Genomic DNA, 121,991 nt, shown 5'->3' on the forward strand with positions numbered 1-121,991 from the left:
TAACCACTTAAAGTTCAGGATAAGTGTATTTTAATAGTCCAATGCTAGTTTATCTTGGGCAACTAATAAGGCATTTATACTTTCTTTTTATAGCAATGTTTAAACTCATTACCAATTAGTGACTTGAAATTAAAATATTTTCATTTAACTATCATGTAAGTTATGTATCATTAAAATATAAGAGCTTAGAATATTGTTATAATATAATGGACTGAAGATATTGTGTGTTGGTCTACTTTTGTAGTGAAAATTGGAACTCTAACTCGCTCTCACGAATTATCAATTTATTACAATAGACTATATAATTAAATAATATTGAGAAACAACATATTATATTGGAACAATTATGTAATATAATGACATAACTATATTTTATGTGGTAATAGTTATATCCAACCTTTTTTTCAAGAAAACATAGAACCGATAGTTATAATAATGCTTTTCACGGATGAAAGTTAATATTTAAAATTTCATTTGGGTTATCTTTTCTACAAACTCACATTTAACTATTTCAATTTTATCGATAAAATTTGAGAGACATATATTTTAATAATTTTTAGTTCATTTCGAAGTAAAATAATAACAACGCATAATGCATTACAGTTTATTGTTTATGATATTAAGACAATGAACCTAATCGTGTACAGCGGGGACTATAGGATTATGTAGAGGAGGAATGATAAAAGGTTTTATATCGAATGATTTGATGTCATCTCCAGCTATAGCCTCTTTGATAGCAATGGCTAAAGAACAAAAGTAATTCAATTAGTAAAATATTTTGAAACAAGATCTAAATTTTAACAAGCGTACGAAGCAATAAAAACTATTGTCGAATATAGCAAAATTAGTAAAAAAACAAGCTTTTAGATTTGCATCAAAAGAATTGAAGATAACTCTTCACTTCACATATTTCCTATATGGTCCGCATTTAGAAGAACTTGGTGTTATTTATCATTGTTTTAATATCAAAACTACAATAATGCTGGATCTTACGCTATTTCAAATACTATAAATAAATAAATAATAATTACTACTAACCTAAGATTTTTGCCAACTCTTCTAATGCTGAAGATGATGTTGGAGCAAACTTATCAGACGCTACCGGGAAAAATTGTATTGTCGTTAAGAGGAGGAAGACCATCAGGCTAATGAGAAGTTGTCTTAAAAACATGATGGGCCAACACTTGAATATTTAAAAATGAAATTACAATACTGAAGTAATATATCTTGATGGATGAATTGTTTATCGTAAGAGTGAGTTGCTTTAAAGATTAGGATTAATTAAACGTTATGCATGAGGTTTTAGTTTTTTGAAACTGACCATGGTCGTCTAGAAACTGAAATCTTCATTGTATATTGTAACTTTCTTTGCATGCAATAACATATCTCATGTTACAAGGGAAATGTATATAAATTAAATAAAAAATTCTGACTTTATACACTATGCTTATTATATTTATTAATAAATATTTTATAGAAATAATGTCATCTTTTAACATTATGCATATACTTTATTTAAAAATCTAAGATTATTGTATGGTAAGTTGAAAAAACTATATTCCATATCCTTCAAGTGCATAAATATAATTGAGAGAGGAATAAGCATTTCTTTTGTAAATTGGCTAGTAATCCTTTAGTCATCCAATACTTTATGCTCTTTTTGTGATCAATTACATGAGGCATGGTCCTAAACTCCACACATAGAAATCTTTTTTAAAAATAAAACTAACTTAATTTTTTTGACGATCAATTTTCTTGTAATTTTTGAAAATATAAAAAGCAAAAATTCTCACTCTTAGAAATAATTATTTGAATAATATCTAGTTCACCTTTATTAATGAACCTAGTCGATGATCTTTTTCATAAAATTTAAAAATATCAAAACGTGGATGAAATTATTGTCAATTTGACATATTCAAGATGTTTGTTCGTTATTTTATATCAAAAGAGCAAAATATTTCAATAAACATCAAGATTATCATGATAATTTGAGTCATAATATAATGTTATCATAATTTTAAACGATCATGGCAAAGTTAGAAATATTTGTAAAAAAGTCTTTCATTTTGTGTTAATTTGTTTCCCTCATTCTAAAAAACAAAGATGAATTTTAATAATCAATTGTATAAATTTGTGAACTAAAAAGTTAAACATAATCAAAATTTATGAAGACAAATTTGATATTTTGTTAAAATTCCTTAAATATTTGTTTTGCCAACATTGACTTTGCAATCACTTAAATTTCAAGATGAGCAAATTCTAATGCTCTAAAATTATTTTATTATAGGTAACTTATAATGCGAGTTTCTTTTTATAGAAATATTTTGACTTAGTAAATGCTAGTGACCTGAATTGAAAATTTGTTCATTTAACTATCGACTACGTTATTCATTATCAAAACCTAATAGCTAATAATATAATTGTACTTTAATAAAGTTAGTTTTATGGATATTGATTTGCACTTGTAGAGGAAATTGAAAATCTACCCCTATTACAAGAATTGCACATTTAAAATAATAAACTATATAATTAAATAATATCAAAAAAAATTATTCATCTTACTGGAAAATTTCTGCAAAATAATGATATAACTTGATTTCATGTGGTAATAGTCATGTCAAAACTTCTTTTCTTATAAACTTGGATGTTTCTATTTCTAGAAATAGAAAGAGAGCATTCTTTGATATAATAATACTTGTCATGATTGTTGGCAATCTATAAATGTTCAAAATTGATATTTATAATTTCGTTTGGGTCATTTTTTCCTCAAGTTGACATCTAACCATATCAATTTTATCGATAGTATCAAAGACTTTTATTTTATCATTTTTTATTCATCACATATTATGATAATGATAATACATAATGCATTAAAATTTATTTTTTATGATATTAGAAAAAATTAGCTTAATGAGATGTAAGGTGTACAAGATTTTAAAGGGGAGGTGTGATTATAGGATTAATATCAATTGATCTGATCTCATCCCCAACTATCGCCTCTTTTATAGCAATGGCTAAAAAAATAAAAGTAATTCATGTTAGTAAAATATTTTGAAGAAGATCTAAATTTTAATAATTATATGATATTATCTAAAATGTTGAATAATATAGCATAATTAGTTAAAAAAAAAGGCAATCTTGATGGCATTAAAAAAACTACACAAATTTTCACAAACTACTTATTTTTACGGTCCATATTGTGGTGAACTTGGTGTTATTAATCATAAGTTTTAACATCAAAACATGCATAATGCGTCATCGTATATTATTCTGAATATCTTAAGCAAGTGAAACTATTTTATTACTAAAATAATATTTTAGCCAACTATTCTAATTCTCAAGATGATGGTGGAGCAATCTCTTTATATGATAGTGCAAAAAATTACATTGTCATTTAAAGAAGGAAGATCGTTAGGCCAATAAGAAGTTGTCTTCGAAACGTGATAGACTAACATTACATTAAATGTAAAAAAAATAAATTTTGCATTATTGAAATAATGTGTAGATGGTTGAATTATTAATCACAAGAGTGAGGTAATATAAAGATTAGGGACAATTAAATTTTATGCATAATGTTATATTATTTTAATACTTTTTATGTAACTGAAATCTTCATTGTATATAGCAACTTCCGTAGTATCTAATAATGTATAAAATGGAAGAATTGAAATGTATAAAAGTTGAATAAAAAATTATGACATCATACAATTTATAAACTATGCTTGTTATATCCATAAGGTAAATATTTTATAAGAATATTATCATCTTTTGACAAGATACTTATAGTTTATATAACACTATTAAGATTTAAATTTTAAAAAATTATTTCATATCTTTCAAGTGCATAAAAGCTACTAAGAGAGGATTTAAAGTTTACTTTGTGAATTACTAATTAATACCTCAGTAGTTTAGTATGTTATGCTCTTTTTGAGATGAAGTATATAAAGCATGGTGTAAAACTCTCCACGCATAGAATTCTTATTTAAAAAGAGGCCCAATTTAATTTTTTATGTTGTCAATTTAGTATTCTTGTAATATGAAAAAATCTAAATGTGGATTGAAAATTCTCACTAGTACAATTTTATATTTGAATAATTTCTTGTTCACCTTATTCAGGAATGTTGTTGATGATCCTCTTCGTACAAGTTAAAAATATTAAAATACGGATGTATTGATTGTCAACTTAACTTGTTCGAGTCATTTGTTAATTATTTTATATCAGAAGTATAATATTTTATAATAAATATCTATTATCTCATGATAATTTAAATCGAGATATGATGTTATCAATATTGTATTTGTCGATAACAAACCTAAAAATATTTGTAATTATTTATCTTTGCTTTTATGTTAATTCTTTTACTCAAATCCTAAAAAAGATAAATTTTAATAATGTATTGTTAAAAGGAGTGAATAAAAAGTCAAACATATTAAAAATCTAAAAAGTCACAATTATATAAAAATTTTAGAAAACTTTAGTTTTGCCTACTCTAAGATTATAACCACTTAAAGTTCAGGATGAGTATATTTTAATGGTCCAATGCTAGTTTATCTTGGGCAACTAATAAGGCATTTATACTTTCTTTTTATAGCAATGTTTCAACTCATTACCAACTAGTGACTTGAAATTAAAATTTTTTCATTTAACTATCATGTAAGTTATTTATCATTAAAATATAAGAGCTTAGAATATTGTTATAATATAATGGAGTGAGGATATTGTGTGTTGGTCTACTTTTGTAGTGGAAATTGGAACTCTAACTCGCTCTCACGAATTATCAATTTATGGCAATAGACTATATAATTAAATAATATTGAGAAACAATATATTATATTGGAACAATTATGTAATATAATGACATAACTATATTTTATGTGGTAATAGTTATATCCAACCTTCTTTTCAAGAAAACATAGAACCGATATTTATAATAATGCTTTTCACAGATGAAAGTTAATATTTAAAATTTTATTTGGGTTATCTTTTCTACAAGCTCACATTTAACTATTTCAATTTTATCGATAAAATTTGAGAGACATGTATTTTAATAATTTTTAGTTCATTTCGAAGTAAAATAATAACAACGCATAATGCATTACAGTTTATTGTGTATGATATTAAGACAATGAACCTAATCGTGTATAGCGGGTACTATAAGATTATGTAGAGGAAGAATGATAAAAGGTTTTATATCGAATGATTTGATGTCATCTCCAGCTATAGCCTCTTTGATAGCAATGGCTAAAGAACAAAAGTAATTCAATTAGTAAAATATTTTGAAACAAGATCTAAATTTTAACAAGCATACGAAGCAATAAAAACTATTATCGAATATAGCTAAATTAGTAAAAGAAACAAGCTTTTAGATTTGCATCAAAAGAATTGAAGATAACTCTTCACTTAACATATTTCCTATATGGTTCGCATTTAGAAGAAATTGGTGTTATTTATCATTGTTTTAATATCAAAACTAAATAATGCTGGATCATACGCTATTTCAAATACTATAAATAAATAAATAATAATTACTACTGACCTAAGATTTTTGCCAACTCTTCTAATGCTGAAGATGATGTTGGAGCAAGCTTATCAGACGCTATCGGGAAAAATTGCATTGTCGTTAAGAGGAGGAAGACCATCAGGCTAATGAGAAGTTGTCTTAGAAATATGATGGGCCAACACTTGAATATTTGTAAATGAAATTACAATACTGAAGTAATATATCTTGATGGATGAATTTTTTATCGTAAGAGTGAGTTGCTTTAAAGATTAGGATTAATTAAACGTTATGCATGAGGTTTTAGTTTTTTGAAACTGACCATGGTCGTCTAGAAACTGAAATCTTCATTGTATATTGTAACTTTCTTTGCATGCAATAACATATCTCATGGTACAAGGGAAATGTATATAAATTAAATAAAGAATTGTGACTTTATACACTATGCTTGTTATATTTATTAATAAATATTTTATAGAAATAATGTCATCTTTAAACATAATACATATACTTTATGTAAAAATCTAAGATTATTGTATGGTAAGTTGAAAAAAATATATTTCATATCTTTCAAGTGCATAAATATAATTGAGAGAGAAATAAGCATCTCTTTTGTAAATTGGCTAGTAATCCTTTAGTCATCCAATACTTTATGCTCTTTTTGTGATCAATTACATGAGGCATGGTCCTAAACTCCACACATATAAATCTTTTTTAAAATTAAAACTAACTTAATTTTTTTAACGATCAATTTTCTTGTAATTTTTAAAAATATAAAAAGCAAAAATTCTCACTCTTAGAAATAATGATTTGAATAATATCTAGTTCACCTTTATTAATGAACCTAGTCGATGATCTTTTTCATAAAATTTAAAATATCAAAACGTGGATGAAATTATTGTCAATTTGACATATTCAAGATGTTTGTTCGTTATTTTATATCAAAAGAGCAAAGTATTTCAAAAAACATCAAGATTATCATGATAATTTGAGTCATATTATGATGTTATCATGATTTTAAACGAGCATGGCAAAGTTAGAAATATTTGTAAAAAAGTCTTTCATTTTGTGTTAATTTGTTTCCTTCATGCTAAATAACAAAGATGAATTTTAATAATCAATTGTATAAATTTGTGAACTAAAAAGTTAAACATAATCAAAATTTATGAAAACAAATTTGATATTTTGTTAAAATACCTTAAATATTTGTTTTGCCAACATTGACTTTGCAATCACTTAAATTTCAAAATGAGCAAATTCTAATGCTCTAAGATTATTTTATTATAGGTAACTTATAATGAGAGTTTCTTTTTATAGAAATATTTTGACTTAGTAAATGCTAGTGACCTGAATTGAGAATTTGTTCATTTAACTATCGACTACGTTATTCATTATCAAAACCTAGTAGCTAATAATATAATTGTACTTTAATAAAGTTAGTTTTATGTACATTGATTTGCAATTGTAGAGGAAATTGAAAATCTACCCCTATTACAAGAATTGCACATTTAAATTAATAAACTATATAATTAAATAATATCAAAAAAAAATATTCATCTTACTGGAAAATTTCTGCAAAATAATGATATAACTTGATTTCATGTGATAATAGTCATGTCAAAATTTCTTTTCTTATAAACTTGAATGTTTCTATTTCTAGAAATAGAAAGAGAGTATTCTTTGATATAATAATACTTGTCATGATTGTTGGCAATCTATAAATGTTCAAAATTGATATTTATAATTTCGTTTGGGTCATTTTTTCCTCAAGTTGACATCTAACCATATCAATTTTATCGATAGTATTAAAGACTTTTATTTTATCATTTTTTATTCATCACATATTATGATAATGATAATACATAATGCATTAAAATTTATTTTTTATGATATTAAAAAAATTAGCTCAAGGAGATGTAAGGTGTACTAGATTTTAAAGGGGAGGTATGATTATAGGATTAATATCAATTGATCTGATCTCATCCCCAACTATCGCCTCTTTTATAGCAATGGCTAAAAAATAAAAGTAACTCATGTTAGTAAAATATTTTGAAAGAATATCTAAATTTTAATAATTATATGATATTATCTAAAATGTTGAATAATATAGCATAATTAGTTAAAAAAAAAAAGCAATCTTGATGGCATTAAAAAAACTACATAAATTTTCACAAACTACTTATTTTTACGGTCCATATTGTGGTGAACTTGGTGTTATTAATCATAAGTTTTAACATCGAAATATGCATAATGCGTCATCGTATATTATTCCGAATATCTTAAGCAAGTGAAACTATATTATTACTAAAATAATATTTTAGCCAACTATTCTAATTCTCAAGATGATGGTGAAGCAATCTCTTTATATGATAGTGCAAAAAATTACATTGTCGTTTAAAGAAGAAAGATCGTTAGGCCAATAAGAAGTTGTCTTCGAAACGTGATAGACTAACATTACATTATACGTAAAAAAAATAAATTTTTCATTATTAAAGTAATGTGTAGATGGTTGAATTATTAATCACAAGAGTGAGGTAATATAAAGATTTGGGTCAATTAAATTTTATGCATAATGTTATATTATTTTAATACTTTTTATGTAACTGAAATTTTCATTGTATATAGCAACTTCCGTAGTATCTAATAATGTATAAAATGGAAGAATTTAAATGTATAAAAGTTGAATAAAAAATCATGACATCATACAATTTATAAACTATGCTTGTTATATCCATAGGGTAAATATTTTATAAGAATATTATCATCTTATGACAAGATACTTATTGTTTATATAACACTATTAAGATTTAAATTTTAAAAAAATTATTTCATATCTTTTAAGTGCATAAAAGCTACTAAGAGAGGATTTAAAGTTTACTTTGTGAATTACTAATTAATACCTCAGTAGTTTAGTATGTTATGCTCTTTTTGAGATGAAGTATATAAAGCATGGTGTAAAACTCTCCACGCATAGAATTCTTATTTAAAAAGAGGCCCAATTTATTTTTTTATGTTGTCAATTTAGTATTCTTGTAATATGAAAAAATCTAAATGTGGATTGAAAATTCTCACTAGTACAATTTTATATTTGAATAATTTCTTGTTCACCTTATTCAGGAATATAGTTGATGATCCTCTTCAAATAAGTTAAAAATATTAAAATACGGATGTATTGATTGTCAACTTGACTTGTTCGAGTCATTTGTTAATTATTTTATATCAGAAGTATAATATTTTATAATAAATATCTATTATCTCATGATAATTTAAATCGAGATATGATGTTTTCAATATTGTATTTGTCGATAATAAACCTAAAAATATTTGTAATTATTTATATTTGCTTTTATGTTAATTCTTTTACTCAAATCCTAAAAAAGATAAATTTTAATAATGTATTGTTAAAACGAGTGAACAAAAAGTCAAACATATTAAAAATCTAAAATGTCACAATTATATAAAAATTTTAGAAAACTTTAGTTTTGCCTACTCTAAGATTATAACCACTTAAAGTTCAGAATGAGTGTATTTTAATGGTCCAATGCTAGTTTATCTTGGGCAACTAATAAGGCATTTATACTTTCTTTTTATAGCAATGTTTCAACTCATTACCAACTAGTGACTTGAAATTAAAATTTTTTCATTTAACTATCATGTAAGTTATTTATCATTAAAATATAAGAGCTTAGAATATTGGTATAATATAATGGAGTGAGGATATTGTGTGTTGGTCTACTTTTGTAGTGGAAATTGGAACTCTAACTTGCTCTCACGAATTATCAATTTGTGGCAATAGACTATATAATTAAATAATATTGAGAAACAATATATTATATTGGAACAATTATGTAATATAATGACATAACTATATTTTATGTGGTAATAGTTATATCCAACCTTCTTTTCAAGAAAACATAGAACCGATAGTTATAATAATACTTTTCACGGATAAAAGTTAATATTTAAAATTTCATTTGTGTTATCTTTTCTACAAGCTCACATTTAACTATTTCAATTTTATCGATAAAATTTGACAGACATGTATTTTAATAATTTTTAGTTCATTTCGAAGTAAAATAATGACAACGCATAATGCATTATAGTTTATTGTTTATGATATTAAGACAATGAACCTAATCGTGTACAGCGGGGACTATAGGATTATGTAGAGGAGGAATGATAAAAGGTTTTATATCGAATAATTTAATGTCATCTCCAGCTATAGCCTCTTTGATAGCAATGGCTAAAGAACAAAAGTAATTCAATTAGTAAAATATTTTGAAACAAGATCTAAATTTTAACAAGCATACGAAGTAATAAAAACTATTATCGAATATAGCAAAATTAGTAAAAGAAACAAGGTTTTAGATTTGCATCAAAAGAATTGAAGATAACTCTTCACTTAACATATTTCCTATATGGTCCGCATTTAGAAGAACTTAGTGTTATTTAAAATGTTTTATTATCAAAACTACAATAATGCTGGATCATACGCTATTTCAAATACTATAAATAAATAAATAATAATTACTACTGACCTAAGATTTTTGCCAACTCTTCTAATGCTGAAGATGATGTTGGAGCAAGCTTATCAGACGCTACCGGGAAAAATTGCAATGTCGTTAAAAGGAGGAAGACCATCAGGCTAATGAGAAGTTGTCTTAGAAACATGATGGGCCAACACTTAAATATTTGTAAATGAAATTACAATTATGAAGTAATATATCTTGATGGATGAATTGTTTATCGCAAGAGTGAGTTGCTTTAAAGATTAGGATTAATTAAACGTTATGATGAGGTTTTAGTTTTTTGAAACTGACCATGGTCGTCTAGAAACTGAAATCTTCATTGTATATTGTAACTTTCTTTGCATGCAATAACATATCTCATGGTAAAAGGTAAATGTATATAAATTAAATAAAGAATTATGACTTTATACACTATGCTTGTTATATTTATTAATAAATATTTTATAGAAATAATGTAATCTTTTTACATAATGCATATATTTATGTAAAAATCTATGATTATTGTATGGTAAGTTGAAAAAAATATATTCCATATCCTTCAATTACATAAATATAATTGAGAGAGGAATAAGCATCTCTTTTGTAAATTGGCTAGTAATCCTTTAGTCATCCAATACTTTATGCTCTTTTTGTGATCAATTACATGAGGCATGGTCCTAAACTCCACACATAGAAATCTTTTTTAAAAATAAAACTAACTTAATTTTTTTGACGATCAATTTTCTTGTAATTTTTGAAAATATTAAAAGCAAAAATTCTCACTCTTAGAAATAATGATTTGAATAATATCTAGTTCACCTTTATTAATGAACCTAGTCGATGATCTTTTTCATAAAATTTAAAAATATCAAAATGTGGATGAAATTATTGTCAATTTGACATATTCAAGATGTTTGTTCACTATTTTATATCAAAAGAGCAAACTATTTCAATAAACATCAAGATTATCATGATAATTTGAGTTATAATATAATGTAATCATGATTTTAAACGAGCATGGCAAAGTTAGAAATATTTGTAAAAAAGTCTTTAATTTTGTGTTAATTTGTTTCCCTCATGCTAAATAACAAAGATGAATTTTAATAATCAATTGTATAAATATGTGAACTAAAAAGTTAACCATAATCAAAATTTATGAAGACAAATTTGATATTTTGTTAAAATACCTTAAATATTTGTTTTGCCAACATTGACTTTGCAATCACTTAAATTTCAAGATGAGCAAATTCTAATGCTCTAAGATTATTTTATTATAGGTAACTTATAATGAGAGTTTCTTTTTATAGAAATATTTTGACTTAGTAAATGCTAGTGACCTGAATTGAGAATTTGTTTATTTAACTATCGACTACGTTATTCATTATCAAAACCTAGTAGCTAATAATATAATTGTACTTTAATAAAGTTAGTTTTATGGACATTGATTTGCAATTGTAGAGGAAATTGAAAATCTACCCCTATTACAAGAATTGCACATTTAAAATAATAAACTATATAAATAAATAATATCAAAAAAAATTATTCATCTTACTGGAAAATTTCTGCAAAATAATGATATAACTTGATTTCATATGGTAATAGTCATGTCAAAACTTCTTTTCTTATAAACTTGAATGTTTCTATTTCTAGAAATAGAAAGAGAGCATTCTTTGATATAATAATACTTGTCATGATTGTTGGCAATCTATAAATGTTCAAAATTGATATTTATAATTTCGTTTGGGTCATTTTTTCCTCAAGTTGACATCTAACCATATCAATTTTATCGATAGTATTAAAGACTTTTATTTTATCATTTTTTATTCATCACATATTATGATAATGATAATACATAATGCATTAAAATTTATTTTTTATGATATTAGAAAAAATTAGCTCAAGGAGATGTAAGGTGTACTAGATTTTAAAGGGGAGGTATGATTATAGGATTAATATCAATTGATCTGATCTCATCCCCAACTATCGCCTCTTTTATAGCAATGGCTAAAAAATAAAAGTAACTCATGTTAGTAAAATATTTTGAAAGAAATGTAAATTTTAATAATTATATGATATTATCTAAAATGTTGAATAATATAGCATAATTAGTTAAAAAAAAAAAAGTAATCTTGATGGCATTAAAAAAACTACATAAATTTTCACAAACTACTTATTTTTACGGTTCATATTGTGGTGAACTTGGTGTTATTAATCATAAGTTTTAACATCGAAACATGCATAATGCATCATCATATATTATTCCGAATATCTTAAGCAAGTGAAACTATATTATTACTAAAATAATATTTTAGCCAACTATTCTAATTCTCAAGATGATGGTGAAGCAATCTCTTTATATGATAGTGCAAAAAATTACATTGTCGTTTAAAGAAGGAAGATCGTTAGGCCAATAAGAAGTTGTCTTCGAAACGTGATAGACTAACATTACATTATACGTAAAAAAAATAAATTTTGCATTATTGAAGTAATGTGTAGATGGTTGAATTATTAATCACAAGAGTGAGGTAATATAAAGATTTGGGTAAATTAAAATTTATGCATAATGTTATATTATTTTAATACTTTTTATGTAACTGAAATTTTCATTGTATATAGCAACTTCCGTAGTATCTAATAATGTATAAAATGGAAGAATTTAAATGTATAAAAGTTGAATAAAAAATCATGACATCATACAATTTATAAACTATACTTGTTATATCCATAAGGTAAATATTTTAAAAGAATATTATCATCTTTTGACAAGATACTTATTGTTTATATAACACTATTAAGATTTAAATTTTAAAAAAATTATTTCATATCTTTCAAGTGCATAAAAGCTACTAAGAGAGGATTTAAAGTTTACTTTGTGAATTACTAATTAATACCTCAGTAGTTTAGTATGTTATGCTCTTTTTGAGATAAAGTATATAAAGCATGGTGTAAAACTCTCCACGCATAGAATTCTTATTTAAAAAGAGGCCCAATTTATTTTTTTATGTTGTCAATTTAGTATTCTTGTAATATGAAAAAATCTAAATGTGGATTGAAAATTCTCACTAGTACAATTTTATATTTGAATAATTTCTTGTTCACCTTATTCAGGAATATAGTTGATGATCCTCTTCATATAAGTTAAAAATATTAAAATACGGATGTATTGATTGTCAACTTGACTTGTTCGAGTCATTTGTTAATTATTTTATATCAGAAGTATAATATTTTATAATAAATATCTATTATCTCATGATAATTTAAATCGAGATATGATGTTATCAATATTGTATTTGTCGATAATAAACCTAAAAATATTTGTAATTATTTATATTTGCTTTTATGTTAATTCTTTTACTCAAATTCTAAAAAAGATAAATTTTAATAATGTATTGTTAAAACGAGTGAACAAAAAGTCAAACATATTAAAAATCTAAAATGTCACAATTATATAAAAATTTTAGAAAACTTTAGTTTTGCCTACTCTAAGATTATAACCACTTAAAGTTCAGAATGAGTGTATTTTAATGGTCCAATGCTAGTTTATCTTGGGCAACTAATAAGGCATTTATACTTTCTTTTTATAGCAATGTTTCAACTCATTACCAAATAGTGACTTGAAATTAAAATTTTTTCATTTAACTATCATGTAAGTTATTTATCATTAAAATATAAGAGCTTAGAATATTGGTATAATATAATGGAGTGAAGATATTGTGTGTTGGTCTACTTTTGTAGTGGAAATTGGAACTCTAACTCGCTCTCACGAATTATCAATTTATGGCAATAGACTATATAATTAAATAATATTGAGAAACAATATATTATATTTGAACAATTATGTAATATAATGACATAACTATATTTTATGTGGTAATAGTTATATCCAACCTTCTTTTCAAGAAAACATAGAACCGATAGTTATAATAATACTTTTCACGGATAAAAGTTAATATTTAAAATTTCATTTGGGTTATCTTTTCTACAAGCTCACATTTAACTATTTCAATTTTATCGATAAAATTTGAGAGACATGTATTTTAATAATTTTTAGTTCATTTCGAAGTAAAATAATGACAACGCATAATGCATTACAGTTTATTGTTTATGATATTAAGACAATGAACCTAATCGTGTACAGCGGGGACTATAGGATTATGTAGAGGAGGAATGATAAAAGGTTTTATATCGAATGATTTAATGTCATCTCCAACTATAGCCTCTTTGATAGCAATGGCTAAAGAACAAAAGTAATTCAATTAGTAAAATATTTTGAAACAAGATCTAAATTTTAACAAGCATACGAAGTAATAAAAACTATTATCGAATATAGCAAAATTAGTAAAAGAAACAAGGTTTTAGATTTGCATCAAAAGAATTGAAGATAACTCTTCACTTAACATATTTCCTATATGGTCCGCATTTAGAAGAACTTGGTGTTATTTAAAATGTTTTATTATCAAAACTACAATAATGCTGGATCATACGCTATTTCAAATACTCTAAATAAATAAATAATAATTACTACTGACCTAAGATTTTTGCCAACTCTTCTAATGCTGAAGATGATGTTGGAGCAAGCTTATCAGACGCTACCGGGAAAAATTGCATTTTCGTTAAGAGGAGGAAGACCATCAGGCTAATGAGAAGTTGTCATAGAAACATGATGGGCCAACACTTGAATATTTGGAAATGAAATTACAATACTGAAGTAATATATCTTGATGGATGAATTGTTTATCGCAAGAGTGAGTTGCTTTAAAGATTAGGATTAATTAAACGTTATGCATGAGGTTTTAGTTTTTTGAAACTGACCATGGTCGTCTAGAAACTGAAATCTTCATTGTATATTGTAACTTTCTTTGCATGCAATAACATATATCATGGTACAAGGTAAATGTATATAAATTAAATAAAGAATTGTGACTTTATATACTATGCTTGTTATATTTATTAATAAATATTTTATAGAAATAATGTCATCTTTTTACATAATGCATATACTTTATGTAAAAATCTATGATTATTGTATGGTAAGTTGAAAAAAATATATTCCATATCCTTCAAGTGCATAAATATAATTGAGAGAGGAATAAGCATTTCTTTTGTAAATTGGCTAGTAATCCTTTAGTCATCCAATACTTTATGCTCTTTTTGTGATCAATTACATGAGGCATGGTCCTAAACTCCACATATAGAAATCTTTTTTAAAAATAAAACAACTTAATTTTTTTGACGATCAATTTTCTTGTTATTTTTGAAAATATTAAAAGCAAAAATTCTCACTCTTAGAAATAATGATTTGAATAATATCTAGTTCACCTTTATTAATGAACCTAGTCGATGATCTTTTTCATAAAATTTAAAAATATCAAAATGTGGATGAAATTATTGTCAATTTGACATATTCAAGATGTTTGTTCACTATTTTATATCAAAAGAGCAAACTATTTCAATAAACATCAAGATTATCATGATAATTCGAGTCATAATATGATGTTATCATGATTTTAAACGAGCATAGCAAAGTTAGAAATATTTGTAAAAAAGTCTTTAATTTTGTGTTAATTTGTTTCCCTCATGCTAAATAACAAAGATGAATTTTAATAATTAATTGTATAAATATGTGAACTAAAAAGTTAACCATAATCAAAATTTATGAAGATAAATTTGATATTTTGTTAAAATTCCTTAAATATTTGTTTTGCCAACATTGACTTTGCAATCACTTAAATTTCAAGATGAGCAAATTCTAATGCTCTAAGATTATTTTATTATAGGTAACTTATAATGAGAGTTTCTTTTTATAGAAATATTTTGACTTAGTAAATGCTAGTGACCTGAATTGAGAATTTGTTCATTTAACTATCGACTACGTTATTCATTATCAAAACCTAGTAGCTAATAATATAATTATACTTTAATAAAGTTAGTTTTATGGACATTGATTTGCATTTGTAGAGGAAATTGAAAATCTACCCCTATTACAAGAATTGCACATTTAAAATAATAAACTATATAATTAAATAATATCAAAAAAAATTATTCATCTCACTGGAAAATGTTTGCACAATAATGATATAACTTGATTTCATGTGGTAATAGTCATGTCAAAACTTCTTTTCTTATAAACTTGGATGTTTCTATTTCTAGAAATAGAAAGAGAGCATTCTTTGATATAATAATACTTGTCTTGATTGTTGGCAATCTATAAATGTTCAAAATTGATATTTATAATTTCGTTTGGGTCATTTTTTCCTCAAGTTGACATCTAACCATATCAATTTTATCGATAGTATTAAAGACTTTTATTTTATCATTTTTTATTCATCACATATAATGATAATGATAATACATAATGCATTAAAATTTATTTTTTATGATATTAAAAAAAATTAGCTCAAGGAGATGTAAGATGTACTATATTTTAAAGGGGAGGTATGATTATAGGATTAATATCAATTGATCTGATCTCATCCCCAACTATTGCCTCTTTTATAGCAATGGCTAAAAAATAAAATTAATTCATGTTAGTAAAATATTTTGAAAGAAGATCTAAATTTTAATAATTATATGATATTATCTAAAATGTTGAATAATATAGCGTAATTAGTTAAAAAAAAAAAAAAGCAATCTTGATGGCATTAAAAAAACTACACAAATTTTCATAAACTATTTATTTTTACGGTCCATATTGTGGTGAACTTGGTGTTATTAATCATAAGTTTTAAAAACAAACATGCATAATGCGTTATCGTATATTATTCCGAATATCTTAAGCAAGTGAAACTATATTATTACTAAAATAATATTTTAGCCAACTATTCTAATTCTCAAGATGATGGTGAAGCAATCTATTTATATGATAGTGCAAAAAATTACATTATCGTTTAAAGAAGGAAGATCGTTAGGCCAATAAGAAGTTGTCTTCGAAACGTGATAGACTAAAATTACATTATACGTAAAAAAAATAAGTTTTGCATTATTGAAGTAATGTGTAGATGGTTGAATTATTAATCACAAGAGTGAGGTAATATAAAGATTAGGGTCAATTAAATTTTATGCACAATGTTATATTATTTTAATACTTTTTATGTAACTGAAATTTTCATTGTATATAGCAACTTCCGTAGTATCTAATAATGTATAAAATGAAAGAATTTAAATGTATAAAAGTTGAATAAAAAATCATAACATCATACAATTTATAAACTATGCTTGTTATATCCATAAGGTAAATATTTTATAAGAATATTATCATCTTTTGACAAGATACTTAGAGTTTATATAACACTATTAAGATTTAAATTTTAAAAAAATTATTTCATATCTTTCAAGTGCATAAAAGCTACTAAGAGAGGATTTAAAGTTTACTTTGTGAATTACTAATTAATACCTCAGTAGTTTAGTATGTTATGCTCTTTTTGAGATGAAGTATATAAAGCATGGTGTAAAACTCTCCACGCATAGAATTCTTATTTAAAAAGAGGCCCAATTTATTTTTTTATGTTGTCAATTTAGTATTCTTGTAATATGAAAAAATCTAAATGTGGATTGAAAATTCTCACTAGTACAATTTTATATTTGAATAATTTCTTGTTCACCTTATTCAGGAATATAGTTGATGATCCTCTTCGTACAAGTTAAAAATATTAAAATACGGATGTATTGATTGTCAACTTGACTTGTTCGAGTCATTTGTTAATTATTTTATATCAGAAGTATAATATTTTATAATAAATATCTATTATCTCATGATAATTTAAATCGAGATATGATGTTATCAATATTGTATTGGTCGATAATAAACCTAAAAATATTTGTAATTATTTATCTTTGCTTTTATGTTAATTCTTTTACTCAAATCCTAAAAAAGATAAATTTTAATAATGTATTGTTAAAACGAGTGAACAAAAAGTCAAACATATTAAAAATCTAAAATGTCACAATTATATAAAAATTTTAGAAAACTTTAGTTTTGCCTACTCTAAGATTATAACCACTTAAAGTTCAGGATGAGTGTATTTTAATGGTCCAATGCTAGTTTATCTTGGGCAACTAATAAGGCATCTATACTTTCTTTTTATAGCAATGTTTCAACTCATTACCAACAAGTGACTTGAAATTAAAATTTTTTCATTTAACTATCATGTAAGTTATTTATCATTAAAATATAAGAGCTTAGACTATTGTTATAATATAATGGAGTGAGGATATTGTGTGTTGGTCTACTTTTGTAGTGGAAATTGGAACTCTAACTAGCTCTCACGAATTATCAATTTATTGCCATAGACTATATAATTAAATAATATTGAGAAAAAATATATTATATTGGAAAAATTATGTAATATAATGACATAACTATATTTTATGTGGTAATAGTTATATCCAACCTTCTTTTCAAGAAAACATAGAATCGATAGTTATAATAATGCTTTTCACGGATGAAATTAATATTTAAAATTTCATTTGGGTTATCTTTTCTACCAGCTCACATTTAACTATTTCAATTTTATCGATAAAATTTGACAGACATGTATTTTAATAATTTTTAGTTTATTTCGAAGTAAAATAATGACAACGCATAATGCATTACAGTTTATTGTTTATGATATTAAGACAATCAACCTAATCGTGTACAGCGGGGACTATAGGATTATGTAGAGGAGGAATGATAAAAGGTTTTATATCGAATGATTTGATGTCATCTCCAGCTATAGCCTCTTTGATAGCAATGGCTAAAGAACAAAAGTAATTCAATTATTAAAATATTTTGAAACAAGATCTAAATTTTAACAAGCATACGAAGCAATAAAAATTATTATCGAATATAGCAAAATTAGTAAAAGAAACAAGCTTTTAGATTTGCATCAAAAGAATTGAAGATAACTCTTCACTTAACATATTTCCTATATGGTCCGCATTTAGAAGAACTTAGTGTTATTTAAAATGTTTTAATATCAAAACTACAATAATGCTGGATCATACGCTATTTCAAATACTATAAATAAATAAATAATAATTACTACTGACCTAAGATTTTTGCCAACTCTTCTAATGCTGAAGATGATGTTGGAGCAAGCTTATCAGACGCTACCGGGAAAAATTGCATTGTCGTTAAGAGGAGGAAGACCATCAGCCTAATGAGAAGTTGTCTTAGAAACATGATGGGCCAACACTTGAATATTTGTAAATGAAATTACAATACTGAAGTAATATATCTTGATGGATGAATTGTTTATCGCAAGAGTGAGTTGCTTTAAAGATTAGGATTAATTAAACGTTATGCATGAGGTTTTAGTTTTTTGAAACAGACCATGGTCGTCTAAAAACTGAAATCTTCATTTTATATTGTAACTTTCTTTGCATGCAATAACATATCTCATGGTACAAGGGAAATGTATATAAATTAAATAAAGAATTGTGACTTTATACACTATGCTTGTTATATTTATTAATAAATATTTTATAGAAATAATGTCATCTTTTTACATAATGCATATACTTTATGTAAAAATCTAAGATTATTGTATGGTAAGTTGAAAAAAATATATTTCATATCCTTCAAGTGCATAAATATAATTGAGAGTGGAATAAGCATCTCTTTTGTAAATTGGCTAGTAATCCTTTAGTCATCAAATACTTTATGCTCTTTTTGTGATCAATTACATGAGGCATGGTCCTAAACTCCACACATAGAAATCTTTTTTAAAAATAAAACTAACTTAATTTTTTTGACGATCAATTTTCTTGTAATTTTTGAAAATATAAAAAGCAAAAATTCTCACTCTTAGAAATAATGATTTGAATAATATCTAGTTCACCTTTATTAATGAACCTTGTCGATGATCTTTTTCATAAAATTTAAAAATATCAAAACGTGGATGAAATTATTGTCAATTTGACATATTCAAGATGTTTGTTCGTTATTTTATATCAAAAGAGCAAAATATTTCAATAAACATCAAGATTATCATGATAATTTGAGTCATAATATGATGTTACCATGATTTTAAACGAGCATGGCAAAGTTAGAAATATTTGTAAAAAAGTCTTTCATTTTGTGTTAATTTGTTTCCCTCATGCTAAATAACAAAGATGAATTTTAATAATCAATTGTATAAATTTATGAACTAAAAAGTTAAACATAATCAAAATTTATGAAGATAAATTTGATATTATGTTAAAATACCTTAAATATTTGTTTTGCCAACATTGACTTTGCAACCACTTAAATTTCAAGATGAGCAAATTCTAATGCTCTAAGATTATTTTATTATAGGTAACTTATAATGAGAGTTTCTTTTTATAGAAATATTTTGACTTAGTAAATGCTAGTGACCTGAATTGAGAATTTGTTCATTTAACTATCGACTACGTTATTCATTATCAAAACCTAGTAGCTAATAATATAATTGTACTTTAATAAAGTTAGTTTTATGGACATTGATTTGCATTTGTAGAGGAAATTGAAAATCTACCCCTATTATAAGAATTGCACATTTAAAATAATAAACTATATAATTAAATAATATCAAAAAAAATTATTCATCTTACTGGAAAATTTCTGTAAAATAATGATATAACTTGATTTCTTATGGTAATAGTCATGTCAAAACTTCTTTTCTTATAAACTTGGATGTTTCTATTTCTAGAAATAGAAAGAGAGCATTCTTTGATATAATAATACTTGTCATGATTGTTGGCAATCTATAAATGTTCAAAATTGATATTTATAATTTCGTTTGGGTCAATTTTTTCCTCAAGTTGACATCTAACCATATCAATTTTATCGATAGTATTAAAGACTTTTATTTTATCATTTTTTATTCATCACATATTATGATAATGATAATACATAATGCATTAAAATTTATTTTTTATGATATTAGAAAAAATTAGCTCAAGGAGATGTAAGGTGTACTAGATTTTAAAGGGGAGGTATGATTATAGGATTAATATCAATTGATCTGATCTCATCCCCAACTCTCGCCTCTTTTATAGCAATGGCTAAAAAATAAAAGTAATTCATGTTAGTAAAATATTTTGAAAGAAGATCTAAATTTTAATAATTATATGATATTATCTAAAATGTTGAATAATATAGCGTAATTAGTTAAAAAAAAAAAAAGCAATCTTGATGGCATTAAAAAAACTACACAAATTTTCACAAACTACTTATTTTTACGGTCCATATTGTGGTGAACTTGGTGTTATTAATCATAAGTTTTAAAAACGAAACATGCATAATGCGTTATCGTATATTATTCCGAATATCTTAAGCAAGTGAAACTATATTATTACTAAAATAATATTTTAGCCAACTATTCTAATTCTCAAGATGATGGTGAAGCAATCTCTTTATATGATAGTGCAAAAAATTACATTATCGTTTAAAGAAGGAAGATCGTTAGGCCAATAAGAAGTTGTCTTCGAAACGTGATAGACTAAAATTACATTATACGTAAAAAAAATAAGTTTTGCATTATTGAAGTAATGTGTAGATGGTTGAATTATTAATCACAAGAGTGAGGTAATATAAAGATTAGGGTCAATTAAATTTTATGCTCAATGTTATATTATTTTAATACTTTTTATGTAACTGAAATCTTCATTGTATATAGCAACTTCCGTAGTATCTAATAATGTATAAAATGGAAGAATTGAAATGTATAAAAGTTGAATAAAAAATCATGACATCATACAATTTATAAACTATGCTTGTTATATCCATAAGGTAAATATTTTATAAGAATATTATCATCTTTTGACAAGATACTTATAGTTTATATAACACTATTAAGATTTAAATTTAAAAAAATTATTTCATATCTTTCAAGTGCATAAAAGCTACTAAGAGAGGATTTAAAGTTTACTTTGTGAATTACTAATTAATACCTCAGTAGTTTAGTATGTTATGCTCTTTTTGAGATGAAGTATATAAAGCATGGTGTAAAACTCTCCACGCTTAGAATTCTTATTTAAAAAGAGGCCCAATTTAATTTTTTATGTTGTCAATTTATTATTCTTGTAATATGAAAAAATCTAAATGTGGATTGAAAATTCTCACTAGTATAATTTTATATTTGAATAATTTCTTGTTCACCTTATTCAGGAATATAGTTGATGATCCTCTTCGTACAAGTTAAAAATATTAAAATACGGATGTATTGATTGTCCACTAGACTTGTTCGAGTCATTTGTTAATTATTTTATATCAGAAGTATAATATTTTATAATAAATATCTATTATCTCATGATAATTTTAATCGAGATATGATGTTATCAATATTGTATTCGTCGATAATAAACCTAAAAATATTTGTAATTATTTATCTTTGCTTTTATGTTAATTCTTTTACTCAAATCCTAAAAAAGATAAATTTTAATAATATATTGTTAAAAGGAGTGAACAAAAAGTCAAACATATTAAAAATCTAAAATGTCACAATTATATAAAAATTTTAGAAAACTTTAGTTTTGCCTACTCTAAGATTATAACCACTTAAAGTTTAGGATGAGTGTATTTTAATGGTCCAATGCTAGTTTATCTTGGGCAACTAAAAAGGTATTTATACTTTCTTTTTATAGCAATGTTTCAACTCATTACCAACTAGTGACTTGAAATTAAAATTTTTTCATTTAACTATCATGTAAGTTATTTATCATTAAAATATAAGAGCTTAGACTATTGTTATAATATAATGGAGTGAGGATATTGTGTGTTGGTCTACTTTTGTAGTGGAAATTGGAACTCTAACTCGCTCTCACGAATTATCAATTTATTGCAATAGACTATATAATTAAATAATATTGAGAAAAAATATATTATATTGGAACAATTATGTAATATAATGACATAACTATATTTTATGTGGTAATAGTTATATCCAACCTTCTTTTCAAGAAAACATAGAACCGATAGTTATAATAATGCTTTTCACGGATGAAAGTTAATATTTAAAATTTCATTTGGGTTATCTTTTCTACAAGCTCATATTTAACTATTTTAATTTTATCGATAAAATTTGAGAGACATGTATTTTAATAATTTTTAGTTCATTTCGAAGTAAAATAATGACAACGCATAATGCATTACAGTTTATTGTTTATGATATTAAGACAATGAACCTAATCGTGTACAGCGGGGACTGTAGGATTATGTAGAGGAGGAATGATAAAAGGTTTTATATCGAATGATTTGATGTCATCTCCGGCTATAGCCTCTTTGATAGCAATGGCTAAAGAACAAAAGTAATTCAATTAGTAAAATATTTTGAAACAAGATCTAAATTTTAACAAGCATACGAAGCAATAAAAACTATTATCGAATATAGCAAAATTAGTAAAAGAAACAAGCTTTTAGATTTGCATCAAAAGAATTGAAGATAACTCTTCACTTAACATATTTCCTATATGGTCCGCATTTAGAAGAACTTGGTGTTATTTATCATTGTTTTAATATCAAAACTACAATAATGCTGGATCATATGCTATTTCAAATACTATAAATAAATAAATAATAATTACTACTGACCTAAGATTTTTGCCAACTCTTCTAATGCTGAAACTAATGTTGGAGCATGCTTATCAGACGCTACCGGGAAAAATTATATTGTCGTTAAGAGGAGGAAGACCATCAGGCTAATGAGAAGTTGTCTTAGAAACATGATGGGCCAACACTTGAATATTTGTAAATGAAATTACAATACTGAAGTAATATATCTTGATGGATGAATTGTTTATCGCAAGAGTGAGTTGCTTTAAAGATTAGGATTAATTAAACGTTATGCATGAGGTTTTAGTTTTTTGAAACTAACCTTGGTCGTCTAGAAACTGAAATCTTCATTGTATATTGTAACTTTCTTTGCATGCAATAACATATCTCATGGTACAAGGGAAATGTATATAAATTAAATAAAGAATTATAACTTTATACACTATGCTTGTTATATTTATTAATAAATATTTTATAGAAATAATGTCATCTTTTAACATAATGCATTTACTTTATGTAAAAATCTAAGATTATTGTATGGTAAGTTGAAAAAAATATATTCCATATCCTTTAAGTGCATAAATATAATTTAGAGAGGAATAATTATCTCTTTTGTAAATTGGCTAGTAATCCTTTAGTCATCCAATACTTTAAGCTCTTTTTGTGATCAATTACATGAGGCATGGTCCTAAACTCCACACATAGAAATCTTTTTTAAAAATAAAACTAACTTAATTTTTTTGACGATCAATTTTCTTGTAATTTTTTAAAATATTAAAAGCAAAAATTCTCACTCTTAGATATAATGATTTGAATAATATCTAGTTCCCCTTTATTAATGAACCTAGTCGATGATATTTTTCATAAAATTTAAAAATATCAAAATGTGGATGAAATTATTGTCAATTTGACATATTCAAGATGTTTGTTCACTATTTTATATCAAAAGACCAAAATATTTCAATAAACATTAAGAGTATCATGATAATTTGAGTCATAATATGATGTTATCATGATTTTAAATGAGCATGGCAAAGTTAGAAATATTTGTAAAAAAGTCTTTCATTTTGTGTTAATTTGTTTCCCTCATGCTAAATAACAAAGATGAATTTTAATAATCATTTGTATAAATATGCGAACTAAAAAGTTAAACATAATCAAAATTTATGAAGACAAATTTGATATTTTGTTAAAATACCTTAAATATTTGTTTTGCCAACATTGACATTGCAATCACTTAAATTTCAAGATGAGCAAATTCTAATGCTCTTAGATTATTTTATTATAGGTAACTTATAATGGGAGTTTCTTTTTATAGAAATATTTTTTACTTAGTAAATGCTAGTGACCTGAATTGAGAATTTGTTCATTTAACTATCGACTACGTTATTCATTATCAAAACCTAGTATCTAATAATATAATTGTACTTTAATAAAGTTAGTTTTATGGACATTGATTTGCATTTGTAGAGGAAATTGAAAATCTACCCTTATTACAAGAATTGCACATTTAAAATAATAAACTATATAATTAAATAATATCGAAAAAAATTATTCATCTTACTGGAAAATTTCTGTAAAATAATGATATAACTTGATTTCATGTGGTAATAGTCATGTCAAAACTTCTTTTCTTATAAACTTGGATGTTTCTATTTCTAGAAATAGAAAGAGAGCATTCTTTGATATAATAATACTTGTCATGATTGTTGGCAATCTATAAATGTTCAAAATTGACATTTATAATTTCGTTTGGGTCATTTTTTCCTCAAGTTGACATCTAACCATATCAATTTTATCGATAGTATTAAAGACTTTTATTTTATCATTTTTTATTCATCACATATAATGATAATGATAATACATAATGCATTAAAATTTATTTTTTATGATATTAGAAAAAATTAGCTCAAGGAGATGTAAGGTGTACTAGATTTTAAAGGGGAGGTATGATTATAGGATTAATATCAATTGATCTGATCTCGTCCCCAACTATCGCCTCTTTTATAGCAATGGCTAAAAAATAAAAGTAATTCATGTTAGTAAAATATTTTGAAAGAAGATCTAAATTTTAATAATTATATGATATTATCTAAAATGTTGAATAATATAGCATAATTAGTTAAAAAAAAAAGCAATATTGATGGCATTAAAAAAACTACATAAATTTTCACAAACTACTTATTTTTACGGTCCATATTGTGGTGAACTTGGTGTTATTAATCACAAATTTTAACATCGAAACATGCATAATGCGTCATCGTATATTATTCCGAATATCTTAAGCAATTGAAACTATATTATTATTAAAATAATATTTTAGCCAACTAGTCTAATTCTCAAGATGATGGTGGAGCAATCTCTTTATATGATAGTGTAAAAAATTACATTGTCATTTAAAGAAGGAAGATCGTTAGGCCAATAAGAAGTTGTCTTCGAAACGTGATAGACTAACATTACATTATACGTAAAAAAAATAAATTTTGCATTATTGAAGTAATGTGTAGATGGTTGAATTATTAATCACAAGAGTGAGGTAATATAAAGATTAGGGTCAATTAAATTTTATGCATAATGTTATATTATTTTAATACTTTTTATGTAACTGAAATTTTCATTGTATATAGTAACTTCCGTAGTATCTAATAATGTATAAAATGGAAGAATTGAAATGTATAAAAGTTGAATAAAAAATCATGACATCATACAATTTATAAACTATGCTTGTTATATCCATAATGTAAATATTTTATAAAAATATTATCATCTTTTGACAAGATACTTATAGTTTATATAACATTATTAAGATTTAAATTTTAAAAAAATTATTTCATATCTTTCAAGTGCATAAAAGCTACTAAGAGAGGATTTAAAGTTTACTTTGTGAATTACTAATTAATACCTCAGTAGTTTAGTATGTTATGCTCTTTTTGAGATAAAGTATATAAAGCATGGTGTAAAACTCTCCACGCATAGAATTCTTATTTAAAAAGAGGCCCAATTTAATTTTTTATGTTGTCAATTTAGTATTCTTGTAATATGAAAAAATCTAAATGTGGATTGAAAATTCTCACTAGTACAATTTTATATTTGAATAATTTCTTGTTCACCTTATTCAGGAATATAGTTGATGATCCTCTTCGTACAAGTTAAAAATATTAAAATGCGGATGTATTGATTGTCAACTTGACTTGATCGAGTCATTTGTTAATTATTTTATATCAGAAGTATAATATTTTATAATAAATATCTATTATCTCATTATAATTTAAATCGAGATATGATGTTATCAATATTGTATTTGTCGATAATAAACCTAAAAATATTTGTAATTATTTATCTTTGCTTTTATGTTAATTCTTTTACTCAAATCCTAAAAAAGATAAATTTTAATAATGTATTGTTAAAAGGAGTGAACAAAAAGTCAAACATATTAAAAATCTAAAATGTCACAATTATATAAAAATTTTAGAAAACTTTAGTTTGGCCTACTCTAACATTATAACGACTTAAAGTTTAGGATTAGTGTATTTTTATGGTCCAATGCTAGTTTATCTTGGGCAACTAATAAGGCATTTATACTTTCTTTTTATAGCAATGTTTCAACTCATTACCAACTAGTGACTTGAAATTAAATTTTTTTCATTTAACTATCATGTAAGTTATTTATCATTAAAATATAAGAGCTTAGAATATTGTTATAATATAATGGAGTGAGGATATTGTGTGTTGGTCTACTTTTGTAGTGGAAATTGGAACTCTAACTCGCTCTCACGAATTATCAATTTATGGCAATAGACTATATAATTAAATAATATTGAGAAACAATATATTATATTGGAACAATTATGTAATATAATGACATAACTATATTTTATGTGGTAATAGTTATATCCAACCTTCTTTTCAAGAAAACATAGAACCGATAGTTATAATAATGCTTTTCACGGATGAAAGTTAATATTTAAAATTTCATTTGGGTTATCTTTTCTATAAGCTCACATTTAACTATTTCAATTTTATCGATAAAATTTGAGAGACATGTATTTTAATAATTTTTATTTCATTTCGAAGTAAAATAATGACAACGCATAATGCATTACAGTTTATTGTTTATGATATTAAGACAATGAACCTAATCGTGTACAGCGGGGACTATAGGATTATGTAGAGGAGGAATGATAAAAGGTTTTATATCGAATGATTTGATGTCATCTCCGGCTATAGCCTCTTTGATAGCAATGGCTAAATTACAAAAGTAATTCAATTAGTAAAATATTTTGAATCAAGATCTAAATTTTAACAAGCATACGAAGCAATAAAAACTATTATCGAATATAGCAAAATTAGTAAAAGAAACAAGCTTTTAGATTTGCATCAAAAGAATTGAAGATAGCTCTTCACTTAACATATTTCCTATATGGTCCGCATTTAGAAGAACTTGGTGTTATTTATCATTGTTTTAATATCAAAACTACAATAATGCTGGATCATACGCTATTTCAAATACTATAAATAAATAAATAATAATTACTACTGACCTAAGATTTTTGCCAACTCTTCTAATGCTGAAGATGATGTTGGAGCAAGCTTATCAGACACTACCGAGAAAAATTGCATTGTCGTTAAGAGGAGGAAGACCATCAGGCTAATGAGAAGTTGTCTTAGAAACATGATGGGCCAACACTTGAATATTTGTAAATGAAATTACAATACTGAAGTAATATATCTTGATGGATGAATTATTTATCGCAAGAGTGAGTTGCTTTAAAGATTAGGATTAATTAAACGTTATGCATGAGGTTTTAGTTTTTTGAAACTAACCATGGTCGTCTAGAAACTGAAATCTTCATTGTATATTGTAACTTTCTTTGCATGCAATAACATATCTCATGGTACAAGGGAAATGTATATAAATTAAATAAAGAATTGTGACTTTATACACTATGCTTGTTATATTTATTAATAAATATTTTATAGAAATAATGTCATCTTTTAACATAATGCATATACTTTATGTAAAAATCTAGGATTATTGTATGGTAAGTTGAAAAAAATATATTCCATATCCTTCAAGTGCATAAATATAATTGAGAGAGGAATAAGCATCTCTTTTGTAAATTGGCTAGTAATCCTTTAGTCATCCAATACTTTATGCTCTTTTTGTGATCAATTACATGAGGCATGGTCCTAATCTCCACACATAGAAATCTTTTTTAAAAATAAAACTAACTTAATTTTTTTGACGATCAATTTTCTTGTAATTTTTGAAAATATAAAAAGCAAAAATTCTCACTCTTAGAAATAATAATTTGAATAATATCTAGTTCACCTTTATTAATGAACCTAGTCGATGATATTTTTCATAAAATTTAAAAATATCAAAATGTGGATGAAATTATTGTCAATTTGACATATTGAAGATGTTTGTTCATTATTTTATATCAAAAGAGCAAACTATTTCAATAAAAATCAAGATTATCATGATAATTTGAGTCATAATATGATGTTATCATGATTTTAAACGAGCATGGCAAAGTTAGAAATATTTGTAAAAAAGTCTTTCATTTTGTGTTAATTTGTTTCCCTCATGCTAAATAACAAAGATGAATTTTAATAATCAATTGTATAAATATGTGAACTAAAAAATTAAACATAATCAAAATTTATGAAGACAAATTTGATATTTTGTTAAAATACCAGCGGAATCTTTTTCCCAGTTAGCGCTCCAGATTGCGCCTCCTCCGCTCGCGGAGAGTAGCCAACTTCTCGCTCATCATGTTCATTGATGCACTCCTCTTGAGCGGCTCCAACAACATGAGAGCGAGTGTGCACATGCAGCCCACTTGCGGTTGCTTGGGGCAAGGGTCCGGCTTGCCCCGTCTTGCTTGATTCGCCACGATTCTTTGCCATGGCGAAGTTACGAAGTCCCTTCGCTACTCGCTCGAAGTGCTTGCCCGCTCTGATACCACAATGTCACGGCCTTAGCTAGAATTGCCTAAGGCGTGAGGCACCCTTGCGGCCAAAGACGCGAACTTAGCTTGCGTTGCCTAAGTCGCGAGTCACCCTTGCGGCAAAGATGCGAACTTAGCTTGCGTTGCCTAAGTTGCGCTTCGCCCTTGCGATATTGCTTTGCAAGGATCAGCCCACTTGTAACCTCTCATAAGTCCCGAAGGACCTGTAAAAAGAGAAAGTTGATTAGTTCGAAAGAACGAGCGACGGACAAGTCCCGATGTCTCGCGAAAAGGGGAAGCTTTACAAGCAATTCAGCGAGCACCTTGCGTGCATAAGAGAAAAGAGGGAGAGGGGGAAAACAAGGGCTTTAGAAGGTTGAATGAATAGCTGCAAGCCCACAAACAACCGCTCACCTGGTCCCGGGCGTGACAACAAGTTCCCGTCAAGGCAACGTGCGAACTTGCGAAAGAGTGTTCAACGCCCGGTATATATCAGAAGCCCCATCCAGCCCTGTGCCACCCGGGGGGTTCAAAGGGGTTGAGATGGCTGACGTTTTGGTGAGCGGAGGCAGATTCCAGAAATCAGCCCGCGGCACGCGAAAACGGAGCTGTTTTGGGCTGTTTTGGGGCTGTTTTGCTCGGTTCGGTGAGCGGTCGCTTTGTAACGCTGCAGTTTGTTCGAACTTACATTTTTACAAGAAAAATGACCCAAAACTAAGACAAAATAGGCTACCAAGCAGCTGTACATGTAGGTGTGAGTGACGAGCGGTTCGTTGAACGGAGTTATTGCGGGTGCGCGACGACCGTTCGTGACAGAATGTCTAGACTTCTGACGAACTCTCGAACTCCCAACAAAATCGTGTCCTTGACTCCAGAACTTCATTTTGCTTCATCTTGCTATCGTAGTTAATCCTGCACATGTAAAACACACTACGATCTAAACAATTATTACTAAGCATGAATCATGTTGTCCGATATGTCATTGGTCCATCGACGTTTCGTCCGATTCTTCGGCGCATCGTTCTCTCTTGCAGCCTATTGCCTAATCGACCAGTTGACCTCTGCAACTCCGATATACTTGGCAAAATTTTTGCTCTTCTTGGCCCGATGCCCGAATCCATGGCCCGAAGCATTCTATCGATACATCATCCGATCCTTTGGCTAGACGTCTAATCTTCTGATATGTTTTCCTTTGGCACAACATGATTCTTCCTACTTTAATTGTCACATCCTGATCGAAGCATCCTGCGTCACTAAAAACACAGATCAAATCATAAACACTTATCAATTGGTTTCATTATCAAAATACGAGATTCAACAATCTCCCCTTTTTTTATGATGATAATCAATTGATGACGAAGTTTACCTTAACTCCCGGAGTTTAAACAAACTCACCCTATCAATATGCTATATTGATAGAACATTGAATTCAAGCTGAATTTAAGTCATTGTAAATTTTATCATGAATATTTACAACAGGTCATCATGCATAACATGATCATACTTCTTCCCCTTTATCATCAATAAAAAGAAGTATAACTTTCTAGTGTTTGGAAATACAAATTCAAATCATTGTATAAAAAATATAATATCAAGTTTTATCATCATGCAATTTGTAAGCTAGAAAATTTAACAAGTGCTACATCATGCAAGCTATCATGTTGTAGATATGCAAGGTAGTAAGATAGTAAGTTTACAACATACAAGCTAGCAAAATTTAAAGATATGCAAGTTGACATATTTGATTTTCTAGCAAGTTTTTGAAATGTACAAGATAGCATCATTTTTGCATTTTCTTGCAATGTGAAACTTAGCAAAATTCACAATATAGCATCATTCATTCTTCTCTTTTGAGAAGTGCAAGCTTATCAATTTTGCTTTCTAGCAAGTTTTGCTCCCCCTTTGTCATTGTCAAATAGAAGGGAAGAATACAATATTGTAATTCTTTTCCTTTTATATCAATTTCCAAATCATGACAAAGGTAAACAACAAAAATGAATGTCAAAAGATCATATCTCATTTTTGATAAGTTTCTTCTTTTTTGTAAATAGAAAGCATGATAAGAAACGATCTTGATTCAAAAAGAAAACTCAAGTTATAATTCATGAATTAACAAAAATCATGATTCATTTGATAAAAAGATTGTTGATTTATACATTTAAACCAACATCACTTCAACTCATCATGTATAATTTCAAAATGTAAAATCATCAAACATGATACAAACATTTGTGTTCAAAACCTTCATCATTACTCCCATGCATGATAATAAAGCATTCATGATACCAAACATTAAATCAATATTTTTAACCATTTATCTCTTCATGATTGTTGGTACCAAACATTCATCTATAAATCAACATTTTGATCATTTATTTTCTCTTGAGCAATTGGCAAAAAGAACCATAGGAGAAAAAATGATATAATATCTTGATTGATGCTTAAGAAATCTTTAGTTATAAATCTAAAAAAAAAAATCAAGATAAAGCTCATTCAAATTCAAATTGTCAAAATAATCAAAATCTCAACATTTTTTTTAAGAAATTCAAAATGGCATAAATAATTTTATTGATCTCTCAGTGAAAAATCGATAAGATAGAGAAAAAAAAATTTTCAAAAAAAATGCTTTCCTCCTTTTGTTTCAACTTATTCATTGATTTCATACATGTATGTTCTTTTCTTTTATGCCAAATCAAAACATGCATTATTTTTAAAATCAAAAAAATAATTTTCATTACGGTAAAAATTGATAATCCATAAATCTCAAGAATCATCATACATAAATTTGAAACATAAACTTATTAAGCATGATATCAAATCATTACTTCAAATCAAACATGATTTCATTAATCATAGAGCATCTTCAATCAAAATTGAGAAACAATATGATTCATCTTGTTAGTGTACAAGCATTAGATTTATACCTAACATTCTAGTGCATTTAAAACATTAAGCATGATTTCATAAGCCATTTTTAATCAAAATCATTTTGTTTATTTATCATAAGAAATATAATTTTCATGATTATTTTTAAAATCACTAGAAAGGTAAGCATGATCCTTATTTTTTGCATTTTCATTATATTATTCAACATGCAATTTTTAAGAAAAATAATTATTCTAAACTAAATTAAAAGTAACTCATGAAAAGCATCATGTAATTTTGAAATAAATTAAAGACATTTTGATTACCTCATCGTTGAAAGCCATTAAGGCGTAGTATGCCACCTTGCCTTTGTTGATTTTCGCCTCATCTTCGGATGAGCTTGATTCGTCCAACATTACTTTATTCTTCTTGCGTATAGCAAGTAGTTGTGTTCTTTTTATTCTTTAATTTTTGTTTCATTAACTTTTTAAATTTCATAAGTAGTTCAAGTTCATCATCACTTGAGCTTATGCTCGAGTGGTCTTCATGTGTTCTAAGTGCCAAATCATTTGTGTTCTTTGGAAGGTTGTTCTTGAATTCTTCACATGCATTGCACATCATTTCATAGGTCATCAAAGACCCTATAAATTCTTGGAGAGGGAAATAGTTCAAGTTTTTTTATTCTTGAATAGCCGTTACTTTTGAATCCCAAGTTTTAGAGAGTGAGCTTAAAACTTTATTCATAAGTTCAAGATTCGAAAAACTTTTAACAAAAGCTTTTAAATCATTGATGACATCCATAAAACGGGTGTACATATCAATAATGGTTTCTCTCGGCTTCATTCGAAAAAGTTTAAAATCATGCATTAAAAAGTTAATTTTCGAATCTTTAACTTTGCTAGTGCCTTCATGTGTGATTTCGAGAATTCGCTATATGTCAAAAGTCGTTTCGCACATAAGAAACCTTCGTACGATAAAATCTATTTTCGACGAAAAACCATTTCGTAAAGGTAATAACTTTGAAAGTAGTGAATGTAAAGAGTAAGTAAGGAGGTTTACAGTTAAAGTGAATTACTCAAAAAAAATTCAAACCAGATTTTAGAGTGGTGCGGTCGTCGTGACCTACATCCACTTTGCCGATTCCTCTTCCGTCGAGGCCACCGGCATCCACTATCGATCTTCCTTTAATAGGCGAAGATCAAACTCCTTCTTACACCCCCTCTTCTCCTTTTACCGGGTTTAGGAGACAACTCTTATAAGCACTCACTCCTCTCTCAAACTATTCTAACACTTAGAACTTTGAAGAGGAGGAATCTCACAAGAGATTACAACAGCGTTTTTCCCTTTTAAAATTCTCTGTGCTTGTGTATATTAACCAGGGATGAGAGGGGTATTTATATGCTTCAAGTTGATTTAAACTTGGAGCCTAAAAATATCTCATCTCAAGTTTCCTGGGATTAGGCGGTACCACCGCTAGTGTCAATTTGACACTAACACTGCACTGGGCGGTACTACCGCCTGGGAGGACGTGCTGGGCGGTACCATCGCCCAGACTAGTGGTACCACCACCTGTAGCCTCACGGAGGCTATGTCTGGGTGGTACCACCGCCAGACACAATCTCGAAGATTATGTCATGACGGTGCCACCTCTAGGGTCACTGTTTGGGCCTTTCATTGGGCCCAACACAGTCCTTACATGGGCCCAACTAGCCCCTAGTTGGGTTGGCCCAATTCCAATCCCAATTACATGCTAACTACGAATTCTAAGACATTTCCTAAGCTAAATAAGTCTGTAAGTCTAGTTTCTTCCAAAGAGCTTTCGGCGATCTTCCGGCGAACTTTCGACGATCTCTCGGCAATGTTCCAGCGGACTCCCGGCAAGCTCTTGGATTTCACGGTAATCTTCTTAGCGAGTTCCGACGAGCTTCTTCCGGCAAGCTCCTAGACTTCTCGGCTGGTTCCTGCAGAACTTTCGATGAACGTCTGGACTTCTAACGAACTCTCGAACTCCCAACGAAATCGGGTCCTTGACTCCGGGACTTCATTTTGCTTCATAACTTGCTATCATAGTTAATCCTGCACATGTAAAACACACTTCAATCTGCACAATTTCCACTAAGCATGAATCATGATATCCGACATGTCATTGGTCCATTGACGCATCATCGTATCTTGCAGCTTATTGCCCAATCGGCTAGTTGACCTCCGCAACTCCGATATACTTGGTAGAATTTCCACTCTTCTTAGCCCGATGCCCGAATCCTTGGCCCGAAACATTCAGTCGATGCATCATCCGATCCTCTAGCTAGACGTCTAAATAGAGAGAGAAAGTAAGGTTTCTGAGTTTTCTGCTTGACGATCGGTGGCCAAACGTTGTCAGTTTTGGCCCAAATTTTATGTGAAGAATCCTTGCAGCAAACTCTACAATCCTAACGGTGTTGATCTACAATTTATCCTCTCTGAGGTACTTTCCTACTATACCCACTTTGTGAGACCTAGAATTCCCTTTTTTAGAAGATCCTTCTTATGATATGCTATGCTAAAGCCAAGATTATGTTCTTGATTGTATTATGATCCTCTAGTTGTTCTTAAAAGATTTACTGTAAACCTGTTATCATTATTATTGATAGTGGAAGTTTGAGGTGGACTACGGTCCCGTGGTTTTTCTCACATTGGGTTTTCCACGTTAAAAGATTTGGTCTCACTGTGTGATTGAAGATTTTCTCTATTGTTTATGCTGTGCTGGTTGATATAACCATATATATGATGGAGGCAGTTAGTCTCATAACTGCTCATGTGGCGACTTACATAGTTCAAAACCAATCGTGTAGTGGCTTAGAGTTGATGAGTTGAGTGAATTATTATGAATATAATAATTCACTAAGCTAGGAGTTTTGATATGTATGCCTCATGACAAGCTCGATATTATGCGTAGAGGGTCACACAAATATAATAGGTGTTTTGATGAGTAGAAGTTCGGATATGAGATATCTGCTAGAGCCCTTATCTTATTGGATATCCAATAAGCCCATGAATTATTGGATCATATGGATCAGATATAATAAGAGCCAATAAGAGATTATTGTGTAGAGATCCACTAATCTAAGAGGCTTGGGTAGTTGGATGGAGATCCAGTACCCAATAGGATAGGATCCATTATGGTTAAATTGATATGAGGCCTCTATAAATAGGAGGAAACTAAAGAGCCATAGGATAGATCCCTTTTGGCTGTCACCTCATATTCTCCTCTCTCCCTCTCCTCCTCAACCTGCAGCCCCTATTTTGGGACATATGGACAACAAGAAGGGCTGGCCCCTTCTAGATTGCGTGGTGCACGTAGCGAGGAGATTTAAGTAGCGATTTAAGGAGCATCTTCACAGCCCCTACTGTGTGGATCAATGCTAGAGAGGAGGACAGTTGACCTTCTTCATCCTCTTTCATAGATCTACAGAAATTCAGAGATACAAGATCTCCCTAGGTAACATTTTCTTACATGCATAATTTTTTGTTTCACGGGTTTTTACACACCAATTTTTGCACGATGAAAAGAGACTAATTTTTATAGAAATCTGGGGTTTTTGTTTATGTTCTTCCATTATGCATATGATGCCACCCCCAGATTTCCCAACAGATATGTGGTTGGAGTGTTTAAGTCTTGATCGATGTCTTTTGGAGTCAAATTGAGTTGGTATTAGGCTAAAATCATGCCAACTTGTCAAGAAAGCTAATGGGCTTGGACCAGGGCCAAATGGGACCTATTATAATGCCAAATCAATGGGCTTGAGCAAGCTTGGGCAGTGGTACCACCTAGACAGACATTGTTTTGTGCATATTAATACTATTAGTGGTGGTACTGCCCAGGATGGTGGTGGTATGACTGCAGGATCATCCAAATCCCAAAATTTTTGATGATTTGAATTTTTTTGCTCCATCTTGAAGCCATTTGGGCTATAAATACCCCCGACCAAGGCTTGGTTGGAGTAAGAAATAAGTTGTGAAGTTTGTAAGGGTTATCACTCTCTTTGAACAATGGTTGAGTCTCTTCCTCCTCCTTGAGTCTAAAAGTGATTCTCAAAATGTCGGAGGTGTGAGGTCTTTTATAAAAGAATGAGTGTAGAGGTTCTCTCTTGAGCTTGTTAAAATGAGAAGTGTTATAACAATGGTAGTTGATCTTCACCCATTGGAAAGAAGATCAATAGTAAAAGCTGGTGGCCTCGAGAAAATAGGAATTGAGAGTGGACATAGGTTGGGACGACCAAACTACTATAAATCGGTTTATATTTCTTCTCTTGCATTAATTTATTGTTGTATCCTGATTTATCGATTGAACTTTTTGAAATTGATTTAAACTTTTTATAGCACTAATTTACCAACCCCCGCCCCCCCCCCCCCCCCCCCCCCCCCCCCGATTATAACAAAAATCAATCCTACATAGCATGCAATTAAAAAACGATCATCATGCAAATAACCTGGCTCTGATACCATTGTTGGGAAACCATCGAAGGTGCATCACATGCGTAGTGAAAAAAAATAAAATAAAATGATTTTCCTAACAAGGAGTATTAGATCATTGGGTGATGATTGTGAGCATAAAACTCGAAATTACAAAACCACACTAAGAGGGTGAGATGTTCTCACCTAGGGGAGCTCATATATCCTATAAAATACCAATCCTAGTCCAACAAATGAAGAAATTCTGTCAAACTCCTCTCTGGCGGTGATCTACATAGTGGACGACAATGGCAATGCACCTCTTCCTCGCTGTGGGTTCTCTCCTCATGACAATATACCACCATGCAGCAAAAATAAGCAAGAAGGGGTCAGCCCTCTTATTGTCCTCTCACACTAGGGAGGGGGCTCACAACATAAGAGAGATGGGAGGAAGAGACGAGGAGGCCGACGGCTTTAGGGGTCTAGCCTATGATCCTTTGAGCACCACTCCTGTTTATAGAGAGCTCCTTCATGAAAACCCTAATAGATATTTCTTAATGGGTATTGGATCCTCATCCAATAACTACTGGCTTAATGGGTATTGAATCCCCATCCAATAACCCCTTTAAACTCCATGCTCTATTAGGTCTCACCCAATGGATCCATTAAAACAAGGGTAAAAGAGACTTATTGGATATCCCATATCTAATCCTCTATTCGTCGAGTCATCTACCATATGTATGTTGTTAGGATTAAGAGTCGGCACTAAGAGGGGGGGTGAATTAGTGCAGCGGTAAAAATTACGTCTTCAATAGTCTCGTTGCGATAAAACTGTTTACGTTGAAAATCGATCTCGAAAATATCTTAACTTGAAACACATTCGTAAATAAATTGAAGGCAGTAAGCACTTAAAGAGGTTTGCAGTAAGGTAATAGCAAGAATAAAATGCAAACCAGAGAACACGGCAATTTTAGAGTGGTTCGGTCAACGTGACCTACATCCACTTTCGGCTTCCTCCTTCGACGAGGTCACTGGCATCCATTAGAGGCCTTCCTTTAATAGGCGAAGGCCAATCACCTTTTACACTCCTCTTCTCCTTTTACCAGGTTTAGGAGATAACCCTTACAAGCACTCACTCTCCTCTCTAAACAGAATTCTAACACTTAGACTTGGAGGAGAGAATTTTCTAAAGAGATTGCAGCAGCGTTTCTTTACTTTTAGACTCTTGTGCTTGTGTATTTTAACCAGGGATGAGAGAGGTATTTATAAGCTTCAAGTTGATTCAAACTTGGAGCCTAAAACTTTCCCATCCCGGGTTCCCTGAGCATGGGCGATACCACCGCCCAGTGTCAATCTGACATTGACATTGCCCTGGGCAGTACCACCACCCAGGTCTGGTGGTACCACCGCCTAGGGGGTAGTGCTGGGCGGTACCACCACCCAAACTGGCGGTACCACCGCCTGGCACCTTGCCAGGGATGGTACAACCACCTAGACTGGCGGTACCACCGCCTAACACAGTCTCGAAGACTGTGCCATGATGGTGAGACTTCTTGGAGCACTGTTTAGGCCTCTCATTGGGTCCAACACAATTCTTACATGGGCATAGCTGGTCCCTAATTGGGTTAGCCTAGATCCAAACCCAATTAAGTGCTAACTACAATTCCTAAGACATATTCTAAGCTAAACAAAGTCCGTAAGTCTTGGTTCTTCCGTCGAGCTTCCAGCGAACTTCCGGTGAACTTCCGACGATCTCTCGGCAATGTTCCGGCGGACTCTCCGGCAAGCTCCTGGACTTCACAATGATCTTCTTAGCGAGTTCCGATGAGCTTATCTAGCAAGCTCCGAGACTTCTCGGCTGGTTCCGTCAGAACGTCCGACGAACGTTCGGACTTCCGACGAACTCTCAAACTCCCAACTATTAGAGTTAGCCCCAAGAAATTTACCAAAAGGTAATTTGGCAACCCAAAAAAAGATAATAAAGCAGAAAAATAAAAGAGACAAGAACACCAGATTTACGTGGTTCGGTCAATTGACCTACAACCACGAACGAAGGAGGAGCAAATCACTACTATAAAAGAGGACTATTACAAATGTCTTAGGAAGATGTTCCTAGGCTATAAAACACCTGAAACTACTAAACAAGAAAACCAAAAGCAAACAATTATGTGTTTCTTGTGGTGCTTCTTGTGATGCATCTGACTTCAAAGCCCAGGTCCTTATTTATAGTTTAAACAGGAGATACCAAACTTGATTTTCCTGATGTGGGACTTGCCAAACTAATAAATCTCCACCTTAGCATGTCCCAACATTAACAATTAACAAAACTTACTCTACCTTCTTCATAAAAGCCCTAATGGGCAATCACCAACAATGAACACCAACCAAGTCCAAGCACTGCTTGAACTTGTAAACCGGAAGAGGCTTCGTAAGCATATCAGCTGGATTGTCCTTCGTATGAATTTTCTGAACAAGGACCTTTCCCTCAGCAATGGTATCCCGAATAAAATGAAACTTCACATCAATGTGTTTCGTCCTCTCATGATACATCTGGTCTTTAGTCAAATGAATAGCACTTTGACTATTACAGTAAATTATAGTAATACCTTGATGCAAATATAATTCGTCGAACAAACCTCTTAACCATAAAACTTCTTTGATCGCCTCTGTCACTGCCATATATTTTGCCTCTTAGTATATAAAGCCACGACAGGTTGTAAGGAAGCTTTCCAACTAACTGCACAATCGCCAACGCAAAAAACATACCCTATCAAAGATCTTCGTTTATCAAGATCCGGGGCATAATTAGAGTCGACGAAACCAACCAAAGTGTCACGATTTTTTCCAAACTCCAAATAAGCATCTGAAGTCCCTTCCAAGTATCTGAGAATCCACTTCATAGCCTGCCAATATGTTTTACTTGGGAGAGACATATATCTGCTAACCACACTAACTGCTTATGAAATATTTGGACGAGTACAAACCATTGCATACATAATACTGCTGATGACATTGGAATATGGAACTTGCACCATATATTCTTCCTCTTCAACTGACTATGGTGACTGAGCAACAGATAGCTGAAAATGGCTAGCAAGAGAAGTACTCACTGGCTTAGCGTTTTTCATGCCAAACCTCTCCAAGACTTTCTCGAGGTAATTTTTCTGAGTCAGAAATAATTTTCCAACTCCTCGTTCTCTTTTGATCTCCATGCCAAGAATTTTCTTAGCTGCTCCTAAATCTTTGATTTCAAATTCACTACTCAGCTGTATTTTCAAAGTGTGAATTTCTGACAAATTTTTAGCTGCAATAAGCATGTCATCAACATAAAGCAACAAATACACAAAAGAGTCATCAGTAAACTTCCGGAAGTAGACACCGCTATAATACATGCTCCTCGTGTAACCATAACTCAACATAAAAGAATTAAACCTCTTATACCACTATCTTGGAGACTGCTTCAATCCGTACAAGAATTTCTTTAACAAGCAAACATGGTCTTCCTTATCATCAACTTTAAATCCATAAGGTTGTTCCATATAAATTTGTTCTTCAAGTTTACAATGTAAGAAAGCTGTCTTGACATCAAGTTACTCCAATTCCAAATCATACATGGCAACTAAAGCAAACAAAACACGAATAGAGCTATGTTTAACAACAGGTGAAAATACGTCATGAAAATCAACACCATGTACCTGACTATAGCCCTTTGCAACCAATCGTGCTTTGTACCTTGCATCTTCAACCCCTGGAATACCTTCCTTCCTTTTGAAGACCCATTTGCATCCAATAATTTTCTTACTCGAAGGTGGCTTCACAAGATCCCAAGTTCTATTCTGATGGAGAGATTCAATTTCTTCATTCATCGCAATCAACCACTTAGCGGAATTATCATAAGAAACTACATCTGAGTAGGTAGTAGGTTCACCAACTTCACTTGTTTCTTCTGCAACAGACAAAGCATATGCAACTAAATTTGTATATCTTTGTGGTGGTCAAATATCTCTCCATGGTCTATCCTTGGCTATGGAATATTGCTCTTCCTCTAGATCATCTTCGTTAGTAGACTTGGGATCATCTACTGGTATTCTTTGAGTCAAAGAGTTTGATTGAAAAGAATCAAAACTACCAATCTCAAGCTTCATCTACTTCTGCGCACTATCATTTGTACAACTAGTAGATTCCTCTTTGGAAGATAACATAGACAATTCATTAAAAGTAACATCTCTACTGATTATAAATTTTGGGGATTTAGGATCAGAACACCATAATCTGTATCCTTTCACCCTAGAAGCATACCCAAGGAAAATACACTTTTAGCTCGAGACTCTAATTTTCCTTTATTTACATGCATGTATGTTGGACACCCAAAAAAATTTAAATTAGAGTAATTAGCAGGAGTACCTGACCAAACTTTCTCCGGAGTTTTAAAGTCAAGTGCTGTAGAAGGAGCGCGGTTAACAACGTAACAGGCCATATTAATCGCCTCTACCCAAAAGTCCTTTGTCAACCCTGCATTTGAGATCATACACCTTGCTCTCTCCGAGAGTGTTCTATTCATATGTTCGGCCACACCATTTTGCTGAGGCATCATCATAATAGTGCGATACCGAACAATTCCTTCGTTTTTACAAAATTCATCAAAGTCACCTTCACAAAATTCCATGCCATTATCTGTTCGAAGCCGCTTAATCTGTTTACCTGTTTGCTTCTCAATCAAAGCCTTTCATTGTTTAAAGGTTAGAAAAACATCATTTTTATGCTTCAGAAAATAAACCCAAACTTTCCTGGAAGAATCGTCAATGAAAGTCAACATATACTTGGCACCACCCTTAGACTGAACACGAGCTAGACCCTAAAGGTCTGAATGAATATAGTCAAGAGTACCTTTCATTTTGTGAACTACCGAAGAATTGAAGCTGACTCTTTTCTGCTTTCCAAAAATGCAGTGTTCATAGAAATCCAGTAGTCCAGTACTCTGTCCGCAAAGAAGACCCCTTTTGCTTAATATGCTCAAACCTTTTTCGCTCATATGACCCAAACACATATGCCATAATTTGGTGATGTCAGAATCAGACAATGATGATGAGGAGACTGCAACCGAGCCTATGACAGTAGTTCCCTGCAAAATATTTAAGCTACTAGACCTACAAGCTTTCATAACAACAAGGGCACTTCTAGAAACTTTCATAACTCCACCTTCAGTTGCGTATTTACACCCAAGAGCCTCTAGGGTGCCTAAATAGATGAGATTTATTTTTAAATCAGGAATATGTCTAACATTAGTGAGCATCCTCACAATACCATCGTGCATTTTAATTCAGATTGTGCCTCTACCAACAACATCATACGCAACATTATTGCCCATCAAAACAATTCCACCATTACAAGATTCATATGTGGAAAACAAATCTCTATTGGGACACGTGATAAAAAACAACTCGAATTTAAAATCAATTCATTTTTAGACCTCGTCCTGTCATCAGTAGCAAAGAAAATATTTCCAAAATTCTCATCAGCTGCTACACTAACTTCAGCGGACTCAGTAGTTTTCTCAACAAGTTTTCCCTTTTGCTTTAATTTATTTTTCAATTTAAAGCAATCAGCCTTAATGTGCCCCATTTTATGACAATATTTGCACTCCAAATTTCTATGTCTGGATTTAGATCTACTACTGTCAAATTCTCTTTTATCCATTCTACCCCTAACAACCAGACCCTCAACCTGATTCCCTCTACTTTTCGTAGTGATATCCCTATCTATCTGCTCCTTAGATTTTAGTGCAGATTTAATAATTTCCTGATACGAAATTGTTTCTTTTCCATAAATCATAGTATCACGAACTACTTAAAGGATTGGGGAAGAGAACACAAAAGTAATAGGGCCTTATCCTCGTCATCAATTTTCGCATCTATATTCTCCAAATCCATAACTAAGGAATCAAATTTATCAAGATGTGAGAGTATAGATATACCTTCAGTCATCTGAAGCATATACAAACTCTGCTTCAAGTAGAGACGATTCTCCACTGTCCTCTTTATATACAAGGCTTTAAGCTTGTCCCACATGCTCTTAGCCATAGTCTCCGTAGCTACCTCCCGTAAAACCTCATTAGAGAGATTTAGAATAATACTTGATCGGGCCTTCTTATCCATACCCGCAAGCTCTTCTTTTAACATATCATCTGGAATGTTCTCAGCTCCCTGTAGTGTCAAATCAACTCCGTCTTGAACCAGAATGGCCTCCATCTTGAGTTGCCACATACCGAAGTTGACATTTTTATCGATTTTCTCGACAATGATCTTTGTTATTGTTATCGTTGTCAAAAGATCCCGAAACCAGGCTCTGATACCAGTTTGTTAGAGCTAGCCCCAGGAAATTTAGCAAAGGGTACTTTGGCAACCCAAAAAAAGATAATAAAGCAGAAAAATAAAAGAGACAAGAATACTAGATTTACGTGGTTCGTCAATTGACCTACATCTATGGACGAAGGAGGAGCAAATCACTACTATAAAATAGGACTATTACAAATGCCTTAGGAAGATGTTCCTAGGCCATAAAACACCTGAAACTACTAAATAAGAAAACCCAAAGCAAACAATTATGTGTTTCTTGTGGTACATTGACTTCAAAGCCCAGGCCCTTATTTATAGTTTAAACAGGAGATACCAAACTTGATTTTCCTGATGTGGGACTATATGGGACTTGCCAAACTAACACCAACTAAGTCGCGTCCTTGACTCCGAGACTTCATTTTGCTTCATGCCTTGCTATCGTAGTTAATCCTGCATATGTAAAACACACTTCGATCTAGATAATTAATACTAAGCAATAATCATGTTGTCCGGCATGTCATTGGTCCCTCGATGCTTCGTCCGATTCTTCGGCGCATCGTCCTCTCTTGCGGCCTATTGCCCAATCGGCCAGTTGACTCCGTAACTCCGATATTCTTGGCGCAATATCCGCTCTTCTTGGCTCGATGCTTGAATCCACGACCCGAAGCCTTCTGTTGATACGTCGACCGTTCCTCCGGCCCGACGTCCAATCTTCTAACATGTTTTCCCCCGGCCCAACATGATTCTTCCTGTTTTAATTATCTCATCCTGATCGAAGCATCCTACGTCAATCAAAACACAGATTAAATCATAAACACATATCAATTGGTTTCATCATCAAAATCCGAGATTCAACATATGTGACTCTCTAGGCCTAATACCAAGCTGGCCATAAGTTGAACTTGTTAGAATCCCTTCTGACTTAGAACTTCTTCTAACTCAGTGAATTATTATTCTCATAATAATTCACTCAACTCATCGACTATGGATATACTAAGCAACTATGGTATAATCTATAGACGGTACAAGAGAATCTAATCCATTGGACCTATCTGTCCTCATTTACTATGTATTTAAAGTCTCCAATCCATCTAATATCCTAGAGATTGTATATTGGGCATGGTGTTGTCAGGCCCATATGGGATCCATCCTAGTCTCTTATTGAATTCTCTTAGAGAACTATTCTCTCTCAATCTGAAGTGACCCTAGCTAGGGATTTGCTTGATTGAGAACATATGAGATATTTCTCTAATGATACTAAGAGTGGATGATCCTTTATTGATACCCAATTGCCTTATAAGGTTGGCTACTATTCCCAATAACGATTTGTACTAGATCTGAAACTTCTAAACCTATAAGTCTGGTATCAAAGAATGAAGTACTTAAACAAGATATCCTTGGTGCCTCAAGTCTAAGGACTAGATACATAATTTAGACTACGGAATCATTATTTGACGATAAGGTATCATTAACTATTCAACATTCTGTAAGCGAATCATTTAGTAAACTAAGCACTTGCACTATACTCCTAGTGTTCTCACACAAACAACTATGAGACCAATTATCTCCATCATATTGATAAGTATCTAATATATCAGTTTATCCGATTAGATGTCCGTAATCTATGACCATAAATATTTAAAATTTATGTTTAAAGATAAATTGGTCTAATTAATTATTATGATCTCTTCGTAATCTAATTCTCATTGCATAGTTTCATAAATATCATAATATATTTATTATATAATATAAAGTAAAAAATATCATAACTAAAAGTAACTATAAGAGATTAAGCAGCAAATTAATTGTGGGCTACATATTGTACATTAAATCATTATCAATATATTTTCTTATATAAGTAGAACCCTTAACACTTGTTCCCACAAGCTAATTGGCCTCGGGAGAGTTCACCTGAGTTTTTTCTTTTAGAAATCAGATTTTTATTCTCCCTTGTTTATGATGTAATTAGTTAAATTAATAAATAAATATTTACTTTTTCAAAAAAAATAATTGCAACAAGAAATTGTTTACATTGCCTTCGTGAGGACTTATGGACTCCTCATGGCTGTTGTTGAGCATTGCAAACATCCTGAGCTTCCTTGAGTCACACAAGGCATGTCAGAATTTTAATACCTCATCTCCTTCGAATGTGTTTACATGCCATGCATTTAGTATTCATTATCGTCAAGAATTTTTATCCTAATATGTGCAATGTTGTCTCTTTTATAATCCTTGTTGTACGTATCCTATCGATGATAATGTAATAATCTAATTATACTTGAATATCAAATTATTCTATTGTAAAAATTAACTTGCTACAATCAATTAAGGGTAAAAAACTTGATATCAATAGTATTCTGACAAATCCATTATACATATTCAAAGTTTCGTAATGAAATATTTGCTCCTATAAAATTTTAATATAATGTATATGTTTACGGATGAGTGAATTCTATAATTTTAGGGTTTCATCGAAGGAAACAATTTGGGTTAACACGATGGATATTAGTGTAATTTTTGAAATGTATTGATTAGATTGGATAAAGTCTTGATAGATCAGTATATGGATAGATTGGATAAAGTCTTGATAGATCAAATCTCATTTTCTGACGTTTATGTTAACAAGAATAAATAAGAATTATGGATATTAAATTATACTTAAATGTAGAGGATGATACAAAAATCCCGAAAACCCTTGCCGGCCTGCGCTGTTCTCTTCTCCTGGCTTATGTAAGCACCGCGTCATCCTACATCCATATCTAGTGTGAGCCGGGATACCAAAGGACACCTTCCGATTGGTTGTTTTGTGTGGGTCCAACAAAGAGAGTTATGAGGACCTTTCTGGAAGCGCATTCTCTCGTGCGTGGTGAATGGGACGGGACACAGGTGACACACCCCTTCCCCACTCACCCACTTAAAAATGCTCCGACCGGCCGGCCATTCCCATGGCTTCTCCTCGCCCGCTACCCGGAATCCGTCCCCTCTTCGCTCTCTTCCTCTCTCTTCTCTTTCTCGTTTTCCTCCTCCCATGGGCGGCCGGCTCTTCTCCGCTGGAGTCATCCCACCTTTATCGAGTCCTGCACATCCAAGAACGGGAGCGCTTACCGCCCGCCGTCCAGGTGGCCGCCGCCCGTGGCCTTCTCTCCCGCCTCCTCCCATTCCACGTTTCCAGCTTCGAATTCGAGATCGTTTCCAAGGTCGGCAAGTTCTTGATAATGTATCTTACTAAGACAGACGATCAAAAAATATGAATACGTAGAATTTATTTCCTAAACTTGTTGCAGGACTACGCGTTTCTACATTTCTTGAAAGGTTTGTGTTGAATCGAGGCTTTATGGGTTTGATTCTTGATGTGCTAGATCGTTGGTTCTTGGATTTCTTTAGGAGGGTTAAATTATCTGGTTTCTGCTGAATTGGTTTCCTTCTTCGTCCATTTCCCCGAGTCTTGGGTTCCTTCCTCTCTCTCTTGTCTTTCTCCTAGGCCTCGTCGCATGGACGAATGGCTCTTCTCCGCTGGAGTCCTCCAATCTATATAGAGTCTTGTCGACATCCAAGAACGGAGGCCCTCGCCGCCGTCATCCAGGTGGCCGCCGCCCCTGGCCTCCTCGCCCGCCTCCTCCTTTTTCACGTTTCCAACTTCGAGTTTGAGATGGTTTCCAAGGTCGCCGACGTCTTTATTGCTAATTTCTCTTACCTTAGACAGACGATCAAATAATATGATTCTGTAGAATTTATTGCCCAAACTTGTTATAGGACTACGCGGTTCTGCATTTCTTGAAAGGTTTCTGCTGAATTGGGCTTTTATGGATTTGATTCTTGATGTGCTCTAGTGTGCTAGACCGTTGGTTCTTGGATTACTTTAGGAGAGTTGAATTACCTGAATCTTCAAAGGAGGAAAAAATTGACAAGTGGAAGTATTGGCATCATTGTATAGAGGATCATGGTATGTTATTCAAGAAATTCTTGCATTTCCATGCACTTTGGCAACATCTTCCACATTCAAACATGTACAGAAAATTATTACAAATGTTTGACCACCTTGCTTATTTGCCACTTCTTGTTAAGGGTGGATTACAGGCAGGAATTTGTATCAACTGTTGATCTCCTGTGTAATAATAGTAACTAGTGGCTACATAGTATCTAACAGTGACACTTCTGAATATTACAGTGGATTCAGTTAATAGTTAGATTACTTGGAAGCAAGAATGATGTAGGTCATGTAGCACAATTGTTTGTGTCTACAAGGAAAATTCTATGCATCAGTTTAGAACCTGATGACTGTTGATCATTTTAGTTTTCGTGATTAACATTAGGATGCATTAACATTTTCCAAGAACTAATTGCAATTAACAGAAAATAATTGCAAAGAACATAACTGAAGCTGCTGGATTATTTCCAAGAACTCTCAGGAACCATTTTTGGTAAGTGTAGAGTCGTTCTTATGATGAACTAAGTAATACATCTAAAATCGACCAACACTATATTGTGTTAAATTGAAAATTTGGACTAGCGACAAGATAGACTGATCAATGAAGCAGCAAATGGTATAGATGCATGAAGAACAAAACAAGCCATTGTCTCATCGAAACATCTGAGAATGCAAAATCTAGGACAGATAATGTGCAGATAACCTGAAAAATTCAGGACTCAGTTCGAAGGTTAAATCGACTCTAGCATCAAGGTCATAAAGACAAAAATTAGAAGGATAGAGATTTAAGTAACTGTTGTATATGGTTGGGTTATTTTGGTGCTTAGGTCCTCAAATATTCTTTTAGTAATTGATGAGGAACTTTGTTATTTCAAGTGGATGTAGCTATCATGACCTCGTTGATGCAATTGGAAGAAATGGAAAATTAGTAGCAAATGGTCATATCGAAAAACAATTTTGTTGATGTTAAAGTGCTACTGTTAACTTAATTAAAGGAGTCTACAAGTTAGTAAATATTTTGTGGAGAAAAGCAAAAAAGAAAATTGTTCAATATCCATAAGGGAATTGATTTATAGGAGGTTTTTCAGCAAGATACAAAGGACTGGCTTTTGGCTGATAATTAAATTGGATCTGCACTCTTCATTAGTGTATTTTACTAACTCCTTCGTGATTAGACTATATTAAAAGATCTAACATTTTCTGATGTGTCATGGACAATTGAATCTTGCTAATACTCAATGATTATTCCTTTTAAGTGTTCTGCAAACTCATTTATCTTTAGAAAGAAAATTGGGACATGGGTAAGGGAACTTAACATGTGTAACAAGTTCAAGTAGTTAATTCATGTTTAATATATTCTATTCAGTAATAGGTTCAAACAAGTATAAAAACTTTTGCTAGATGAAGGCGAATATAATATCCAATAGAGATACGTGGCAGATGAATACTTGAAATTTTAGATCGTTTAGTTGCATCTATTTGTTGATTGGAGTATTGTGTCAATCCTCTTTCAAAGTTCTATATTAATCAAGATATCTTTTGTATCTATATGATTGTAGTAATTGTCAACATCCAGATCATTTAAATGTTCAATTTTTTCATCACTGTATTCTCTGCTAAGTGGATAACACTTCACTGGACTTATTTTTAAGGAAACATGTGGTGGAGTAGCATGCTTCATTATTAGCAACCATCCATCATTAAGTACAAAAGGATTCCCAGAAATACTGTAAGTACCATTAATTGTTTTTCATATTTATATTGATTCATTCTTTTGTTCATTGATGGTATAGGTTGGTGATTTTGTAAATTGAAGATTAAAATGCTTATTTGCTTTGTTCTTTTATCAGATTGAACTTCACTGACAAAATATAGAAAAATCCATGAAGAGTATGGTCCTCAATGAAATTGCTAAAGTATAAGATTAGTAAAACAAGGCTAGATTGGTAATATTGTTAATTGGTTACTACATTATTGTTTTGGTCTTCCTCATAAGATGTATGATGGCAACCTCCTTATTTTTGATGGATGCTAATTTTTACTACATTATTATTTTGTTTTTCCTCATAAGATGTGGGAGGGTGACCTTCTTATTCTTGTTGAATGCTAATTTGGCACCAAGTCATCAACCAGGGTGAATAAGTTGGGAGTCAAATTACTTAAATGTAGCTTGGTTGTGTTTTCTGTATGTTCTGCCATTTGTTGTGTTGGATACAGTATGCAGAGGCATTCTTTTGTACTTTGTTGACATTTTTTATTCATTGGGTAAAGATGGAAGGGAGCTTGATTCTTCTATATCTGATTGGTTTTACTTACTGCTTTCCTTGGTCGATGCTGAAAATCCATCTAGTTGGCTTTCTTTCTTCCTTCTAATGGTTCTGTTTGTTAGACTGTGTCCATCAAGATATTGTGTGGGACAACATCTGGATGTCTTGGCCAATAAATTTGTTTCTAATTTATGGAACTCCTTTCCATCAAGATTTATGGATATCGGAATTTTGGTACAGAATTATGCTACTATAAGTTTTTGTATATGGTTTTTCATTTTTTTTTAATTAGTGAAATATGAAAGTATTTAAAAAATACTTCAGATGCTTATCCTGTAATTGTGCCTCCTGGTTTGTGTTCCAATATTGAAATACTCTGTCAATGTTTTAACAGAATCCAAGGGACAAGTGGTGTGGAACTTTCTGTTGGTCTCCATTGGTACTTAAAACACTGGTGTCTGATACACATATCTTGGGAGAAGACCGGTGGTCTACAGTTGTCATCTCTACCAAAAGTGGGCTCCCTTCCGCATGTTCCTTCGGCTGGTATTTTGGTACAAAGACCTGTTCCGTTGAGTTACTACCAGAATGCTGTTACATCCAGTTGTAAGTTACTTTATTATTTATTTTTTAAGTTGATTTGGCGCTCAATAGCCCCCTTAGTTTGGTCTAGAAGTCTATTAATGTGAGACAGAAGTATCTAATTTCATCTTGATAGCTATTATTTGAAATTCACTTTCTAGTTTTTATATTACTTAAAAGCTACACATAAAGTTGAAACGAGTTTAATCTAGTTTGAAAATCCAAGAAACCAACTTTTGGCATGTGTATGTATGAGAGCTAGCATAAGGACATTTTTTCTTTTAGTTTCGTAAATTTTAGTGAATACTACTACAAATTATTTGAGCATCTTATGTACTTCGGTACATTATTTATCCTCAAAAGAAGAGAAATAAATGGATAGTTTCACTGTTTTTGAACAACATAGCTATTAGTTAAAATAAAATACGAAAGCTGGAACAAAGAGGTAAAATTAACGTGATTATAACCTCCATGAAGTTCCATTCTTTATACCATTCACTTCAGAGCATATAATGGAGGTTCACATTTAAAAATGAAATATATTTTTTTGTTTGATTTTTTTGGATTAAATTTGCTGAACTGAGTGCTAATTTGCTCCACTTTCGGCTTTATACATGGTTGCTTGTCACCATCTATAAGCATATCAGACTCCATAATTTGTTATAATCTAGCCTCATGATATTTGTGCTTTCTATATGTTTCTAACTGAAATTTGGATGGGCCAGAAAATGTTTGTACTAGATGTGGATTCAGCACCTACATAGGTGCAGATGTTACATGTACAATCATGGTGGTTGCCTCCAAGTTCTAACTAACATTTTACAATCATAGAAGTTAAACCTACTGAAACATGTGCTAAGAGATAGTAAATCTGTTAGAATGTCATAGTCCTTAAGTCCATCTAGGTCAATTAGCTATTTTTAGTGATTACATTCTCTAGAATGTTTCTTCATTATGCATCTAGTAAAAAATTGTTTCGCAAAAGAAATGAGGATATGTTTAATAAATCATTAATTTCATGAATAGATTTCTCTCCACTATTAGTTGGGCAGCAGGAAGCGACATTTTCCAAGAATGGCAAGTTTGAGCCATTTGATTTATAGTCATTTCAGTGTCTTTGGACCATGGAGAGTCATCATCTGTTGTATGCTTAAACTCATCTAAAATATATAGTCAGTTACCATGACATATGTTTGTTGCCATTTAGTTCCATTGCTGGTGACCTCTTGACTGCTGACTACCTGGTTATTGACCCCTCCAGCAACTACCTACCAAGTTGTCGGTCATCAACAAATAACTATCCATAACTGTTCGGCCATCAACACGTTGTTAGATCAGTGTTGTCAATCCATTTAAATTGTCAGTTAACTTTTTTTAATGCAAATGGTTCAATTTACTTGAAACACTGAATTCTGTCATATAACAACAAGTTCAATTAGTTTATGGTTATATTTTGTAAATGCTTTCACTTCTCCAGCACTTCCATGGTGCATTGAATGTGTGTGCATGGTGCATTTTAACTGACACATTGCGTGAGCTTTTTACTACTTTGCGCTGCCCTTGTACTCGTTTTACATAATGTTGGCATGCCCTCGTGCTAATATTTGTCCATGATGGTAACATTCTAGTGTGAGTTTGTGTTGCTTGTACTTGCGACCCTTGATTTTGCTAGAACCTTTACGGTGTTTGGATAAATTGGCTAAGATATTGATGCATAGTTTATGATGTGAAATGCCAGCCCTTGGAACTGCCTCGGGTGGCATTCTAGGGGATGACACCCCAGTTGTATGCTATTTATATTTGTTTCTTCCATGTTGTGAACTTTGTTTTTTATTGTGTTAAGATTCATATGCATGGTGGAGTTGGGAAAGATGGGAGAAGGAAATTGATTGGATGGTTCTCCAAGGGGTCAACTTACCACTTGCTTTCAATGGGCAAGAAGCCATTTGGCAAAAAGTTTTTGAGGTACAATACTTTTCTTTTTCTTCTATCAGTGTCCTTTGCTATTAGTTTGTCAAGGTATAATACCTCAATATATGTAACTTTTCTATCAAACATAGAGCAACAAATGATGTTTTGCCTGGACTGGTATGTACATAACAGTCCTGGTGTGTGAACCAGTATGTGGACTGCCCCCGTTTTGGACAGTTCAACCTGCCCATATAAAATGTAAAAAATATGTTTGCACCTTTGCCCTAATCGTGCACGTCATGACCTTGTACATTGTTGCTCTGCACCACCTTTGCCCTAATCGCATCTCAATCACACAGGATACATCATGTGATGTCGCCACTCACCATCTCTGCGCACAGCCACCTAGCGCATACACCTCTTCTCCTCTTCCTCCACTGCCTCCTTTTCTTCCTTCCTTTACTGTGCCTTCGCCTTCTCCTTCATCTTCACTCATACATACCAGTGTACTGGTACCGACCGGTCCAGGTCTGGCTAGGGAATAATATGCATCCAGTATGCACTAGATGACAATCCTTTTTATATAGTTTAAGATGTTAGTTCCTTACGGATGTAACTTTGCATGCTGCTTTTTTGTACAAGACAATATTTTGCTTCTTATCCCTGTACCATAATTTTTAGCTCTCTCATCAGTCCATTGACCATTCAAGACTCTACTAACCATGGTTTGCCGTACCGGACTGTACCGCCCGGTACGGGCGGTACGTACCGGTCCGACATGCTTTCGGTACGCGGACCGCATCTTACCGGTCCGACACTGTAGCAGTACTGTAGCTCGGCACGCCTGAATATACTGCTCGGTACACCTGGGTGTACCGCTCGGTATACCGTACCGTACCGGTACCGAGCCCAGGTCGAAACTCCGGTACGGTACGGTATTGCGAACCTTGTAGTACTAACAATAGGTCAACTATGGAGTACAACTCACAATGAGGAGGTTCCTTTGGTGATTTGATAGTATTTGATACTGGCCGTCAATCTAATGTCAATACCCTGGAGCAAGGTTTTAAATACCGGTTCGTACCGACGTATTGAGCTCCGCTCGGTACAGCACGTACCATGGGGTATTGGTCAGTACGCCTCGGTACCAGTCTGTCATGGGCAAAACTGTAAACATGGCTTTTAATGTAATGCTTATGTATGTCCGTGTATTTTGGTTTGTTCATGCGTTGCACAACATGTAGAGGGACAGTCGAAGGCTTAACAACCCCATTTTAGTTGAGTTTGGTGGCCGTTTTAGGCTTGTAAATAAAGGTTGTGTCATGTGGACACTTGTGAGAGATATTTGGTCTATAGTGGACCATTTTGGATCCTTTGTTGTGCGACCGTTCAGAGCTTGTAAAGTCTGTTTGTAATTTGCATTGGCTATGCAAGTGTTTTTCGAAATGTTTGCTTGTGGATCCCGAGTGAGGCGCTTTCTCTAACCCGTTTTCTCTTTTGTAGGTCTTAAGGGACCATTAGATGTTTCGGAGAGGCTGACCTTTGCGGATGGACACGCAACGGTGCCGCACGACTTAGGCAAAACCAGCTAAATCCATGACAGATGGTATCAGAGCGGGACAAGCACTCATAGAAACACTTGACATGCAAACGTGGGGGACTTAGAGGGACTGCATTGAGGGCAGCCCGCACGCGCGACCGTTTAGGGGAAAGCGGGCATGGAGATGTAGGAAAAAAGAGTCGCTAAGAAGAGCGGGCATCTGAGATTGGCATTCAGAGGAATGACCAACCCTTCGTGCAAGAGGCACCACGAGGATAAGCAAGTTGGGAAGAATACGTAGCGGTTATAAAGTTTACGCAGAGTCGAGGTTCGATCAGTTTTTTGTGCACCGTCTCGAATATTCGAAATATTGACCATTCCAAACATATTAGCTCTACGGAAGTTGTTTAAGCTGGGTTTTGCCAAAAGACGTGACGGTAATCAAGTTTGCAAAGAGTGAAGGTTCGATCGGTTTTTTGTGCTCCCTCTCAAAAATTTAAAATATTGACAATTCCCAATATATTTGTCTTCGGGAAGTCGTATATGCTGGGCTTCGTAAGAAAACGTGGCAGTCATAAATTTTGTGCAAAGTCAAGATGTGATAGGTTCTTTGTGCACCATCTCAAAAATTCAAAAAATTAATTATTCCCAAAATATTTACCCTAGGGAAGTCCTATGAGAATGGTTTCACAGAAAAACATGACGGTCATAAAGATTGCGCAAAGTCAAGGTTCAATCGGTTTTTTATGCACCGTTTACAAATTTTATTGACCATTCCCAACATATTTGCCTTAGGGAAGTTGTATAAGCCTGGTTTTGCAAAAAAAATATGACGGTTATAAAGTTTGCTTAAAGTTGAGGTTCGAATATTTTTTTTGCACCATCTCGAAAAGTCAAAATATTGACCATTCCCAACATATTAACCCATGAAAATTTGTACGAGCCAAGTAGGTAGCCCTAGGGAGAAGCAACCATCGCCCCTGCCACAAGTCACCCTCGCACTTGCCATTGAGGGCACGGGAGTACGTGCTGCCCGTGAGGTGCCCTTACACTCAGTCGCTTCTTGTCGCCTATTGCAAGGGTCGCTTCCTTACCTCTTCTCTAGCCGAGAACTATCAATCATTGGGATATTAGCCCTAGGGAAAGTTGTAAAAGTCTGGATTAAAAAAAAATATATTACGGTCATAAAGTTTTTGTAAAGTCGAAGCTCGATTAGTTTTTTGTGCATCATCTCGAAAATTTAAAATACAGACCATTCCCAACACATTTTCTCAAGGGAAGTTGTTAAGCTTAGTTTCACGAAAAATAATGACGGTCATAAAGATTGCCCAAAGCTGAGAATCGATTGTCTTTTGTGGACCCTCTAAAAAATTTACAATATTGACAATTCCCCTTTTATTAGCTTTCGGGAAGTTGTTTAAGCTTAGTTTTGCTCTTGTTCAATCAAACTTCTATTGGGCCTAAGATGTTTAGAGATGTGGAGAGACATGTATAGCAATGCCGAGTGTGTCATTTGGCAAAAACAAGAACTTATATAAGCTTAGTTTCGCAAGAAACATGGCCGTCATAAAGTTTGTGGAATGTCGTGATTCGATCAGTTTTTTGCACAGTCTTGAAAATTCAAAATTTTGATCATTATCAACTTATTTGCCCTAGCAAATTTGTTTGTGCATGGTTTTCATAAAAAATAGTGTCGGTCATAAAGTTTGCGCAAAGTCAAGGTTCAATTGGTTTTCTGCGCACGATCTCACAAATTCAAAATATTGACAATTCCCAGCATATGAGCATTATGGAAGTTGTATAAGCTAGTTTTCGCAAAAAAAAATAGCGGTCATAAAGTTTGTACAAAGTCGAGGTTCGAACAGTTTTTGCGCATCGTCTTGAAAATTCAAAATATTAACCATTCCAAACATATTAGCCCTAAGGAAGTTGTAAAAGCTTGGTGTGAAAAACAAACTTATAGTCATAAATTTTGAATAAAGTCAATGTTGGATCGGTTTTCTATTCACTATCTCGAAAATTAAAAAAATTGATCATTCCAAATATATTTTGTCCATGAGATGTCGTAGGAGCATAGTTTCAGAAAAAAAACGTGATAGTTATAAAGTTTTTGCAATGTCAAGGTTCGATCGATTTTTTGCGCATCATCTCAAAAATTCAAAAAATTAATCACTCCCAACATATTTGCCCTAGGGTAGTCAGTATAAGCATAGTTTGGGAAAAAAATGTGACAGTCATAAACTTTGCGAAAAATCGAAGTTCGATTGTTTTTCGCACACCATCTCGAAAATTCAAAATATTGACAATTCCCAACATATTAGCTCCATGGATGTTGTTTAAGCTTGGTTATGAACAAAATATGACGGTTACAAAGTTTACGCAGAGTCGAGGTTCGATCAGTTTTTTGTGCACCGTCTCGAATATTCGAAATATTGACTATTCCAAACATATTAGCTCTAAGGAAGTTGTTTAAGCTGGGTTTTGCCAAAAGACGTGACGGTAATCAAGTTTGCAAAGAGTGAAGATTCGATCGGTTTTTTGTGCTCCCTCTCAAAAATTTAAAATATTGACAATTCCCAATATATTTGCCTTCGTGAAGTCGTATATGCTGGGCTTCGTAAGAAACCGTGGTAGTCATAAATTTTGTGCAAAGTCAAGGTGTGATAGGTTCTTTGTGCACCATCTCAAAAATTCAAAAAATTGATCATTCCCAAAATATTTACCCTAGGGAAGTCCTATGAGAATGGTTTCACAGAAAAACATGACGGATATAAAGATTGCGCAAAGTCAAGGTTCAATCGGTTTTTTATGCACCGTCTACAAATTTTATTGACCATTCCTAACATATTTGCCTTAGGGAAGTTGTATAAGCTTGGTTTCGCAAAAAAAATATGACGGTTATAAAGCTTGCTCAAAGTTGAGGTTCGAATATTTTTTTTGCACCATCTCGTAAAGTCAAAATATTGACCTTTCCTAACATATTAACCCAAGAAAATTTGTACGAGCCAAGTAGGTAGCCCTAGGGAGAAGCAACCATCGCCCCTGCCACAAGTCACCCTCGCACTCGCCATTGAGGGCACGGGAGCGTGTGCTGCCCGTGTGGTGCCCTTGCACTCAGTCGCTTCTCGCCGCCTATCGCCAGGGTCGCCTCCCTACCTCTTCTCTAGCCGAGAACTATCAATCATTGGGATATTAGCCCTAGGGAAAGTTGTAAAAGCCTGGATTAAAAAAAAATATATTACGGTTATAAAGTTTTTGCAAAGTCGAAGCTCGATTGGTTTTTTGTGCATCATCTCGAAAATTTAAAATACAGACCATTCCCAACACATTTTCCCAAGGGAAGTTGTTAAGCTTAGTTTCACAAAAAAAAATAATGGTCATTAAGATTGTCCGAAGCTGAGAATCGATTGTTTTTTGTGGACCCTCTAAAAAATTTACAATATTGACATTCCCATTTTATTAGCTTTCGGGAAGTTGTTTAAGCTTAGTTTTGCTCTTGTTCAATATTGGGCCTAAGATGTTTAGAGATGTGGAGAGACATTTATAGCAATGCCGAGTGTGTCATTTGGCAAAAACAAGAAGTTGTATAAGCTTAGTTTCGCAAGAAACATGGCCGTCATAAAGTTTGTGCAACGTGGGGATTTGATTGGTTTTTTGCACAGTCTCGAAAATTCAAAAAATTGATCATTATCAACTTATTTGCCCTAGCAAAGTTGTTTTTGCAAGGTTTCATAAAAAATAGTGTCAGTCATAAAGTTTGCGCAAAGTCATGGTTCAATTAGTTTTCTGCGCACCATCTCAAAAATTCAAAATATTGACAATTCGTAGCATATTAGAATTATGGAAGTTGTTTGAGCCTGGTTTTGCAAAAAAACATGTTAATCAAAAAGTTTGCGCGTAGTCCTGGTTCGGTCGGTTTTGTGAGCAGAAAAAGCTTGGTTCGAATAGTTTTCTATTCACCATAAAGTAACGGTCATAAAGTTTACGCAATGTCTAGAGATGTGGAGAGACATGTATAGCAATGCCGAGTGTGTCATTTGGCAAAAACAAGAACTTATATAAGCTTAGTTTCGCAAGAAACATGGCCGTCATAAAGTTTGTGCAACGTCGAGATTCGATCGGTTTTTTGCACAGTCTCGAAAATTCAAAAAATTGATCATTATCAACATATTTGCCTTAGCAAATTTGTTTGTGCATGGTTTCACAAAAAATAGTGTCAGTCATAATGTTTGCGCAAAGTCAAGGTTCAATTGGTTTTCTACGCACCATCGCAAAAATTTAAAATATTGACAATTCCCAGCATATTAGCATTATGGAAGTTGTATAAGCCAGTTTTCGCAAAAAAAATAACGGTCATAAAGTTTGTACAATGTCGAGGTTCAAATAGTTTTTGCGCATCGTCTTAAAAATTCATAATATTAACCATTCCAAACATATTAGCCTTAAGGAAGTTGTAAAAGCTTGGTTTCAAAAAGAAACTTATAGTCATAAATTTTGAATAAAGTCAATGTTGGATCGGTTTTCTATTCATTACCTCGAAAATACAAAAAAATGATCATTTCAAACATATTTTGTCAATGAGATGTCGTACGAGCATAGTTTTAGAAAAAAAACGTCATAGTTATAAAGTTTTTGCAATGTCGAGGTTCGATCGAGTTTTTACGCATCGTCTCAAAAATTCAAAAAATTGATCACTCCCAACATATTTGCCCTAGGGTAGTCAGTATATGCATAGTTTAGGAAAAAAATGTTACAGTCATAAACTTTGCGAAAAATCGATGTTCGATTGTTTTTCACACACCATATCGAAAATTCAAAATATTGACCATTCCCAACATACTAGCTCCATGGATGTTGTTTAAGCTTGGTTATGCAACAAAATTCGACGGTTATAAAGTTTACGCAGAGTCGAGGTTCGATTAGTTTTTTGTGCACCGTCTCGAATATTCGAAATATTGACCATTCCAAACATATTAGCTCTAGAGAAGTTGTTTAAGCTGGGTTTTGCCAAAAGACGTGACGGTAATCAAGTTTGCAAAGAGTGAAGATTCGATCGGTTTTTTGTGCTCCCTCTCAAAAATATAAAATATTGACAATTCCCAATATATTTGCCTTTGGGAAGTCGTATCTGCTGGGCTTTGTAAGAAAATGTGGCAGTCATAAATTTTGTGCAAAATCAAGGTGTGATAGGTTCTTTGTGCACTATCTCAAAAATTCAAAAAATTTATCATTCCAAACATATTTACCCTAGGGAAGTCCTATTAGAATGGTTTCACAGTCAAGGTTCAATAGGTTTTTTATGCACCGTCTACAAATTTTATTGACCATTCCCAACATATTTGCCTTAGGGAAGTTGTATAAGCCTGGTTTCGCAAAAAAAATATGACGGATATAAAGTTTGGTCAAAGTTGAGGTTCGAATATTTTCTTTGCACCATCTCGAAAAGTCAAAATATTGACCATTCCCAACATATTAACCCAAGAAAATTTGTACGAGCCAAGTAGGTAGCCCTAGGGAGAAGCAACCATCGCCCTTGCCACAAGTCACCCTCGCACCCGCCAAAGATGGCGCGGGAGCGAGTGCTGCCCGTGAGGTGCCCTTGCACTCAGTTGCTTCTCGCCGCCTATCGCAAGGGTCGCCTCCCTACCTCTTCTCTAGCCGAGAACTATCAATCATTGGGATACTAGCCATAGGGAAAGTTGTAAAAGCCTGGATTAAAAAAAAAAATATTACGATCATAAATTTTTTGCAAAGTCGAAGCTCGATTGGTATTTTGTGCATTATCTCGAAAATTTAAAATACAGACCATTCTCAACAATTTTCCCAAGGGAAGTTGTTAAGCTTAATTTCACAAAAAAAAATGAGGGTCATAAAGAATGCCCGAAGCTGAGAATCGATTGTTTTTTGTGGACCCTCTAAAAAATTTACAATATTGACAATTCCCCTTTTATAAGCTTTCGGAAAGTTGTTTAAGCTTAGATTTGCTCTTGTTCAATCAAACTTCTATTGGGCCTAAGATGTTTAGAGATGTGGAGAGACATGTATAACAATGCCGAGTGTGACATTTGGCAAAAACAATAAGTTGTTTAAGCTTAGTTTCGCAAAAAACTTGGCCGTCATAAAGTTTGTGCACCTTCGGGATTTGATCGGTTTTTTGCACAGTCTCGAAAATTGAAAAAATTGATCATTATCAATTTATTTGCCCTAGCAAAGTTGTTTGTGCAAGGTTTCACAAAAAATAGTGTCAGTCATAAAGTTTGCGCAAAGTCATGGTTCAATTGGTTTTCTGCGCACAATGTCAAAAATTCAAAATATTGACAATTCCCAGCATATTAGCATTATGGAAGTTGTTTGAGCCTGGTTTTGCCAAAAAACATGTTTATAAAAAAGTTTGCGCATAGTCCAGGTTCGGTCGGTTTTGTGAGCAGAAAAAGCTTGGTTCGAACAGTTTTCTATTCACCATAAAGTAACGGTCATAACGTTTTCATAATGTTTAGCGATATGGAGAGACATGTATAGCAATGCCGAGTGTGTCATTTGGCAAAAACAAGAAGTTATATAAGCTTAGTTTCGCAAGAAACATGGCCGTCATAAAGTTTGTGCAACGTCGGGATTCGATCGGTTTTTTGCACAGTGTCGAAAATTCAAAAAAATTATCATTATCAACTTATTTGCCGTAGCAAATTTGTTTGTGCATGGTTTCACACAAAATAGTGTCAGTCATAAAGTTTGCGCAAAGTCAAGGTTCAATTGGTTTTCTGCGCACCATCTCAAAAATTCAAAATATTGACAATTCCCTGCATATTAGCATTATGGAAGTTGTGTAAGCCAGTTTTCGCAAAAAAAGTAACGGTCATAAAGTTTGTACAAAGTTGAGGTTCGAATAGTTTTTGCGCATCATCTCGAAAATTCAAAATATTAACCATTCCAAACATATTAGCCCTAAGGAAGTTGTAAAAGCTTGGTTTCAAAAACAAACTTATAGTCATAAATTTGAATAAAGTCAATGTTGGATCGGTTTTCTATTCACTATCTCGAAAATTCAAAAAATTGATCATTCCAAACATATTTTGTCTATGAGATGTCGTAGGAGCATAGTTTCAGAAAAAAAACGTGATATGTATAAAGTTTTTGCAATGTCGAGGTTCGATCGATTTTTTGCGCATCGACTCAAAAATTCAAAAAATTGATCACTCCCAACATATTTGCCCTAGGGTAGTCAGTATAAGCATAGTTTGGGAAAAAAATGTGACAGTCATAAACTTTACGAAAAATCGAAGTTCGATTGCTTTTCGCACACCATCTCGAAAATTCAAAATATTGACCATTCCCAACATATTAGCTCTATGGATGTTGTTTAAGCTTGGTTATGCAACAAAATTTGACGTTTATAAAGTTTACGTAGAGTCGAGGTTCGATCAGTTTTTTTGTGCACTGTCTCGAATATTCGAAATATTGACCATTCCAAACATATTAGCTCTAGGGAAGTTGTTTAAGCTGGGTTTTGCCAATAGACGTGACGGTAATCAAGTTTGCAAAGAGTGAAGGTTCGATCGGTTTTTTGTGCTCCCTCTCAAAAATTTAAAATATTGACAATTCCCAATATATTTGCTTTCGGGAAGTCGTATATGCTGGGCGTCGTATGAAATCGTGGCAGTAATAAATTTTTATGGAAAGTCAAGGTGTGATAGGTTCTTTGTGGACCATATCAAAAATTCAAAAAATTGATCATTCCCAAAATACTTACCCTTGGGAAGTCCTATGAGAATGGTTTCACAGAAAAACATGACGGTCATAAAGATTTCGCAAAGTCAAGGTTTAATCGGTTTTTTATGCACCGTCAACAAATTTTATTGACCATTCCCAACATATTTGCCATAGGGAAGTTGTATAAGCCTGGTTTCGCAAAAAAAATATGACGGTTATAAAGTTTGCTCAAAGTTGAGGTTCGAATATTTTTTTACACCATCTCGAAAAGTCAAAATATTGACCATTCCTAACATATTAACCCAAGAAAATTTGTACGAGCCAAGTAGGTAGCCCTAGGGAGAAGCAGCCATCGCCCCTGCCACAAGTCACCCTCGCACCCGCCATTGATGGCACGGGAGCGCATGCTGCCCGTGAGGTGCCTTTGCACTCAATCGCTTCTCGCCGCCTATCGCAAGGGTCGCCTCCCTACCTCTTCTCTTGCCGAGAACTATCAATCATTGGGATATTAGCCTAAGGGAAAGTTGTAAAAGCCTGGATTAAAAAAAATATATATTACGGTCATAAAGTTTTTGCAAAGACGAAGCTCGATTGGTTTTTTGTGCATCATCTCGAAAATTTAAAATACAGACCATTCCCAAAACATTTTCCCAAGGGAAGTTGTTAAGCTTAGTTTCACAAAAAAAAATGACGGTCATAAAGATTGCCAGAAGCTGGGAATCGATTGTTTTTTGTGGACCCTCTAAAAAATTTATAATATTGACAATTCCCCTTTTATTAGCTTTCGGGAAGTTGTTTAAGCTTCGTTTTGCTATTGTTCAATCAATCTTCTATTGGGCCTAAGAAATTTAGAGATGTGGAGAGACATGTATAGCAATGCCGAGTGTGTCATTTGGCAAAAACAAAAAGTTGTATAAGCTTAGTTTCGCAAGAAACATGGCCGTCATTAAGTTTGTGCAACGTCGGAATTTTATCGGTTTTTTGCACAGTCTCGAAAATTTTAAAAATTGATCATTATCAATTTATTTGCCCTAGCAAAGTTGTTTGTGCAAGGTTTCACAAAAAATAATGTCAGCCATAAAGTTTGCGCAAAGTCATGGTTCAATTGGTTTTCTGCGCACCATCTCAAAAATTTAAAATATTCATAATTCCCAGCATATTAGAATTATGGAAGTTGTTTGAGTCTGGTTTTGCAAAAAAACATGTTAATCAAAAAGTTTGTGCGTAGTCCTAGTTCGGTCGGTTTTGTGAACAGAAAAAGCTTGGTTCGAACAGTTTTCTATTCACCATAAAGTAACGGTCATAAAGTTTTCGCAATGTCTAGAGATATGGAGAGACATGTATAGCAATGCCGAGTGTGTCATTTGGCAAAAACAAGAAGTTATATAAGCTTAGTTTCGCAAGAAACATGGCCATCATAAAGTTTGTGCAACGTCGGAACTTGATCGGTTTTTTGGACAGTCTCGAAAATTCAAAAAATTGATCATTATCAAATTATTTGCCCTTGCAAATTTGTTTGTGCATGGTTTCAAAAAAATAGTGTCAGTCATAAAGTTTGCGCAAAGTCATAGTTCAATTGGTTTTCTGCGCACCATCTCAAAAATTCAAAATATTGACAATTCTCAGCATATTAGCATTATGGAAGTTGTATAAGCCAGTTTTCGCAAAAAAAAGTAACGGTCATAAAGTTTGTACAAAGTCGAGGTTCGAACAGTTTTTGTGCATCGTTTTGAAAATTCAAAATATTAACCATTCCAAACAGATTAGCCCTAAGGAAGTTGTAAAAGCTTGGTTTCAAAAACAAACTTATAGTCATAAATTTTGAATAAAGTCAATGTTAGATCGGTTTTCTATTCACTATCTTGAAAATTCAAAAAATTGATCATTCCAAACATATTTTGTCCATCAGACGTCGTAGGAGCATAGTTTCAGAAAAAAAACGTGATAGTTATAAAGTTTTTGCAATGTCGAGGTTCGATCGATTTTTTGCGCATCATCTCAAAAATTTAAAAAATTAATCACTCCCAACATATTTGCCCTAGGGTAGTCAGTATAAGCATAGTTTGGGAAAAAAATGTGACAGTCATAAACTTTGCGAAAAATCGAAGTTCGATTGTTTTTGGCACACCATCTCGAAAATTCAAAATATTGACCATTCCCAACATATTAGCTCTATGGATGTTGTTTAAGTTTGGTTATGAACAAAATATGACGGTTATAAAGTTTACGCAGAGTCGAGGTTCGATCAGTTTTTTGTGCACCGTCTCGAATATTCGAAATATTGACCATTCCAAACATATTAGCTCTAGGGAAGTTGTTTAAGCTGGGTTTTGCCAAAAGACGTGACGGTAATCAAGTTTGCAAAGAGTGAAGGTTCGATCGGTTTTTTGTGCTCCCTCTCAAAAATATAAAATATTGACAATTCCCAATATATTTACCTTCGGGATGTCGTATATGCTGGGCTTCGTAAGAAAACATGGCAGTCATAAATTTTGTGCAAAGTCAAGGTGTGATAGGTTCTTTGTACACCATCTCAAAAATTCAAAAAATTGATCATTCCCAAAATATTTACCCTAGGGAAGTCCTATGAGAATGGTTTAGCTGAAAAACATGACGGTCATAAAGATTGCGCAAAGTCAAGGTTCAATCGGTTTTTAATGCACCGTCTACAAATTTTATTGACCATTCCCAACATATTTGCCTTAGGGAAGTTGTATAAGCCTGGTTTTGCAAAAACAATATGACGGTTATAAAGTTTGCTCAAAGCTGAGGTTCGAATATTTTTTTTGTCCCATCTCGAAAAGTTAAAATATTGACCATTCCCAACATATTAACCCAAGAAAATTTGTACGAGCCAAGTAGGTAGCCCAAGGGAGAAGCAACCATCGCCGCTGCCACAAGTCACCCTCGCACTCGCCATTGATGGCACGGGAGCGCGTGCTGCCCGTGAGGTGCCCTTGCACTCAGTCGCTTCTCGCCGCCTATCGCAAGGTTTGCCTCCCTACCTCTTCTCTAATCGAGAACTATCAATCATTGGGATATTAGCCCTAGGGAAAGTTGTAAAAGCCTGGATTAAAAAAAAATATATTACGGTCATAAAGTTTTTGAAAAGTTGAAGCTCGATTGGTTTTTTGTGCATCATCTCGAAAATTTAAAATACAGACCATTCCCAACACATTTTCCCAAGGGAAGTTGTTAAGCTTACTTTCACAAAAAAAAATGACGGTCATAAAGATTGCCCGAAGCTGAGAATCGATTGTTTTTTGTGGACCCTCTAAAAAAATTACAATATTGACAATTCCCCTTTTATTAGCTTTCGGGAAGTTGTTTAAGCTTAGTTTTGCTCTTGTTCAATCAAACTTCTATTGGGCCTAAGATTGTTAGAGATGTGGAGAGACATGTCTAGCAATGCCGAGTGTGTCATTTGGCAAAAACAAGAAGTTGTATAAGCTTAGTTTCGCAAAAAACATGGCCGTCATAAAGTTTGTGCAACGTCGTGATTTGATCGGTTTATTGCACAGTCTCGAAAATTCAAAAAATTGATCATTATCAATTTATTTGCCCTAGCAAAGTTGTTTGTGCAAGGTTTCACAAAAAATAGTGTCAATCATAAAGTTTGCGCAAAGTCATGGTTCAATTAGTTTTCTGCGCACCATCTCAAAAATTCAAAATATTGACAATTCCCAGCATATTAGCATTATGGAAGTTGTTTGAGCCTGGTTTTGCAAAAAAACATTTTAATAAAAAAGTTTGCGCATAGTCCAGGTTCGGTCGATTTTGTGAGCAGAAAAAGCTTGGTTCAAACAGTTTTCTATTCGCCATAAAGTAACGGTCATAAAGTTTTCGCAATGTATAGAGATGTGGAGAGACTTGTAAAGCAATGCCGAGTGTGTTATTTGGCAAAAACAAGAAGTTATATAAGCTTTGTTTCGCAAGAAACATGGCCGTCATAAAGTTTGTAGACGTCGGGATTCGATCGGTTTTTTGAACAATCTCGAAAATTAAAAAATTGATCATTATCAACTTATTTGCCCTAGCAAATTTGTTTGTGCATGGTTTCACAAAAAATAGTGTCAGTCTTAAAGTTTGCGCAAAGTCAAGGTTCAATTGGTTTTCTGCGCACCATCTCAAAAATTCAAAATATTGACAATTCCCAGCATATTTGCATTATGGAAGTTGTATAAGCCAGTTTTTGCAAAAAAAAGTAGCGGCTATAAAGTTTGTACAAAGTCGAGGTTTGAACAGTTTTTGAGCATCGTCTTGAAAATTCACAATATTAACCATTCCAAACATATTAGCCCGAAGGAAGTTGTAAAAGCTTGGTTTCAAAAATAAACTTATGGTCTTAAATTTGAATAAATTCAATGTTGGATCGGTATTCTATTCATTATCTCGAAAATTCAAAAAATTGATCATTCCAAACATATTTTGTCCATGAGATATCGTACGAGCATAGTTTAAAAAAAAAAACGTAATAGTTTTAAAGTTTTTGCAATGTCGAGGTTCGATCGATTTTTTACGTATCGTCTCAAAAATTCAAAAAATTGATCACTCCCAACATATTTGCCCTAGGGTAGTCAGTAGAAGCATAGTTTGGGAAAAAAATGTGACAGTCATAAACTTTGCGAAAAATCGAAGTTCGATTATTTGTCGCATACCATCTCGAAAATTCAAAATATTGACCATTCCCAACATATTAGCTCCATGGATGTTGTTTAAGCTTTGGTTATGCAACAAAATTTGACGGTTATAAAGTTTACGCAAAGTCAAGGTTCGATCAGTTTTTTGTGCACCGTCTCGAATATTCGAAATATTGACCATTCCAAACATATTAGCTCTAGGGAAGTTGTTTAAGCTGGGTTTTGCCAAAATACGTGACGGTAATCAAGTTTGCAAAGTGTGAAGGTTCGATCGGTTTTTTATGCTCCCTCTCAAAAATTTAAAATATTGACAATTCCCAATATATTTGCCTTCGGGAAGTCTTATATGCTGGGCTTCGTAAGAAAACGTGGCAGTCATAAATTTTTGTGGAAAGTCTGGGTGTGATAAGTTCTTTGTGGACCATCTCAAAAATTCAAAAAAATTGATCATTCCCAAAATACTTACCCTTGGGAAGTCCTATGAGAATGGTTTCACAGAAAAACATGACGGTCATAAAGATTGCGCAAAGTCAGGGTTCAATCGGTTTTTTATGCACTGTCTACAAATTTTATTTACCATTCCCAACATATTTGCTTTAGGGAAGTTGTATAAGCTTGGTTTCGCAAAAAAAATATGACGGTTATAAAGTTTGCTCAAAGTTGAGGTTCGAATATTTTTTTTACACCATCTCGAAAAGTCAAAATATTGGTCATTCCCAACATATTAACCCAAGAAAATTTGTACGAGCCAAGTAGGTAGCCCAAGGGAGAAGCAACCATCGCCCTTGCCACAAGTCACCCTCGAACCCGCCATTGATGGCACGGGAGCGCGTGCTGCCCGAGAGGTGCCCTTGCACTCAGTCGCTATTCGCCGCCTATCGCAAGGGTCGCCTCCCTACCTCTTCGCTAGCCGAGAACTATCAATCATTGGGATATTTGCCCTAGGGAAAGTTGTAAAAGCCTGGATTAAAAAAAAATATATTACGGTCATAAAGTTTTTGCAAAGTCGAAGCTCGATTGGTTTTTTGTGCATCATCTCGAAAATTTAAAATACAGACCATTCCCAACACATTTTCCCAAGGGAAGTTGTTAAGCTTACTTTCACAAAAAAAAATGACGGTCATAAAGATTGCCCGAAGCTGAGAATCGATTGTTTTTTGTGGACCCTCTAAAAAATTTGCAATATTGACAATTCCCCTTTTATTAGCTTTCGGGAAGTTGTTTAAGCTTAGTTTTGCTCTTGTTCAATCAAACTTTATTGGGCCTAAGATGTTTAGAGATGTGGAGAGACATGTCTAGCATTGCCGAGTGTGTCATTTGGCAAAAACAAGAAGTTGTATAAGCTTAGTTTCGCAAGAAACATGGCCGTTATAAAGTTTGTGCAACGTCGTGATTTGATCGGTTTATTGCACAGTCTCGAAAATTCAAAAAATTGATCATTATCAATTTATTTGCCCTAGCAAAGTTGTTTGTGCAAGGTTTCACAAAAAATAGTGTCAGTCATAAAGTTTGCGCAAAGTCATTGTTCAATTAGTTTTCTGCGCACCATATCAAAAATTCAAAATATTGACAATTCCCAGCATATTAGCATTATGGAAATTGTTTGAGCCTGGTTTTGCAAAAAAAACATGTTAATAAAAAAGTTTGCGCATAGTCCAGGTTCGGTCGGTTTTGTGAGCAGAAAAATCTTGGTTCGAACAGTTTTCTATTCACCATAAAGTAACGGTCATAAAGTTTTCGCAATGTCTAGAGATGTGGAGAGACATGTATAGCAATGCCGAGTGTGTCATTTGGCAAAAACAAGAAGTTATATAAGCTTTGTTTCGCAAGAAACATGGCCGTCATAAAGTTTGTAGAACGTCGGGATTCGATCGGTTTTTTGCAAAGTCTCGAAAATTCAAAAAATTGAACATTATCAACTTATTTGTCCTAGCAAATTTGTTTGTGGATGGTTTCACAAAAAATAGTGTCAGTCATAAAGTTTGCGCAAAGTCAAGGTTCAATTGGTTTTCTGCGCACCATCTCAAATATTTAAAATATTGACAATTCCCAGCATATTACCATTATGGAAGTTGTATAAGCCAGTTTTCGTAAAACAAAGTAACGGTCATAAAGTTTGTACAAAGTCGAGGTTCAAATAGTTTTTGCGCATCGTCTTGAAAATTCAAAATATTAACCATTCCAAACATATTAGCCCTAAGGAAGTTATGAAAGCTTGGTTTCAAAAACAAACTTATTGTCATAAATTTTGAATAATGTCAATGTTGGATCGGTTTTCTATTCATTATCTCGAAAATTCAAAAAATTGATCATTCCAAACATATTTTGTCAATGAGATGTCGTACGAGCATAGTTTCAGAAAAAAAACGTGATAGTTATAAAGTTTTTGCAATGTCGAGGTTCGATCGATTTTTTGCGCATCGTCTCAAAAATTCAAAAAATTGATCACTCCCAACGTATTTACCTTAGGGTAGTCAGTATAAGCATAGTTTGGGAAAAAAATGTGACAGTCATAAACTTTGCGAAAAATCGAAGTTCGATTGTTTTTCGCACATTATCTCGAAAATTCAAAATATTGACCATTCCCAACATATTAGCTCCATGGATGTTGTTTAAGCTTGTTTATGCAACAAAATTTGGCGGTTATAAAGTTTACTAAGAGTCGAGGTTCGATCAGTTTTTTGTGCACCGTCTCGATTATTCGAAATATTGACCATTCCAAACATATTAGATCTAGGGAAGTTGTTTAAGCTGGGTTTTGCCAAAAGACGCGACGGTAATCAAATTTGCAAAGAGTGAAGGTTCGATCGGTTTTTTGTGCTCCCTCTCGAAAATTTAAAATATTGACAATTCCCAATATATTTGCCTTCGGGAAGTCGTATATGCTGGGCTTCGTATGAAAACGTGGCGGTCATAAATTTTGTGCAAAGTCAAGGTTTGATAGGTTCTTTGTGCACTATCTCAAAAATTCAAAAAATTGATCATTCCCAACATATTTACCCTAGGGAAGTCCTATGAGAATGGTTTCACAGAAAAACGTGACGGACAAAGATTGCTCAAAGTCAGGGTTCAATCGGTTTTTTATGCACCGTCTACAAATTTTATTGACCATTCCTAACATATTTGCCTTAGGGAAGTTGTATAAGCCTGGTTTCACAAAAACAATATGACGGTTATAAAGTTTGCTCAAAGTTGAGGTTCGAATATTTTTTTTGCACCATCTCGAAAAGTCAAAATATTAACCATTCCCAACATATTAACCCAAGAAAATTTGTACGAGCCAAGTAGGTAGCCCTAGGGAGAAGCAACCATCGACCCTGCCACAAGTCACCCTCGCACCCGCCATAGATGGCGCGGGAGTGCATGCTGCCTGTGAGGTGCCCTTGTACTCGGTCGCTTCTCGCCGCCTCCCTACGTCTTCTCTAGCCGAGAACTATCAATCATTGGAATATTAGCCCTAGGGAAAGTTGTAAAAGCCTGGATTAAAAAAAAATATTTTACGGTCGTAAAGTTTTTTGCAAAATTGAAGCTCGATTGGTTTTTTGTGCATCATCTCGAAAATTTAAAATACTGACCATTCCCAACACATTTTCCCAAGGGAAGTTGTTAAGCTTAGTTTCACAAAAAAAAATGACGGTCATAAAGATTGCCCGAAGATGAGAATCGATTGTTTTTTGTGGACCCTTTAAAAAATTTACAATATTGACAATTCCTCTTTTTTTAGCTTTCGGGAAGTTGTTTAAGCTTAGTTTTGCTCTTGTTCAATCAAACTTCTATTGGGCCTAAGATGTTTAGAGATATGAGGAGACATGTATAGCAATGCCGTGTGTGTCATTTGGCAAAAACAAGAAGTTGTATAAGCTTAGTTTCGCAAGAAACATGGCCGTCATAAAGTTTGTGCAACGTTGGGATTTGATCGGTTTTTTGCACAGTCTCGAAAATTCGAAAAATTGATCATTATCAATTTATTTGCCCTAGCAAAGTTGTTTGTGCAAGGTTTCACAAAAATTAGTGTCAGTCATAAAGTTTGCGCAAAGTCATGGTTCAATTGGATTTCTGCGCACCATCTCAAAAATTCAAAATATTGACAATTTCCAGCATATTAACATTATGGAAGTTGTTTGAGCCTGGTTTTGCAAAAAAACATGTTAATAAAAAAGTTTACGTATAGTCCAGGTTCCGTCGGTTTTGTGAGCAGAAAAAGCTTGGTTCGAACATTTTTCTATTCACCATAAAGTAACGGTCATAAAGTTTTCGCAATGTCTAGAGATGTGGAGAGACATGTATAGCAATGCCGAGTGTGTCATTTGGCAATAACAAGAAGTTATATAAGCTTTGTTTCGCAAGAAACATGGCCGTCTTAAAGTTTGTGCAACGTCGGGATTCGATTGGTTTTTTGCAAAGTCTTGAAAATTCAAAAAATTGATCATTATCAACTTATTTGCCCAAGCAAATTTGTTTGTGCATGGTTTCACAAAAAATAGTGTCAGTCATAAAGTTTGCGCAAAGTCAAGGTTCAATTGGTTTTCTGCGCACCATCTCAAAAATTCAAAATATTGGCAATTCCCAGCATATTAGCATTATGGGAGTTGTATAAGTCAGTTTTCGCAAAAAAAAGTAATGGTCATAAAGTTTGTACAAAGTCGAGGTTCGAACAGTTTTTGCGTATCGTCTTGAAAATTCAAAATATTAACCATTCCAAACATATTAGCCCTAAGGAAGTTGTAAAAGCTTGGTTTCAAAAACAAACTTATAGTCATAAATTTTGAATAAAATCAATATTGGATCGGTTTTCTATTCACTATCTCGAAAATTCAAAATATTGACCATTCCCAACATATTAGCTCCATGGATGTTGTTTAAGCTTGGTTATGCAACAAAATTTGACGGTTATAAAGTTTACGCAGAGTCGAGGTTCGATCAGTTTTTTGTGCACCGTCTCGAATATTCGAAATATTGACCATTCCAAACATATTACCTCTAGGGAAGTTGTTTAAGCTGGGTTTTGCCAAAAGACGTGACGGTAATCAAATTTGCAAAGAGTGAAGGTTCGATCGGTTTTTTGTGCTTCCTCTCAAAAATTTAAATTATTACAATTCCCAATATATTTGCCTTCGGGAAGTCGTATATGCTGGGCTTCGTAAGAAATCGTGGCAGTTATAAATTTTGTGCAAAGTCAAGGTGTGATAGGTTCTTTGTGCACCATCTCAAAAATTCAAAAAATTGATCATTCCCAAAAATTTACCCTAAGGAAGTCCTTTGAGAATGGTTTCACAGAAAAACATGACTGTCATGAAGATTGCGCAAAGTCAAGGTTCGATCGATTTTTTATTCACCGTCTAAAAATTTTATGGACCATTCCCAACATATTTTCCTTACGGAACTTGTATATGCCTGGTTTCGCAAAAAAAATGACGGTTATAAAGTTTGCTCAAAGTTGAGGTTCGAATATTTTTTTTGCACCATCTCGAAAAGTCAAAATATTGACCATTCCCAACATATTAACCCAAGAAAATTTGTACGAGCCAAGTAGGTAGCCGTAGGGAGAAGCAACCATCGCCCCTGCCACAAGTCACCCTCGCACTCGCCATTGAGGGTATGCGAGCGCGTGCTGCTAGTGAGGTGCCCTTGCACTCAGTCGCTTTTCGCCGCCTATCGCAAGGGTCGCCTCCCTACCTCTTCTCTAGCCGAGAACAATCAATCATTGGGATATTAGCCCTAGGGAAAGTTGTAAAAGCCTGGATTAAAAAAAAATATATAACAGTCATAAAGTTTTTGCAAAGTCGAAGCTCGATTGGTTTTTTGTGCATCATCTCGAAAATTTAAAATACAGACCATTCCCAACACATTTTCCCAAGGGAAGTTGTTAAGCTTAGTTTCACAAAAAAAAATGACGGTCATAAAGATTTCCCGAAGCGGAGAATCGATTGTTTTTTGTGGACCCTCTAAAAAATTTACAATATTGACAATTCCCCTTTTATTAGCTTTTGGGAAGTTGTTTAAGCTTAGTTTTGCTCTTGTTCAATCAAACTTCTATTGGGCCTAAGATGTTTAGAGATGTGGAGAGACATGTATAGCAATGCCGAGTGTGTCATTTGGCAAAAACAAGAAGTTATATAAGATTAGTTTCGCAAGAAACATTGCCGTCATAACGTTTGTGCAACGTCGGGATTCGATCGGTTTTTTGCACAGTCTCGAAAATTCAAAAAATTGATCATGATCAACTTATTTGCCCTAGCAAATTTGTTTGTGTATGGTTTCATAAAAAATAGTGTCAGTCATAATGTTTGCGCAAAGTCAAGGTTCAATTGGTTTTCTGCGCACCATCGCAAAAATTTAAAATATTGTCAATTCCCAGAATATTAGCATTATGGAAGTTGTATAAGCCAGTTTTGGCAAAAAAAATAACGGTCATAAAGTTTGTACAATGTCGAGGTTCAAATAGTTTTTGCGCATCGTCTTAAAAATTCATAATATTAACCATTCCAAACATATTAGCCCTAAGGAAGTTGTAAAAGCTTGGTTTCAAAAAGAAACTTATAGTCATAAATTTTGAATAAAGTCAATGTTGGATCGGTTTTCTATTCATTACCTCGAAAATACAAAAAATTGATCATTTCAAACATATTTTGTCAATGAGATGTCGTACGAGCATAGTTTTAGAAAAAAAACGTCATAGTTATAAAGTTTTTGCAATGTCGAGGTTCGATCGATTTTTTACGCATCGTCTCAAAATTTCAAAAAATTGATCACTCCCAACATATTTATCCTAGGGTAGTCAGTATATGCATAGTTTAGGAAAAAAATGTTACAGTCATAAACTTTGCGAAAAATCGATGTTCGATTGTTTTTCACACACCATATCGAAAATTCAAAATATTGACCATTCCCAACATACTAGCTCCATGGATGTTGTTTAAACTTGGTTATGCAACAAAATTTGACGGTTATAAAGTTTACGCAGAGTCGAGGTTCGATCAGTTTTTTGTGCACCGTCTCGAATATTCGAAATATTGACCATTCCAAACATATTAGCTCTAGAGAAGTTGTTTAAGCTGGGTTTTGCCAAAAGACGTGACGGTAATCAAGTTTGCAAAGAGTGAAGATTCGATCGGTTTTTTGTGCTCCCTCTCAAAAATATAAAATATTGACAATTCCCAATATATTTGCCTTTGGGAAGTCGTATATGCTGGGCTTCGTAAGAAAATGTGGCAGTCATAAATTTTGTGCAAAGTCAAGGTGTGATAGGTTCTTTGTGCACCATCTCAAAAATTTAAGAAATTTATCATTCCCAACATATTTACCCTAGGGAAGTCCTATTAGAATGGTTTCACAAAAAAACGTGACGATCGCAAAGATTGCACAAAGTCAAGGTTCAATAGGTTTTTTATGCACCGTCTACAAATTTTATTGACCATTCCCAACATATTTGCCTTAGGGAAGTTGTATAAGCCTGGTTTCGCAAAAAAAATATGACGATTATAATGTTTGGTCAAAGTTGAGGTTCGAATATTTTCTTTGCACCATCTCGAAAAGTCAAAATATTGACCATTCCCAACATATTAACCCAATAAAATTTGTACGAGCCAAGTAGGTAGCCCTAGGGAGAAGCAACCATCGCCCCTGCCACAAGTCACCCTCGCACCCGCCAAAGATGGCGCGGGAGCGCGTGCTGCCCGTGAGGTGCCCTTGCACTCAGTCGCTTCTCGCCGCCTATCGCAAGTGTCGCCTGCCTACGTCTTCTCTAGCCGAGAACTATCAATCATTGGGATATTAGCCCTAGGGAAAGTTGTAAAAGCCTGGATTAAAAAAAAATATATTACGATCATAAATTTTTTGCAAAGTCGAAGCTCGATTGGTATTTTGTGTATTATCTCGAAAATTTAAAATACAGACCATTCCCAACACATTTTCCCAAGGGAAGTTGTTAAGCTTAATTTCACAAAAAAAAATGAGGGTCATAAAGAATGCCCGAAGCTGAGAATCGATTGTTTTTTGTGGACCCTCTAAAAAATTTACAATATTGACAATTCCCCTTTTATAAGCTTTCGGAAAGTTGTTTAAGCTTAGATTTGCTCTTGTTCAATCAAACTTCTATTGGGCCTAAGATGTTTAGAGATGTGGAGAGACATGTATAGCAATGCCGAGTGTGACATTTGGCAAAAACAATAAGTTGTTTAAGCTTAGTTTCGTAAAAAACTTGGCCGTCATAAAGTTTGTGCACCGTCTGGATTTGATCGGTTTTTTGCACAGTCTCGAAAATTGAAAAAATTGATCATTATCAATTTATTTGCCCTAGCAAAGTTGTTTGTGCAAGGTTTCACAAAAAATAGTGTCAGTCATAAAATTTGCGCAAAGTCATGGTTCAATTGGTTTTCTGCGTACAACGTCAAAAATTCAAAATATTGACAATTCCCAGCATATTAGCATTATGGAAGTTGTTTGAGCCTGGTTTTGCCAAAAAAACATGTTTATAAAAAAGTTTGCGCATAGTCCAGGTTCGGTCAGTTTTGTGAGCAGAAAAAGCTTGGTTCGAACAGTTTTCTATTCACCATAAAGTAACGGTCATAAAGTTTTCGTAATGTATAGAGATGTGGAGAGACATGTATAGCAATGCCGAGTGTGTCAATTGGCAAAAACAAGAAGTTATATAAGCTTAGTTTCGCAAGAAACATGGTCGTCATAAAGTTTGTGCAACGTCGGGATTCGATCGGTTTTTTGCACAGTGTCGAAAAGTCAAAAAAATGATTATTATCAACTTATTTGCCGTAGCAAATTTGTTTGTGCATGGTTTCACAAAAAATAGTGTCAGTCATAAAGTTTACGCAAAGTCAAGGTTCAATTGGTTTTCTGCGCACCATCTCAAAAATTCAAAATATTGACAATTCCCTGCATATTAGCATTATGGAAGTTGTATAAGCCAGTTTTCGCAAAAAAAAGTAACGGTCATAAAGTTTGTACAAAGTTTAGGTTCGAATAGTTTTTGCGCATCATCTTGAAAATTCAAAATATTAGTCATTCCAAATATATTAGCCCTAAGGAAGTTGTAAAAGCTTGGTTTCAAAAACACACTTATAGTCATAAATTTGAATAAAGTCAATGTTGGATCGGTTTTCTATTCACTATCTCGAAAATTCAAAAAATTGATCATTCCAAACATATTTTGTCCATGAGATGTCGTAGGAGCATAGTTTCAGAAAAAAAACGTGATAGTTATAAAGTTTTTGCAATGTCGAGGTTCGATCGATTTTTTGCGCATCGACTCAAAAATTCAAAAAATTGATCACTCCCAACATATTTGCCCTAGGGTAGTCAGTATAAGCATAGTTTGGGAAAAAAATGTGACAGCCATAAATTTTGCGAAAAATCGAAGTTCGATTGCTTTTCGCACACCATCTCGAAAATTCAAAATATTGACCATTCCCAACATATTAGCTCTATGGATGTTGTATAAGCTTGGTTATGCAACAAAATTTGATGGTTATAAAGTTTACGCAGAGTCGAGGTTCGATCAGTTTTTTTGTGCACTGTCTCGAATATTCGAAATATTGACCATTCCAAACATATTAGCTCTAGAGAAGTTGTTTATGCTGGGTTTTGCCAAAAGACGTGACGGTAATAAAGTTTGCAAAAAGTGAAGGTTCGATCGGTTTTTTGTGCTCCCTCTCAAAAATTTAAAATATTGACAATTCCCAATATATTTGCCTTCGGGAAGTCGTATATGCTGGGCTTCGTAAGAAAACGTGGCGGTCATAAATTTTGTGCAAAGTCAAGGTTTGATAGGTTCTTTGTGCACTTTCTCAAAAATTCAAAAAATTGATCATTCCCAACATATTTACCCTAGGGAAGTCCTATGAGAATGGTTTCACAGAAAAACGTGACGGACAAAGATTGCTCAAAGTCAAGGTTCAATCGGTTTTTTATGCACCGTCTACAAATTTTATTGACCATTCACAACATATTTGCCTTAGGGAAGTTGTATAAGCCTGGTTTCGCAAAAACAATATGACGGTTATAAAGTTTGCTCAAAGTTGAGGTTCGAATATTTTCTTTGCACCATCTCGAAAAGTCAAAATATTAACCATTCCCAACATATTAACCCAAGAAAATTTGTACGAGCCAAAGAGGTAGCCTTAGGGAGAAGCAACCATCGACCTTGCCACAAGTCGCCCTCGCACCCGCCATAGATGGCGCGGGAGCGCATGCTGCCCGTGAGGTGCCCTTGTACTCAGTCGCTTCTCGCCGCCTATCGCAAGTGCCGCCTCCCTACGTCTTCTCTAGCCGAGAACTATCAATTATTGGAATATTAGCCCTAGGGAAAGTTGTAAAAGCCTGGATTAAAAAAAAATATATTATGGTCGTAAAGTTTTTTGCAAAGTCGAAACTCGATTGGTTTTTTGTGCATCATCTCGAAAATTTAAAATACATAACATTCCCAACACATTTTCCCAAGGGAAGTTGTTAAGCTTAGTTTCACAAAAAAAAATGACGGTCATAAAGATTGCCCGAAGATGAGAATCGATTGTTTTTTGTGGACCCTCTAAAAAATTTACAATATTGACAATTCCTCCTTTTTTAGCTTTCGGGAAGTTGTTTAAGCTTAGTTTTGCTCTTGTTCAATCAAACTTCTATTGGGCCTAAGATGTTTAGAGATATGAGGTGACATGTATAGCAATGCCGAGTGTGTCATTTGGCAATAACAAGAAGTTGTAAAAGCTTAGTTTCGCAAGAAACATGGCCGTCATAAAGTTTGTGCAACGTTGAGATTTGATCGGTTTTTTGCACAGTCTCGAAAATTCGAAAAATTGATCATTATCAATTTATTTGCCCTAGCAAAGTTGTTTGTGCAAGGTTTCACAAAAATTAGTGTCAGTCATAAAGTTTGCGCAAAGTCATGGTTCAATTGGTTTTCTGCGCACCATCTCAAAAATTCAAAATATTGACAATTCCCAGCATATTAACATTATGGAAGTTGTTTGAGCCTGGTTTTGCAAAAAAACATGTTAATAAAAAAGTTTACGCATAGTCCAGGTTCCGTCAGTTTTGTGAGCAGAAAAAGCTTGGTTCGAACATTTTTCTATTCACCATAAAGTAACGGTCATAAAGTTTTCGCAATGTCTAGAGATGTGGAGAGACATGTATAGCAATGCCGAGTGTGTCATTTGGCAATAACAAGAATTTATATAAGCTTTGTTTCGCAAGAAACATGGCCGTCTTAAAGTTTGTGCAACGTCGGGATTCGATTGGTTTTTTTGCAAAGTCTTGAAAATTCAAAAAATTGATAATTATCAACTTATTTGCCCAAGAAAATTTGTTTGTGCATAGTTTCACAAAAAATAGTGTTAGTCATAAAGTTTGCGCAAAGTTAAGGTTCAATTGGTTTTCTGCGCACCATCTCAAAAATTCAAAATATTGGCAATTCCCAGCATATTAGCATTATGGAAGTTGTTTGAGCCTGGTTTTGCAAAAAAATCATGTTAATAAAAAAGTTTACGAATAGTCCAGGTTCGGTCGGTTTTGTGAGCAGAAAAAGCTTGGATCGAACAGTTTTCTATTCACCATTAAGTAACGGTCATAAAGTTTTCGCAATGTTTAGAGTTGTGACGAGACATGTATAGCAATGCCGAGTGTTTCATTTGGCAAAAACAAGAAGTTATATAAGCTTAGTTTCGCAAGAAACATTGTCGTCATAAAGTTTGTGCAACGTCGAGATTCGATCGGTTTTTTGCACTGTCTCAAAAATTCAAAACATTGATCATTATCAACTTATTTGGCCTAGCAAATTTGTTTGTGCATGGTTTCACAAAAAATAGTGTCAGTCAAAAAGTTTGCGCAAAGTCAAGGTTCAATTGGTTTTCTGCGTACAATCTCAAAAATTCAAAATATTGACAATTCCCAGCATATTAGTATTATGGAAGTTGTATAAGCCAGTTTTCGCAAAAAAAAGTAATGGTCATAAAGTTTGTACAAAGCCGAGGTTCGAACAGTTTTTGCGTATCGTCTTGAAAATTCAAAATATTAACCATTCCAAACATATTAGCCCTAAGGAAGTTGTAAAAGCTTGGTTTAAAAAACAAACTTATAGTCATAAATTTTGAATAAAATCAATATTGGATCGGTTTTCTATTCACTATCTCGAAAATTCAAAAAATTGATCATTCCAAACATATTTTATCCATGAGATGTCGTAGGAGCATAGTTTAAAAAAAAAAACGTGATAGTTATAAAGTTTTTGCAATGTCGAGGTTCGATCGATTTTTTGCGCATCGTCTCAAAAATTCAAAAAATTGATCACTCCCAACATATTTGTCCTAGGGTAGTCAGTATAAGCATAGTTTGGGAAAAAAATGTGACAGTCATAAACTTTGCGAAAAATCGAAGTTCGATTGTTTTTCGCACATTATCTCGAAAATTCAAAATATTGACCATTCCCAACATATTAGCTCCATGGATGTTGTTTAAGCTTGGTTATGCAACAAAATTGGACGGTTATAAATTTACGCAGAGTTGAGGTTCGATCAGTTTTTTATGCACCGTCTCGAATATTCGAAATATTGACCATTCCAAACATATTAGCAATAGGGAAGTTGTTTAAGCTGGGTTTTGCCAAAAGACATGACGGTAATCAAGTTTGCAAAGAGTGAAGTTTGCATAGTTGTTTATTTGTGCTCCCTCTCAAAAATATAAAATATTGACAATTCCCAATATATTTGCCTTCGAGAAGTCGTATATGCTTGGCTTCGTAAGAAAACGTGGCAGTCATAAATTTTTGTGGAAAGTCAAGGTGTGATTAGTTCTTTGTGGACCTTCTCAAAAATTCAAAAAATTGATCATTCCCAAAATACTTACCCTTGGAAAGTCCTATTAGAATGGTTTCACAGAAAAACATGACGGTCATAAAGATTGTGCAAAGTCAAGGTTCAATCGGTTTTTTATGCACCGTCTACAAATTTTATGACCATTCCCAACATATTTGCCTTAGGGAAGTTGTATAAATCATGTTTCGCAAAAAAATATGACGGTTATAAAGTTTGCTCATAGTTGAGGTTCGAATATTTTTTTTACACCATCTCGAAAAGTTAAAATATTGACCATTCCCAACATATTAACCCAAGAAAATTTGTACGAGCCAAGTAGGTAGCCCTTGGGAGAAGCAACCATTGCCCCTGCCACAACTCACCCTCGCACCCGCCAAAGATGGCACGGGAGCGCGTGCTGCCCGTGAGGTGCCCTTGCACTCAGTCGCTTCTCGCCGCCTATCGCAAGGGTCGCCTCCCTACCTCTTCTCTAGCCGAGAACTATCAATCATTGGGATATTAGCCCTAGGGAAAGTTGTAAAAGCCTGGATTAAAAAAAATATATTACGGTCATAAAGTTTTTGCAAAGTCGAAGCTCGATTGTTTTTTTTGCATTATCTCGAAAATTTAAAATGCAGACCATTCCCAACACATTTTCCCAAGGGAAGTTTTTAAGCTTAGTTTCACAAAAAAAAATGACGGTCATAAAGATTGCCTGAAGTTGAGAATTGATTGTTTTTTGTGGACCCTCTAAAAAATTTACAATATTGAAAATTTCCATTTTATTAGCTTTCGGGAAGTTGTTTAAACTTAGTTTTGCTCTTGTTCAATCAAACTTCTATTGGGCCTAAGATGTTTAGAGATGTGGAGAGGCATGTATAGCAATGCCGAGGGTGTCATTTGGCAAAAACAAGAAGTTGTATAAGCTTAGTTTCGCAAGAAACATGGCCGTCATAAAGTTTGTGCAACATCGGGATTCGATCGGTTTTTTGCACAGTCTCGAAAATTCAGAAAATTTATCATTATCAACTTATTTGCCCTAGCAAATTTGTTTGTGCATGGTTTCACAAAAAATAGTGTCAGTCAAAAAGTTTGCGCAAAGTGAAGATTCAATTGGTTTTCTGCGCACCATCTCAAAAATTCAAAATATTGACAATTCCCAGCATATTAGCATTATGGAAGTTGTATAAGCCAGTTTTCGCAAAAAAAAGTAACGGTCATAAAGTTTGTACAAAGTCGAGGTTTAAATAGTTTTTGCGCATCGTCTTGAAAATTCAAAATATTAATCATTCCAAACATATTAGCCCTAAGGAAGTCGTAAAAGCTTGGTTTCAAAAACAAACTTATAGTCATAAATTTTGAATAAAATCAATGTTGGATCGGTTTTCTATTCACTATCTCGAAAATTCAAAAAATTGATCATTCCAAACATATTTTGTCAATGAGATGTCGTACGAGCATAGTTTCAGAAAAAAAACGTGATAGTTATAAAGTTTTTGCAATGTCGAGGTTCTATCGATTTTTTGCGCATCGTCTCAAAAATTCAAAAAATTGATCACTCCCAACATATTTGCCCTAGGGTAGTCAGTATAAGCATAGTTTAGGAAAAAAATGTGACAGCCATAAACTTTGCGAAAAATCGATGTTCGATTGTTTTTCGCAAACCATCTCGAAAATTCAAAATATTGAACATTCCCAACATATTAGCTCCATGGATGTTGTTTAAGCTTGGTTATGCAACAAAATTTGACGGTTATAAAGTTTACGCAGAGTCGAGGTTCGATCAGTTTTTTGTGCACCGTCTCGAATATTCGAAATATTGACCATTCCAAACATATTAGCTCTAGAGAAGTTGTTTAAGCTGGGTTTTGCCAAAAGACGTGACGGTAATCAAGTTTGCAAAGAGTGAAGGTTCGATCGGTTTTTTGTGCTCCCTCTCAAAAATATAAAATATTGACAATTCCCAATATATTTGCCTTCGGGAAGTCGTATATGCTGGGCTTCGTAAGAAAACGTGGCAGTTATAAATTTTGTGCAAAGTCAAGGAGTGATAGGTTCTTTGTGCACCATCTCAAAAATTCAAAAAATTGATCATTCCCAACATATTTACCCTAGGTAAGTCCTATTAGAATTGTTTCACAGAAAAACATGACGGTCGTAAGGATTGCGCAAAGTCAAGGTTCAATCGGTTTTTTATGCACCGTCTACAAATTTTATTAACCATTTCCAACATATCTGCCTTAAGGAAGTTGTATAAGCCTGGTTTCGCAAAAAAAATATGACGGTTATAAAGTTTGCTCAAAGTTGAGGTTCGAATATTTTTTTTGCACCATCTCGAAAAGTCAAAATATTGACCATTCCCAATATATTTTCTTTGTACGAGCCAAGTAGGTAGCCCTAGGGAGAAGCAACCATCGCCCCTGCCACAAGTCACCCTCGCACCCGCCATAGATGGCGTGGGAGCACGTGCTGCCCGTGAGGTGCCCTTGGACTCTGTCGCTTCTCGCCGCCTATCGCAAGGGTCGCCTCCCTACCTCTTCTCTAGCCGAGAACTATCAATCATTGGGGTATTAGCCCTAGGGAAAGTTGTAAAAGCCTGGATTAAAACAAATATATTACGGTCATAAAGTTTTTGCAAAGTCGAAGCTCGATTGGTTTTTTTTGCATCATCTCGAAAATTTAAAATGCAGACCATTCCCAACACATTTTCCCAAGGGAAGTTGTTAAGCTTAGTTTCACAAAAAAAAATAACGGTCATAAAGATTGCGCGAAGTTGAGAATCGATTGTTTTTTGTGGACCCTCTAAAAAATTTACAATATTGAAAATTCCCATTGTATTAGCTTTCGGGAAGTTGTTTAATCTTAGTTTTGCTCTTGTTCAATCAAACTTCTATTGGGCCTAAGATGTTTAGAGATGTGGAGAGACATGTATAGCAATGCCGAGGGTCTCATTTGGCAAAAACAAGAAGTTGTATAAGCTTAGTTTCGCAAGAAACATGGCCGTCATAAAGTTTGTGCAACATCGGGATTCGATCGGTTTTTTGCACAGTCTCGAAAATTCAAAAAATTGATCATTATCAACTTATTTGCCCTAGCAAATTTGTTTGTGCATGGTTTCACAAAAAATAGTGTTAGTCATAAAGTTTGCGCAAAGTCAAGGTTCAATTGGTTTTCTGCGCACCATCTCAAAAATTCAAAATATTGACAATTCCCAGCATATTAGCATTATGGAAGTTGTATAAGCCAGTTTTCACAAAAAAAAGTAACGGTCATAAAGTTTGTACAAAGTCGAGGTTCAAATAGTTTTTGCGCATCGTCTTGAAAATTCAAAATATTAACCATTCCAAACATATTAGCCCTAGGAAGTCGTAAAAGCTTGGTTTCAAAAACAAACTTATAGTCATAAATTTTGAATAAAATCAATGTTGGATTGGTTTTCTATTCACTATCTCGAAAATTCAAAAAATTGATCATTCCAAACATATTTTGTCAATGAGATGTTGTACGAGCATAATTTCAGAAAAAAAACGTGATAGTTATAAAGTTTTTGCAATGTCGAGGTTCGATCGATTTTTTGCGCATCGTCTCATAAATTCAAAAAATTGATCACTCCCAACATATTTGCCCTAGGGTAGTCAGTATAAGCATAGTTTGGGAAAAAAAATGTGACAGCCATAAACTTTGCGAAAAATCGATGTTCGATTGTTTTTCGCACACCATCTCGAAAATTCAAAATATTGAACATTCCCAACATATTAGCTCCATGGATGTTGTTTAAGCTTGGTTATGCAACAAAATTTGACAGTTATAAAGTTTACGCAGAGTCGAGGTTCGATCAGTTTTTTGTGCACCGTCTCGAATATTCAAAATATTGACCATTCCAAACATATTAGCTCTAAAGAAGTTGTTTAAGCTGGGTTTTGCCAAAAGACGTGACGGTAATCAAGTTTGCAAAGAGTGAAGGTTCGATCGGTTTTTTATGCTCCCTCTCAAAAATATAAAATATTGACAATTCCCAATATATTTGCCTTCGGGCAGTCGTATATGCTGGGCTTCGTAAGAAAACGTGGCAGTTATAAATTTTGTGCAAAGTCAAGGTGTGATAGGTTCTTTGTGCACCATCTCAAAAATTCAAAAAATTGATCATTCCCAACATATTTACCCTAGGTAAGTCCTATTAGAATGGTTTCTCAGAAAAACATGACGGTCTTAAGGATTGCGCAAAGTCAAGGTTCAATCGATTTTTTATGCACCGTCTACAAATTTTATTAACCATTTCCAACATATCTGCCTTAAGGAAGTTGTATAAGCCTGGTTTCGTAGAAAAAATATGACGGTTATAAAGTTTGCTCAAAGTTGAGGTTCGAATATTTTCTTTACACCATCTCGAAAAGTCCAAATATTGACCATTCCCAACATATTAACCCAAGAAAATTTGTACAAGCCAAGTAGGTAGCCCTAGGGAGTAGCAACCATCGCCCCTGCCACAAGTCACCCTCGCACTCGCCATTGAGGGCACGGGAGTGCGTGATGCCCGTGAGGTGCCCTTGCACTCATTCGCCTCTCGCCGCCTATCACAAGGGTCGCCTCCCTACCTCTTCTCTAGCCGAGAACTATCGATTATTGGGATATTAGCCCTAGGGAAAATTGTAAAAGCCTGGATTAAAAAAATATATATTACGGTTATAAAGTTTTTGCAAAGTCGAAGCTCGATTGGTTTTTTGTGCATCATCTCGAAAATTTAAAATACAGACCATTCCCAACACATTTTCCCAAGGGAAGTTGTTAAGCTTAATTTCACAAAAAAAAATGACGGTCATAAAGATTGCCCGAAGCTGAGAATCGATTGTTTTTTGTGGACCCTTTAAAAAATTTACAATATTGACAATTCCCCTTTTTTTAGCTTTCGGGAAGTAGTTTAAGCTTAGTTTTGCTCTTGTTCAATCAAACTTCTATTGGGCCTAAGATGTTTAGAGATGTTGAGAGACATGTATAGCAATGCCGAGTGTGTCATTTGGCAAAAAACAAGAAGTTCTATAAGCTTAGTTTCGCAAGAAACATGGCCGTCATAAAGTTTATGCAACGTCGGGATTTGATCGGTTTTTTGCACAGTCTTGAAAATTCAAAAAATTGATCATTATCAACTTATTTGCCCTAGCAAAGTTGTTTGTTCATGGTTTCACAAAAAACAGTGTCAGTCATAAAGTTTGCGCAAAGTCAAGGTTCAATTGGTTTTCGGCGCTCCATTTCAAAAATTCAAAATATTGACAATTCCCAGCATAGTATGGAAGTTGTATAAGCCAGTTTTCGCAAAAAAAAGTAACGGTCATAAAGTTTGCACAAAGTCGAGGTTCGAACAGTTTTTGCGCATCGGCTTGAAAATTCAAAATATTAACCATTCCAAACATATTAGCCCTAAGGAAGTTGTAAACGCTTGGTTTCAAAAACAAACTTATTGTCATAAATTTTGAATAAAGTCAATGTTGGATCTGTTTTCTATTCACTATCTCGAAAATTCAAAAAATTTATCATTCCAAACATATTTTGTCTATGAGATGTCGTACGAGCATAGTTTGAGTAAAAAAACGTGATAGTTATAAAGTTTTTGCAATGTCGAGGTTCGATCGATTTTTTGCGCATCGTCTCAAAAATTCAAAAAAATTGATCAATCCCAATATATTTGCCCAAGGGTAGTCAGTATAAGCATAGTTTGGGAAAAAAATGTGACAGTCATAAACTTTGCGAAAAATCGTAGTTCGAATGTATTTTGCACATTATCTCGAAAATTCAAAATATTGACCATTCCCAACATATTAGCTTCATGGATGTTGTTTAAGCTTGGTTATGCAACAAAATTTGACGGTTATATAGTTTACGTAGAGTCGAGGTTCGATCAGTTTTTTGTGCACCGTCTCGAATATTCGAAATATTGACAATTCCAAACATATTAGCTCTAGGGAAGTTGTTTAAGCTGGGTTTTGCCAAAAGACGTGACGGTTTTCATGTTTGCAAAGAGTGCAGGTTCGATCAGTTTTTTGTGCTCCCTCTCAAAAATTTAAAATATTGACAATTCGCAATATATTTTCCTTCGGGAAGTCGTATATGCTAGGCTTCGTAAGAAAACGTGGCAATCATAAATTTTGTGCAAAGTCAAGATTTGATAGGTTCTTTGTGCACCATCTCAAAAATTCAAAAAATTGATCATTCCCAACATATTTACCCTAGGGAAGTCCTATGAGAATGGTTTCACAGAAAAACATGACGGTCATAAAGATTGCGCAAAGTCAAGGTTCAATCGGTTTTTTATGCACCGTCTACAAATTTTATTGACCATTCCCAACATATTTGCCTTAGGGAAGTTGTATAAACCTGATTTCGCAAAAAAAATATGACGGTTATAAAGTTTGCTTAAAGTGGAGGTTCGAAAGTTTTTTTTGCACCATCTCGAAAAGTCAAAATATTGACCATTCATAACATATTAATCCAAGAAAATTTGTACGAGCCAAGTAGGTAGCCCTAGGGAGAAGCAACCATCGCCCCTGCCACGAGTCCCCCTCGCACTCGCCATTGAGGGCACGGGAGCGCATGCTGCCCATGAGGTGCCCTTGCACTCAGTCGCTTCTCGCCGCCTATCGCAAGGGTCGCCTCCCCACCTCTTCTCTAGCCGAGAACTAACAATCATTGGGATATTAGCCCAAGGGAAGTTGTAAAAGCCTGGATTAAAAAAATATATATTACGGTCATAAAGTTTTTGCAAAGTCGAAGCTCGATTGGTTTTTTTTGCATCATCTCGAAAATTTAAAATATCGACAATTCCCAACATATTTTCCCAAAGGAAGTTGTAAAGCTTAGTTTCATAAAAAAAAATGACGGTCATAAAAATTGCCCAAAGCTGAGAATCGATTGTTTTTTGTGGACCCTCTAAAAAATTTACAATTTTGACAATTCCTCTTTTATTAGCTTTCGAGAAGTTGTTTAAGCTTAGTTTCGCAAGAAAACATGGTCGTCATAAAGTTTGTTGAAAGTCGGGGTTTGATCGGTTTTCTTGTGTAGTCTCAAAAATTCAAAAAATTGATCATTATCAACTTATTTGCCCTAGCAAAGTCGTTTGTGCATGGTTTCACAAAAAATTGTGCAAGTCATAAAGTTTGCACAAAGTCAAGGTACATTTGTTTTTCTGCGCATCATCTCAAAAATTCAAAATATTGACCATTCCCTACATATTATCATTATGGAAGTTGTATGAGCCTGGTTTCGCAAAAAAATATGATAATCATAAAGTTTGCGCAAAGTCCAGGTTCGATCAGTTTTTTTAGCACCATCTCAACAATTCAAAATATCGATCATGCCCAACATATTTGACCTATGGAAGTTGTATATGCCAGTTTTCACAAAAACAAGTAGCTGTCATAAAGTTTGCGCAAAATCGAGGTTCGAACAGTTTTTGTGAATCGGCTTGAAAATTCAAAATATTAACCATTCCAAACATATTAGCCCTAAGGAAGTTGTATAAGTTTGGTTTCAGAAACAAACTTATAGTCATAAATTTTGCATAAAGTCGATGTTGGATCGTTTTTCGACGTACCGTATTGAAAATGCGAAAAATTGATCATTCCAAACATATTTGTCCATGAGATGTCGTACGAGCATAGTTTCAGAAAAAAAACGTGATAGTTAAAAGTTTTTGCAATGTCGAGGTTTGATCGATTTTTTGCGCACCATCTCAAAAATTCAAAAAATTGATCTCTCCCAACATATTTGCCCTGGGGTAGTCAATATACGCATAGTTTTGGAAAAAGACGTGACAGTCATAAACTTTGCGAAAAATCGAAGTTCAATTGGTTTTTTGCGCACTATCTCGAAAATTCAAAATATTGATCATTCCCAACATATTAGCTCCAAGGAAGTTGTTTAAGCTTAGTTTTTCAAAAATATGTGACGGTTATAAAGTTTGCGCAAAGTTAAGTTTCGAATGATTTTTTGCACATAATCTCGAAAAGTCAAAATATTGACCATTCCCAATATATTAGCCCAATAAAATTTGTATGAGCCAAGTAGCCCAAGGGAGAAGCAACCGCCCTGCCCCAAGTCGCCCTCGCACTTGCCATTGAGGGCACAGGAGCACGTGCTGCCCACTAGGTGCCCTTGCCCTCAGTCGCTTCTCGCCGCCTATCGCAAGGGTCGCCTCCCTTCCTCTTCTCTGGTAGAGAATTATCAATCTTTAGGATATTAGCCCTAGGGAAGTTGTATAAACTTGGATTCACGTAAAAAATATGACGGTATAAAGTTTCTGCAAAGTCGAGGTTCTATTTTTTTTTGTGCACCATATCAAAATTTTAAAATATTGACCATTCCCAACACATTTGCCCAAGGGAAGTTGTAAAAGCTTAGTTTCGCAAAAAAAAATGATTGTCATAAAGATTGCCTAAAGTCGAGATTCGATTGTTTTCTTATGGACCATCTCAAAAATTTGCAATATTGACCATTCCCCATATATTAGCTTTCAGGAAGTTGTATAAGTTTAGTTTCGCAAGAAAACATGGCCGTCATAAAGTTTGAGCAAAGTCGAGGTTTGATCGATTTTTTGCGCAATCATAAAAATTCAAAAATTTGATCATTATCAACTTATTTTCCCTAGCGAAGTCGATTGTGCATGGTTTTACAAAAAAATATGTCAATCAAAAAGTTTGCTCAAAGTCAAGGTTCAATTGGTTTTACAAAAAAACCAATAAAGTTGTATGAGCCTAGTTTCACAAAAAAACACGACGATAATAAAGTTTGTGCAAAGTCAAGGTTAGATCGGTTTTTTAAACAACATCTCAAAAATTCAAAATATTGATCATGCTCAACATATTAGACCTACGGAAGTTGTATAAGCCAGTTTTCACAAAAAAAGTAACCGTCATAAAGTTTGTGCAAAGTTGAGGTTCGAATAGTTTTTGCACCCCATCTTGAAAATTCAAAATATTTACCATTCCCAACATATTAGCCCTAAGAAAGTTGTATAAACCAAGGTTCGTCATACCGTACCGTACCGGAGTTTCGACCCGGGCTCGGTATGGTACGGTACCGGTGTACCGGGCGGTACATCAAGGCGTACCGAGCGGTACACCCTGGTGTACCGATAATTTTATATTATTTTTGTATACTGTAGCAGTGCTACAGTGTAGTACTGTAGTACTGTAGCACTGTAGCGGTACCGGGCGGTCCGCGTACCGAGTACCTGTCGGACCGGTACATACCGCCCGGTACGGGCGGTACACTTCGGTACGGCAGACCATGGTATAAACTTGGTTTCAGAAACAAACTTACAGTCATAAATTTTGCATAAAGTCGATGTTGGATCGGTTTTCTACACACCATCATGAAAATTCAAAAAATTGATCATTCCAAACATATTTATCCATAAGATGTCGCATGAGCATAGTTTCAGGAAAAAAAACGTGATAGTTATACCGTTTTTGCAATGTCGAGGTTCGATCGGTTTTTTGCACACCGTCTCAAAAATTCAAAAAATTGATCACTTCCAACATATTTGCCCTAGGGTAGTCATTATTAGCATAGTTTCGGAAAAAAACGTGACAGTCATAAACTTTGCGGAAAATCGAAGTTTCATACCGGGGGTGATGCAAAATGGGGGGACAAAGCAGAATATATTTTGACGAAAAACCAATAATAGAGCTATATTTGCTGGAATGAGTATTTCGGATAGAAAAGTCATAGTAGACAAGGAATGAACTCTCGAAGAAAAGTCACAATATAGTTGTATTTGTTGGAATGAGTGTTTTGGAGAGAAAATACACGAATTCGTGATAAAAATTAAATAAGATCAAAAATTAGCTCACCACTAAGTTAAAATCACAAAGGGATACAGAAAGTTCACCACCCCAAGGATTTATAAATGAGGATACAGGATTGAAAACAAAAGATTCACCACTCAAGGATGCATCCAAGAGATACAGAGTTTAAAGGAGTACTCAAAGAGAGCTTCTGCCAAAATATCATTTGTTTCTAAAGTCCTTTCTAAGCCCTAAATACCAAAATAAGTACTAGCGCATGAAATAACACTTCATGCATAGGGAATTTCGAAATTAAGTGTTTTACAACTACTAACAAACTCCTTGATAAGACCCTAGGGTCTTATCGTCAAAGAAAGAAGGGAGAAGGGATGATCACTTCGAGGGGATCGGCCTCCGAGGGTTTGTCAAAAGACTAAATAATATTTCCTTGATTTCTAAAAGAAACAATTACATCTCTATTTATAGAGTTCTGACTCTAACTGAACTTAAAAGACTCAATAAATATTATTTAAAAGCTCAGAAAATAAAAGGACCCTAACATTTCCTCCTTCAATTCAGCCTTGTCCTCAAGGCTAAGCAGCATCAAATTCTGGAAACTTCTCTTTTAGCGTTCTGTAGGACTCCCAAGTGGCATCTTCCTTTGGTAAATTGGCCCATTGCACCAACACTTCACTCACAGGATGTCTACGGTACATTACAACTCGTCGATCAAGTATGGCTTGTGGTTGAGCTTGAACTTCCCCAGTAGTAGAGGTATCCGGCAAATTGTGCTGCACTATCTCATCTTCACCCAACTTCCTCTTAAGGTATGAAATATGAAAAACTAGATGTATTTTAGAGCTAGCAGACAAATCCAGATGGTAGGCAACTGGTCCAATACGTTCTAATACCTTATGAGGTCCAAAAAATCGAGGAGACAGCTTCATAGAAGATCGGACCTTTATGGAAGTTTGTTTGTAGGGTTGAAAACGAAGGAAAACCTAATCACCCACGGTAAATTCTCGTTCACTTCGGTGTTTGTCAGCTTGTTGTTTCATTCTTGCTTATGCGACTGTGAGGTTATCCTTTAAAAGCTGAATAATCTTATCTCTATCCATCAATTCCTTGTCCACTTGATCAACTTTAGAAGAACCAGGTATATATTTTGTAATTGTAGGTGGGGGTTTGACCATAAATTGCTTCAAAGAGAGTCATCTTAATAGAAGAATGGTAAGAGGTGTTATACCACCACTCCGCCCAGGGAAGCCATTTAATCCATTCCTTCGGCTTATCACTGGTAAAGCCAGTGATTTAAAAAGCGCTAGGCGCCAAAAGGCGCCAAGGTCCAAAAACGCCCGAGGCGCTAGGCGCTCGCCCAGGTGCTCGCCCGAGCGAAGCGAGGCGCTAAAATATAAAAATATATAATATAATTAATAAATATAATTATTTAAAATTTTAAATAAAAATATGCTATTAAATTAAGAAAATCTAAGATACAAAATCACAATGTCACATTAACAAAAAGTTTCAAAATTCAAAACATTAAAATTTTACATCAAAGTCATTCATCATAATCAATATTATCGTCATTTTCACACAAATCATATTCATTGAATTCGTCTTCTTCCTCTTGTTCTTCGATTCCTTCCTCTTCATCAAGATATGTTTCATTCTCTATGTCTTCAACAATAGCAGGAGCCGAGCTTGATGCTTTTGCACTCATTTTTCTCTTTGACATCTGTCTTGTATATGTTTGTAATTCTCCAGCACCTGAAGCTCTTGCCGCATCTCCCCACGTCAATCTATCATCTTCAAATACAAGCTCGTCTTCAGCATCTTGCAAGTTAGCACACATTTCTCCTACTAACCACTCATTTGAATCATCAATATCTTGCAATGAGATTGAATCAAATCTATTTTTCAAATCATGACGAGTCTTCAAAGCTTAATTATACTTTATGTAAATAAGATCGTGCAATCGTTGATGTTCTAACCGATTTCTTCTCTTTGAGTGAATCTGTCATGTCATATAATTTAAAAATATATTAATACATATATCTAAATAAATAAATTAATTAAAATACAAATATTTAGTAATACTTACATGCTCAAAGACACTCCAGTTTCGCTCACAACTCGAAGCACTACATGTCAAACTAAGTACTTTGACAGCAAATTTCTGTAAGTTCGGGGTGGAATTTCCAAATAGACTCCACCATTCAGCTGCAAAATTTATGTTATTATTAGCAATAACATAGTAACATAATATATATGAAATTAATTATATCAAATTATTAATACCTGGAGAGGTAGTTGTCCTGGATCGAACGGCAATTGAAATTCCAAAAAGACCTTCAGCATTTTTATATAAAGATAATTCATAAATAATCTTATCTTGAACCTCAATGCTGGGAATTAATCTTGCAACACACTGATATAACCCACCCAAAACTTCTGCATCAAATCCAACAGATTTAATCTTATAAAAGAATTCAGGGTTCAAATAATATCCTGCTGCATGTAAGGGACGATGAAGTTGACAATTCCATCTTTCGTCAATGATTGTAAAAATTTTCTCATATTTTTCTTTATTTTCATTAAAAGATCTTTTAATCGTCTCCTTTGCTCTATCCATAGCCTCATAAATATATCCCATTGCAGGCTTATTTTCATTATCCACCAACCGAAGGACTCGAACAAGAGGGCCCATTACCTTTAATATATAAACTACATGATTCCAAAAGGATGGCATTAAGATGATATCAGCAGCTCTCTTGCCTTTTGCTTCTTTTGCCCATTTGCTTGTCACCCATTTCTCAGAGGTAAACATATTTCTCAGAGTATGTTTTTGACGATGCACGCTCTGTAATGTCAAGAATGAAGTAGCAAATCGGGTAACACCATGTCTCACTAATTCTTTATTCCCTGTAAATTCTCTCATCATATTCAAAGCCCCAATGTGATTATAAAGAAATCCAACAACAAAAATTGCCCTTTCTAAGGTTTTCTTGATTTCTAAGATCTTTCCAATATCTTCCAACATTAAATCAATACAATGTGCTGCACATGGAGTCCAATACAAGTGTTGTCTTTTTTATTCAAGCAATTTACCTGAGACAAAGGATAACAAAAAGGATAAGACTTAAGAGTTTAACACACTTAATTGAAGATAAAATAATTAACAAAATCAAAAGATGAATATTACCAGCTAAAACATAGTTGCTTCCATTGTCGGTTATGATTTGAACGATATTTTGTTCTCCAATTTCTTCCACGAAGTTGTCAAGTAAATCATATATCTTGTCTCCAGATTTTACAAAAGATAAAGCATCTATTGACTTCACAAACATAGTCCCTAAAGAACAATTAACCATAAAATTAATTATACTCCTGCGCCTCTTGTCAGTCCAAACATCTGACATAATAGAGCAACCATGTGTTGCCCATGATTCTTTATGACCCTTTAGTAAGTCATTTGTATAATTCAACTCTTTTTGCAGCAATGGAACTCGCATCTCATAATAACTTGGAGGTTTTAATCCTGCACCATATCTTCCAATAGCTTCAATCATATCCTTAAAACTGTCTAAACGAGTTGTACTAAGGGGAAGACCAGCCTGATAGAAGAAGCGAGCAATGTGCTGAATTGTTCTTCCTCTTATTTCTTTATCACAAGCATCACTTATATTTGTTTGTCTCAATTTTGAGCCTCCTGCTTGTCCTTGTTGTTTCTGGGATCCTTGAAGCATATATAGATCCATCGGTCCTTTTCTACCTTTCTTAGTACTCATAACTTCTTTTCCCTTTTTGTCGTATACTCTTTTTTCACTTGGGTTAATACTCGTAGAATAATTTTCTTCTTCATCTTTGATATGTTCAACATTGTCTTCTGGTAAATTCCCATAAGATTCATTCTTTTGTGTCTTCTTTTCATTCATATAATTCAGCAACTCTTCTTTTACCTCAGGTGGACATTTTTTGCAAGCTGCTGCATTCTTGAAATTTCCTACTAGATGTTGTTTTGCACGAAAAATACCACCTCTGGTAGTCTTATCGCAGAATATGCAAGTCACTGCATTAGGATCTTTCGGATCCTTCAAATAATTATACTTCCATGCAGGATCTTTTTTTGATACCATTGGAGACTCTATTGAGTTGCTTTCTGCACTTGCCATTTATGTTGAAACCTAACAATAATTTCAAATAAATAAAAATTAATAACATTAAAATCAAAATAATATATTATTAATCTATTAACAGAAAATTAATCATTTCAAAATTCAAATAAACTTAATATTAAGAGTATACTGAGCCTGATGGAGAAACGAGGAAGCAGCAGTGAGCGGCGGCGGCAACAGTGGCGAGCGGTGGCGGCAGCGGCGAGCGGCGGCGGCAGCGGCGGCAGCAGCAGCGGCGGCGGCGGCAGCGGCAGCGGGAAAGGGAAAGGGAAAGGAAGGCGCGAGCAACGGGAGGCCTCGAGGGAGGCGCGAACAGCGGGAAGGCTCGCGGGAGGGCTCGCAGGAGGCGAGAGGGCTCGCGGGAGGCGCGAGCAGCGGGAGGGCTCGCGGGAGGGCTCTCAGGAGGCGCGAGCAGCGAGAGGGCTCGCGGGAGGCGCGAGCAACGGGAAGGCTCGCGGGAGGGCTCGCGGGAGGCGCGAGCAACGACAGCGGCGAGCAGCGGCAGCGAGCGACGAGATCGCGATCGGGATCGAGATCGGGATCGAGAGCGGCAGCGGCAGCAGGTTAGTGTTGGGTTAGGGTTAGGGTTAGGGTTATATCGGTTTAGTTGGTTCGATTGAACCAACTAACAACCGAACCAGGACCGAACCAGACCTAAAATTCTGGTTCGGTCGCCTTGGTTTACCCAGGCGCTCGCCCGAAGCGCCCAGCGCCTGGGCTCGGGGGAGCGCCCAGGCGGCGCCTGTTTGAAGCGCGCCGCCTGGGACATTAGCGAGGCGCTCGGGCCTCGCCTCGCCTCGCCTCGCCCGAGCGCCTAGGCGAGCGCCCGAGCGCCTTTTGCAATCACTGGGTAAAGCATTTGAGATAATTTTCTAAGCACCTGTTTACCATTTAATCCATTCCTTTGACTTATCACTACAAATATAGTACTTTTTCCTTGAGATGGTAGGAGTCCGTCAATGAAATCCATAGATATGTCGGTCCAAGTAACATCAGGAATAGGGAGGGGCTGTAGCAAGCATGGGGTAGCTATTGTCTCACTTTTGTGGCGTTGGCAAACATCACATTCAGCAACAAATTTCTTGATAAAATGTTTTATACCTGTCCAGTAAAAAAGTTGTCTGACTCACTTATAAGTGCGGAGAAATCTGGAATGACTAGCAATTGGTGATGAATGGAATTCCTTCAGAATTATCTCCCGGCAAAAAGAATGTGGTGCTACAACTATTCGGCCTTTATAGCGCAAGTCCACCGAATCCCAACTATAATTTGGGACAGAACCTGAAGCTTCTTCTAGTTTTTTAATGATATTTTGGATCTCAGGATCATTTGACCATTCCCTTCTTATAACTACCAAAGTCTCACAAATAGGAATAGAAATAGCTATAAGTTCAACTTGTTCTGGTAGGCGTGAGAGTGCATCTGCAACTAGATTCTCGCTCCCTTTTTTATAAATGATCTCATAATCGGATCCTAGTAGCTTTGTGACCCATTTCTGCTGTTCTAAAGAAGAAATCTTTTGCTCCAGAAAATATTTGAGGCTTTTGTGATCAGTGCATATTTGAAACCGCCGACCAATTAGGTAGGGTCTCCATTTTATGACTGCATGTATAATGGCTAGCATCTCCTTGTCATAAATAGATAAACACAAATGAGAAGGGGAAAGAGTCTTACTAGCGTAAGCAATAGGCCGGCCTTCCTGCATTAATACAGCCCCTATACCAGCTCCAGAAGCATCAGATTCAATTATAAACAACTTATTAAAATCGGGTAGAGCAAGCACTAGTGTAGTAGTCATTGTAATTTTCAAGAAATTAAATGCCTGTGTTACCTCTTATGACCATCTGAATGCATCTTTCTTTAGAAGTGACGTCAAGGGGGCATTGATTTTGCCATAATCCTTCACAAACTTTTGGTAATAGCCAGTTAGTCCCAAGAACCCCTTTAAAGCTTTGATTGACTTTGGAATTGGCTAGTCTTTCATCATTTGGATTTTTGAAGGATCAACTGCAACACCCTTTTGAGAGATGATATGGCCAAGATACTCAACATCTGGTTGCCCAAAACTGAACTTGGATTTCTTGACAAAAAGATCATGCTCACGAAGAATATTAAAGACAATTCGTAAATGTAATAAATAACTCTCTAGGGAAGGACTATATATCAAAATATCATCAAAGAAAACCAGAACGAACTTACGGAGATGAGCCCAAAATACATCATTCATTAAACTCTGAAAGGTAGAGGGTGCATTAGTTAACCCAAAAGGAATTACTAGAAACTCATAATGACCGTTGTGTCCTGAAGGTAGTTTTTGGAATATCACCTTCATGTACTTTGATTTGATGATAGCCCGATCATAGGTCCAATTTAGTGAAAACCTGAGGTCCTCCCAATTCGTCCAACAGTTCATCCACTACTGGAATAGGATATTTATCTTTCATCGTAATATTGTTAAGTGCTCTGTAGTCCACACACATCCGCCATGTGCCATCCTTTTTTCTGACCAGTAAGACTGGGGAGGAATATGGGCTAACACTAGCTCTTATAACCCTTGTTTCGAGCATCTCTGTGACAATCCTCTCTATCTCTGCCTTTTGGAAATGTGGATATCTATAGGGCCGGACGTTGGTTGGTGCTTTCCTAGGTAATATCGGAATCCGATGATCATAATGTCGATGAGGTGGAAGTCCATGTGGCTCTGCAAAGACTTCTGCAAACTCTTTGAGCAATGAATCAATATTTTCAGTTGGAATGTGCACAGTCATTTCCTTTTTAATGTTCTGCAATTGCACTAAAAATCCAGTGTGTCTTTCGAAGAACCTGCTCCATCCGAAGGCTAGTGATAGTTGTAACCTAACATGTCAAACTTCCTAATAGACATTAAGTACGTAGAATTAACCCAATATTGATCAAATTACGATGAAATCATCATTAAATCTACTAATCACACCATTAACTTACTTAATTACTCTTTAATTAGTCCTCTTTCACCACTAAAAACATGTCAAACACCCTATTATGGATTAAATACATTAAATTGACCCAATATGGGTCAAATTTCGATGAAATCATCATTAAAACCACTAATTACAGTATTAAAAAAATTCTCTAATTAACCTTATTCTATCATCGTAAACATGTAAATCACCTTAATATGCATTAAATACATAGATTTCAACCCAATTTGTGTCTAATTTTTATTAAATCAGTATTAAACATACTAATCACAGCATTAAAAACCTTAATCACTCCAGAATTAATCATATTCTACCATCATAAATATGTCAAACAACATAATAGACATTAACCACATAGAATAGGATTAATCATCTCATAACTTAACAAAAATCTAGAAATTGAATACATACCTTTTGATTAGAGTGATCCTTCTCTCTAACTTAAGTGTTAAACGTCTTAAGTGAGCCTCCAAAATTTGATCCAATCTATAAGTTGCAGCTTTGCTTGAGTTTAAGAGATTGAAAATGTGAGAATGAGAGAGAGATGTAATTGAGAATAAAAGAGAGTAAAAGAGGTTGATAAAAGGGGGAGGACAGGGTTTAAAAACCCTTTGAACTAGTGCTAATGGTCAATTTGACTGTTGGAATGGATCAAATCTCAACCATCCATTGATATGAGTTTCAACCGTGTTGCTCGATACAGACCTTGTATCACTCGATAAGAGATACCCAATTCATAACCGCTTGGTACAGAGTGGTCCGTATGCTAATCACCTGTTGTATCACCTTTATTGTACCGTATCGAGTGGTACAACAAACCAAAGATTGAGATTTTGTATCGTACCGGAGTTTCGAGCTTCGCTCGGTACAGTACCGTGTATCAAGCGGTATGCCAAGGCATACCGAGCGGTACACCTAATTTAGGCATAAAATCCTTCGAAAATACCTGAAAATTAAAAAAAAAATTTGGATTGAGTTTTTAAGTTAGAAATAAATATAGTAATAGTATGAGTTTAGCAAAATTAATGTAAATTAGGTAAAAACAGTATCACATATCTTTTTCGGACTTCGAGGTATAGCCTTGTGCAAGGTTCGTATTTTAGTCCATTACTTATTGTCCTTTTGTAAATATTGAAATATCTATAGAAAAATCATTTGAATTATTAGACTATTTTTTTACAATATAAACTCTAAAATTCAAATGAATTAAATAATCACATATATAGATATACTTGATTGTTGATTCTACCATCAAAACGAACGACGGGCCACTACGGGTGGTGGATCGGGGTCCTCGATCCTATATATTTGCATATCAATATGATATGTTTGTTGGACTCAATTATAAAATTGATCCCATGACATAATGCATTGATACACCGTATGCCATTGGTGCAATAATATAGTGATGATCGTAGGTTGATCGTCATGAATCATATTTGTCTAAGGTAGCTCCTGAGGCATATATTGGTGAATGTCAGAGCTTCTACTTTCGCTAATGATCTGTATCATACTGTTGCTCGGAGAAGTATGACCATCACCGTACTGCTATTGGCCATATGATTCTCCATAATACGACGACTATGAATAGAATGAGCTTTGTTCTGTGTCTACATCATGTAGGCTTTATTGCATCTGCTCAAATTCATCCACTGCCTTCCCCTTCCCCTTCCGCGCATAAACTTGACTAGTGCCTTGTCGAGTTTCATGGTCTGAATCTTGGGTGGTATGTGTAAAATATTACTCCTCGGTTCATATACCACCCTCAAGTTGTGTAGACGAGACTAATGACTGCCGGACATCGTCGCCATCATCTATCGAGGCACTACTATCCCTGTTGCTGTCATGTCTTTGGATCGAGTGAGTTGCTGAATGCGATTATGAAGGTGTCTCGTTGCCCAACTCGATTTTTTCCAATGATGTGAGTGATGCTACTTCCTTCCCCTTTGCCTTTGCACGCTAGGCGGACGATTGTGATCGTTTGGTGTTTGTAGTTCCTCGAGCAGTTTGACTCGATGTTGTTTGACTCCTACCACGTTGTGATCGAGGGGGATTTTCCAACTGCTGGGGTTGTGCTTCCTCTTCTTTTATTGCCTCATCAAGTAGAGGATCCTCTTGGTTCTTTGCTGCTTCAACCCAATCTAATATCAGCTCTGAATCTTCATCATAGAATTGGAGGTCGATGGGATCGATATCTGGTTCCTCTAGCTCCTTATCCAACTCAACACATCAAAACCTTAGCCGCATGTTATAATGGATATATACCAGTTTCTCTAACCATCTATACGAGAGTTTGTTGTAGACCTTCGTGTGAATCAATGCAAACATTGACCAATTATATTCATAACCACTAGATGTTATCATTTGTGAAAGTACACGAACGACAACCTTCCTTAAATGTGGTGCATCCCCTCTAAATTGTAGCCACCACTCCATTGCAAAAAGATATAAATAAGATTTTATTAGTATAACAAATAATTAACAACAAACATAATTGATAATCAATATGTGTAACTTTTTTTCACTAGGATCCATAGTGTAACAACATCATATAGCTACAATGTCGAAGAATGAACCAACTGTTTCTTGAAATAATCGACCCTCTATAAGAGCATCAGCTGCATCAGTAGTGTTTGGTAAGAGCTGATATATAGCATTTCGTAGTGTCGTTAGTAAATCATTTTGCATTCCGAGAGCATACCGATATTGAATTGTTGGGTTTAGATAATACGTTGCAAGACATTATTTTGTTTGTATGATTTTTTATTGTATAAAAAATAATAAATTAAATTATTTTGAATATGAATTTACCTTATGGATATCTTGATCCATATGAACTTCGGTCTGACAATCAATGATCCGTATGTATTGGTCGACCTTAAAATCATCTTTGAATGCTTTCCTGACCTCCTCTCTTGCTAAAATCAACATATATTTTTGATACGACATCTGTGGATGCTTGTCCATATTGACCTTATGGAGAACAATATAAAGTGGTTCCATACCTTTTATAATTTCTACTACGGTCTCCCAAAATCTAGAGGAAAGAATGGACTTTTCTATATTTTTTCCATTGCTCAATCTCGAATATCTGGAATCAAACCACTCTTGTGAGGTGACCATTGCCTTCAAGCCATGCCTTTTTTACTGTAATGACTTTAATGTAATAAAATTGGTAGTAAACCAAGTGACTCCAAGTTAGAGTATCTCACCGTTTACATACTTTTGCATTAAAGCGTATACCCAATGATGATTATATATAAACTTTGTAATTGATTGTGCTCGAGCTACACAATTCTTGACCATGTCCAGCTCACCAATATCCTTCGGCATTAGATCTATGCAATAAGCTGCACATGGAGTCTAAAATAATGTTTTTCTTTTTTCATCAATTGCAAACCGACCTTCTTGAAATTCGCTCCATTGTCATTATTATTTGACTAACATACTGTGGTCCGATCTCCTTTACTATAGTGTTCATCAAGCTCTCAGTGTAGTTTGCATCTTGGATCTTTTCAGAAGCATTAACTGACTTATGAAACACCATCCTTCTGTTACAATAAATAAGAAAGTTGATGATACTCATTCTTGTTGGTCCTTTCCAACTATCACACATCAGTGTCAACCCCATATTCGTCCCATTGCCTCTTGAAGGATTTGATCCAATCCTTCACTTCTACCACCTCCTTCTCTAAGTGTACGTCGTGAATCTCCCTTGGTGTTGGTGGTTGGATCCTCGTGCTAGACTTTTGAATAGAAGAGATCATGCTCTGATAATATGGACCTTGGGCTGTGTTGGCTTGAATCCTGTGGAAGTTGAACCATTTTAAAATTGCTTTTCCAATATCCCGTTTCTTTTCTTTTATGTATACATCGTCAATCCATGACTGTTTCACTGTTTGTGGGGGATAGGTTTGCGGATCAATATCAACAATATTTGGTGTGGACCTCCTGCCAAGACCTCTCATAAAACCACGAAGTCCACCATACCTCATGCTACTAGTTCAGCCTAATTGAGGAGGAGCAGTTGGCTGCCTCATGCTGGCCGACCTTTGAATTCTACTACCACTGTCATGCTCCAATTATGAGTCAGGTCGTCGATGTCTCATTGCTTCATCGACCATATACTGATGCTCTAATAATGCACGAATCCCAACTATGAGATCCAGGTCGACTTCATCGTCGCAACCCTCATACTGATTATAAACTGGTTTCTGCGTAGCCCTATAATATTCTTCCTCAACTCTTGCTTTTATTTTTAATGTATCTTCCTTTTCTTGTTGTAGCTTGTTTTGAAATAATTTACGGATCTTCGTCGGAACCTTCTTGCATTTTGCAACATCAGGATACCCGTCGGCCAAATGCATCTTTACCCGAGTTATTGCTTCACCCTTGTCAATGTAGTCACAACAAATACACTACCAATGATGACGGTTCCCATCTATCTTTCGGGCATGAACCCATACATCATCATGTGGTTGTTCCTTTGATGCCATGATCCTATCAAATTTAAATCAAATATGCTATAAAGTATAAACATGTTGAATTGACCTAATATCGATCAAAAACCATTAAACACAGTATTAAATAATTTTATTAAATCATAACTAATCTTATTTTGCCATCATAAATATGTAAAATACATAAAAAAAAGCATTAAATACATAATTTTAATCCAATATAGGTCAAATTATGATAAAATCATCATTAGATACACTAATCACATAATTAACATGATTAATGATCCACTCATTACTTCTCTTTCAACACTATAAATATGTTAAACACCTTAATAGGTATTAAAAACAATGAATTAAGCTAAAATCGATCAAATTTCGATTAAATCATCATTAAAATGATTAATTGCAGCATTAAATAATTTTAATAAAACCTAACTAATCCTATTTTACCATCATAAATATGTGAAATACATAAAAAAAAGTATTAAATACATAATTTTGATCCAATATGGGTCAAATTACGATAAAATCATCATTAAATACATTAATCACCTCATTAATATAGTTAATTACTAACTAATTACTTCTCTTTCAACACTATAAACATGTCAAACACCCTAATAGGTATTAAAGATATTAAATTGACCCAAAATCGTCAAATTTTGATTAAATCATTATTAAAATGACTAATCATAGCTTTAAATAACTTTAATAAAACCTAATTAAACCTATTTTACCATCATAAATATGTCAAACACATAAAAGAAGCATTAAATATGTAATTTTGATTCAATATAGTTCAAATTACGATAAAATCATCATTAGATACACTAATCATATGATTAACATAGTTGATTACCCACTAATTACTTCTCTTTCAATACTATAAATATGTCAAACACCCTAATAGGTATTAAAGACATTGAATTGACGTAAAATCGATCAAATTTCGATTAAATCATCATTATAATGACTAATCGCAACATTCAATAACTTTAATAAAACCTAATTAAACTTATTTTACTATCATAAATATCTTTCAATATTTAATATGCATGAAATATAAATATTTGACTTAGTAAGTGTCTAATTTCGAATTAATCAATATTAAACACACTAATCATAATATTAAAGATCTTAATTACTCGCTAATTAAAGAAAGAGAATACATACCTCTTGATTAGAAAGTTCTTCCTCTTAATCTTCTCAAATTAGCCTTGATTCAATTCACAAATCGTTATTTTGTAGAGTTTAGGAGAATGTAAATATGAGAAAAAAAGAGTTTGAGATAGTTTAAGAGAGTATGAGAGTGAAATGGAGTGAAATAGGGGAGAAGATGAGTTAAAAACCTATGAGAAAGGGACCGTTGGAGCACTCTTACCAAGTGGTAACAGTCGATTTCAACCGTTATCGATCCCGAGCGATAACGGTTGATTTCAATCGTTACCAAGCAATAACGGTCGAAATCGATCATTACTGAGCTGTGCCGGGCGGTAACGGCTGAAATTTCGACCGTTACTGCCTGAAATAAACTTGTATCGTCTGATATGGGGCGATGTTAAGCGTTCCGCCCGGTAGCAGGCGGTCCGCGTACCGATATGTTGTCGGACCGGTACATACCGTCCGTACTGGGCAGTATTATTCGAAACTGTAAACCTTGCAACAAACCCTGTTTTTTGTAATGGAAAGAATATTACACTTGGAGCTTAGGGCTTGGTTGTAAGGTCCCTTGCTTGCAAGAGTATGGAGCAAGAAGGTCTTGGAATGGATTTTAAGTCTTAACACTTTGCTACGGAGAAAGCTACTAGGGAACTATTATGGATTCAATCACCATAGAAAATAAGTTTTTTCATCTTACTGGAATATCATGAGATTTTGAGTTATCGTATTAAAGTACATATATTGATGAGCAATGGGGAGTGCACTAGGTTTTTGCCCTACTCCTAGTGAGGGAGAGTTATCTTTGAAAGATCAAGGCAGAACAAGTAAAGCTTTATATTAGGCCTATGTTACTTGAACATGATTCGTTTTAAAAAAGTGACTCATCTACAAGAGTTATTTAAGATGATTTTTGTTGCTAAATTTACCTAGACGTCATAATGGTCAGAGAATGGATGAGAAGGAAATCCCTTTTGCAAAGCTTTGTTTGTCCTTGCAGGTTATATTCTAAAGGATTCTCATAATGTTTTGTATACTTAAGGAATCATATTTAGGTCCAATGGTACTTTGATTGATGTTAAAATTCTTAAAAAAGCAACATTTTGGCTATGTTATAATGGCACACATTCATCTTACAAGCCTCAGAAGACACATGTTGGCAACTACATATGATTATACACATTTATCTAAAAGTAGTACGAAGAGTAATGATATTTATCAAACATTGTGTTTCTAGGTATTAGAAGGATACATAATCTATATCAAGTTAATTAATATTTTAATGCTTGGTCCTAATATACTAGGAGTTTGCATTAGGGTTTGTCGTGCCACTGTACCGTTCGGTATGGGCGGTATGTACTGGTCCGATAGGGGACTGATATGTAGATCATCCTGTACCAGGTGGTATATGCTAAATAATCCCGTATCACCCAATTGGGGTTTGTTTCAATCGGAACGGTCAAAATCAGACTATTACTGACCTGTACCGGTTGGTACATTTCAACTGTTACCGACCTGTTCTAATCGGTAATAGTCCGTTACTGACCTGTACTAGTCGGTATTGACTGAGAACAATTGGATTTCGATTGTTACCAATGGACGACTCAGATCTAACTAGTTCCAATAGTCAAATCCATTTGAAAGGATTTTTAAACCCATTCTTTCCCCTCTTCCACCCCTTTTCATTATCTAAAGCTCTCCTACTTACTCAATCTCTTTCTCACTCACTTTTTTCTCTCATTCTCACATTTGCACTCTCTTAAAACTTTATAAAGCTGTGATTTATAGTCTGGATTAAGTTTGGAAGGCTAATTTAGGAGGATTAATATGTAAGTTAGAGAAAGAACTCTCTAATCAAAGTTATATATTTTTTCCTCAATTTTTATGATTTATGAGATAATTAAGCCCAAGGTTCGTAATTTCGTACCGTACCGGAGTATCAAGCTCAGCTCAGTACGGTATGATACGAGTATATCATACGGTACGTATCGGTGTATCGCTCGGTATATATTTATATATATATTATTCAAAATTAAAATCCTTGATTAAGCCTGTTCTCAATGTCTAATATATTGTTTAAGGTCTTTATGATGATAAAATAGTGTTAATTAGGGAGTAATTAATAACTTTAATGTTGTGATTGAGATGTTGAATCAAGGATTTTAATTTTGAATAATACCGCCCGTATCAAGCGATACGTACTGATCCGCCAATAGACCGATACACGAACTGCCCGCTACCGAGCGGTACCATCGATTGGGGTTGTTTCTGCCCTGTTACCACCCTAAATTAATCGTCACCGCTCGCTACCGGGTGGATTTAACCGAGGGAGAAGAAAGAAGAGGTGAACCTGGAGATCGGCGTCGCTCTCCCTCCTCGTTTGAGGTGATGAGGCCTTGGCATCGTCGGCGACTTCTCATCCGCGCGGGGAGAAGAATCCTCGGCGTCACGTGGTGAAGGAACCGAGCGTCGAGGCGGCGTTTCTTCTCCCCACGCAAGCAGAAGAAATGAGGCGACGAGGCAGAAGGAAATGGTTTCTTCTCCCCACCTTTTTCGCACGGGCAGAAAAGAGGCAACGTCACAGAAAACGATTTTCTTTTATATATATATATATGTATATATATATATAAACCGAGTGGGGAGAAGAAATCGAGGTTTCTTCTCCCTACATGCCAAAAAGGGTAACGAGGCAGTCACCCCTTTTTTTTTAACTTATATATATATATATATACATATACATACATATATATATATACATATACAAGGTATGTAATTTCGTACCGTACCGGAGTTTCGACATTAGCTCGGTACGGTACGAAACTGAATACCGAGCGATATATCGTTCGGTATACCGCTCGGTATATATATATATATATATATATATATATAATTCGGCGATGTCGCCTCGTTTATATATATATATATATATACATATATATATATACATATATATATATACATATACATATATATATATACATATATATATATACATATATATATATAAATATATATTTGTATATAAAATATTTTTATAAAAGGTGACGTCATGTCGCCTCGTTTATATATATATATATATATATATATATATATATATATATAAAGGCGATGTCGCCTCGGCGACGTTGCCTTAAAATTTGACATCGCGTCGCCTCAGTGACGTCGCCAAAAAAGGCAGAGCGACGTCGCCCTTTATAAAATATTTATATATTAATTTATATATAAATATTTATATATATTAATATATATATATATATTTCGTTCCGTCCGATAACGGGTGGTCCGTGTATCGGAAAACTGACGGATCGGTACGTATCGCCCGTACCAGGCGGTGTTATTCGAAATTGCATACCTTTTACATATACGTATATATATATACATATACATATACATATACATGTATACATATATATACACATATATAAAACGAGGTTACATTGCCTCGGTTTTCTACCCGCATGGGGAGAAGAAATCGAGGTGTCTTCTCTCCACGCGCCAAAAAGGGCGACAAGGCACTCATCCCTTTTTTTTTTTGAGCGGTATATCGAAATCTATCTCTCGGTATACAGTATTGTATCGTACTAAGCGAATCTCGAAACTCCGGTATGGTACGAAATTTAAATCCTTGCGTTAAATAGTGTTTTCCAACTTAAAACCCATAATATAATTTTTTTTATTTTTCAGAAATTTTTGAAGCTATTTTTTATCATTTTCCTATGTTGTTGGTATGCCCCGCCGTATCGACACATGGTACACTAGTATAGGGCAGTACATATCGTATTGCCGGTCAGTTGGTACACTGGTTTGGACCAGGATGGTGAACCCTGGTTTGAATAATGTCTACCTTTGCACTTTGGTGAAGATGTTTGAGATGTGTGCAAAGAGCATTGCAATTCTACAATTTGCAGATTATGTTGCAGAAAAGAGGGAAAAAAAAGGTCAGACATAGTATTGTTCTGTTTTTTAGATTTGTTCTTTCCCTAATTGCAAAAGATATACCGAAAGCTCTTTTGGTTCATTGAACAAAATATGACAGCTTTAATACCTTAGCAAGAAATCTAAAAATCCAATAGAGTGATAGACTAATAGTAGAGTTGAACTATTTTGTGAAACATGACACCACCCAGAAAGATAATCAATCAAGAATGCCAAGTTCTATTTGTGTTCTCCTTTTTCTTATTGTTGCTAGGAGAGACTAATTAAAGTTGTTAATTCTTCTAATTTATTAAAAAATAAAAAAGTATGCACACCTAGTTATGTGCTCTTATTGTTGATAGATAATTTATAAATTGTGCAAAAATGTATTAGTTTCAAAGATATCAATATACTTTTTTTTTTTACTTCAAAAGAAGTTCTGATCTTAATTACCTTCTGTTTCTTTTTGGTCTCTACAGTGATACATTTGATGAGAACACTCCACCTGTAGATGATCCAAAGTATATATCTTCCTTGGGTTCTGCAATATATAAAGGAATGCAAAGTGGTGATGATGATGCAATATGGCTCATGCAGGTATCATAAATTAGTTATTTCATAGGCACCATAGGTTGATATTATTCATCCTTTAATTACTCCAACACATGAATGAGGAGTTGATATCTTGAAGAGGGTTCTTTTTAAGTGTAGATATTGGTGGTCAATTTTTACAATTTAACAATTGATTAGTTTGGCAAACTTGGAAACTTGGTTTTAGATTTAATACATGTTAGCTAAAGCTGGGTTTCAGAACAAATAGATAGTTTGTTAATTTTTATCCCTGTTTCTATTGATCCAATTTGAACACTAAGAACTTATGTATCATGTAATAGATATTTTGTCATTAGAAATAATTTCAAGGTTATTGCTGAAGATGCATGCTATTGTACCATATTGGTTGCTAATGAATATTAAGCATTAAACAATCCTGGAGTAGGAAGCTTTTCCTATTTCAGTTAGATGATGCCTAGTGATTATTTGAGTTTCTTGTGGTTTTATAATAAACATATATCAACATTTTATGAGGCATGATACCCTCATTATCATGTGTGGGCACCTTATTGGGGTGATACATGCTACTTTGCATTAGCCAACATGTACAATATGCCAGTTCCTTTAATTTTTTTTTCCATGAATTAATAGATTTTAGGCTTCTTTCATGGTCAAGCGTGATGCTCTTGGTTTCAAAGTAACATCAAATAATCTTTTTGGGTTCTAAACTTCTACAGGGTTGGTTATTTTCATATGACCCATTCTGGAAACCACCTCAGATGAAGGTAGTGTTTTTGTTGACCTGCTAGTTTAGATTTTATTAATACTTATCTTCGTCATTATCTTATTATTTACTTGAAATTCTGTGTTCATGTCCATTTTATACCAAATACGTTTGATACCTATGTTAATCCTTATAATAAAGTTTTCCTTGATTTGCAATTATGTTGCAAATGTTCTTGTATATGGAGGGTGGCAAAATCATGGGATCAATTTAGAAATATCATGTGTGCTTATTTAATATACTATGACAACGAATAAAATGGCATATGATTTGAGAATTTGTTTTATGATGATCATTTGTATAAATTTTAGTAGGCCATCTTTTGAACTGATTTATAGGTTTATAACTAGGATGAGATTGTAAATAAGATGTTCTCAAGAAGTGAGAGATCGGCATTGAAGAATGCTTATCAAGTATCTCTGGATTGATTTAATTGAAGGCAAACAAAAAAAGAAAGCATATGGTCCTATCAACTGCAAAACTGCATCACACAATGTAATATTGAATAACTATTTGGGATTGAATTTGTCGATCATTTCCTGTCACTTGACTATATAGAGTTTTCTTGAACTACATCAACGCTATTGTTTCTGGTGCATCAAAACTTTTTTTTCTCGATATTGGCACAATTTTTTATAGTTATCTACACCATGTTTTGACAGTAGAAGTGATGTTAAACTTATGCTATCATCAGAACTAGTTACTTCTAAGTTGTTATCATTGTTAGGCTTATACCATCATAAGATGTTAAACTTACAAATTGTTGCCACAATTTGGTTCAGAACCTGCAATTTAACTTTTCTTTTATTGTTAGGCTCTCTTGCATTCAGTTCCAATTGGGCGGATGGTAGTTCTTGATCTATTCGCTGAAGTAAAACCAATATGGGTTAAATCAAAACAGTTTTATGGTGTTCCATACATCTGGAAAGTTCTCTGTTTCTCAAAATGTTGGTTTTCGTTAATTTTCTTGTAGCAATATGTAAAGATTCCTTTTTTCCATAATCTTGATCAGCAGCAACTTATATTAATTTTCTGCAGGTGCATGCTACACAATTTTGCTGGAAATATTGAGATGTATGGTATTCTCGATGCAATTGCACTTGGACCTATTGAAGCTCGTACAAGTGAAAATTCAACCATGGTTAGTTGCCCTTTTGTGGTACTTAAAATATAATTTATTATGTGCAGCTTATTTTGTGATACATGGTACCTAGTCCCAGGGTTTTTAATTTCAAATAATACTGTCTGGTACGAGCGATACGTACCGGTCTGACAGCATACCGGTACATGGACTGCTCGCTATCGAGCGGAACACTCAATATCGACCCGTATCGGATGATACAGGGGCATATCGAATAGTAACAATTGAAATTTCGATCATTATCGCCCAGCACAGTTACCGCTCGACATAGCACGGTAACGGTTAATTTCGACCGTTACCTACATTTTTTTTTCTTTCTAACCATTATTTGGGCTAGTTCCACATTGTGAATTTGCTGATTATGCCAAATGTTATCAAGGTTCAACAGCTTAAAACATGCCATTACAGTGGTTAGTGTTGTGCTTCTGACCAGTGATATAGGATTGTTGGAATTTGTTATTTTAGTTCACTAGTGAGTTAAAATTATTCCTTAATCTAGGTGTGGTAGCCATAATTTATTTATATAGTTTATTATATTATTTCTTGCATCTCTAGAAAATTACTGGGAAATGTTTGAATATATAAACACCATTTTATGACAGTGTTCACAATTTTAATTTTGTAAAATCTATAGTGAATCACATCTCATGTTTTCACTATGAAAATGATTGGTGAAGCACGAACAAAATCTGTGCTATCTGTTAAAGGAACTCTTATAAACTGGTAGTGTCAATCTTTTTCTCAAACATATCTTTATTATTCAAAAAATATATTTTTCGGTGCTGAAGCCTTTTTGTGAGCATCAAAGGATATGACTTTGACTACTTGGATAAAGTAAAGTTTGTTTTAGCTAAAAAAATGTTCCCTGTCTCTTTCAACAAGTAAAAGTTGTAGCAAAATTTGTTGTGATTTCTATTATAAGTTATGGAATTTAGAAGGAGCTATATATTAATATCATCTCTTAATCCATATATATCCTTGAGGAATATCATTGGTATGTTTTATGTTTGTCTAATATTTCGCTGGTCTAAAGGTTGGCATTGGAATGTCTATGGAAGGCATTGAGCAAAATCCTGTTGTTTATGATCTGATGTCTGAAATGGCATTTCATCATAAACCAGTAGATGTCAAGGTAATATTTACTTTTGTGTACCCATCTCTTTACCTTATTGAATACCACCCACATGTTTTAAGCTATAATTTTCCTTTCTCGCCTCCTATATGGTGTAATGTATAAATTGAAGATATCCTATAGGTTAGTTACATAGAATAAGTTCAAATAGTTTTCCCAAACAGGTACATATATAATTTAAGATTCTTTTTTCGGTTCAGCAGTTAAGTAGTTCCTGCTTCAATGGCAGATTAAGTCTAGTAATCTATAAACTAGAATAGTATCACTAGAAAAGAAATTTAATTAAAATTTGGAACTTTGTGAAGGACAATATCAAGTTAAATGCATTTTTGTTGTATTGGGCAAATAGGAATTTAATTTTGATTTATTTATTGTAGGTCAAATTGCATTAGCTGTAGATTAAACCTTGCCTTGTGAACAAAATTTTGGCCAAATGTGATCTCAGATGGAGCATGTTTCTTTTCTTTGTGCATGTGTTTTGATTGTACAAATGTGATTTGCGTATCTGTTTATGGGTTTTCACTTCTTCACTTTGCCTACTTTCTTTTTGATCCTTCATTTAACCTTTGTTAGGTCGGATACATTTAAATATGTCCAGCTGGCAAGGTACTTGACCTATTTCTGGGTTTTTATGCATCATTTTTAATATTGAGGAGCTTAGGTGGTCATTTTTTGGTAGAACAAAATGTAGCATTTTCTTTCTGTTCTAGGATATATAATCCGCTTATTGCCATTCTTCCAATTATGTAGCAAGATATAGTTTCTTAGTCATCATGCAAACTCAGCAAAATAGTTTGTTCCATCAATTCAGGACAGCTTAGTAATTGGATTTCAGAATCTGATAATAGTTAAAAGCATGCCTATTTTTACTTGTGGAAAAAGAATAATGGAACTAGAAGCTCAATGAGGAAGAATCACAATGTGAAAAAAGATCCATATTTCACTTTTAGCAGATTTATTTGGTAGAAATAATTAGATCATCTAGTTTGATTGTTGCTTAAATTTCCTACAACTAACATTCTCTTTTGTTCTTTGTCAATGAACAATTTTAGTTGAGAAGTAACTTTGGTGGAATTTTAATGATGTAGAATTCATTATATACATTGTTAAGTGATAAACATATGAAAGCTTGATTTACTGACTGATTATTTAAAAATTTAGATCAGACCCATCAAGAAATGTTTTGGCTTTTCTTTTATCATTTTCTTTTCAGATCTGGGTTGACTTATATGCAACAAGGAGATATGGAAGGTCTGTTCCAGCACTACAAGATGCCTGGCAGATACTATATCATACTCTATATAATTGCACAGATGGTGCCTATGTGAGTTTAATCTTTGTTTTCTCTATTGTAGGCTAATTTATGACTCATAGTAGATCCTCATTATCCACATATAAACATCATATTCATCTAAAGGTTTTCAGAGTCGAATCTTCTTGCTTGAAATGTGGTGCATTGTAGCTTTAGAAAACTAACCATTCTGAGTGTTCACTACAAAAGATGATTCCTTTTTTTGTAAATTATGGTTTTTGATAAAATTATGTACCACTTTTGAATCAAGCAAACTTGAGGTCATTTTTTGTCATTGCTCTACTTGGATATACCAAACATAGGGTTTAGTTAAGTCTTCGTGACCAAAGTTGACGGCTTTGGGAGGGATATAATTGTTCACAGGAGGTTACAATCTAGGATTGCAAAAAGAGAGTTCAAATACAAATAATTCTTCTTCCATAATTTTGTCAATTGCCAATAGAAGTCATAGTCTATGAATGCCAAAGATCATTTGTATGCATGCAACCAAGAAAGTAAATGTCCATAAGGACTCCATATTTCTTTTACTTTCTTTAAAATTAGGATCAGGAAAAGCAAATCCAATTGTCTTCTTTTGATAATAAGAAACTTGACAGTTGACACAATAACACCAAATAAGTCAAAAGACGAAGATATTGTGAATGCTTGCCACCATCGGTGGTGATCACATTGAAGTGATCAAGAACCATAAAGGTACCAGTAAGAAAAATCTTTTAATATTTGATCACTTGAATTAATCATTACTTTGTCAATTGGTTCAATAATAGCACAATTAGATATTGCCCTATATTGACTTTTTAGTTCAAAAGATCATGATGTTTTAAGCTACTTTAGTTGCAGCATCACTACTGGTAACTTCAATGTTTTCTATCCTTATTGGGTTTGGTATTCAGAGAAACACTTGGATTTTAGTAAAAACGGAGATCTACACTCTTCCTCTCTGACAACAGCAGAAAGAGTGCTTCAACTTAAGTCCGAGGAATCAAAGAGATTTTACCATTGATGTTGATAATACATCAATGATAGTACTTACAAACTTGGCTTTAGATTAATTACTTTCTAGATAAAGGTTGATGAGCAAATTATAACAAAAACTATTTTCATTTGGAAAGCAAATATCAAAGGCATGAAAAAAAAAAACCAGCTTTTGGATGTTTTATATAATTATGCGAAGGTTATTCAGTTTTTGAGCCAATGGTAGCTTTCATTTACGAAATTATTTCTTGATTTGTACAAAACCTAAGACTCTAGAATTTTCTTATTGAAGAACAAAATAAAAGAAACATAAAATCCTATTTTCCTAATCGTAGTTGTCTCATTTGATAATCTTTGAATTACTTCTACTCAAGGATCACCGTTTTGGGTACTGGACCCATTTTGGTAATCTGCTCAGACTAGTACATATCAATCAGTACTGGTGTACTGTGTGTATCGGTGTTCTGGAGAAGAAGAAAAAGGAGAAGAAGAAGGGGTGGTAGAGGAAGAGGAGGGAGGAGGAAGGAGGTAGGAGGAAAGAAGAAGAGGAGATGGTGAAGAGGAGGAAGAGGAAGAGGAAAATGGGCATTCCTATGAGAAGCAATTAGGCCAAAGGTGGTGTTTGGTGGTGGTGTGCAGTGAGGCCATGGTGTGCCTGAGAAGTGGAGGTCACATTGAGAAGCAAAGGTTGCGCTGTGCGTGAGAAACAATTAGGGTAGTTTCCTTATATATGGATGAACTGAATTGCCCTAAACAGGGGCGGTCTGCATACCACATACCAGTTGATATCTGAACCAGTACATACTGCCTGTTTCGTATCAGTCTAAGTGAAACACGTCATTTGCTTCTATATCTTTTCATCTGTTTTCTTATTCTCTTTATTATCATTTTACTTTTCTTCCTTATCTTCTTTGTTACGGCCTTTATCTTTACTATCGGTCATGATGGTTAATGTCCCAGCAGAGCATTAGAAATCTTTGGCCGCTTTTATAAGCAGAGGCAAAGAAAGAGGTGCTGAGAGCTAAAAGACCAAAGAGAGAGAATTTCATGATCAAGGGCATTAGAAACTTAAAGTTTGCTTGTGATTGGATTGCGCAACTAGACCATAGTCCAAATTGAAGTGGTTCAAGCTAAGCTTTCTTCCAGATTCTAATGGGTAAACCATTGCTTGAATTGGTTTAAATTACCACATGAAATTACAGTTTTACCTCTTTGAGATTATTATCAATAATTAAGTGCATCACTTTTGGTGCTTTCGTGCATTTACTTACCAGTTATTAGTTCTAATGCTTTTTGATGTATCTATATGTCTCAACCGCTCAACAACAGGACAAAAATCGAGATGTAATTGTTGCATTTCCAGATGTTGATCCATCTGTCATATTGATACCAGAGATATTTGAAGAGAGAAAGCTTGTGCATTTTAGTCGACAATTATCAGAAAGAGAGCCACTGAAGGAAACAGCTAATTCTTATGATCAACCACATTTATGGTATTCAACTGCTGATGTCACACGCGCATTAGTTCTTTTCCTAGAAAATGGGTATGATGTATCAGATAGCCAGACTTTCAGGTGATTTGCGATTCATTTGTTTTAGCGTAAAGCTTGCCATGACTAGAGCAAGGAATTGAAACACACTCTGATAGTTATCTGCTTATATGTTAGACTTGCATAATGCTGGTATCTCTCTTCCATCCACATCTCTGACATATTACTGGTATTTATATGCTAGACTTGCATAAAGCTTGCCATGACTAGAGCAAGGAATTCAAACACACTGTGTTAGTTATTTGCTTATATGTTAGACTTGCATATTGCTGGTAGTCATCTCTTCCATCTAAATCAGCATATTTGCATCTTAATATTAGTTTCAAAAGCAGCTGAAATTTGACTGATGGTAGTGGCAAAATCCAAGTAGAGTTCTGATTTGACAGGTTTAAGCAATGTACATTGGTAGACGGTTGTGGTTCTGTAACTGCAAAATTATGATGAGTCAATTGCTCAGTGATACTTTTGGATGAAGTCAGTATATTTTCCTTTCCTTCTTATTCCCCCTCTTTTTGTCTTTTTATCTCTTATTTGTTCTATTTTTCCAATTACTAGGTGACTAAGATGTCTTTGTTTCTAAAACAAGATCTTGTACATGTTGCTAGAAAATGAGGTTTTGCATGTGAATTTGGTCTTTGGTCCTTAGCAGGTGTGAAACTAGCATGATATGCAACATTGAGGCTTAGATCGTCCCAACCACTTACTAAATCATTGTCCAATAACCAATTTTCTTTTATGGTTAAAGATACTTCCTTTCTCATGTAAATTTACATTGTTCATAGTTCATACTTCATATTGCTCTCAATGTCCATGATTGCAAGTTCTTTATCCAGTTGTACATTATTTTATGACAATGAAAGCTTATCAAGTTATAACCCATATAAAGCAGTCTAGACTACAGCTCCATGACTAGAATTGGCTTGTGTTTGTTATGATACATGTAAATTTTTGCTGCTTCAATGGGTATGACTCTTTCTATCAATTCTTGTTGTTCTCATGTGATAAACTTAACGGATAATTATATAAAATGATAAATATTGTAAATTATCTGCATCCTTATCCATTTTTTCTCCCTTTCTTCCACATAAAAATATTATACAGTTCAATATTATCATAAAGTCAGCTACAAACAATATTATACAGTTCAAATATTTATTCCCATCAATAATAAATTTTTGTAAATCATGTCAATATTAGGAGCTTTTAACATGCAACTATATTTTGATAATGGATCTTATATGAATTTTAGTTTCCTATTATTCCAGATATGATCTCGTGGATCTCACCCGTCAGGCATTAGCAAAGTATGCAAACAAAGTATTCTTGAAGATTATAGAAGGGTACCAACTCAGTAATTTAAAACAAGTGACCATATATAGCCAGCACTTTCTTGACCTTATGAAAGAGCTGGACATGCTTTTGTCATGTCATGATGGATTTCTGCTTGGACCCTGGTTGGAAAGTGCCAAACGCCTTGCAAGAGACCCAGAACAGGAGCAACAGGTAAGATTCTTGTTGTCACCTGTTTGCCCTCCTCAAATTTGAATACTTGTATGCCTATTTAAGTAGGATTCTGCCATTGTCATGCTTCTATGGTGCAGTTTGAATGGAATGCAAGGACTCAAGTAACCATGTGGTTTGATAACACTGAGACTGAAGCTAGTTTGCTTCGTGATTATGGTACATACAAATGCAGAAACAATTTTCTTTATACCCTTTACTTTGGTGTCATCAATCTGTTTTAATGTAATACTCTTGCGACAATCTCATTTGTGCAGGAAACAAGTACTAGAGTGGTCTTCTACTGGACTACTATGGGCCAAGAGCATCTATATATTTCAAGTACATGATAGACAGCTTGGTGAAGGGGGAGAGTTTCCCATTAGAAGACTGGAGGAGGGACTGGATAGGCCTTACCAACAAGTGGCAAAGCAGTAGAAATTTGTTTCCAGTGAAAGCTTCTGGTGATGCTCTAAATATATCTCGATGGCTATATGACAAGTATTTATGTACTGATAACTTGCAATCACTTTATATGGGTTCAAACTATGATGAAGCTGCTAATTTTGTGATCTTTTATGTTTGACACACAATCTCCTGATGATAATTTCGTTCCCAAAGTTCGAAAGAATCTTATTGCCTTGGTTTTTTTATCAAAGCAATTATGTTATGAGTTGTTCGTTCCATAATGGATTCCTAATCTATTTGTCGAGTAGGCATTGTCTAGGCAATGATATGTCAATTTGCCACAATTTGAGTTTCTTATTACTCTGTAACACCAGAGTCAACTTAGTACTTATGAGCAGTTAATATGTTTGGTGTTCTCACTGTTTATGGACTATGGACATTTCAAAATATATTAATGGGAACTTTTAGTACCAAACAAGAAGTTAATCATTTTTTATGATAAATGCTATTGTTGACTACTGCAATAATTTTAATTTCTTTTGAGTTTCCTGACACCTGAACCGACATAGACCAAACTTACCAGAATTGTCATGGGCACTGTCAAGCTACAGCACTTTTAATTCAGTTTTCAGAGCATGCTTGTGACTTATGGGCATAAATATTTGATTTACACGTAAAAATTGCTTTGCTTGATTCACTCAAAAGTGCTTAGAAGCTTTTTAAGTTCAAATCGGCTTCCAAGGTAGTGCCTTCTCAAGCTTGAAATTTATCTAAGGATCGTCTAGTTCCTGGCAGAAATCCTGGTGAACTTAATTAGCTAGTGATTGTAGTTTTGTAGCACCTCAAACTTAATCTTTCGAGCCAAAAAGAAATTAAAATATAATATGTTCAACATATTGTTAGATGAAGAGTGGTGATAAGAAACCCCTAGAGACTAGAAAAGTAGGTCACAATGGTTTCTATAATATTACATGAAACATGCCCTGAATCATGTTAGCTTCTTAGTTTCCTCTCACTATCTTGTCATAATTAACGATCATAGATGGACTAAGTAGCCCTAATTAACACCAACAGGTAGCAGTAACAGGGAAAAGCTGAAGTTATCTTCATTAATTCATATGGAGTTTAGGTTCGATGATTCATACCATCTCTTAGAATGAAAATTTTAGACAGAGAAGTTAAACTTATTTTGCAATAAAAATAACTTAGAATGAAAAATTAATGCACTCTTGCTATGAACTTAAAAACACTTTAAAAAAAAAAACTAAAGCAAATTAATCACTCGAAAGTTCTCGTTCGTGTCATAAAGCCAATCACATATGACATGACACGTAGTCTTTTTGCTTATTATTATTATGACATTTCTCACTTTATATTGCTTGATGCATAAATATATTATGATGTCCATGGATCTGTGCAATAGAAATCGGATCATGACGAGATCACGATAATGAGATCGATTTACCTTTAAATATAGATCCTAAATAATCCTGGTTATAGGTTATTTGAGATGGACATCGAGATAACTGGACAAATTGGTGTGTTGTATACCCTTCCATATAATGGAGGTGGCTGGTCTCATAGCTGCTCGTATGGGGACACTAGGACTATAGTGAGTACTTGTACTATAGTTATAACACTCACGGAATACTGGATGGTTGATGATACCTCGTTGTCCCCACACTTGCATGATTGATTCGCTGATGTGTTATAGCGAATCAACCCGTCCATATAGGTTATAGTGCTCATGGAATGCTAGATGGTTGATAATACTTCATTGTCAAACAACGATTCCGTTATCCTAATGGTGTACCTGGTCCTTAGACTTGAGATACCAAGGATGTCCTATATGAGTACTCCACTCTTTGATATCAAACTTATAGGTATAGAAGTTCTAGATCTAATACAGTCGATCATTGGGAGTGGCAGCCAACCTTACGAGGACTATTAACTATCGATAGAGGATCATCCACTCTCGGTATTATGAGAGGAATATCCTATATGTTCTTGCTAAAACAAATCCTTGGCTAAGGTCATTCGGATTGAGAGAAATAGTTCTCCGAGAGAATCCGATTAGAGTGAAACTCGAGGTGAAACCGTATGGGCCTGACAACACCATGCCTAGTATACGGTCTCTTGAAAATTAGATGGATGAGGGACTATAAGTATACGATAACTAAGGATATATAGGTCTAAAGGATTAGATTCCCCTATATCATTTGGGGATTACGGCATAGTAGCCTAGTACGTTCATAGTCGATGAGACAAATGAATTATTATGGAGATAATAATTCACAGAGCTAGAAGAAGTTCTAACAGGTATGACTCACGCCCAACTTGATATTGAGCCTAAGGGTCATACATATATGATAGGTGTTTTGACGAGTACAAGTTTGGATATGAGATATCCGTTAGAGCTCATATCTTATTGGATATCCAATAAGCCCCTGAATTATTGGATCCTATGGATGAGATCCAATAAGAGCCAATGAGAGATTATTAGATAGAGATCTACTAATCTAAAAGGCTTGGATAGTTGGACGGAGATCCAATACCCAATAGGGTAGGATCCATTAGGGTTAAGTTGATAAGGAGCCTCTATAAATAAGAGAGAACTAAAGGGCCACAGGCTAGATTTCTTGGTTATCACCTTATATTCTCCTCTCCCCTTCTCTTTAGCCAATAGGTGTGGAGATTTGACTAGCAATTTTAGGAGTGACTTTGCAGCCCCTACCATATGGATCACCGCTAAAGAGGAGGATGCTTGACCTCCTTCATCCTCTCCCACAAAGAGGAGGACCCTTGCAGATGGCAGCATTGGCCGCCATCTGCGTGCAAGCAGTCGGCGAGCGACAGACTGCTACTGGTAGCCTGCGAGCAGAACTGCCCACAAGAGCGATGGTGATCGTAGGTGTTAGGAACAGAGTCGGCACTAAGAGGGGGGGGGGTGAATTAGTGTAGCGGAAAGATTACGTTGGTTCAAAAAACTTTCATACGATAAAATCCGTTTCCGACAAAAAACCATTTCGTAAAGGTAATAACTTTGAAAGCGTACGTAAGAGAGTAGTAGATGTAAAGAGTAAGTAAGGAGGTTTACAGTTAAAGTAAATTGTTCAAAGAAATGCAAACCAGATTTTAGAGTGGTTCTATCGTCGTGACCTACATCCACTTCACCGATTACTCTTCCGTCGAGGCTACCGACATCCACTATCGGTCTTCCTTTAATAGGCAAAGATCAACCTCCTTCTTACACCCCTCTTCTCCTTTTACCGGGTTTAGGAGACAACCCTTACAAGCACTCACTCCTCTCTCAAACTATTCTAACACTTAGAACTTTGAAGAGGAGGATTCTCACAAGAGATTATAATAGCGTTTTTCCCTTTTTAAATTCTCTGTGCTTGTGTATATTAACAAGGGATGAGAGGGGTATTTATAGGCCTCAAGTTGATTCAAACTTGGAGCTTAAAAACATCTCATCCCAGGTTTCCTGGGTCCAAGCGGTACCACCGCTAGTGTCAGTTTGACACTGACACTGCACTGGGCGGTACCATCGCCCAGTCTGGTAGTACCACCACCTAGGAGGATGTGCTGGGCGGTACCACTGCCTAGACTAGCGGTACCACTGCCTGCAGCCTCTCGGATGCTGTGTCTGGGCTGTACCACCGCCTGACATAGTCTCATAGACTATGCCACGACGATGCCATCTCTTGGGTCATTGTTTGGGCCTTTCATTGGGCCCAACACAGTCCTTACATGGGCCTAACTAGCCCCTAATTGGGTTGGCCCAAATCCAATCCCAATTACATGCTAACTACAAATTCTAAGACATTTCCTAAGCTAAACAAGTCTGTAAGTCTAGTTTCTTCTACGAGCTTTCGACGATCTTCTAGTGAACTTCCGATGATCTCTCAGCAATGTTCCAACGGACTCCCGGCAAGCTCCTAAACTTCACGACGATCTTCTTAGTGAGTTCCGACGAGCTTCTTCCGGCAAGCTCCTAGACTTCTCGGCTAGTTCCTGTAGAATTTTCGACGAACGTCTGGACTTCTGACGAACTCTCGAACTCCCAACGAAATCGTGTCCTTGACTCCGGGACTTTATTTTGCTTCATGCCTTGCTATCGTAGTTAATCCTGTACATGTAAAACACACTTCGATCTAGACAATTATTACTAAGCATGAATCATGTTGTCCGGCATGTCATTGGTCCATCGATGCTTCGTCCGATTCTTCGGCGCATCGTCCTCTCTTGCGACCTATTGCCTAATCGGCCAATTGACCTCCGCAACTCCGATATACTTGGCAGAATTTTTGCTCTTCTTGGCCCGATGCCCAAATCCATGGCCCGAAGCATTCTATCGATATATCATCCGATCCTCTGGCTAGACGTCCAATCTTCTGATATGTTTTCCTCCGGCACAACATGATTCTTCCTACTTTAATTGTCTCATCCTGATCGAAGCATCCTGCATCACTAAAAACGCAGATCAAATCATAAACACTTATCAATTGGTTTCATCATCAAAATACGAGATTCAACAATCTCTCCCTTTTTTATGATGACAACCAATTGATGATGAAGTTAACCTTAACTCCCGGAGTTTAAACAAACTCGCCCTATCAATATGTCATATTGATAGAACATTGAATTCAAGCTGAATTCAAATCATTGTAAATTTTATCATGAATATTTGCAACACGTCATCATGCATAACATGATCATACTTCTTTCCCTTTATCATCAATAAAAAGAAGTATAACTTTCTAGTGTTTGGAAATACAAATTCAAATCATTGCATAAAAAACATAATATCAAGTTTTATCATCATGCAATTTGTAAGCTAGAAAATTTAACAAGTGCTACATCATGCAAGCTATCATGTTGTAGATATGCAAGATAGTAAGATAGCAAGTTTACAACATACAAGCTAGAAAAATTTAAAGATATGCAAGTTGGCATATTTGCTTTTCTAGCAAATTTTTGAAATGCACAAGATAGCATCATTTTTGCATTTTCTTGCAATGTGTAACTTAGCAAAATTCACAAGATAGCATCATTTTTGCATTTTCTTGCAATGTGTAACTTAGCAAAATTCACAAGATAGCATCATTCATTCTTCTCTTTCGAGAAGTGCAAGCTTATCAATTTTGCTTTCTAGCAAGTTTTGTTCCCCCTTTGTCATTGTCAAATAGAAGGGAATAATACAATGTTATAATTCTTTTCCTTTTATATCAATTTCCAAATCATGACAAAGGTAAACAACAAAAATGAATGTCAAAAGATCATATCTCATTTTTGACATGTTTCTTCTTTTTTGTAAATAGAAAGCATGATAAGAAACGATCTTGATTAAAAAAGAAAACTCAAGTTATAATTCATGAATTAACAAAAATCATGATTCATTTGACAAAAAGATTGTTGATTTATACATTTAAACCAACATCACTTCAACTCATCATGCATAATTTCAAAATGTAAAATCATCAAACATGATACAAACATTTGTGTTCAAAACCTTCATCATTACTCCCATGCATGATAATAAAGCATTCATGATACCAAACATTAAATCAATATTTTTAACCATTTATCTCTTCATGATTGTTGGTACCAAACATTCATCAATAAATCAACATTTTGATCATTTATTTTCTCTTGAACAATGGGCAAAAAGAACTATAGGAGAAAAAATGATATAATATCTTGATTGATGCATAAGAAATCTTTAGTTATAAATCTAAAAAAAAAATCAAGATAAAGCTCATTCAAATTCAAATTGTCAAAATCATCAAAATCTCAACATTTCTTTTAAGAGATTCAAAATGGCATAAATAATTTTATTGATCTCTCAATGGAAAATCGATAAGATAGAGAAAAAGAAAATTTTCAAAAAAAATGCTTTCCTCCTTTTGTTTCAACTTATTGATTGATTTCATACGTATGTTCTTTTCTTTTATGCCAAATCAAAACATGCATCATTTTTAAAACCGAAAAAATAACTTTAATTATGGTAAAAATCGATAATCCATAAATCTCAAGAATCATCATACATAAATTTGAAACATAAACTTATTAAGCATGATATCAAATCATTACTTCAAATCAAACATGATTTCATTAATCATAGAGCATCTTCAATCAAAATTGAGAAACAATATGATTCATCTTGTTAGGTGTACAAGCATTAGATTTATACCTAACATTCTAGTGCATTTAAAACATCAAGCATGATTTTATAAGGCATTTTTAATCAAAATCATTTTGTTTGTTTATCATAAGAAATATAATTTTCATGATTATTTTTAAAATCACTAGAAAGGTAAGCATGATCCTTATTTTTTGCATTGTCATTATATTATTAAACATGCAATTTTCAAGAAAAATAATTATTCTAAACTAAATTAAAAGTAACTCATGAAAAGCATCATATAATTTCGAAATAAATTAAAGATATTTTGATTACCTCATCGTCGAAAGCCGTTAAGGCGTAGTTTGCCACCTCACCTTTGTTGATTTTCTCCTCATCTTCGGATGAGCTTGATTCGTCCAACATTACTTCCTTCTTCTTGCGTTCATAGCAAGTAGTTACGTTCTTTTTGTTCTTTAATTTTTGTTTCATTAACTTTTTAAATTTCATGAGTAGTTCAAGTTCATCATCACTTGAGCTTATGCTCGAGTGGCCTTCATGTGTTCTAAGTGTCAAATCCTTTGTGTTCTTTGGAAGGTTGTTCTTGAGTTCTTCACATGCATTGTACGTCATTTTATAGGTCATCAAAGACCCTATAAATTCTTGGAGAGGGAAATAGTTCAAGTTTTTTTATTCTTGAATAGCCATTACTTTTGAATCCCAAGTTTTAGAGAGTGAGCTTAAAACTTTATTCACAAGTTCAAGATTCGAAAAACTTTTAACAAGAGCTTTTAAACCATTGACGACATCCGTAAAATGAGTGTACATGTCAATAATGGTTTCGCTGTGCTTTATTCGAAAAAGTTCAAAATCATGCATTAAAAAGTTAATTTTTGAATCTTTAACTTTGCTAGTGCCTTCATGTGTGATTTCGAGAATGCGCCATATGTCAAAAGCCGTTTCGCACATAAGAAACCTTCGTACGATAAAATCTATTTTCGATGAAAAACCGTTTCGTAAAGGTAATAACTTTGAAAGCGTATGTAAGAGAGTAGTGGATGTAAATTGTAAGTAAGGAGGTTTACAATTAAAGTAAATTACTCAAAGAAATTCAAACCAAATTTTAGAGTGGTTCGATCGTCGTGACCTACATCCACTTTGCTGATTCCTCTTCCGTCAAGGCCACCGGCATCCACTATCGATCTTCCTTTAATAGGCGAAGATCAAACTCCATCTTACACCCCTCTTCTCCTTTTACCGGGTTTAGGAGACAACCCTTACAAGCACTCACTCCTCTCTCAAACTATTCTAACACTTAGAAATTTGAAGAGGAGGATTCTCACAAGAGATTACAACAGCGTTTTTCCCTTTTTAAATTCTGTGTGCTTGTGTATATTAACCAGGGATGAGAGGGGTATTTATAAGCCTCAAGTTGATTCAAACTTAGAACCTAAAAACATCTCATCCCGAGTTTCCTGGGTTCGGGCGGTACCACCGCCAGTGTCAATCTGACACTGACACTGCACTGGGCGGTACCCTTGTTTGGGAAGATGTGCTGGGCGGTACCACCGCTAGACACAGTCATGAAGACTGTGCCACGAT

General features: G+C 33.9%; 1 protein-coding gene across 8 annotated transcripts; it reads left to right on the plus strand.

The window, feature by feature from the left end:
* The first annotated feature begins 45,964 nt into the window (after positions 1-45,964).
* Positions 45,965-114,678, plus strand: LOC108951947 (alpha-N-acetylglucosaminidase-like). Of its 8 annotated transcripts, none has more exons than XM_065137225.1 (16): positions 45,965-46,283; positions 46,371-46,398; positions 46,840-47,029; positions 48,667-48,743; positions 49,676-49,887; positions 51,707-51,828; positions 105,388-105,505; positions 106,198-106,245; positions 107,059-107,167; positions 107,282-107,385; positions 108,419-108,517; positions 109,731-109,841; positions 112,134-112,378; positions 113,620-113,857; positions 113,956-114,034; positions 114,133-114,678. In XM_065137225.1, exons 5-16 carry the CDS (start codon positions 49,870-49,872, stop codon positions 114,144-114,146), a joined length of 1,305 nt encoding a protein of 434 aa, XP_064993297.1. In that variant the 5' UTR covers positions 45,965-46,283; positions 46,371-46,398; positions 46,840-47,029; positions 48,667-48,743; positions 49,676-49,869; the 3' UTR covers positions 114,147-114,678. The 8 variants fall into 8 exon arrangements, with proteins under 8 accessions (XP_064993297.1, XP_064993301.1, XP_064993302.1 ...); XM_065137229.1 differs by having other exon boundaries at positions 46,917-47,029; XM_065137230.1 differs by lacking the exon at positions 46,840-47,029.
* The last annotated feature ends 7,313 nt before the right edge of the window (positions 114,679-121,991 follow it).

Source organism: Musa acuminata, chromosome BXJ3-1 (assembly GCF_036884655.1).
Source record: "Musa acuminata AAA Group cultivar baxijiao chromosome BXJ3-1, Cavendish_Baxijiao_AAA, whole genome shotgun sequence".
Classification (NCBI taxonomy): Eukaryota; Viridiplantae; Streptophyta; class Magnoliopsida; order Zingiberales; family Musaceae; genus Musa; species Musa acuminata.

Bases quoted from the DNA above. Each gene is read 5' to 3' on its own strand.
- LOC108951947 (XM_065137225.1), top strand. The intron at 51,829-105,387 runs GTACAATACTTT...TGGTCTCTACAG, and splicing joins TTTGGCAAAAAGTTTTTGAG to TGATACATTTGATGAGAACA. The intron at 107,168-107,281 runs GGAAAGTTCTCT...TAATTTTCTGCA, and splicing joins TTATGGTGTTCCATACATCT to GGTGCATGCTACACAATTTT.